This window comes from Bos indicus x Bos taurus, chromosome 17 (assembly GCF_003369695.1).
Source record: "Bos indicus x Bos taurus breed Angus x Brahman F1 hybrid chromosome 17, Bos_hybrid_MaternalHap_v2.0, whole genome shotgun sequence".
Lineage (NCBI taxonomy): Eukaryota > Metazoa > Chordata > Mammalia > Artiodactyla > Bovidae > Bos > Bos indicus x Bos taurus.
The window spans coordinates 70,042,819-70,186,997 of NC_040092.1; the positions used below are offsets into that span (position 1 = coordinate 70,042,819).

The 144,179-nt window shown below is 37.8% G+C and overlaps 1 protein-coding gene across 4 annotated transcripts; it reads left to right on the plus strand.

The window, feature by feature from the left end:
* The first annotated feature begins 1,411 nt into the window (after window positions 1-1,411).
* Window positions 1,412-60,484, plus strand: RBM46 (RNA binding motif protein 46). 4 transcript variants are annotated; one of them, XM_027513510.1, is made up of 6 exons: window positions 1,986-2,125; window positions 15,214-15,375; window positions 16,264-16,731; window positions 17,218-18,000; window positions 46,494-46,553; window positions 58,116-59,256. In XM_027513510.1, exons 2-5 carry the CDS (start codon window positions 15,225-15,227, stop codon window positions 46,547-46,549), a joined length of 1,458 nt encoding a protein of 485 aa, XP_027369311.1. In that variant the 5' UTR covers window positions 1,986-2,125; window positions 15,214-15,224; the 3' UTR covers window positions 46,550-46,553; window positions 58,116-59,256. The 4 variants fall into 4 exon arrangements, with proteins under 4 accessions (XP_027369309.1, XP_027369311.1, XP_027369310.1 ...); XM_027513509.1 differs by having other exon boundaries at window positions 59,164-59,249; XM_027513508.1 differs by lacking the exons at window positions 1,986-2,125; window positions 46,494-46,553 and adding an exon at window positions 1,412-1,585 and having other exon boundaries at window positions 59,164-60,484.
* Window positions 60,485-144,179: the final 83,695 nt, after the last annotated feature.

Here is a 144,179-nt window from a genome sequence, read left to right on the forward strand (position 1 = left end):
ACATGGGACTGCAGGGGGCTAGCATGTTTGCCAAAGTTACTTGGAGAAATAAATGAACTAATATGTGAAAATCCTTTAAAGTTGTTTCTGGCACACAGTAAGTACTCATTATTTGTTAACATAATCATTTAAACACCCTGTCCCATTTTAAACTGGGGCTCAGAGAAGTAATTCGTCCAAGGTATCATAATCATAAAATGGTAACACAGGGAGTTGAGCCCAAATCTGTATGATTCTAAAATTCTTATTCATTCTTTACTGTTGGAATATGTTAATATATATATTAAATGTACATATCTGTTTATATATATTATATATGTATGCACACGCTTGTTAACTAAGAAAATTTAAGACATTCGTTAGGCCTCCAACATATGGAATGATAAACTGAAATCACTAGTCTAGAAGAAAGCATCACGTGGTTGTGAATTAGGGGGCTGTGTTACTGTGTAACTAACTCAGTGGATTATTCTGGGCATCAAGTTTCTCCTTTGTTAATGGAGAAGCTACATGATCTAGGATCAATCTAGTTCTAATATTCTTTCAGTCTGTTTAGGAGCTGGTTCCTAAAGCCATCTTTTTCTTTTTTTGTCTGCCATATAAACCCAAGCTCTATCTTTAAAGGAGGCAAAATTCAGTATTATGCATGCAGAAAGCCACACAACTGTATCCTTGAAAAGCTGGTTTTACCCAAGCATACAATCTGGTGCATCAGCTTGGCCACAGCCAAATAACTTTCCAAACTGATCAGCGGTAGGTTACTAGGTCTCCGATTCAGCCCATTTTCTTGTGCACTTAAACCATTCAAACTTTGTGAGTCTACTGCAAATCCGCCTTATATTTCCCCAACCCCTCCACAAGTCTTTATTTAAAGAGGTCCATGGACAGAGGTGCCTCGTGGGTCACAAAGGGTCACAGAGTCCGACACGACTGAAGTGACTTAGTGCGTACGTGCACAAACGTACGTACGTACACAAACACACACACTCTCTCTCTCTCTCTGACCGTGCTGGGTCAGACTACCAGCTAAAGACTTGAAAACTCAGAAAACTTTTACAATGCATCCACATTCTTCCCAAGTAAAAGTTGTAATGAAGTTCAAGTCACAGCCCTTGCTTTATAAACACCTCAACAAAACAAGCACGATCTTTTTTTTTTTTTGAATCAGTCTATGGGCACCTGCCCGGATAGCTGGCTCTTCTCCCTCCAATTGGCTAAAGTGTCTGTCACTCCAAGCATTTACCACCACCACCCCGCCCCCCCCAACTTCCCCCGCCCTAGAACTACCTTCGGATTTAAACCTAGGGCCAGGACCCCCGCCCTCCTTCCTGGGGCTGGTCGCTGATTGGTCGAGACGTCCCTCCACGTGCGCTGCCTAGGCCACCGCGCAGCGCCCGCCGGGAGCCGGGCTGTGAGGCTCGAGGACCTCGCGAGCGTCTCCTCGTGGACTCCCCTCCCCCTTGCTGCGACAACCCCCCTACCGCCCTCTACCCCCGCTCCGACCCCACTGGTCCCCGAAACGGTGGCGGCGGTTTGTGGTCGTTGGTCCCACGGATTTAGGACCAATATTTGAAGATCCGAAGGGGTGAGGAGGGGATGGGGGCCGCGGGGTCACTGCCAAACCGCCTGTAACGGCCGGAGACCGTGCCTCCTGGCCGCAGAAAGCCAGGTCCAGCTCCCCGTCCCGGCAGCCGCGCCGCTGGGACCCGCGCTTGGCTGCAGGCGGCGTCTGCGGGCTGCGCCGTACCCCCGTCCCCGTCTCGTGGAGCGGCAGGAGGACAGGTGCCCTCGGCCGGGCTCCCCACTCCTGGGCGCCTTCTGAGGTGCCTGCACCCGCGGTTGCCGCCAGCGCCCACTGCCCGTCCGGCCGTCGGGCCCCGGCCCCGGGCTCCCGTCGGGGCCCCTCGGCGGCGCCCTCCGCGGCGCCCGGCCCTCTCCCCGCCTTATTTCCGCTCTGTGCCGCCGCCTTCCGGCCGTCCCCACCTGCTGCCCTCCATGTTCTCCTAACACTCTCTCCGTCGACCGCCGCGGGTCCAGGCCGTCTGCCGCGTCCGTGCGGCCGTTGTCGGGCCCGCGCGTTCCTTCTGGAGGCTCTGGGACAGCGCCCCGGGCGTCTGACTGCTGGGTGAGGTTTGGCAATCGCGTCGTCCTTCCCATCGTTGAAACGGGGATGAGCCTCGAACTCTCTCCCTCGCCCTTGATGCCCCTTCCTTCCCTGCCCGAGGGTTCGCGTTTGTCGGGTGTTGACAGCCGAGGGCTGCGGGTGGAGGGGACCGTAACTGACCCCTCTCCCGAGACTAGCAGTGCGCGGCCATGGACGGCGTGCGGGCGGGCGTACACGCAGGGTACCATCTTGTTTCCTAATGCCAGATAGTTTTCATAACTAAGTTTAAAAATACTTTCTTTGGGGTACTGAAAAGACCTCTGAGTCTGGAGTCGGGAGACTTTAGAGTTCATCTTGGCATTGATATTCTGAAATCCTTGTGAAACTGCTTTATCTGGACAGTCTTGCCTCATATGTGAATTTAGTTTATCTAATGTTGACGTTTCTTTAAGCTATCTCTTTACACTCTTGATTAATGCTCTATAGCTTTTATCGTGTATGGCGATTCTAATACGGGTCAATATCAGACGGGGCATCTGCAGGTGCTTTTCAAGGACGTGATTTCTTTTACGGATCTTCCGCTTTGTGTTTGAGGATTGCTATAGAACCAGGAAGCAGGATACGTTGCGTGTAAAAGTAGGCTAACATAAATAACATTGGCGTGTTGATAGAATTTTGCTTAAGGATGTATTTTTCTTTCAAGAATCTTCAGTAGTTGGACCAACTTCCATTTAGAGCCTTTCAGGATTAAACTTCATCATGGGCTCTAATGATAGACTTCTTTCCAGAGAACACATTTAAAACATTGTTTGAAAATTAGCTTGTTTGCAATTACGTACCCTTATAGACATAAAGAGACTTCCCTGGAGGCTGAACTGGTAGAGTCCGCCTGCCGTGCGGGAGACCTGGGTTCAATCCCTGGTTTGGGAAGATCCCCTGACGAAGGGAAAGGTTACCCACTCCAGTATTCTGGCTGGAGAATTCCATGGACTGTATAGTCCACGAGGTCACGGAGCGTCGGATACGACTGAACGACTTTCACTTGCATAGACATAAAGATTACTACTGGTGCTTCAATCAGTGCTGTAATTAGAACTGTTTTGATTGCTAATTTTGACTTAAGATTGAGTATTCAACTTGAACATTATAATACTTGAAATATGAATGTGAAATGTGAAGTATGAGTTTTATTGAAATGTACGACGTAGCCTTACTGAATATATGATGAGGTAAAAATTATCAGGCATACAAGAATATGCCTAATTTATGGACCGAAATTAAGGTTTATATTTTTAGTGGTGTCATGTTTGTTGTTAGGAATCTTAGACATGCTTATTTAAGGAGGATTTGGTGTAAAATCTGACCAGATATGCATATTAATGCTGTGTTTTTTGTTTTATTACCTCATGGTTGGTGAGGAAAGAAAATACGACCAAAATCTGTTCAAATTATAACAGGTTTCACATGACATTGATTATAGAAGACCTTATATAAGCAATAGTAAATGCATAATTTTGTAGCAGTACACAAGAATTTTGGTTCTATTGTAAATAGCTTTATCCTGAGTTCAAAAAGCATATAACACTTCCGTATTCAAAGCACTATTTTAGACACTTATTAGTTCCAGTTATTTTTAAAGTAGTTCAATTTTTAAGTGTTTTCTGAATTTAAATCTGCCGTCCACAGTATTACTGCTGCTTCTACTGCTGCTGCTAAGTCGCTTCAGTCGTGTCCGACTCTGTGCGACCCCATAAACGGCCTCCCACCAGGTTCCCCCGTCCCTGGGATTCTCCAGGCAAGAACACTGGAGTGGGTTGCCATTTCCTTCTCCAATGCATGAAAGTGAAAAGTGAAAGTGAAGTCGCTCAGTCGTGTCCGACTCTTAGCGACCCCACGGACTGCAGCCTACGAGGCTCCTCCGTCCATGGGACTTTCCAGGCAAGAGTACTGGAGTGGGGTGCCATTGCCTTCTCTGACAGTACTACTAGAAGTTGTGAAACACCGAGTTCTAAAACTTTTTATACATAGATATATTTAACTTAGGAGTAAAATGTAGGAATAAAAATACAGAAATAAAAATGTGCTCTCATCTGTAATAAAAGTAAAGTGGAAGGTAATGGAACCACTACACCCTTTTATTTTGAAATAAGCTTAGACTTACACATCCATACATTTTCGATTATCCTTCTCATTTTTCCAACCATATTGCTATAGTGCAGTCTGTCACTAAAATGAGTTGTTGCTAAAAAATCTCTGTTGATCTGCTAACCATGTACCACCGTCAATAACAACTGAACGAACAAGTCAGAAATTTAATGCCATGTAATTTAAGGGATACCTTAAAGATCTAATGTGCTTTTTATAAGTGTGTTTTGATATTTTTGAAATTAATATTTTTTCACTGTTAAATTAGTTTTTAAAAATCAAAATTTATAAAATGTTCATTTTCACAACTTCATAAATTTTTACGTAACAAGTTGAAGTTTGAATTTAAGTATAGCTTGAACACAACTGACATTCTTTTAGATGAATGATTTTCACTTATATTTTGTTAAAATTGTGTTTCTTATTTTTCATTAATATATTTTCTATTTTGAAACTCAGTAGGAGTTTGAAACTTGAAATTTTTGTTATTAAGATGCTTAACACTAATGAAGATACAGTTAACCATTTCAGGCTAAAGACTTGATTCAGATTGCTGCTTGAGTATCTGTCCTGTGATTGGCTAAATATTTTGGTCCTTCCACTTTGGTGGATTTTTTTTTTTCTTTTTTTCTTCTTTTACTTTAAAATAGAGATGAAGAGAAATCTTTGAAAGTCCAAAGTTTGGGGAAAAAAGACTTATCTATGAAAGCTAGAGTCCACATAGGGTACAACAACTTTTAATCTACCCTTCCCAGTTTTTATTTTTTATAAACATGGTATGCCATTCCCATGTTCAGAATCCTCCTTCGTTTACTCAGATTATTTGGGTCAACAGGGGAAGGAGAAAACCTTGTAAAACACATAGCACTGTGAATCCACAGCTGAAAGTGCCAGAGGACTAATTGAGTCTTGGAACCTTCAATTGATAATATCAGCTTTGTCATAATGTATAGGACTGCTATGCCTCTTTGGAATTTTGGTAATTCTCAGATTCTGAAACATTTTGAAATGAGTATAAAAATACTGTATGCCTGCTTTAGATTTGACTTATGATTCTCTGGTTGAGGTTCTTGAATTCTGGCTCTTTTGTAAACATTTTGGCTAAATAAAGTATGGTCTTCATGTTAGATATTTTTCAGCTTTCTTAAATGTGAATTAGATATATGTATATGTTACTTTTGTTTGGGAGACTTTAAGATAAGAACATACTCTTTTTAAAGAGAGTGGGATTGGTGACTCTCCAGTGTATCTTATACTTCTGCAATTTCAAGTTTTTGTATTTTGATTGAGATTTCTTGAAATGTACTAAATATAGCATACATTTTTACTATCTCTTTAGAGAAAAAGTCTTTAATGTGGGGTCTGGCCTATTATTTAAACATGGGACTCTAGATAATATCTTTAAAACACAACTTTGGTGACATGGGCTAACTGAAGATATATATCTATAAAGTAATTGGGAGGGTGGGGTGGGTTGCAGAAATCAGCCATTTGGAGCAGGCTGTGCATTATACTTAAAAAAAAAAAAAAAGTCCAGAACTGTTTTGGATAAAACAGAAGCAGAATCTGTATTTATCTGTTGTGCTTATAGGCAGTAAATTTCGTGTGTGAGGTAACATATTAAACTAGAGTCTCTCTTTGCTCATCCTTTTTCTTGCAGCATGTTTAAAAAATGGAAATCTCCCACTTTCCTTTTCTCTACATTGTGTCAACATGATGTCATTAGTGTAGTGGGCCAGTATGATGTCCTGTGGGATCCATTAAGGTCCCTCTAGAATAAATGATGGGCTTCCCTGGTGGCTCTGACAGTAAAGCATCCACCTGCAATGTGGGAGACCTGGGTTCAAATCCCTGGGTTGGGGAGATAGATCCCTTGGAAGAAGGCATGGAGAACCAACCAATTCTCCAGTATTCTTGCTTAGAGAATTCCCTGGATAGAGGAGCCTGGCAGGCTGTAGTCCGTGGGGTCGCAAAGAGTCAGACAGGACTGAGCAACACACAGAATAAATGATGGAAGAGAGCCAGAGTTTATAAATCTCTTAGAGTTTGAGGGTTTGGGTCCCAGGTCTTTTCAATGACTAGTTTTATGACCTTAAGCAAGTTTATTTACTCTTAATTTTCCAGTGTGTAAAATTTGAGGGATTTAAGGTCCACTTGCAATTCTAGTATTTTCTTACTGCAGAGTCTGCAGTAATGGTATAATGGCAAAACCTAGAATAAAACAGTCTTAAACTGAGAAATGTAGTTATATCATTTAAAATGCTCTTAATTTTAAAGGAATGATAGTAGAAAAAATTGTGTTTATTCAAAGACGAAAGGCTGGTTAGCTAATATTTAATGATTCTGATTGTCAAAGAGTATCATCTCGTTTATAAGAAACTATTAATAATAGTTTATTGGATTTATATCACATTAATAAAATATATTCCTAAAGTATAGTGTAAGATACACAGCTGGATATACAGACTTAAGACTTTTCCTTGGATAAGGCTTTTTTTCTACTTCTGTCAGTTAATAAATGTATGAGGCCAGTAAATGAGAAGAATCTGAAAAACGTATAAAGAGAAATGAGACATTACCAGCCATGGTGAAATGAACATGGAAGGAGAAATTGAAGAACAGCTTTCTACCTTTTCTGGAAATGGGCCTTTACATAGTAGCTGTATTATTTAAAACAAGAGTTCTTTAGGATACCAGTTATACCTGTTCTTTAAGTGTAAATACATTTTTAAAATGAATTGTTAGTACCCAAATAATATTAATGAGTAGATACTCTCTTTTATTATAAAGATGACAGAATGTTTTAATCTGAATCAAAGATGAATAAGAATGACTATTTAAACCAGTATTGAATTCTGTTACTATCACTAGTCAGACTTGGGAAGATTTAAGTTGCTTTTTGATTATCTTTGGAAAGATAGCTATTGATTAAACTTGAAAATATGTGAGAGTTGTGTCCTGGAAGAGGAGAATAAGTGAAGTCATTTCATGAATGGGGCACAAGTTGATAGAATATTAGAGAGGAGGGTTGGAGGAAGTGGTGAGTTGAACCTAAGAAGGTGAAATTCAGTATGAGTCTAAAGTCTGGTTACTTGTTATAGGCTAAGGCAGATGTAAGTTTTTTGTTTTTTGACAGTTTGCTTAATTTGAACTGTCAGTGTCATGCAGCTGTGTCAAACACTAATGTCTTACTTTGCACTGGTGGCCTTTTCAGTTTCAAAGGAAAGAGGTTAGTGAGGAAGCTTGAAACTATCATAGAAGCAGTTGATACACTCATTTTCCAAATGGCTCTCTAGAAAGCTAATTACCAAGGAAAGTTAGAATATCATATTGAAATGTTTGGGAAACACAGAGTTAAAGCGGAAAGATTTGTTTTTATTAAAATTTTTGTGGCCTTAAATATGCTGCTGTTCATTGTGATGCTCCTAAGAGGGAAGTATAGTGATTCCCAGGTATTAGGCATAAAACACATTTTTGAGGCCTGCTAATAGCTTCTAGAATAATCATTTTAGGAATATCATTTTAGAAAATGTTGGATTAAAGAAACTGAATCTGCCTGTCTTGTAGAAGACACGGGTTCGATCCCTGGGTCGGGAAGGAACCCTGGAGAAAGGCATGGCAGCCCACTTCAGCATTCTTATCTGGAGAAGCCTATGGACAGAGGAGCCTGGTGAGCTACAGTCCATGGGGTCGCAAAGAGTAGCTCATGACTGAAGCAGTTTAGCACACATGCACAATAATGTTTAGAAGGAGAGAATCGTTTTTCAAAAGCAGTTATATGAAAGGGGCATGTTCAGTTTGGCCAGAAGGATAAAGTCAGAACCTGTAGGTGAAAGTTAAAAGGAAAAAGATAATGATTCATTAAAAAGACCTTTATTAAAGAATTAGCCCAAGTTATGTTGTTATAAGTATTCAAAAATAAGATGGGTGACTGCTTTGCAGCAAAATTGGTTGAATTAAATGATTTTAAGATCTCTAATTAAAGTTTGAAGTTATTTTATTAGTTTTCCAGAAAGTTTCCATTGATGGATTCCCCCCCCCCAAGTTTATACAGTATTTTTAAAAAATCACGCTGTAGTTTTAATTGATTTGTTACTTTAAACATTTTTAAAAAACTGTTATTGTGAAAAAAAATCTGGATTCAGGTTATATGATCTCAAGTAAATTATGTTACTTTCTGGACATCTCAGATTTTTAAATAAGTAAAATGAGGGTAATATAAAGTAGGGGTTTAGGAATCCCATATTTAGGCAGATGGGCTTCTAATTTGCATGTCTACCCTACCAAGCACTATCAATTTATAGGCACTATGACTTTTACCTCTCTTATTCTCAGCTTATTTATTTTTAAAATGGAAAATAATATCTTAGAGAGTAAGTACTAGATGAGATAATGTGTGTAACATGCTTGTCATCATGCAGAGTATAAATGTGCTAAATAAATGAATGCAGAAATAAGTGTACAGTGGAATTTCAGAAATTAGTAAAGGTAGAAGTGTAAAGTGATTTGTCAAAGATCTGTTGACTGAGAACTAGAACCCATGCCTCTTATGTTTATTTAGACCACAGTGTATCTTCCTAAGCTAGTGAATGTGCCAGGGAATGTACATTGTGGTAGGGATTTGGGAATCAAAGACCAGACTCTGCTTAAGATCTGTCAGGGGTTGGGGAATGAGGGGGCGGCAGGGCCCAACAGTCCCTCACTCTGAGATGGTAGCAGTACAAAAGGATACAGCATCTAATTTAGCATGGAGAAGGGATGGTTTGTTTTTGCTTGTTGGTTTTTTTTTTTTTTTTGGAAAATATTAAGTTTGGGAGAGGCAAAGAAAGCAAGAGAGGACTGTGGAGCAGCCTGTGCAGAGGCTGGTGTATGAGAACATGGTGCGTTTGCAGAATTGCAACTAGATAAGCTTTGTTGTTGACATACAAGAAGCGAAGTTTGAGAGAGATAGGCTGGGCTGGTGAGGAAAGGACCTTTATGATGCTTTTAAAAGAGAGTTTAGATTTTGTCTTTAAAGAACAGTGGAAAATCCCTGAAATGACCTTTTGCTTTTAGTAAAAGTAGCATATGCTCTTGATAGTTACAGAAAAGCGACAAGTTAAGGTCCCTTAACTCTTAGTTCCTACTTATAGATGATAACTACTGTTAAAGTTCCCTGTAAATTTTTCCAAATCGTGTGTCTTTAATTTTTGTCTTCACGAACATCTGTGAGTATATACATATATATCTTTAAACAAAAAACACGGTTGATACATAGTCAATATATTGTTTTCCAACTCATTCTCATGTGATATTTCTTAAATATTTTTCCATATCAGCACACACAAATCTATGACATTCTTTAATAGCTGCATAACATGCCATTATGTAGGTATACCATAATTTTAAAATCAGTCCTCTATTGGTAGACCACTAGAAATTTTTTAGACTTTTTATTTTGAACACAGTGTTTCAGTGAACATGCTTGTGTTTATATCTTTATGTACTTGTACAACTATATCCGTAGGTTAATTTCTTAGTAATTACTGAGTATATATACATTTTAGAATTTAATAAGATTGCCAAATTTTCCTTTAAAAACCATTCTAATTTAATGCCTAGAGTGTATGAAATCATGTTAAGGTTTTTTTTTTTTTTTAATTTTCTGTTAGCATCTTCATCCAGCAAATAATTACTAAGTACCTACTGTGTACCGAGCACTGTGTTGGATAATAGGGAAAGTGTTCAAGGCACATAGGAATCTCTGCTTTTATGCATATCAGAGTTTAAGCCACAGAATGTCTGCAGCTATTTTGTTTGGTTTCTACAGTTTTTGTTATTTATAATTGAATTAATTTCCAGGGTTTTTTTTTTTTTTTTTTAACCCTGCAACATTTTGTTTTCAAGAAACCATGAACCTCTTGTAGAGATCACTTCAGTTCAGTTCAGTCGCTCAGTCGTGTCCAACTCTTTGTGAGCCCATGAATTGCAGCACACCAGGCCTCCCTGTCCATCACCAACTCCCGGAGTCTACTCAAACTCATGTCCTTAGAGTCGGTGATGCCATCCAGCCATCTCATCCTCTGTTGTCCTGCACCTCCTCCTGCCCCCAATCCCTCCCAGCATCAGAGTCTTTTCCAGTGAGTCAACACTTCGCATGAGGTGGCCAAAGTATTGGAGTTTCAACTTTAGCATCAGTCTTTCCAATGAATACCCAGGACTGATTTCCTTCAGAATGGACTGGTTGGATCTCCTTGCAGTCCAGGGGACTCTCAAGAGTCTTCTCCAACACCACAGTTCAAAAGCATCAATTCTTCAGTGCTCAGCTATCTTCACAGTCCAATTCTCACATCCATACATGACTACTGGAAAAACCATAGCCTTAACTAGATGGACCTTTGTTGGCAAAGTAATGTCTCTGCTTTGGAATATGCTATGTAGGTTGGTCATAACTTTGCTGCCAAGGAGTAAGCGTCTTTTAATTTCATGGCTGCAATCACCGTCTGCAATGATTTTGGAGCCCCCAAAAATAAAGTCTGACACTGTTTCCACTGTTTCCCCATCTATTTCCCATGAAGTGATGGGACCAGATGCCATGATCTTCATTTTCTGAATGTTGAGCTTTAAGCCAACTTTTTCACTCTCCTCTTTCACTTTGATCAAGAGGCTTTTTAGTTCCTCTTCACTTTGTGCCATAAAGGTGGTATCATCTGCATATCTGAGGCAAAAAAAAAAAAAAATGCAGGCTTAAAACATAGAAGGAAGCTGACTGCATGATGATGATATTACTCTTTCCTGGATTGTAGGTCCTTTTAAAAAGGCAGAGTCTATGCTTGAACTCCGGAGAAGGCAATGGCACTCCATTCCAGTACTCTTGCTTGGAAAATCCCATGGACGGAGGAGCCTGTTAGGCTGCAGTCCATGGGGTCGCTAAGAGTCGGACACGACTAAGCGACTTCACTTTCACTTTTCACTTTCATGCATTGGAGAAGGAAATGGCAACCCACTCCAGTGTTCTTGCCTGGAGAATCCCAGGGACGGGGGAGCCTGGTGGGCTGCCGTCTATGGGGTTGCATGGAGTCGGACACGACTGAAGTGACTTAGCATAGCATAGCATGCTTGAACTCTCTTTGTATTAAATTTTGGGAGGAATATTAAAAGCCACATGGTCCAGCAATGCCCCCTTTGCTTGAATCTCTCCAGCATGTCCAGCCTGTGTTTGAATACTTCAGTTAGGCAGGAAGACATCTTCTGGTCAGCCGTTTCCAACTTTGTGCAGTTCTGTCTGCTTGGCAGAAAGTCCCACTGAGTTAATCTGTCCTCTGCTGTCCACCTGAGTTGTAGTCCTGCCCCTCAGGGTCATCCACATGAATAAAAATCCAGAAAAATGCTTGTTCATAGAAAACATTCAGTAAATGTGTAGAAACTTGAACTGAATTGTGAGAGTTTGACTCATTAATTTTTTTGAGTTGGAATTTGGGTAACATATACCCTAGATTAAGTTTGAACATAATATTCTACCAGATTACATTTTAATCATGCCATTTTTATGCTGTGAGTATTTGCAAATGTAAATGGATGACATTTATGTAGTTTTATAGTTTTAATATGTTAATGCAGCTCCTTGACTCAAATTTTAAGAATTGAGAGATTATACATATGAATCTGCAGATTTCCGGCTTCTCCTGAAACCTTGGAAAATTTAGCGTAACTGGGCAAACTGGGGATTTCCTCACAGTAACAGTTTGCTAGAATTGAGTATCCACTGCCTTTTCCCAGTGTCTTTCTTGTTAAACACAATCCACAGCACTTGTCAGAATCCTGTGGTTTTGCCTTTTGTTTTCACTCATGTAACATTCGTTGCCATGGCCTTATAGGCATTTAAGTTGGTCATTTAGTGGGTATTCAAACTTAGCAGGCCCAGAACTGAACTCTGCTCTTACCCCTAAGTATAAGTTCTAAGTTCTATCTCAGCCTTCCTTACTTCCTTGATGCTTGTAGATCAGGCCAAAACTTTGGTGTTATCCTTGACATCTCTGTTTATCTCATATCCAGTCTGTCAGAAAGCTATTGGACGTACCTTCTAATTGTATCTCACGTCGGAGACTCCCCTCCACCTCTACCTTTCTGGTCCATGGCACTATCATCTCACCTGAATTTTAGTCTTGGTTTTTGTTGGTCTCCTTGCTCCCACCTTTGCTCTTCTACAGACTTCACAGTACAACAGGCAGATAATCCTTTGAAAATGAAGGATCATATTACTCTCGTGCTCAGAATCTCCAGTGGCTCCACATTTACTCAGAATCAATGCTGAGGACCTTCAGCACCTGACTTAGAAGATTTGTGAGATGTGGCAGCTTGTTACCTTGCTGACTTCATCCCCTGCTGTTCTCTTCTTGGCTTTACCATACTGGTCCCCTTGCTCACCTCATATGTGCCATGCACACTTCTATTCTCGGGCTTCTGTCCTCATTTTTCCTTTTGTGTTGTTCTTCCCAAATAACTCCAATGGCCAGGTTCCTCAGTTCTTTGCTCAAATGTTATCTTCTCAGGAACCTCTGAATATTAGTTATCTGATTAAAATTGTACACTCTCTTCTGCACACCTCTTCCCCAACCATGTACCCTGTTCATTTTCCTCCTCCTGTTATCTTTTAACATATTATCTACATATTACTTGTATTATCATTTGTTTCTCTTCTTGGAGTATAAGCTGTGCAAGGGAGCAGTTTTGATTTTTACCTTACTGATGTATCCCAGACTTAATGAATAGTGTCTGGCATACAGTTTGTCCTTAATAAACATTCATTGAATAAATGAATGAGTGAATTCATGTTTGCAGTCCCTGGTCAGCAGTTTGTTTTTTTTTTTTTTTATTAATTTATTACACAATAGGATTATTTTCCTAAAAGTTAACTTTAAGTATATATATTATTGTATTAATTAGATAATAAATTTATAATGCTTATATCCAAACTACTATTTTAAGCCCTTTATGCTTAATCCTGTCAGCAATCTTATGAAATAGAAACTGTTATTTTCTACTTTTAGAGACAAACTGAGGCCAAACTTGCCCAAAGCCATAGGTAATATGGGGAGGAACCAGAGATCACATCTAAGCAATCATTTAGGTACCTGAGTTTGCTCTTAATTATCATACCATGTTGCTCTTTCTATTTTAAGAAAATTAGGTTTTTATTATGTTGTGTTGCAGATCATTTCACCCCCGTTTGTAATTTTCTGCCTTCAAAATAGTTAATACTTACATAGTAAAAATGAAGTGAAAGTCTCTTAGTCGTGTCCAACTCTGCGACCCCATGGACTCTCCAGGCCAGAATATGGGAGTGGGTAGCCTTTCCCTTCTCCAGGAGATCTTCCCAACCCAGGGTTCAAACCCAGGTCCCCCACATTGCAAGCGAATTCTTTACCGTTGGAACCACCAGGGTAGTAAAAGTGATTTAGTACTATTTTTCTTTGAGGTTTTTTTGTTTATTTCTTAGAAGAGCCTTCTTGGTTCTAAGATAAAGTAAATTCACTCATTTCCCCTTTAGTTTTGATCTGTAGAAGCTTAAAGTAGTCAGGTACATATTTTTATATCATCTTGACAGCACTGAGATTTTGTCTGAAGGGGACAAAATCTCTGGAACAATGGTTAGGAACCTAGCATAGTCAGCTCTCTGTATCCATGGTTCCACAACTGCAAATTCAACCAACCTTTGATCAAAAATATTTGAAAAATAGTTCCAGAAAGTTCCTTAGACTTGAATTTGCCACACATAGTGGCATATATAGCATTTGCATTGTACTTACAACTCTTTACATTATGTTTATATTGTAAGTAATCTATAGAGATGGTTTAAGTATATGGGAAGATATGCATAGGTTAGCAGCAGCAGCAGCATAGGTTATAGGCAAACGACTATGCTATTTTATATGAAGTTTGAGCATATGTGGGTTTTGGTGTCCTTGGGAGTTCTAGAATCATACCCTGTGGATCCTGAGTGATGAAAAATGACTATGCTGATTCAGGTAAGATAAAATTGAGAACAGGCTGTGGGATATACAGGAAAAGATTGATTTCAAGAAATATTTAGAAGGGAAAATATGCAGGTTTTTGTGGCTGATCAGCTGAGTCAGAGGAAGGCCTCAGGATTAAGTTCCTGAGTTTCTGGTTGTGACAGTTTGGAGAAGGAGTAATAAATAAGCCTTGTGGTGTCATTATCAGTTGGCCAGATGAATTGATGGAGGTAAGGTAAAACAGGAAGGAACAGGTTTGGAGGATAAAATGACATTCAGTTTTAAAATATGTTGAATTCAAGATGCCAGTTAAAAATCTCATTCTTAGTGCTTGCTAGGCAAACTCAGTAGGCAATTTGATGATGACTGGTAGCTTAATACAGAGCCTTGGACTGCTGCATTTAGCTGTGAGGGTGTGTGAGCTACTTTCCTTCTATGTTGTCTTCAGAAGTGTATCATTAACACAACTGGATAGCTTGGGAGGAACCGTAAAAAGACTTTGTGGGTGTGGTGTATATGATAATGGATGTTTGTAGCTATATTTCTCATCACTCAGAAGAAAACTCATATATTTTAGAACTAAGAAGGACTTTCTCAGGTCACCTAATTTTAGCTATATCATTTTAGAATTTCTGAGTACTTTGTTACTATTTCTGCTGGCTGTTTCCTCCTCTAACTCCTTTCACTTACTCCTGTTTTCCCACTTTTGTTTTTGTTGTTCCTTTGTTTTTTTCACTTTTGCATCCCTTTCTTTGTAGCTTATGCCTTATAAAGGTACTGCTTAACTGACTAGAGACATTAAAAGAGGTTTCCAGCTTCCCCTGTAGGGAAGAACTCTGGGGCCAAGGCTTCAGTGATCTCTGAATATAGCAGCCACAACTATTCTTGGTTTTTTGCACCTAGAGAAAAGCTTCATAGGTTCCTCCTGGAGCTCTGTGTCATAAACACTTCTCTTAAACTTTGCTTTAGGAACTGCAACCATGAGTGAAGAAACTATAGATGGAACAAATGGATGCAGCAAAGTACGGACTGGTACTCAGAATGAAGCAGCATTGCTTGCTTTGATGGAAAAGACTGGATACAACATGGTTCAAGAAAATGGGCAAAGGAAGTTTGGTGGTCCACCTCCAGGTGTGGATTTTTTTATGTTCAAAAAATTGGATGTTTAATGCAGTCATTTACATTAGATATATATCTCCACAAGTATCCCAACAAATAGCTCTTTCCTTGAAACCACTTTAAGACCTCAGCAGTCATGTTTACTGTTGTGAAGGAAAAGAGGTAGATTATATTTGTTATGCGTGTCTTTCCCTGAACATTCTACTGTTGATTTAAGTAGCAGTTAAGAAATAAGTCAGGATTAGGTCAGTGGGGAAAGTGGGCTCTAGCTATGAAAGGGGAGGGCATCTGGGGAGGAATCAGAAAGAGTAACAAGTAGAGGAGTGGTGTTTATACTAGATGCAAGCAGATTATTAGATATATTGTTTTGCCTTTCTACCAATAGCCAGTACAGTTTCCTTGCTCAAAACCCTCCAGTTAACTTTCTGTGAGACAGAATCGTAGCCTCTAACGGCAGTGACGGCTGCTTTGCCTGTCATTTAACTCCTCCCTCAAGTATGCTTTTCCCATACAGACCTGCTTGCTGTGTGGTGTTCTAATATAACTAATATAAAAAGCACTTGCTTTTCCTTTTTTCTGATATATTCTCAAGGCTCATTCCTCCATTTTATTCAGATCTCTGCTTAAACCTCACATGCTTAGAAAAGAGGTACCTGATTACCAAAAATATCAACCCTTCTGTGGCTTTATTTTGCTTCATAGCACTCACTACTCATTGTCTTCTTTTTCTATTGAATATAAGCTTCATGAAGGAAGGAGGCTTCTAGTTTGTTCATTTTTGTATCCCCATTATGTATAATAGTGCATGGCATATAGAAGGCTCACAGTAAACCTGTGGAATGAATTATTGAATAGTAAACATAAATACCTTATTAGAATTTGTCTATTTTTGTCTTTCAGGTTGGGAAGGTCCACCTCCGCCTCGAGGCTGTGAAGTTTTTGTAGGAAAAATACCTCGTGATATGTATGAAGATGAGTTAGTTCCTGTATTTGAAAGAGCTGGGAAAATATATGAATTTCGACTTATGATGGAATTTAGTGGTGAAAATCGAGGTTATGCTTTTGTGATGTATACTACAAAAGAAGAAGCCCAGTTAGCCATTAGAATTCTTAATAATTATGAAATTAGACCAGGGAAATTTATTGGTGTGTGTGTAAGCTTGGATAATTGCAGATTATTTATTGGAGCTATTCCAAAAGAAAAGAAGAAAGAAGAAATCTTGGATGAAATGAAGAAAGTTACAGAAGGAGTTGTAGATGTCATTGTTTACCCAAGTGCAACTGATAAGACCAAAAATCGTGGTTTTGCATTTGTGGAATATGAATCTCACAGAGCTGCTGCTATGGCTAGGAGAAAACTAATTCCAGGTAAATGTATCCTTTTTCAAAGGTTATTTTTCTATGTTAACCTTACTATACATTTGAAAAAATAGCAGTACCTCGTAGATCAACTTATGAAGATATGTAGTGCCCTTGAAGAGGAATAGAAATTAAGAAAGTAAAACAAATGATTCTAAAAGAATATGATCCTATAAAATGAGTCATTTATAACAGTTTACTGATTTACTGAATTATACAGTTTTGTTTAGCTGTTGTTTGATAAAAATAAAAAGGACAGTACCTAATCCTTCTAATAAAGGTCTGTCTTTGAATTGTATTTGTTCTTCTGACTCTCAAAATTAATTTCACTGTAAGTCTGTCTCAGTTCACCTTAGTAAAAACTTGTGTGAATAGGAAACTAATACTTTACCAAATACATTATATGTATTTGAGTTTCTGTTTCTTTGGAGAAACAGTTTTACTTATTTTTGATTTTGATTTATTTTAATTGTCTTCAAATTTATTTTTTTACAGGAACCTTCCAACTGTGGGGCCATACCATTCAGGTGGATTGGGCTGACCCAGAGAAAGAGGTTGATGAGGAAACTATGCAGAGAGTTAAAGTTCTCTATGTACGAAATTTAATGATCTCAACTACTGAGGAAACAATTAAAGCAGAATTCAATAAATTCAAACCTGGTTCAGTTGAGCGAGTAAAGAAACTTAGAGATTATGCTTTTGTTCACTTTTTCAACCGAGAAGATGCAGTGGCTGCCATGTCAGTAATGAATGGAAAATGCATTGATGGAGCAAGTATTGAGGTAACACTGGCAAAACCTGTAAATAAAGAAAACACTTGGAGACAGCATCTTAATGGTCAGATTAGCCCCAATTCTGAAAACCTGATTGTGTTTGCTAACAAAGAAGAGAGTCACCCCAAAATTCTAGGAAAGCCGCCAGCTCTTCCAGCTCGTCTCAATGGCCAGCATAGCCCAAGCCCCCCTGAAATTGAAAGATGCACTTACCCGTTTTTTCCTGGAACAAAGCTTACTCCAATTAGTATGTATTCTTTAAAGTCCAATCATTTCAATTCTGCAGTAATGCATTTGGATTATTACTGCAACAAAAATAATTGGGCACCACCAGAATATTATTTATATTCAACAACAAGTCAAGATGGGAAAGTACTCTTGGTATATAAAATCATTATTCCTGCTATTGCAAATGGATCCCAGAGTTACTTCATGCCAGACAAACTCTGTACTACGTTAGAAGATGCAAAGGAACTGGCAGCCCAGTTTACATTACTTCATTTGGGTAAGTTTATAAGTACTTTAAACAATAGAGTAGAATATGAAATTAGAAAGTATTGTTATAGATTATTCATAAATGTATTTTGTTTGAACTCAACATTAGTGGTGAGTATTTAACATAAATTTGTGAACTCATGCTAAATTTTATTGAGACTTCTGCTTGATCTTCCTATATTTAGCTTTTTATTTATTATTTACTGGGGGGAACATTTGGTTTTGATTTACTGAGAGTTCACTATCTTAATTTATCAATTTACTGTTTTTGTAGTGACTAATCTTCATTTGAAATAATTTCTTTATAAGTTGCAGTATTTATTACTTAAACCAGTTTATAAGAATGTTTCTACATCCTTGGTGAAGTCTACATGATAATCTTTTTTTGAGAGCAGGCTTAGGCTTAAAATCAGAAGCATTTCAGATGGGTCATGTGTAGACACAGTTTATGCTCACCAATCTGGAAATCTGTCATTATTAACTCATGAAAAACAAGAAGCATCATTAAGAGATGTTTATGACCATTCTCTTTAATTTCATGCTTTTAAAAAAGTTTCTCTAAAGCATTTGAGGGATAATTAAGACACGTTTTGGGCCATATGCTAACTAAATATTTGGCCTTGTGAAGAAAGAGATGTAATGTCACTCTGGTATCTGCCTTCTGCTGTTTTTACTGTTCTGTCTTAGTCTCTCTGGACTGTCCTTCCCTTGCACTAGTTTGTTTCATTTTTTAATGCAGCTGTAGATTTCAGTTGGTTATTACTTTGTGTTTAAAATAATATTTATTAGAAGAATACTGGCTTATTGAAAGTTACAATAGAATGGAAAGGTCTCCTACTAAGGATTATAATTGCTCTTGATTATAATTGTCAATCATAGCTTAAAATTTATTTGTTATATAGTTGTAGAATCATATTACTGAATATTGCATCTGTTTAAAATTTACATTCTCAAATTTGTTAAGGAGAGGAAATTAAAAAGGAAAATCATTGTTAAAGGGAGAATAATTTTTGTACCTCATTACAGACTTGCTTATGTATCATGGCCACTCCCATGGTATTACAAATATTTTTAGGAGATTCTTATTTGGAGGTGGAGTCAGAAGTTTAGGGCTGAAGGGAGGTTCCCTACAAGAAACTTTCCAGCAGTGTTCTCAAGTATTAGTTTGGAATTTGGAAATTTTACAATCATCTAAGTTAAGTCTTAGATGTGATTTCAGTTAATGTACAAAACATTGGGTTGGCCAGAAAATTTGAGTTTTTCTGTATGATGATACATATATGTGTGCTAAAGTCACTGCAGTCATGTCTGACTCTTTGCAACCCCATGGACTGTAGCCTACCAGGCTCCTCTGTCCATGGGATTCTCCAGGCAAGAATGCTGGAGTGGTTGCCATGTCCTCCTCCAGGGGATCTTCCCAACCCAGGGGATGAACCTGCATCTCTTATGTTTCCTGCATTGGCAGGCGGATGCTTTTACCACTAGTGCCACCTGGGAAGCCTGTATGATGATAGAGAAAAACTGAAACGACCTTTTTGGTCAACTCAATAGAATCCTTCAGTTTTTCTTTTAATAAAGACAGTCTGAGTTAAAGATAAAATTAGGTGGATAGCAAATGATTAACAGTGTTCTTAGAGAAAATGGATCAAATTATTCTTTCAAAGTGGAATGTTTGGCATTCAATTGCTGAGCAAGATACTTGTGCTTGAAACGTATTTTATTTCTATATCTGTTCATTTTCTTTACAAATTTAAATTTGCAAGATTCTTAAAACTTTTTTTTTAGTTTGTCATATTTTCTATTTAGACATAGTTGACCCATCTACTTGTAAATTCCATTATTAAGATGTTTTTCACTTGAGTCCTAGGGCCATAGTTAACTCCTGTTCACCTGTAGTTCCCAAAGACAACCCCTGTTGAGTTATAGTATTTCCAACTTGAATATGTTCATTAGGGATACAGTTAGTGTCAAGGAATGAAGTTCTTAGAGGGCACAGACAATTTGCTTTAGTCTTCTTTACAGATTTTATCAACATATATCAAAACTGCTTATAATGAAAAATTGAACAGTTTCTGTTTTATTTTATTTTTCAGTTTCAGTTCATCATCAGAGACAAAAGCCAAGATCCAAATGCAAGCCAAATTTTGAATTTCATACACAAGGCTAGAGGCCTTGTCCATAGATAGTAGCACACAAACTGTGATTGACTAGAAATACTAATGAAGGCTGAGTTAAGAGGCAGCTAAGCAGGAAAAGAGAATTCAAGGAAGTGGAAGAATCAGAAATCAGAAGTCTAGAAATCTTTAATAAGAAAACAAACATCAGACCTTCAGAGGTCTTTAAAGTAGGCAGCTGGAAAGTGACACATTGCCACAAGGCAGGTTAGGAATAGGCTGAATACTGTTGGCAGTGCTTTGGCATGCTTGTTCCTTCTGTCACCATTGGGTCCTTTGGGCTTTAATGAGTTGTGCCTTTTTATGCGTGGTTTCCTTTAAATAAAGGTTGCAGAGTTTCACTGGGTGCCTCAGGGTTGAGATCAGTTGGTGATAGTGTTGTGTTTTTAGAGGGGAAGAGGTGCTGTGTTACTGATGTCCTGCATGTTTCAAGCATTAGATTGTTCCAAGATCTTGCGAGGTTGCTACTGGTTCCTGGAATTCCTCGAATGTGAGTGAAAGTGAAAGTCTCTCAGTCCTATCCGACTCTGTGACTCCATGGACTATACATATACGGTCCATGGAATTCTCTAGGCCAGACTACTGGAGTGGGTAGCCTTTCCCTTCTACAGGGTATCTTCCAAACCCAGGGATTGAACCCAGGTCTCCTGCATTGCAGGCAGATGCTTTACTATCTGAGCCACAAGGGAATCCCAAGAATATTGGAGTGGGTAGCCTATCCCTTCTCCAGTGGATCTTCCCAACCCAGGAACCGAACCGGGGTCTCCTGCATTGCAGGTGAATTCTTTACCAACTGAGCTATCAGGGAAGCCCCCTCAAATATAGTTCATTAAATATGAAATCATATTTTGGCTCTATTTTCTTGAAGAATTTGAATCTAATTTCCTAGGTAGTGAATTTAACTGCTATTAATATTTTAAGATGTTTTCTTTAGGTGTAGCATTTTATTTGCTTTGACACTCTTCTCTTTCAGTTTTGATGCTATTCTGATGCTATTAAATCTTACCTTAATGGTCTTTGGCTGTTCTATGCTATATAAACAGTCATTTGCCTTTTTGTCTCAGCTCTTTAAGAGTGTGCTTTCACTATCCACATTTGTTTTAGCTTCACTATGCCTGTTTTTCAAGTCTGAAAAATAAAAGAGAAAAAAAATAGATTTCATTTAGTTAAATGATTATTGGTGTTGAGGGACATAGAAGTTTTTTCAAGGAAGAGCAGGCATTATTTAAGTACCAAATCAGAGTACTTCTGGTGACCATTTAGTGCTCTTACTAGAATCCAAAATATTCTTGTTGCATAGTAACATAAAATGAATTTTTAAAATATTCTGGGTTTTTTTTTTGTTTCCATTTATAGTAAGCTTTATTTTAAGCAAGATAATTTACGAAAAGCTGGAAGCTGGGGTTCTTGCCAAAATTGAACCCTTATTATTATTATTTTTTACTTCAAAGATAGAGACTGTCTTCATCTTCAGGATGTCAGAGAGTAACTTCCCTGGGAACTCAGTACCCAACCAACAAGATAAGAAATTATCTGTCATTTGATTATTCAACATTAGGAAGCTGTAATAAATGGGATACTCAGTGGGTTTAAGGACTTCCCTGGTGGCTCAGCAGTAAGGAGTCTGCCTGCAATGCAGGAGATGCAGGTTCAGTCCCTAGGTTGGGAAGATCCCCTGGAGAAGAAAATGGCAACCCACTCCAGTATTTTTGCCTGGAAAATTCCAGGGACAGAAGAACCTGGCAGGCTACAGCCCATGAGGTTGCAAAGAATTGTACACGAATTAGCAACTAGACCACCACACCACCATCAGTGGGTTTAATGTGTAGAATACAGACTTGGGGGCTAGGAGATAGGTTCTATACTAAATATTTGATGTATGGAAACATCTCGGGTCATTCCATATCACATCTTTTTACATAGGCCTTTTCTGTCTCATAATTTTTATCTGTTTAATAATTGACCAGACTATCAGTGTGAATAATCCTGCTTTTCCTAAAACTTTGCCTCTGTCTTGAATCTTCCAATATTGCCATGGCTTTTCTCTGGAGTAGTCTTTGCTATTGAGGAGACAGAAATTGAGGAGATAAAGAAAAGTCCTAGTTTTGTAAGAAGAAAAGTCCTGGAGAATACTTACTGGAAGGAGGGAGGTAGCCTCAGTTAAATAATTTACTAACAAATAACTGTAGGCAAGACATTTCTCATTTCTGTGTGTGTTCATTCCTGATGCAAATGGTAGATTTTTACTTGAATGACACCTAAAACTCTTTAAAAAAAAGCAGGAGTGAAGAACCTGTCACAAACCAGCTTGTTTGTGACAGTGATTTAATTTTGTCTGAAATTTTGCACTATTGCTATGACTGATAAAATTTAATTAAAGAACAAGCTTTTTTGAATGCCTCTTTTGTGTGAATTGTACTTTACTAAGCAATCTGGACCTAAAGGTAAATAAAATACTATTCTGGCTCTTAAGGAGTCAGATCTGCTGAAGAAGGCAGAGGTGTGAACTCTACGCATAGTTACTTTGGGAACACAGAGATGTGCTTTGGTGATTTCAGTCAGATTTTTAGAATTAGAAATAGAAAATATGTGGACTTTAGTTAATATAAATTTCATTAGTTCTATTTTTTGAAACTTTGTGGATATTTTCTTTCTTTTTTAGTACAGCTATGTTGATTGTGCTTGCTTTTGCTTTTTCTCTGTGCAAGCAATGTTTTTCTTAGATGAATCCATTTTGATTTGTGTGGACTATTTTATGTGAGAATGTTCATCTTTTTTTATATATTCTGTACTTTTTTCAGCGTTCATTTTGTGGCTGACCTGAATGTTGCTTCTCATATTTGACTTTGTAATGGCATACATCATCAGAATCTAGTTTTTTCTGGTCATTGAATGCTAAAATATTAAATATATATTCTAAGCATGTGGCCGTTGTATTTGCTATCCCTTTAATATCATTAAAAGATTAGGGGATTCGGTTTTTATTTCTGTTGTCACTTGTAACTTGGTTGAAAGTTATGAAATACAAGACACAGTAAGATGAAGAAATACTATTCTGAGAAGTTTTCATCTGAAAAATAATTGGTGCTATTTTTTATGAGCTATCATTATTTCCAGATTGATGGGCAGAAATTCAAAAATAAAATTTTAACTTAAAAAATTTGCCAATAAATTGCTTTGAAACAAAGAGAAACTTCTCTAGTTTTTTAAATTTAAGAAATTTTAGGAGAAATGGACGGAGGAGCTTGGTGGGCTACAGTCCATGGGGTCGCTGGGAATTGGACACGACTAAGCAACTTCACTTTCACTTTTCACTTTCATGCATTGGAGAAGGAGGTGGCAACCCACTCCAGTGTTCTTGCCTGGAGAATCCCAGGGACTGGGGAGCCTGGTGGGCTGCCGTCTATGGGGTCGCACAGAGTCGGACACGACTGAAGCGACTTAGCAGCAGCAGCAGCAAACTAAAAATAATATGATGTTTATAGTGAAATTTTAAAATTAACTAGAAAAATTGATACTTTTAGAAAGTTAATATTTTCTTTCCAGTTTTAATTATGGATCTAACTTTTATACTATTTCAAACTTATATTTTAAAGAACAAAAGTAATTTTCTGAATTTGCTTTAAAATTCACCTAGTTAAGTGGGATGATCACCAACATTTTATACATTAATATGTTTTCATATGACCAAGTGGTGAGATGAAAATTCCATTAACTCAACTATGTGTCTTTGGACCTCTGAGAGGGCCCCGTGTTTGTGAAAATGTGTTTTTATTCCTCTTGAAACCTAGTTTGTTTTTTTCCCCCCAGAAGATCATCATTTGATATTACTCATAATTTTTTTCTTACACTTGTTTTAACGGACCATAATTTTTACGAAGTTGCTGCTGTGAGAGAAGCTTAATAATGAGTAATCAAGTAAAAGAAGCTATAGTCTCAGCTGCCAACAAAATGTGACCATGAAATGATCCACCTTTGTGTACCTCAGTGCCTTCATCTCTAAAATATCAGGGTTTTACTTGGTGACTTCTAAGGAGGTCACCTCCCCCAAATTTATGGTTTTGTTTAAAATATGATAAAAACTCTGTAAAGAACCAAAAAACAATATTTGAGTTTTTCTTTTGCATACTGAGACAGAATTCAAATAGTTTAAAATTAAGAGCTGCTTTTGTCAGAATTAACCCTTTTCTCAGTTTAATGCTCCTTTTTTCATATAATTCAAACTTATGTTTGTCTGCTTCACAGCAAAACAACTAGATTTAGAAAACGAGTTACCTATTTCATTTTCATGATGACAAGTAATTATTTTTTCTTTCCATGCATTTGTCAACTCATTATAATCAAAACCAAGATTTTATAAAACAACCTAATTACTTAGCAATTTGGAAATTGGTTTTTGTACCAGCGAATCTAGGAAATTAATGATGTATGTTAAAACATGTATGACCAGTATTTATTCCATAGTTATATTATTAGCTGACAAATTTGATCGTGTGATTTCATTTATTTTATACATTTATTTAGTCATGCTTGATCTTCTGTCCTACAGTTTCTTAGTATCTTTGGTTGATACATATCTAAAATTCTTTTTCTAATATACTAGTTTTAATAGTAGCTACTGCTTTTTAATTTATAAACTTAATGTATGATATTTAATATTTAAAAAACCTATGGTTTGTAAATTTTCTTCCAGTGTTAAAGGCCACAGTAAATTTTGCATATGTACATTCTTAGATGTCAGCAGCAACTCAAAATTTTACCACATTGTATCTCCTAAATATATTTTTCAATGTGGCTTTAAAAGAAATTTCAGTGTTGTGTTGATTTTTTTCTCTCCTCTAAGCTTTTAAACCCTCCGAAATAAGTAAGCTTTATACATGTTTTGGAGGGTTTAGAATAGTGAAACTGTGTAGAAGCTGCACTTTTGTGCCTTTATTTCTGCTTCCTACTTAATATTTAGTAGACAGTAATTACTGATGCTATAAAATGAATGGACTAGTGAATAGGGAAGCTGTTTTGGAAAAATGGTTTTATTGTGATGAATTTATTCAAGTGATCATTTGTGATTTTAACCACTTTAAAATTGCTCAATGTCAGTTGCTTCCAGGCCTTTTGGTGAGGATTAAAGGTAGTACCTGATCTTACTAGTTAATTTCAGATATATTATCTATTCTAGAGCAATTCATCCTCTGTCATAGAGTGATACATATTCTATCCAAGACCTGATAGTGTGTTACCTCTAAGAAGAGTGTACTTGCCTCTGGAGAGTCAAAAAAAATGAAAAAAACCCTAATTTCCCAGGTGGTTAGAATCTCTAAATCACCAAAATGTTAATAACAGCTTGGATTTTCTTTGCCCTTAAGTTTGAAATATTTGGTTAAAGGTCATTAGTTATATGTGGGCCTTTCCTTACAGCAAGTGACATGTGAGTTATAAAAATTATTTACAATAATTCATATTTTAAGAGAATCATTTATTTGGCTAACTGTATCTTTCTGCATTGCCTTTAGTAAATACAGTCTTACATACCACTGATAATGATTTCTACTATAAATGTATTTATAACTTCCAGTTAAAAAGCGTTATCAGAGTGTAATCATTAGAAAACATCAGTCCGCTCAATTATATTGCCTGATAATTTGATAAGTATACTCTAAGCTTCCTCATTTCTTACACGTTTAAACAGTGTAGCCTGATTTTTATACACAGAGTAATCAAGAGTAAATAAACTTGAATAAATAAAAATTTTAAACTTGAATATACAACTCGTTTCCTTTATACAATAGTTATCTATTGACCTTTACTTCATTTTTTCTTTCATGTTTTTGATTTTCCTTCGTTATATTTTCTAAGAATGTTATTTCTAGAGACGCTTTACTTTTTTTTTTTTTTTTTTGGTAATCCTCTTTTATAGGTGAATTGTTGTAAGACTGCAAGCCCATGAAATTAATTTTTCCTCTTATCTTCATTTCAGCATACATATTCCAGTCTGCTTGTTTACTGGGCAGATTAGGGAATAAGCAAATTTGCAGCCCATGTGCCATAGTGTGTATGGCTTATTCCTTCTGTGGCTGTGTTAATTTTTGATCTAAAGGTGACCAAATATGTAGTTACAGATTTAGTAAAGTTCAATTTCACCCACTATCCAAAGTAGAGCCTTTCTGGGAAACCTTTCGTAAGCCAAATAGAATAAAGCAAAGAGGCTTAGGACACAGTCTTGCTAACAGAGGCACAGAGTAAACCAAGGTAGAGCACAAATGCTCACCCACACAGTTCAGAGCTCTTGACAGCTTGACGCTGAGACACTGTCATTCTGGGGGAAGGAGCTTGCCTTTGCTGGTCTGGATGTTTAGGCTGCATGCTGTCTTTATAGTGGAATTGCTACAGAATGAATGCTAAGCACTGTTTTTGCTTTCTGCCTTTTCTCATAGAGGAAAAATCCTCTTTGTATTTCTTTTGGTTAGCAAAAACAGATACCAATGTGTAATGTAAAGTGAACTTTCAAAAAATGGGGGATACCTTTATTGGATAACTTTGGGTATAGAATTTAAAACATTCCAAGTGAGCCATTATGATTCTTTGGAAAACAGGTTTAAATTGTATTCTGCACTATAAAGTTATAATCTTTACCAAAAGCAAAATAATTCAGAGTAATGTTTATTAATTTAAATGTCTCATTTGTGTGTTCAGGTGTCTACATCTGTTTCTTTGAGAGATCACAAATCAAGTTTCCTTGAGTGATTCATAGGTGTGAAATTTAGATATACCAACTATAGAAATAATGAAGATATCAGAGCACTGGAAAGTTACTTTTTTTCTCTTAACTAGAGAGAAAGGGGAGATACTGAGCAAAAATAGGATTACTTATTCTGTGAAAGCACTCTTAGCTTCTGAAGGGTATTTACAAATATGATGAGGTATCTGTGATTTGTTTTCCTTCTTTATTTCTTCTAAGTGTTTTCTATGATTTACTGATTTTAAGATTTTTAAGTGCTTGTATTGAAATGTATCTAGGGTAACTGTGACTCTAGGATATCTGCTCTTTTTACAGTTAACTTTCTTATGCACAGTGTATTTTTAAACCTTACTTTTCCTGATTTTTAAAAATCTTTGTACCTTATTTATTTTGGCTTATTGTGGTTTATGCTACAAGCAGGGACTGGCATATTAGTGAACATGACTTGAGGAGGAGGATTAACGGCCTTTTTCATCAGTCCTCTTAGGCCTTGGCGAGTATATTGATGTCAGCCAGTCTGATTTAAATTGGTAAATAAGGCAAATTTTATTGTCTTGAGATTTTGTCTGAATTTTTAGGCAATAATGATTTTTACTTTCAATTATTTTAGTCTGATGTTGTATTTTGAAAATTTTTATATGAAAAGAAAAATTTCTATAGCCAACTAGTAAATATTTATGTTTAGATTTATCAGTAATTTGAAACCAAGTAAATTGAGGTGTTGTTGCATTGTTTAATTATATTTATCCTAGGGTTCTTTAAATACATAGTTCATTAATTCAGGGAATTTATATAAATTCTAGAGCCCTGTTATAAAAATCTGACTTAGGAAAAGGATGGAAAGATGTTTAACTTCCCCTCAGCTCAGTTTCTGTTTGGGAGAGAGCGTGTTGTCTCATACTGATGGAGCAGCCTGACCCAAGTAGAATATTAATCTTACCTTTATCTTTTCTGTTTATTTTCTACTGGTATTGGGCTATCCACCATAGTCCCTGTCTCTCCCTGAAATATATGAGGTGGTTTATTAAAAATAGGTAAAGTATGAAAGGATTCAAATCTTAAAAATTGGAGGAATTAAGTCAATGGGAAATTACAAGTAGGAAAATAAAGCCAAGCAAAACTAAACAATATATTGTTTAGGAATGAAGGAATATATGGCAGAACTATAAAGGAAAGCCAGAGAATGGTTAACACTTAAAAATTAAGATCATAATTACTTTAAGGATTAAGAGGAGAGATTGAAAGTGATGCAAGAGATTTCGAAGGTATTGATGATTTTCTATTTCTAAACCTGTGTGATGAGTGCATGTTTTTATTTTTAAAATTATGTTGGCTGAACAAGGACCTACTGTAAAGCACAGGGAACTTTGCTTAATGTTATATAGCAATAAAAATTGTTTTTATGTATAGAATTTTCTAGGCAAGATTACTGGAGTGGGTTTACCATTTCTTATTTCAGGGGATCTTCCCGACCAGCATCTCTCGCGTCTCCTGCCACTGCACCACCTTGTTAACGTGAATGTTCATGCAGCAAATATTTATTGAACACTGTGCTCTCTGTGAAGTCCTGAGGGTCACTGTAGTGAATCACACACAGCTGCTGCCTTCATAGAATTCACATTCTATTGAGGGAGACAATTATTCAGTTACAGTTCTGATAAACACTATGGGGTGTTACGAGAAAATATAATTGGATGACCTGAGATGAGAGGGTCAGGAAATAGTACATTGCATTTTAGAATTACAGCAAAAGGAAGTTCAGTTCTTTAAATTTAGGATAACATACAGGCAACATTGAATATAAGAACATGGCACTCAGCTGAATTTCCTCAATTCACATCCCAGCTTCATTACTTTCTTGGAAAAGTTACGTTTTTTTTTTTTTTTGAATATTCTTTTTTTTTTTTTTTAATTTTATTTTATTTTTAAACTTTACAGTATTGTATCAGTTTTGCCAAATATCGAAATGAATCCGCCACAGGTATACATGTGTTCCCCATCCTGAACCCTCCTCCCTCCTCCCTCCCCATACCATCCCTCTGGGTCGTCCCAGTGCACCAGCCCCAAGCATCCAGTATCATGCATCACTTGATCCTCTCTGTACTTGAGTTTCCTCATCTGAATGTTAAGAATATTTATCTCATAGAGTAATTATATGTATTAAATGAGTTAAAATTGTAAAGGGCCCACAGCAGTGCCTTTTATATTAAAATATACTGTATAAGTATTAAAAATCTTTATTCAGAAAACAGATCCAGGACAACAGATTTTCCAATCATGTATAATAATGAATTTTATTAGTAATAATAGTAGTTAAGATTCTTGGAGTGTTTACTGTATATTAGGTACTGTGCTAAATGCCTTTACATGATACTACATTATTTTGTAAACTCTTTGAGGTGCTATAGATATTATTTTTATGTCTTTTTATATAGATATAATTTTATTTTTATGTAGATAATATTATTTGTATAATAAATATTTATTATATTTTATGTCACCTTTTTTTAATAAGTGAAGAAACCAAGGCTTTAGTAGACTGAGTAATTTGTTCAGGATCCCCCAGTTGTCTAAGAAGTTGTGCTCTTAACTGCTCTTTTTTGTTGTTCCATCGCTCAGTTGTGTCCGACTCTTTGCAACCCCATGGACTGCAGCTTGCCAGGCTTCCCTGTCCTTCACTATCTCCTGGAGCTTGCTCAAACTCATGTCCACTGAGTCAGTGATGCCATCCAACCGTCTCATCCTCTGTTGCCCTTTTCTGCTCGTGCCCTCAGTCTTACCCAGCATCAGGGTCTTTTCCAGTCAGTTGGCTCTTAGCATCATGTGGCCAAAGTATTGAAGCTTCAGCTTCAGCGTCAATCCTTCTAATGAATATTCAGGGTTGATCTTTAGGATTGACTGGTTTGATCTCCTTGCTATCCAAGGGACTCTCAAGAGTCTTTTCCAGCACCACAGTTCAAAAGCATCAGCTCTCCAGCACTCAGCCTTCTTTATGGTCCAACTCTGACATTTCTATATGACTACTGCAAAAGCCATGGCTTTGACTATACAGACCTTCGTCAGCAAAGTGATGTCTCTGCTATTTAATATGCTGTCTGGGTTTGTCTTAACTACTGTTCTTATTTAACTACATGTTCCCAGTGAAAAACTGACCTTTGTGTAATGTTAAACATTTGATGACAGATCTGAATTTGGGGAAAATTATTGGCAAGTTAGTCTTCTAAAACTTAAAATATAGTGTAATGGGCTTTTGTATTTCATGCTTTGCCTGCTTTTCAGAGACAGGTTTATCTTCCTAGTCCAACAAGCCCATATTCCCATTCACTCCTTGTATTAATAGTGTGCACCTAAGATACCTGTTTGAATCCTAAATAAATCATTCAAGTTACCGAGGAGTTGTGAACATACATTGTTTACAAATGAGCTTGAGATTTTTAAGTTTCCTCTGGGGTAAGCATTGCCAGCTGGTCACATATGTGACATGCTGGCAGAAGAGACTTGCCTTTTTTTTTTTCCCCTTCATCAGATACTAGACAGAATTTCAAATAGGCAAAGTCTGTTTAGGTCTGTTCATGGTATGTTGTTGCTTGGTATCCTCATTTTGCTTTTGTATTGTGCTCAGATGTCACAGCCGTATGTAACTCACCCGTGTAACTTATCACTGCAGTTATGTCTGCTGTTGCTTTTATCATCATCTCCTTGCTCAGGAGCCTACAGTGGCTTGCTGTTACCATGTATAGCATATCACGTCCTCTGAACTCCATATTCTCTTGTTCGGAATTCTCAGTTGTTTGTCCCCATCTTACCTAACAATAGATAGTATCTTCTGCCACTTTGAATCATTTTTCTTTTATATATTATTCTATCTTGATAGTAACTATTATATTGTGTGGTTTTATTTTTTTAATTATAAGTGATTAACTTTTCATTTATCTGTACTAATTCTTTTTTTAACTTACTACATTACATACAAACTGAAAAGTATGCACAGTTCCCGACTGAAAGCTTTGTGAATTACCACAGAGGGAGCACATGAGTGTAACCACTAGTGTGTGCTCAGTGGTTTCAGTCGTGTCCGACTCTTTGCAGCGCCATGGGCTGTAGCCTCCCAGGCTTCTCTGTCCATGGAATTTTCCAGGCAAGAATACTCAAGTGTGTTGCCATTTTCTCCTCCAGGGGATCAACTTGTGTCTCTTTAAAGAGTCTCCTGCTGGCCGGCAGGTTTTTTACCACTAGTGCCACCAAGGAAGCTGTAACCACTAGGGGAAGACCAAGTACCAATACCCTAGGATGGTCCTCTGTGCTCCTACTCGGCTATCTCTGTTCCCAAAGGAAACTCATCTTCTGACTACTTCTGTTTTTGAAATTTGTACAGAATTTTGTATATTTTTGTCTGGCTTATTTTGACATGTTTATTCAATTGGCCTGTGTTGTTACATGTACTGTCTTCTGTGTAAGGATTCCATCAGAATCATACAGTTTGCTATTTCTGTTGTTAGAAATTTGAGTGCTTCATATTTGAGCTGTTTGAATAACGATGCTGTGAATATTCTTGTACATGGTGGGTTTTTCTGGTGTACATTTGAATGCATTTCTGTTGAATACACAGGCATAAATGTGGTAGGTAATATTTTTAAAATTTGAGTGCATATGTGCTAAGTCACTTGAGTCATATCCTGTTCTGTGTGATGCTATAGACTGTAGCCTGCCAGGCTCCTCTATCCATGGAATTGTCCAGGCAAGAATGCTGGAGAGGTTGCCATGCCCTCCTCCAGGGGATCTTCTGGACCCAGGGATTGAACCTGAGTCTCTTAGGTCTCCTGCCTTGGCAGGCAGGTTCCTTACCACTAGTGCCACCTGGGGAGCCTTTAAAACTTGAGCAGATAAGGCCAAACAGTTTTCCAAAGTGATTATATCAATTTATACTTTACTGGAAGTGCATGGGTTTCAGTTGTTCCATATCCCTACCACCACTTTGGACATTATTATTAGTCTTTTGATATTGGATACTCTGGCTAGATACATATTGCTGTCTCATTACGATTATAACTTCTGTATCACTGTTGAGTAATGGATAGTGAGCATCTTTTAATAAGATTATAGGGCATTAAGATATCCTTTTGATGAAATGTCTCGTTTTAAATCTTTTGTCCCTTTTTTATATTGGATTGTTTGTTTTTTCTTTTTTAAAGTACAAGCCCTTTGTTGGATATATACTTTATAAATACCTTCTTCCACTGGTGGCTTACCTTTCTACTCTCTACATGATATACTTTGAAAAAGACAGAAGTTCTTAATTTTAATGTGGTTTACTTGATCAGTCCTTAAAAGTTGGTACTGTTTGTGCCCTGCTTAAGAAATCTTTGCTTACCTCAAGGTGATAAAATATTCTCTTGTATTATCTTTTAGAAATTTCTATCTTTCAAGTTTAGTGAGGTTGTGAAGTATGCATTGTATGTATATGTAGGTATACGTTTACATATATATTGGTGTAAGTCTTACTCTAGATTCTATATTCCCTTCCATTGATTTATTTTATTATAGTATCTTAATTATGAAAATCTTGATATTTAGTATTTTTTTCTTTTTTCTTTTCTTCACAATTACCTTGACTCATGTTAGCTTTTATAGTTCCATATAAATTTTAGAATCAATTGTAAATTTTCACCAAAAATCCTACTAGGCATTTGATTGGAATTGAATGTGTAGCTCCAATTGTGATGAAATGACATTTTTATAATATTGGGCTTTCTGATCCATGAAACTTATAGATCTATCCATTTATTTAGACTTTTGTTTAATTTCTGTAAACACTCAATAGTTTATAAGTGTTTGTGTAAATATCTCCTACATCTTTTATCAGATTTATTCCTGAGTCTTAATGTTTTTCACTGACATTGTAAATGCTGCCTTTTATTTTGATTTCTAATTGTTCCTATTTATATAAATACAATTTACTTATTATGTATTGAATAATGCTATTTATTTGAGTATAATGGTTTGGCTCTATATCATTTAAAATTTTCCTACTTACACAGTCATATCAACCACAAAAAAAATGGGAATTTTGTCCTCCTTTTCTGTCCTTTCACTTTTCTTTTTTCCTCTTGCCTTATTGCACTGGCTAGAACCACTTATCCAGCCTTGACTACAAATAAGGATAGAAGGCATTCTTAAATCCTTTCAGTATTTCTCGTATAAGCTATGATGTTTACTGTGGTTCTTACAGAAGCCCTTTATCATGGCCTTTCTATTCCTAGTTTGCTCAGAGGTTTTATCACAAATGGGCAATAAAGTTTTTCTGCATCTATATGGATAATTATATCATTTTATCTATTCTTTTAATGTTAACTGCATTGATTGATATTTGAATGTGACACCAGTCTTGAATTTCTTAAATAAACCCAGTTGGATCATGGTATACATTATCCTTTTTATATATGCTAAATTTCATTTTTATATTTTCTTTAGGATTTTTAGATCTGTGTTCATTAATGAGATTGGCCTATACTTTTCCTCATAAAAACATTTACTAAATTTTTTCTCTTTTAATGTTCTATGGAAGAGTTTGGTTGGCATTGTATGTATATTTTTGGATATGTGGAATATGATTTAAGAAGTCATCTTAGAGTTTTCAGCCTTTCTTTTATTACACTGGGTACATTTCAAGGCTACAAACTGCCCTTTTAAGTGTGGTTATAGCTGTGTCACATATGTCTTGATGTCATTGATTGTTATCATTATTTATTTGAAAATACTTCATTTTGATTTCACATGAGTATAAATTTTAAACATATGAAGATTTCTATAGTTATGTTTTAGTTTTTTTATTTTACTATGATCAAAAAGTATATTATGGATCATTTCGTACTTTGTCTTTTGTTTTTTAATGATTAATTAAATAATTCATACCTGATTAAAAAAATGTATTTCCAGTTGCTAATTGCAGTGTATTTAGTTTGCTAGGGTTGCTGTGGCAAAGTACAACAGTCTGTTTGACTTGAGCAACAGAAGTTTATTTTTCCGTAGTTTTGGAGTCTAGAAATAAGTTGGTTCCCTCTAAAGTTGGTAGGGGAGAATTTACTTGCACCTTTTAGCTTCAAGTATTTGCCAGCAGTCCTTTAATTCTTTGGCTTCTAGATGCATTACTCCAACCTCTGCCTCTGTTGAGTAAGATTATCTTCTCCTGTATCTTTCTGTGTCTTCATGAGGCAGTTTCTTCTCTATGTTTCTCTGTTTCTATCAGGATATCCAGCATATTAGATTGAGTCCCTGCTATGGGCTTCCCCAATGCCTCAGCAGGTAAAGAATCTGCCTGCAATGCAGGAGACACAGGAAATGCATGTTTCGATCCCTGGGTCGGGAAGATCCCCTGGAGGAGGAAAATGGCGATGCACTCCAGTATTCTTGCCTGAACAGTTCCATGGACAGAGGAACCTGGTGGACTACCGTCCATGGGGGTCACAAAGAGTCGGGCCCTGTTGACCAGCTGAGCACATACTACTCCAGTATGACCTCATCTTGACTAATTACATTTGTGATTAACCTGTTTCCATTTGAGGTCCCATTATGAGGTGCTAGGGATTAGGACTTCAGCATACCATTTTGGGGCACACGATTTAACTCATAAATTAGCCCAGGTTTACTAACCATGTGTAAAATCTTTCATCTTTCATGTTTTTCTGGTGCTTATTCTATTACTGTGAGAGTGTTGTGAAGATTACCCATTGTGACTACAAATTTGGCTTTTCCTCTTTTTGATTCTGTCAGCTTTTGCTTTATATAATTTTAGGTTGTATATTTTTAGGTACATAGAAACCTAGAATTGCTATGTTTTTCTGGTGAAGTGTACATTTTATTATTATACTGTGTCATTCTATCTCTATTATGCATTGCTGTTGTTTTGTTCAGTGGCTATGTTGTGTCTGACTCTGCAACCCCACAGACTGCAGCACACCAGACTTCCCTGTCCTCTGTCTCTCAGAGTTTGCTCAAACTCCGGTCCATTGGGTTGGTGACACCATCCAACCATCTCATCCTCTTTTGCCCCCTTCTCCTCCTGCCCTTATCTTTCCCAGCATCAGGGTATTTTCCAATGAGTTGGCTCTTCTCATCAGGTATTGGAGCTTCACCTTCAGCATCAGTCCTTTCAATGAGTAGTCAGGGTTGATTTCCTTTAGGATTGACTGGTTTGATCTCCTTGCTGTCCAAAGGACTCTCAGGAGTCTTCTCTGGCACCACAATAAAGAAGCATCAATTTCAGCCTTCTTGATAGTCTCTCATATCTATACATGACTACTGGAAAAACCATAGCTTTAACTTTATGCACCAAAAGTGATGTCTCTGCTTTTTAATAGACTGTTTAGGTTTGTCATAGCGTTTCTTCCAAGGGGCAAATGTCTTTTAATTTTGTGGCTGCAGTCACCATCTGCAGTAATTCTGAAGCCCAAGAAAATAAAATCTACTGCTGTTTCTACTTTTTCACCATCTATTTGCCATGGAGTGATGGGACTGGATGCTATGATCTTAGTTTTTTGAAGTTGACTTTTAAGCCAGCTTTTTCACTCTCCTCTTTTCACCCTCATCAGGAGGCTCTTTAGTTCCTCTTCATTTTGTGATCAGAGTGGTATCTGCATATCTGAGGTTATTGATATTTCTCTTGGCAATCTTGACTCCTATCATTCTTTCCTGCCTTAAATAATACTTTGATATTAACATAGGTTTCCAGGCTTTCTTTTGATTAGGGTTTCACACATTTATTTTCTTCTATTTTTAAACTTTTACTTTCCCTGTATCTTAGTTTTAAGGTGACCCCAGTGTAGAGTTAGTGTTGTTTTTGTTGCTGACATTTGGTTTTGTTGAAAGTCTATGTTTTAAGTGTTTGATCAGCTTGCATTTAATGTACTTACACGAATGTTAAGAATTAAGTTTGTCTTGCCCTTTGCCTTCTATTCCTTGTTCTGAGTCCTTGTGTACTCTTCCCCTTTTCACCTTTCTTGCCTTCTTGTAATGGATTATTTGCTTTTTTTCTGTCTTCCTCTTTTAGCTATATTAGTCATAGAGTCTTTATTATTCTAGTTTTAACCTTGTAGCCTCCACAATGTATTCTTTTTGGGGGGTTGCACCGCCTGGCATGCAGGATCTTTGTTCCCTGACCAGGGATTGAACTCACAAGCCCTGTGGTGGAAGTCCAGAGTCTTAACCATTGAACCACCAGGGGAGCCCCCAACATGTATTCTTAAGTTACTGAAATCTAATATTAATTAGTGCTTTTATTCCATTTCAGACAATGCAAGGGCCTTAATACACTCTAACTTATTAAATGTTCTCTTCCAATTTTTTGTAGTATCTTGATATTTCCGTATGTCTTAAGACTATGTTTTAACCCCCACATACCTAATTATAATAGTTTTTAGTTAACATAGATTTGTACTGTTTATATATCATTTCCTTTGCTCTTTATTTTCTGATATTACCAAGCATTAACTATGATTAATTCTTTATTCTGCTCAAAGAATATTCATTTGTGTTTTCTTTGGTATGAATATGCCAGTGACAGGTTACCTCAGTTTGTTTGCCTGACTATGTCTTTAATTCATCTGCCATTTGAAAGGGTATTTTTACTATACCAACTGTTACTTTCCATTAATTCCTTGAGGTTATTAATGCCATTCAGTCTTCAGGCTTCTGTTGTTTCTGTTGAGAGGTCAGCTGAAATTTGCTTTTACTCCTTTATTTATTTTAATTGGAGGCTGATTACTTTACAATATTGTGGTGGTTTTTGCCATACATTGACATGAATCAGACGGCTATACATGTGTCCCCCATCCCGAACCCCTCCTCCCACCTCCCTCCCCATCTCATCCCATCCTTCTGGGTCATCCCAGTACACCGGCTTTGAGTGCCCTGTTTCATGCATTGAACCTGGACTGGCGATGTATTTCACATATGGTAATATACATGTTTCAGTGCTATTCTCTCAAATCATCCCACCCTTGCCTTCTCCCACAGAGTCCAGAAGTCTGTTCTTTATATGTGTGTCTCTTTTGTTGTCTCTCATATAGTGTCATCGTTACCATGCATTAGTATACTGTATTGGTGTTTTTCTTTCTGACTTACTTCACTCTGTATAATAGGCTCCAGTTTCATCCACCACATTAAAACTGATTCAAATGCATTCTTTTTAATAGCTGAGTAATGTTCCATTGTGTATATGTCCCACAGCTTTCTTATCCATTCGTCTGCTGATGGACATCTAGGTTGCTTCCATGTCCTGGCTATTATAAACAGTGCTGCAGTGAACACTGGGGTACACGTGTCTCTTTCAATTCTGGTTTCCTCAATGTGTATGCCCAGCAGTGGAATTTCTGGGTCATATGGCAGGTCTATTTCCAGTTTTTTAAGGAATCTCCATACTATTCTCCATAGTGGCTGTACTAGTTTGCATTCCCACCAACAGTGTAAGAGGATTCCCTTTTCTCACACCCTCTCCAGCATTTATTGTGTGTAGACTTTTTGATAGCAGCCATTCTGACTGTTGTGGGCTAGTCCCTCATTGTGGTTTTGATTTGCATTTCTCTGATAATGAGTGATGTTGATCATCTTTTCATGTGTTAGCCAGCCATCTGTATGTCTTCTTTGGAGAAATGTCTATTTAGTTCTTTGGCCCATTTTTTGATTAGGTCCTTTATTTTTCTGGCATTGAGCTGCAGGAGTTGCTTGTATATTTTTGAGATTAATTCTTTGTCGGTTGCTTCATTTGTTATTATTTTCTCCCACTCTGAAGGCTGTCTTTTCACCTTGCTTATAGTTTCCTTCTTTGTGCAAAAGCTTTTAAGTTCACTTAGGTCCCATTTGTTTATTTTTGCTTTTATTTCCATTACTCTAGGAGGTGGGTCATAGAGGATCTTGCTGTGATTTATGTTACAGAGTGTTATGCCTATGTTTTCCACTAAGAGTTTTATAGTTTCTGGTCTTACATTTAGGTCTTTAATCCATTTTGAGTTTGTTTTTGTGTATGGTGTTAGAAAGTGTTCCAGTTTCATTCTTTTACATGTAGTTGACAAATTTTCCCAGCACCACTTGTTAAAGAGATTGTCTTTTCTCCATTGTATATTTTCTCCTCCTTTGTCAAAGATAAGGTGTCCATAGGTGCGTGGATTTATCTCTGGGCTTTCTATTTTGTTCCAGTGATCTATATATCTGTCTTTGGGCCAGTTTCACACTGTCTTGATGACTGTAGCTTTGTAGTATAGTCTGAAGTCAGGAAGGTTGATTCCTCCAGTTCCATTCCTCTCTCTCAAGATTGCTTTGGTTATTCAAGGTTTTCTCTATTCCCATACAAATTGTGAAGTTATTTGTTCTAATTCTGTGAAAACTGCCATTGTAGCTTCATAGAGATTGGAGTGAATCTATAGATTGCTTTGGGTAGCATACTCATTTTCACTATATTGATTCTTCTGATCCATGAGCATGGTATATTTCTCCATCTATTAGTGTCCTCTTTGATTTCTTTCATCAGTGTTTTATAGTTTTCTATATATACATTTTTCTTTGTTTGATTCTTTAGGTAAATGTATTCTTAAGTATTTTCTTCTTTTTGTCACAATGGTGAATGGGATTGTTTCCTTAATTTCTCTTTATCTGTTTTCTCATTGTTAATGTATAGGAATGCAAGGGATTTCTGTGTATTAATTTTATATCCTGCAACTTTACCATATTCATTGATTAGCTCTAGTAATTTTTCGGTGGTGTCTCTAGGGTTGTCTATGTAGAGGATCATGTCATCTGCAAACAGTGAGGGTTTTACTTCTTCTTTTGCAATATGGATTCCTTTTATTTCTTTTTCTTCTCTGCTTGCTGTGGCTAAAACTTCCAAAACTATGTTGAATAGTAGTGGTGACTACTTGTCTTGTTCCTAACTTTAGGGGAAATGCTTTCAATTTTTCACCATTGAGGATAATGTTTGCTGTGTGGTAAACATACATGGCTTTTGTTATGTTGAGGTTATGTTCTTTCTATGCCTGCTTTCTGAAGAGTTTTTTTTTTTTTTTTTGATCATAAATGGATGTTGAATCTTGTCAAAGACTTTCTCTGAATCTATTGAAATGAGCATATGGTTTTTAACCTTCAGTTTGCTAATGTGTATCACATTGAGTGACTTGTGAATATTGAAGAATCCTTGCATCCCTGGGATAAAGCCCACTTGGTCATGATGTGTGATGTTTTTAATATGTTGTTGGACTATGTTTGCTAGCATTTTGGTGAGGATTTTTGCATCTGTGTTGATCAGTGATATTGGCCGGTAGTTTTCTTTTTTTGTGGTGTCTTTGTCTGGTTTTGGCATTAGTGTGATGGTGGCCTTATAGAATGAATTTGGGAGTTTACCTTCCTCTGCAATTTTCTGGAAGAGTTTGAGTACGATAGGTGTTAGCTCTTCTCTAAATTTTTGGTAGAATTCACCAGTGAAGCGATCTGGTCCTGGGCTTTTGTTTGTTGGAAGATTTTTGATTACAGTTTCTATTTCCATGCTTGTGATGGGTCTGTTGAGATTTTTAGCTTCTTCCTAGTTCAGTTTTTGGCTTATACTTTTCTAAGAATTTGTCCATTTCTTACAAGTTGTCTATTTTATCGACATATAGTTACTGATAGTAATCTCTTATGATCTTTTGTATGTCTTTGTTGTCTGTTGTGATTTCTCCATTTTCATTTGTAATTTGGTTGATATGAGTCTCCCTTTTTTTCTTGATAAGTCTGGCTAATGGTTTGTCAATTTTATTTATCTTCTCAAAGAACCAGCTTTTAGTTTTGTTGATTTTTGCTATAGCCTCCTTTGTTTCTTTTTCATTTATTTCTGCCCTAATTTTTGTGATTTCTTTCCTTCTGCTAACCCTAAGTTTCTTCATTTCGTTTTTTTGCTAGGTGCTTTAGTGTAGAGTTAGGTTATTTATTTGACTTTTCTCTTGTTTTTTGAGGTAAGCCTGTATTGCTGTGAACCTTCCCCTTAGCACTGCTTTTACTGAGTTCCATAGGTTTTGGGTTATTGTGTTTTCTTTTTCATTTGTTTCTATGCATATTTTCATTTTCTTTTTGATTTCTTCTATGATTTGTTGGTTATTCAGAAGCGTGTTAGAGAATGCAGTGGCAACCCACTCCAGTACTCTCACCTGGAAAATCCCATGGACGGAGCAGCCTGGTAGACTGCAGTCCATGGGGTCGCTAAGTCAGACATGACTGAGCAACTTCACTTTCACTTTTCCTTTCATGCATTGGAGAAGGAAATGGCAACCCATTCCAGTGTTCTTGCCTGGAGAATCCTGGGGATGGGGAAGCCTGGTGGGCTGCCGTCTCTGGGGTTGCACAGAGTCAGACATGACTGAAGCAACTTAGCAGCAGCAGAAGCATGTTATTTAGCCTCCATATGTTTGTGTTTTCAATAGTTTTTTTCCCTGTAATTGACATCTAATCTTAGATGCTTGAAATGTTTTCAGTGTTTTCGAATTTACTAAGGCTAGATTTATGGCCCAGGATGTGCCCTAAACCTCACCCTAGGGATCCTAGAGAATGTTCTGTGTGTACTTGAGGAAAAGGTGAAATTCATTGTTTTAGGGTGAAATGTCCAGTAGATATCAATTAGGTCTGACTGGTCCATTGTATCATCTAAAGTTTGTGTTTGCTTGCTAATTTTCTGTTTGGTTGATCTATCCATAGGTATGAGTGGGGTATTGAAGTCTCCCACTGTTATTGTGTTACTGTTAATTTTCCCATTCATACTTGTTAGCATTTGCCTTATGTATTGAGGTGCTCCTATGTTGGGTGCATATATATTTTTAATTGTTATATTATCTTCTTGGATTGATCCTTTGATCATTAGGTAGTATCCTTCTGTCTTTTTTCATGGCCTTTATTTAAAAATCTGTTTTATCTGATATGAGTATTGCTACTCCTGCTTTCCCCTTGGTTTGAGGTGGGTCTCTTGGAGATAGCATATATGGGGGTTTGTTTCTGTATCCATTCAGCCAGTCTTTGTCTTTGGTTGAGGCATTCAATCCATTTACATTTAAGGTAATTACTGACAAGTATGATCCCATTGCCATTTACTTTGTTGCTTTGGGTTTGAGTTTATATACCTTTTCTGTGTTTCCTGTCTAGAGACAATCCTTTAGCATTTGTTGAAGAGCTGGTTTGGTGGTGCTGAATTCTCTCAGCTTTTGCTTGTCTGTAAAGCTTTTGATTTCTCCTTCATATTTGAGTGAGATCCTTGCTGGGTACAGTAATCTGGGTTGTAGGTTTTTCTGTTTCATCACTTTAAGTATGCCCTGCCATTCCCTCCTGGCCTGAAGAGTTTCTATTGAAAGATCAGCTGTTATCCTTATGGGAATCCCCTTGTGTGTTATTTGTTGTTTTTCCCTTGCTGCTTTTAATATTTGTTCTTTGTGTTTGATCTTTGTTAGTTTGATTAATATGTGTTTTGGGGTGTTTTGCCTTGGGTTTATCCTATTTGGGATTCTCTGGGTTTCTTGGATTTGGGTGGCTATTTCCTTCCCCATTTTAGGGAAGTTTTCAACTATTATCTCCTCAAGTATTTTCTCATGCCCTTTGTTTTTGTCTTCTTCTTCTGGGACTCCTACGATTCAAATGTTGAGGGGTTTAACATTGTCTCAGAGGTCTCTGAGATTGTCCTCATTGCTTTTAATTCTTTTTTCTTTTTTCCTTTCTACTTCATTTATTTCCACCATTCTATCTTCCACCTCACTTATCCTATCTTCTGCCTCAGTTATTCTACTGTTGGTTTCCTCCAGAGTGCTTTTGATCTCAGTTATTGCATTATTGACGGACTCTTCTTTATTTCTTCTAGGTGCTTGTTAAACATTTCTTTTGTCTTCTCAAGCTTTGTCCCTAATCTATTTATCTGTAACTTCATTTTGTTTTCAAGATTTTGGATCTTTACTATCATTCTGAATTCTTTTTCAGTTAGACTCCCTATTTCCTCTTTTGTTTGGTTTGGTGGGCATTTATCATGTTCTTTTACCTGCTGAGTATTTCTCTGCCTTTTCATCTTGTTTAGATTGCTGTGTTTGGGTGGCCTTTCTGTATTCTGGCAGTTTGTGGTTCCTTTTTATTGTGGTGGTTGCTCACTATGGGTGGGGTTGAACTAGGTGCTTGTCAAGGTTTCCTGGTTAGGGGAGCTTGCGTCTGTGTTCTGGTGGGTAGAGCTGGATCACTTCTCTCTGGAGTGCAGTGAAGTGTCCAGTAGTGAGTTTTGGGGTGTCAGTGGGTTTGGTATGGCTTTGGGTAGCCTGTCTTTTAATGTTCATGGCTGTATTCCTGCTTTGCTGGAGAATTAGCTTGATATGTCTTGCTGTGGAACTTGTTGGCTCTTAGATGGAGTTTGGTTTCAGTAAGTATGGAGGCTTTTGGATGTGCTGTCTATTAGTGTCCCCTGGAATCAGGAGTTCTCTGATGTTCTCAAGGTTTGGAGTTAAGCCTCCTGCCTTTGGCTTTCAGTCTTATTCTTACAGTAGCCTCAAGACGTCTCCATCCATACAGCACTGATGATAAAACCTCTAGGTTAATGGTGAAAAGATTCTCCACAGTGAGGGAAACCCAGAGAGGTTCACAGAGTTACATGGAGAAGAGAAGAGGGAGGCGGGAGATAGAGGTGACCAGGAGGAGAAGAGGGGGAATCAAAAGAGGAGAGATCAATCTAGCCAGTAATCAATTCCCTATGTAGTCTCCACAGTCTGGATCCCTCAGAGATGTTCACAGAGTTACACAGAGAAGAGAAGAGGGAGGAAGGAGACAGAGGTGGCCAGGAGTGGAAGAGGGTGAATCAAAAGGGGAGAGAGCAACCTAGCCAGAAATCAGTTCCCTAAGTGTTCTCCACAGCCCAGAACAGCCAGAGAGATTCACAGAGTTGAGAAGAGAAGGGGGAGGGAGGAGATAGAGGTGACCTACGGGAGAAAAGGGAAAGTCAAAAGGGGAGAGTGCAGTCAAGCCAGTAATCACACCCCTGAGTGGAAATGGATACTGAAGATTAGATTCTTAAAGGTACAAAATTGGTAACAAATAACCCAAAAGCAAAGATTAAAAATCTAGAGGTTAGACTCTCAAAACTACAATATTAAAAATACAAAACAAAATCAATCACAAAATTATAAATATATATATATATGTGAAATTTGCTTTAAAAAATGGTCTTTTGCAAGGTAATAGTAGGTTATAAAAATGAAAATTAAAGGAGTAATAAAGAACTAAAATTTTTTTAAATTAAAAAGTGATAATAGTAAAAACAGGAATTTCTCTGAAGCTGTTGTGGGCAGTGTGGGGTCAGTTCAGTTTTAGATAGTTCCTTGTTCCAGCTTGTACTTGTTCTCAAGATCTGTAGGCCCCCTCCAATGCTTAGTCAATGTTAACTACAGGATTTTAATATGATGGACCTGTCATTTCCAGAGCGGTTCTCTCTTATTTGTTTATTTTGGCTTCCTCTGTTTGCAAGTCTCTTCTAATTTCTGCCCTGACACAAGGGGTCGAACACCGTCATTTACCTAGGCTGACTCGCTCAGTTCTGTTGTGGGGAGGGAGAAACACTGCAAACAAGTACCACTGGCATGTGCAGGGAGTGCTTGCAGGGTATGGACCACACTGGGTTTGCCCCCGCTCACAGAGGCATGTGCTTTCCAGGTCTACACTGCTTAGGCTCCAGGGTGCTCTGCAGGGCACTGTCCAAAGCAGGCCCTGCTTTCTGTGCACTTCCCAGGTCTAAGCTGCTCAGGTTCTCGGGAACTCCACAAGGGCACAGACTCGGTTGGGCATCCATTCTGTGCCCTTTTGAGGTCCAAGCAGCTCAGGCAACCAGGTGCTTGGTGAGGGCACTGTCCCAGGTGGGCTGTGCGTCTTACCACCTCCCCTGTCCCAGCCACTCAGTTTCCCCGGTATGCCATGGGAGTGCCGTCTCAGCTGTGTATCTCCTCTGGGGAGCTTACCTCAGGCTGCAACCTCCTGGCAGGAGTCAACCATCCAGGATCCCAGGTAGACGTGGTTAGCAGCTGGGGCCCTGCTCACAGTCTGGTGGAGGATGCCGTCTCTGGGGCTGAGACTGGAGCAGCCCCCGCCCCCGCCTTCCGGCTCTGACTCTTGCATGCCTGCCTCTGCCCTGGCAGGGGGTAGAGGGTGGGCTGTATGCAGCCGGATCGCTCTCCTTTGATATTCTCTTACTCCTTTGTTCTGTGAGCGGGCCAGGCTACGTGAAAGAGCCTTCCTTGGGAAAGTTCTCTCTCTCTTTATTTTTCCTCTCTAGCGATTCCCCAGTTTGGGTTGCTGTCTCACATTAGCTTCCTCAGATTGTCCTCAGGGCATTCAGGCCTGGTCCTTACCCCAAGGACTGATGATGCCACCCAGGCCTCCCTGTCCAGCCTCCACTCACTAGTGGTGGATGCAAGCATCTGGGCTGCTTCTCCGTTGGCAGTTGCGGTTAGGCACCTATTCTGTGCGTTTCCCCCCGCCCCCACTCTGGGTTATGTTGCCCTCTGAGATTGCAAAAATCCCCACAGACCTGCCTGTGAGAGGGTTTCCTACTGTTTGGAAACTTCTTCTCCTTCACAACTCCCTCTCCAGATTGGGTCTCCATCTCTAACTCTTTTGTCTCTCTTTTTATCTTTAATATCTTGTCCCACCTCCTTTCGAAGAGAATGGGCTGCCTTTCTGGGTGCCTGGTGTCCTCTGCCAGTATTGAGAAGTTGTTTTGTGGAATTTGCTCAGCGTTCAAATGATCTTTTGATGAATTTGTGGGAAAGAAAGTGGTCTCCCCGTCCTATTCCTTGGCCATCTTGGGACCATTACTCCTTTATTATAAACTCCTCTGGCTACTTTCAATATTTTCTGTTTCTTCTGTGATTTTCAGAAGTATTACTATGGTAGACTTAGGTATAATTTTCTTACTTTTTGTCTTAATTGAAACTTTAACCCCTTCTAATCTGGATCAGTGTTTTTCACTTGTTTTAGAAAGTTCTAAGTTATTCTGTTTTCTTATATTGCTTTTGTCCCATTTTCTCTGTTTTTCTCTATGGTACTCCAGTTATGAACTGTTGGACCATTTTACTATATCCCATTTATCTACTGTGTTCTTTCTATACTTTTCCATTCTTTTGTATAATTAGTCTACATATTTTTTCAGGCTTGTCTTTCTGCTTATGAATTCCTTTTTTATCTGTGTCTAACATGATAAAGTAATTATTTGAATTTCTCAGCTCTGAAATTTCATTTGATTTTTTTGTTGTGATTTATATTTTTCTTCCAAAATTTTCAGTCTTGTTTTTTATTTCCTTGAGGATGGCAGTCATAATTATTTTGATGTCTAGTTCTGAAAAGTTTGTCTACATTTCCTATAGCTCTGTTACTGTTGACTTCTGTTTCTTGTGACTTTATTTTATCTTTTTATATGATTGGTTCTTTTTAATTGAATGCCAGGTATCATATATGACAAACGTGATGATCTGAAAGTTAATATGCTTGCTTTAAAATGGTGACCAAAGGACTGGCAACCTCAGATTGTCTTAATCTTGGCAGATATTGAGATTTGAATTTAGTCATCTAAACTAAATTAAAATTGGTCTACTTCTAGTTCAGTTTTATTGAGGGTTCTAGACATGCTCCTCAACTCCAGTTTTTGTTCTCTTATCCTCAGAAATTTGTCTGTATGTTGCCATCTTCCTTTGTCTCTCAGATCCCTCTTCAGAACTTGCCAGTCTTTGTAGGCAAAACATACCTCCAGAAGATGTGCTTACCTCTTTGAGTTTCTTCTTGCCTAAGATCACAGTCCCACAGTTCTTCAATCTTGACCATTCTCGGTGCTTTTAGATAGTTAGCTTTTCTTTTAATAAATGTCTGGGTATTTAGTTCTCACTGGGAAGAGTTGACTAAATACCTAATTTATTACATAAAAACCAGAAAATATGGTGACTTTTTCTGCTGAGTTATCTGTAAGATCAGTATTTAAAAGTCTATAGTTTTATGTGGATCAAACATTTTTTACTTGTTTATACTTGAATACAGAGATCCACCAAAATGGATGGACATTCAAAGTTATACTGTATATAGCTAAGTTAGGCTTCAAGTAGATCAAGTTTAGCTGTTAATAAGTCAGATATTTTTTAAGGTTAGTATTATTTTGGCTATTTATTTCTTTTTAACACAGAGGGAAATGATACTGATTTTTTCAAATTCACTTAGGTTCTTTGGCTATCCACTTATAAAAAATTGGGCAATCTCATTTGTTTTTTAAATATTTTTCTTATTTTATTGGTAGAGTAGTCCTTCTTGGAAAAACCAATAAGGTCTTAATTTGTATAGAAAGATATGTTAATTCTGTTAATGTATTAAATCGTAATTTTCATTCCGAAAGCAAAATACTGCTCTTTGTTCATCTTTGCAGAACTTCAGAAATAACTATCACTTGTTTCTTTTCCTCTAAATTTATTTTCATATTTACTGATCAGATAATTTTAACTGAAGTTATCAAGGATTCCATCACTTCCAAGATAGGGATAACATCAGTCTAAAGACTCAATTCTTTTCTGTCTTCACTGCTTACAGACAGGGAACACAGTCTCTTCAGCCTGGACCTATGTAGAAGAATTTGGAGAAAATAAGCAGGTAAGAAAAAGCTTCTTAGGAATATTAAGTGATATGTTTTGTTTTCAGAAAGCTAGTTATAAATTATTCTTCTTACAGTTTTAAGAAGAAATATTTAAAATTGGCCAATGAAACCTTGTGATAACTTTTGATGATTATAGCTTTGATTATTATAGACACATTACACAAAGTTTTAAAAAGTTAACCTGGTTTCCATATTTTAGGACTTCTCAAAACTTTAAACAGGCTAGTGTATACGTTGTAAAGCACCCAAATGACAAACAGTATTTTAAAGTAGATGTAGTTGAAATAAACATATCATAAGTAGATTACCCCAGATTTCTCAAACTAACTTGACAAGGGAAGGCTGATTTTTTCAGATTTATTAAACCAAATTATTATTGATACAGTTTAGAATAAAAACTAAATTTATTAGGATTCACTTAGTTTTTTCAATATGGTACTTAGGAGGATAAATTTTAGTAGGAAATTAAAGGTAGTTTAGAGTTTGAGTAAAGATTATTAGTATCTAAATTCATTTTTACATATAGAGACCAAAAAAAAAAAAAAAAGTTGTAGTTCACTGGGAAGTAACCCGTATGTTCTTGAGTAAGTTTTTTATCTTTCTGTACCTCAGTTTCCTCCATGTTAAAGAGAAAATTAGTAGTACTTACCTTGTAAGGCTATTGTAAGGATTAAATACTGCTAATCTTGAGTAGTTATTTTTTTGTACTTAGTAAGTGCTCAATAAATATTAACTATAACTCATACTTCAGATACTGATCATGGGGTTCTTGCGGCAAGAATACTAGAGTGGTTTGCCATCTGTTCCCCCACTAGACCTCATTTTGCAGAACTCTTCACTATGACCCAGTCATCTTGGGTGACCCTACATGGCATGGCTCATAGCTTCATTAAGTTATACAAGCTCCTTTGCCATGACAAGGCGTGATCCATGAAAGACTCACACTTTTGCATTGGAATGCAAAAGTAGGAAGTGAAGCAATACCTGGAATAGTAAGGCAAATTTAGCCTTGGAGTACAAAATGAAGCAGGACAAAGGCTAACAGTTTTGACCAGATGGTTAATCAGTTCAGTTCAGTTCAGTTCAGTCACTCAGTCGTGTCCGACTCTTTGCGACCCTATGAATCACAGCACGCCAGGCCTCCCTGTCCATCACCAACTCCCGGAGTTCACCCAGACTCACATCCATCAAGTCAGTGATGCCATCCAGCCATCTCATCCTCTGTCGTCCCCTTCTCCTCCTGCCCCCAATCCCTCCCAGCATCAGAGTCTTCCAGTGAGTCAACTCTTCGCATGAGGTGGCCAAAGTACTGGAATTTCAGCTTTAGCATCATTCCTTCCAAAGAAATCCCAGGGCTGATCTCCTTCAGAATGGACTGGTTGGATCTCCTTGCAGTCCAAGGGACTCTCAAGAGTCTTCTCCAACACCACAGTTCAAAGGCATCAATTCTTCGGCGCTCAGCCTTCTTCACAGTCCAACTCTCATATCCATACATGACCACAGGAAAAACCATAGCCTTGACTAGACGAACCTTTGTTGGCAGAGTAATGTCTCTGCTTTTGAATATGCTATCTAGGTTGGTCGTAACTTTCCTTCCAAGGAGTAAGCGTCTTTTAATTTCATGGCTGCTGTCACCATCTGCAGTGATTTTGGAGCCCAAAAAAATGAGTCTGACACTGTTTCCACTGTTTCCCCATCTATTTGCCATGAAGTGATGAGACCAGATGCCATGATCTTCGTTTTCTGAATGTTGAGCTTTAAGCCAACTTTTTCACTCTCCACTTTCACTTTCATCAAGAGGCTTTTTAGTTCCTCTTCACTTTCTGCCATAAGAGTGGTGTCATCTGCATATCTGAGGTTATTGATGTTTCTCCTGGCAATCTTGATTGCAGCTTGTGTTTCTTCCAGTCCAGCATTTCTCATGATGTACTCTGCATATAAGTTAAAGATGGTCAATACCAAAGTCAAATTGATTATACTCTTTGCAGCTGAAAATGGAGATGCACTATACAGTCAGCAAAAACAAGACCTGGAGCTGACTGTGGCTCAGATTATGAGTTCCTTACTGCAAAATACAGACTTAAATTGAAGAAAGTAGGGAAAACCACTAAACCATTCATTATGACCTAAATCATATCTATTATGGTATGACCTAAATCATATCTATTATGATTAGTACAGTGGAAGTGACAAAAAGAGTCAAGGGATTAGATCTGGAAACAGAGTGCCTGAAGAACTATGGATGGAAGTTTAAAACATTGTACAGGAGGCAGTGACCAAAGTCATCTCAAAAAAAAAAAAATGCAAGAAGGCAAAGTGATTGTCTGAAGAGGCTTTACAAATAGCTGAAGAAAGAAGAGAAGCAAAAGGCAAGAGAGAAAGGGAAAGATATACCCAACTTTAATATAGAGTTTCAGAAAATGGGAAGGATAGATAAAAAGGCCTACTTAAATGAGCAATGCAAAGAGATAGAGGAAAACAGTAGAAAAATCTCTTTAAGAAAATTGGAGGTATTAAGGGAGCATTTTATGCAAGGATGGTCACGATAAAGGAAAGAAAAAGTAAGGACCTAACAGAAGCGGAAGAGATTCAGAATAGGTATCAAGAATATAGAGACAAACTATACAAGAAAGGTCTTAATGACCCAGATAATCATAATGCCATAGTCACCCACCCAGAGTCAGACATCCTGGAGTATGAATTCAAGTGGGCTTTATGAAGCATTACTATGAACAAAGCTAGTGGAGATGATGGAATTCCAATGAGCTATTTCAAATCCTAAAAGATGATGTTGTTAAAGTACTGTGCTGAATATGCCAGCAAATTTGGATAACTTAGCAGTGGCCATACAACTGGAAAAGGTCAGTTTTCATTTCAATCCCAAAGAAGGGTAATGCCAGAGAATGTTCAAACTACCATACGATTGTACTCATTTCACATACTAGCAAGATAATGCTCAAAATTCTTCAGGCTAGACTTCAGTAGTATGTGAATTGAGAACTTCCAGATGTACAAGCCAGATGTACAACTTCCAGATGCCTTTTAGAAAAGGCAGAGGAACCAGAGATTTAATTGCCAGCATTCATTGTATTGTAGAAAAAGCAAAGGAATTCCAGAAAAGCATCTGCTTCTGCTTCATTGACTATGTCTAAAGCTTTTCACTGTATGAATCACAACAAACTAGAAAGTTCTTCAGGAAATGGGACTATCAGACCACCTTAGTTTCCTGATAAACAAGAAACCTGTATGCAGGTCATGAAATAGCAGACCCAAACATGGTACAACTGACTGGTTCAAAATTGGAAAAGGAGTATGGGAGTGCTGTATATTGTCACCTTGCTTATTTAACTTATATGCAGAGTACACCATGTGAAATTCCTCCACCCTGAAATCAAGACTGCCAGGAGAAATATCAAGAACCTCAGATATTCGAATGATACCACTCTCATGACAGAAAGGGAAGAGAATCTAAAGAGCCTCTTGATAAGTGTGAAAGAGAGTGAAAAAGCTGGCTTCACTTATTCAAAAAACTAAGGTCACAACATCTGATCCCATCACTTCATGGGAAATGGTGAAAAAGTGGAAGCAGTTACAGATTTTCTTTTCTTGGGCTCCAAAATTATCTGTGGACAGTGACTGCAGCCTTGAAGTTAAAAGATGTTTGCTCCTTGGGAGGAAAGCTATGAGAAACCTAAGTGAAAGTGAAAGCTGCTCAGTCATGTCCGACTCCTTGTGACCCCATGGACTGTGCATGTCCATGGCATTCTCTAGTCCAGAGTACTGGAGTCAGTAGTCTTTCCCTTATCCAGAGGATCTTCCAGACCCGGGGATCGAACCCAGGTCTCCCTCAAGCAAGTGAATTCTTTACCAGCTGAACCACAAGGGATGCCCAAGAATACTGGGTTGGGTAGCCTATTCCTTCTCTAGCAGATCTTCCCAACCAAGGAATCTCTTGCATTGCAGACAGATTCTTTACCAACTGAGCTAACAGGGAAGCCCCTAGACGGTGTATTAAAAAGAAGACATCACTTTGCCAACAAGGTCTGTATGGTCAGAGCTATGGTTTTTTCATATAGTCACCTACGGATATGAGAGTTGGACTATAAAGAAGGTTGAATGCTAAGAATTGATGCTTTTGAATTATGATGTGGGAGAAGACTCTTGAGAGAGTCCCTTGGACACCCAGGAAGAAATCAACCTCGATCATTCATTGGAAGGACTGATGATGGTGCTAAAGCTCTAATTCTTTGGCCCCCTGATGTAAACATCTAACTCACTGGAAAAGACCTTGATTCTGGGAAAGATAGAAGGCAGAAGGAGAAAGGGGAAAAAGAAGGGTGCAGCAGAAGATGAGATATTTAGATAGGCTCACCAACTTAATGGACATGAATTTGAGCAAACTCTGGGAGACAGTGAAGGGCAGAGGAACCCAGTGTGCTACAGTCCATGGGGTAGGACATGATTTAGCAACTGAACAGAGAGCACCATACTTCAGATACAAGCAATATGTTTAAATTTGAAACTTAAAACTTTATTTGTATAGATCTTACTCTTAGTTAAAATTTTTAAATATGTGATGCTGTTTCAGAACTGCCTTCCCTACAATTTTTTTTTTTGTTCAAATTTTAAAGTATGAAGGCTAAATTTACTGACGGAAATGAAACTTGAAAAGAGTTGCTATCTTTCTTAGAGCTGTGTCTTCACCTTGGCTCAGACAGTTTTTGTAGTGAGCTACAATTTTTAAGCTATACTGAAGCCTAGTTTTGTATGTGTGGTGTCGCTTCGGTCATGTCTGACTCTTTGTGACCTTATGGACTGTAGCCTGCCAGGCTCCTCTGGACCTCGGATTCGGACAGGAATACTGGTGTGTTGCCATGCTGTCCTCCAGGGGGTCTTACTAACCCAGGGATCGAACTCGTGTCTGTCTCCTGCATTGGCAAGTGAGTTCTTTACCACTAGCACCACCTAGGAAGCCTAGTTTGTTATAACTCAAATCATAATTTTCCCTCTCATAGGCTGCTCTTTTATTCTTCTTTTTCCAAATGGTATATAAACTAGCATTAAAAGGAATTTGACACAATTAAATCTCTTAATACAAAGGTAGCATACTGGAAGTTCTAGAAAGAATTTGTTTGGTCTCTTCAATTTTTTGACAGGAAAGCAGCTAGGTTTCACTTCAGTACAAATAGCTGAACACCTATTATTTTACATTTGGTCCTTTTTCAGCTCTTTTGTTACATCTTGGCCTCTGAAGACATTTGAGTTTATAATTGCTGTATTTAACATATTTTAAGAATTTTTCTGATTTCTTTTTAATGTTTTCCCATTATATAGTAGTCTTATTAAAGGTTCTTCCTATACTGATTTGCACAGTTGTTCAGTGAAACAGCTGTTTCTGTGCTCACGTTTGGGAGGAACCATGAACTATATATACTCCCCTTGGAAGTTATAATGCATTGCAGTTAGCGTCCTGAATAACTATAGTACAATTTGTTTAGCTGTTAGATCCATCTTTCCTAAAATTTTCCTAAGATGTTTTTTGGCCCAAGGGATTCTTGTTTCAAGAATTGTGTGGGATGTAGTTTGGGAAACTTAAACTAACCCAGAGAAATGCTTGGGATTTCTTTCTAGCTTTTTTAAGGTATAATTAAAATACAATAAAATGCTCAAATTTAAAGTGTACACTTCTGGTCAGTTTTGCTTTATAAATTTGTGAAATCAAGAAAAAGAAGATTTCTGTCACCTTTACTATAATCCACTTATTCTTCTGGGTCCTCTTTCCCAGGCAGGCACTGAAACTGATTGCTTTCACTGTAGTGATATTAGTTTGCATTTTCAAGGGTTTCAGATCTTTGTTTTGGGGTTTCAATTATAATCTTTAGATAATTTAGAATGAAACAGCTGCTAATAATAATACAGATAATTGACAAAATGTTTATGATATATGGTATCAAAGTTTTTAGAGTAAAAATTTTAAACCCGTATCTTCAAAATTATATGGGAATTACACTGTAATGTGGAGAAGGCAATGGCAGCTCACTCCAGTACTCTTGCCTGGAAAATCCCGTGGGTGGAGGAGCCTGGTAGGCTGCAGTCCATAATTTAATTAATAATTTCCCCTCAAAATTGAATCTGAGAAATAGAATCATCTAGTAAAATCAGAGAACTAATTAACTATAAGCTTATAAGGAAACAGTTATAGACAGTAACTTTCTTACCCAGCTGCCTATTACTAAGATTATCATATTCAAACCCTCCTATAAATCATATTAAAACAGAAATAACTGACCTCAGCTACTCTGTGGGCCTACTCTTAAAGAAACACATCGGTCATTGCATGTGTACTCTTTGCCCTTTACTGTCAGTCACCTGATAGGAAAAATTAAGTAGGAAATAAAAATACTTAAAAAAAATTTACTTGAAGTAGGGAAAGTAAATGAGGTAAAAATACCAGTAAATTTGATACTCCTAATGTAGTCCAGTCAAAAATACCACATAAAAATTTAGTTAATGATTTTTAAATATCTCATAGGTTATAGTTGCTTAATAATTACCAATTCTGAAAATGCTTTCCTCTGCTATACAGTTAGCTCTTGGTCTTCTGTACTAGGATAGAAATACAGCATAATGAATGATAAATGTTAATTGTTTTCTAACATACATGATTTTAATGTCTATGTTTGAACCCAGCCTTTTAAAAATACTCTAGATATATATAATACTGTTAGAAAAAACTATTTTAAAGATGAAATTCAGTGGTTCAGTAAAAGAAAGTTATTGAGTTACTATAGTTATGGCTATTAGAATATTAGAAATTGAAATAAAAAATGGTAAAATGAAATTTTTTCAAAATTTTGATAGAGATTTCATAGAAATCTAAAGAAATGCTTAAAATACATGTTAAAGGTGGAAATGTTTTTCACAGGTCAAAACATCGGGTGCTTCACATTGCTGTTGGGAGTGTTAAAATGGTATATAGTTTCTTGGAAAATCATTGGCAATACCTCAGAAAGTTAAACAGAGTTTACCATATGACCCAGTAATTCCATTCCTAGTTATTCACTCTAGAGAATTGAAGACATATGTTCACACAAAATTTTGCGCACGTACTCTTTAGCAGTATTATTCCCAACAACCAAAAGGTGAATGTCCATTGATAAACAAATGGATAAACAATTTGATAAACAAAATGCATTATCTCTATACGATGGCTATAAAAAAGTTCTGATACATACTACATGGATGAACCTTTAAATCATGCTATGTTAGTTAAGAAAGACCACCTTAATTATGTAATTTCATTTATATGAAAAATCTGTAATAGGCAAATCTGTAGAAACAGAAAAGTGAGTGGTTGCTGGGGCTGGAGGAGATGGAATGGGGAGTGACTGCTAATAGGTACATACAGATTTCTGTTGAGGGTCTTGAAAATGCTCTGGATAGTGGTGTTTGTTTGCATAACTTTATGCCTGTACTAAAAATCACTGAATCGTACACTTTAAAAAGGTACATCAGAAAGAAGAGGTGGATATCAAGGTAGAATTCACAGAGCTAACAAGGAGAAAGGAAAAAACCAATTACGAGGAATTTACTTTGTAATGGAAAATGAATTCAAAGAGTGTCTGGTTAGAAACTAAAAGAAAAAGATTAATATGAGAGGATGCTTTCTCGGAACTCACTTTCAGGTCTCTATTAAGGCTTTCTCCTTTGTATGAGACAAAAGCAGCTGGCGATTGTGTGATGTTCCATCAGGATGTGTAAGAGAGAAACAGAAAAGCAAGACTCAAACAGAATAAATCAGTATACCTATTTCTTAGTTTCCACTGAGAAACATATTGGTGGCGTTTGTCTCATGCTGGACAGAGAAGGGTCGGAGGCCACAGTGTGTTCACTGCAGAGGTAGGACTGGCAAGCAGGTGGGACATGTTCTGCCAGGCTCTGCACTCCCTCCCTGGCACCACGTGGCACCATGGCTATGACTCACGATCCTGCTCACTCCAGACATAGCTTCAGAGTCTTCTGGAATTAAGGGCCCTCTTAAGGTTAAGCCTATAAATCAAATTTATTCTGTAAAAATGTTTTCATTCAGCATATAAATATGGAATTTTAGAGGATTTGATTAAAATGATATCTCTAATAAAGCATTGTGTTAGAGCAAGTTACTCATAACATTTTTTTTGTACAAAGGGGCCTTTTCCTTAAATGAAATGTTGCATAAAAGTTTAGCATTTAAAGCAAGGGAATGCAGAGTTGTGTGTTGAAGTGCAAAATGAGGGTGTGGGTAGGTGCAAGCAGAAGCCGGGTAGCTTAGTGTTAGTCACTCAATCATGTCTGATTCTTTGTGACCCCATGACTGTAGTCCACTAGATTCCTCTGGTCAGTGAAATTCTCCATGCAGGAATACTGGAGTCGGTTGCCATTCCCTATATGAGGGGGTCTTCTCAACCCAGGGATCACACCTGGGTCCTCCCACATTGCGGGCAGATTCTTTACCAACTGAGCCACCTGGGAAGCTTCAGCGCTCTCTTTCTCTCACCCTGCCCACAACACCCTTTTGAAACACTTTCTCTCAACCCAGTGAGAAAATTGTCACAGTAAAAGAGCTTGATCAGGTGAAAATAGTACTTTCCTAGGAGTTAGAAGGCCTAATTTTTGACTTGTTTTCTCTGTTTAACTGTGTGGAATATGGAAAAGTCACTCAAATCAACCATCTTTTGTTGGTAATATTCTTCAGTGAAAGAGGTGGTTTTAAGTAGAGACTTCTGAGGACTCAAGCTATTCCTATTTAATATTTTGATTTAGAGAATTTAATTAGTAAAAAACTTTATTGATATCAACAGTAAGAAGAAAAAAACCAGTAAGAATGATCAGTAAGTGACCATTTTAGTAAAATGTCTAGTTCAAGCCTTTGGGTTCATTTTTATTGCAAGTCACTGGGGTCAGAACCAAGACCTAACCAGGACCCTCATAAATCATAACAAAGAATCTTTTCAGATGCTACATGCAGTGAAATATGCCTGTAGCCAGCCTTTGCATCTCAGATCTTTGCAACTTGTCTTCTGCAATTTAAACAGCTTGGTTGTGTTCCACCAGTCTCTTGCATGCCACAACAAGTACGAATGTAGCCCCCATTTAGCAGGCTGTGAGGTTTTCTTCAACCCAGATTATCTGGAGACCTCTAAATTTTACGATGAAATTTTGTGCAAGTAAAAATGTTAGTCGTGTGTGACTCTTTGCGACCCTGTAGACTGTAACCCACCAGGGTCCTCTGTCCATGGGGATTCTCCAGGCAAGAAGCCTGGAGTGGGTTGCCATTTTCTTCTCCAGGGGATCCTCCCAACCCAGGGATCAAACCTGGGTCTTCTGCATTGCAGGCAGATTCTTTACTGTCTGAGCCACCAGGGAATCCTTAGACATAAGGGAAATACAAATTAAAACCAAAATGAGATATCATTTCATATCACTGCAATATGTGTGTACTGCTGTAAATGCACTGTTTAGCAGTATCTGTCTCTACACTATCACCTAGCAATTCTACTCTTAGTTATTTACCCCAAAGAAATGAAAATATGTATTCACTAAATAACTTGTATAAGAATGTATATAACAGCTTAATCATAATAGTCAAAGTTAGAAACAACTCAAATTTTTATCAACAGGTAAATGGATAAAGAAATTGTGGTGTATTCATACAGTGGAATACTACTTACTCAACAATAAGAATGAACAGCCTACTGATATAACATGAATGAATCTAGACATAAAAAGTACCTTAAGAATTCATTTTATATAAAGTCCGAGAACAGGCAAAACTAAACTAATAATGCTAGAAATCAGAAAGTGGTTGCCTCCAATAGAAGGGCTCTGAAATGGATAATGGGATCTTCTAGATTGACGGATATGTTTTATATCTTGCTTTAGGTGTTGTTTACATAGGTTTTTATAGTTAGCAATACTCATTGTAATGAACACATAAGATGTATGCATTTTATTGTATGTAAATTGTGAAAGTGAAAGTCAGTCGTGTCCGACTCTTTGCGACCGCATGGACTATACATTCCATGGAATTCTCCAGGCCAGAATACTGGAGTGGATAGCCTTTCCCTTCTCCAGGGGATCTTCCCAACCCAGGGATCAAACCCAGGTCTCCTGCATTGCAGGTGGATTCTTTACCAGCTGAGCTATTAGAGAAGCCCCATGTAAATTGTACCTCAATTTAAATGTAAAATGTAAATTTTACCTCAATTTAAAAAGTGTTAAGACAGTTAAATAATTATCAGTGTGAAACAAATCCTGAAATTGGCTCTGTATCATTCCCATAAGAAGAAGGGGGGAGGGGAGTCCATATCCCAGTCTGAGGCAGAAACAGAGGATGAACAAGAACTAAGGATGTTCATTGGGAAGAAAAAGCAGAGGTGGGCAAGTAAATATATGTTAGGAATTTTAATTCATTTGTTAATTTGTTGTTTCATAGAAATCAGTGATGTTTCTGAGTTCTGTTGTCTGTGATACATAAATTATATATTAGAGGAAATACAATTCATCTAGATTTATCTCACAGGTATTATCTCAAGTTTGGTATGTATTATATTTTCTAGACACCCAGATGTTTTTCTGAATATATTTAGAGTTTTTGATTGCAAAAGAATTTTTTTTGAAATGCTTGTAAACATCTGAAGCCTTTTATTTCCCAATCTTCGTAGTATTAGGGAGAATTTTTTTTCTTTATTTATCCTCTATGAATAAAGCCATCAAAGTGCCCTTTTAATTTTATATTTTAGTCTCCTTCAGAATGTGAGACTACAGTGGTCATTAGTGTGTTTTTAAATTGAAGGTTTACAGTAGGGGTATATCAAAAATGCAGTTCTTCAGACCTAATGAGCACTCTGTAAGTAGCCAGTTGTCTGTATCTTCTTTGTGAAATCTTCTGAAAATCTCTCTCTCAGCCACATTCCATGAACAGGCTGCATTAGATCTTGAATGGATATAAACCCAAAGTGAAAGTGATTTTTCTGAAAACTTCATTTCCCCATACACAAGTATAACTATTTAAAGATCTGTTCTTTTAAATCATTTTGTCTGTGATTACACTGTTAAAATTTGAAAGCATGAACTATATGAATAAGGAATTGATTGTGTGATAATCTTTAGAATGAGAGGAGAGAATCAGAACTTTAAAAAAAACAATTATTAGAATTATCAGAAACATTAAGATTTCTGTTTATACTCAATATTGTAATGCTTCAGGCAAAGAGGATCCTTTAAAAGAAGAAAAAAAAATTTCTATAATACCTGGATTTATGTTACTTTATTCTATAATACCTGGATATTAGGAAAGCAAATGGTATCAAATGGATAGTTCCTTATCCAGTTTCAAATATTGAAAATATTTTTAGCTGGATGTCTTGGTATTTGTCTTCTTGTAGCAAACTGCTTTCATTGATCTTATGGTACCATTAAAAGTTTATAAAAATTATTCTAATTAGAGTTTTACAGTGCTAGAAATTAAACTTACATTTAACTGATTTTTATTTTTTCCATTTTTTTTTCTTAACTAGGTTCTTTCTGATGTTTCTTGAGCTTATTCCCCTGCAGTTGATCTCATTCCTGTTGGCCTACTATTAAGTTCCATGACAATACTAAGTTAATGTTCATTTTTAAGCCTCATTTATAGTACCAGGAAAATGTAGAAAAAACTTGACCTATATATTAGATGACCTAATTTCTTCCATTCCTAGAAGTACCATACCTTTTATAAGTAATCATTTTATAGTCATTTTCACACTCTTTGACTTACTCTACACTAAAGAACATAGTTGAGTTTTTGGAAAGTACAGGATTTAACAGATTTGGTCTTTAATGGTCACACACATCTCTAAACATTATAATTAATGAAGCAGGAAATTGCATCTACATAAGATTAATGTTTATTTTGGAATAGTAATATTTCAAGTACTGGTTTTCAAAAAATAATTTGGATTAATTTTTGGATTTCTCAATATTGTAAGTTGATAATGGTTTCTTGACATTTATTTTATGAAGATTCATTTTACTGTTTTATGGTACTGGTAGGATTCTGATATTAAGTTGGTTTGTCGAGTTGTATAATTGTTTATATTAATATTTAAGTAATGAAATGTTAGACAATTTTTGCAATCCAGGGGTAAATGTTTCACCTAACACAATTTTTAAAAAGAAGCAAATAATGAATTCAGTGTTTTATATCTTTTCTTCATGGATGACCTACCCCTTAGTGTCAATATCAGATTTAACAGGAGCTTCATTGTGAATAGAGTAAGAGAAATCAGAGGTTCTCTTTTTTGGTGATCATAAAGACACAAAACAATTGATAGATATCCAAGAATGCATTCTAGTAAGATCTCTGAAGCATTGTGTCAGTGAAAGTTTACATAACTGATGAAACTGTCAGGATTTGCAATGCAGTGAATGCTGAAATAGTCTTTACCAGCAATATAAGATAATCAGGATTTTGAAAGTTTTAGAACATTATGTTAAACTGTGATTATAGTTATAATGCGTTGTCCCTTTGAGTTAAATTTGTAACCATAAAGATGTGCAGCATAATTGTTATGTATTTATTTACAGACTACAATTTCCGTCGCAGCTCAATAAATAGTCTTTCCCCTGTTAGTGCTACTCTCTCTTCTGGGACTCCCAGCGTGCTTCCTTATACTTCAAGGCCTTACTCTTATTCAAGCTATTCCTTGTCACCAACGATACCTCTTGCTAATGGCAGCCATGTTGGACAGCGATTATATATCTCCAATCAGGCCTCATTCTTCTGAAGAAAATACTGTAAACAGGAATATGAAGTTTCTTTGTAAAGCATGCACATTAAAATACTGTTTTATTTTAGAATCGGGTCTGTACATTTGGTTTTAAAATGAAAATTACATATTCAACATAGTAAACATCAGCCATAGTAAACATCAAAATAACCTACAATTGTAAAACTTGTAAAAATCCTACAGTTAAAAAGTTACTCAGTGATTTCTCTTGATAAAGGTATAACAAACTACTGTTCGTTTTAAATTTTTGGGATTTTAAATAACTTCTGATTCTTGAGTGGTCAATAGAACCCAGAAGTTTACATTACATTTTTTCATTGTAACTTTACTAAATAGAGTTTCACAAGTATTAAAGCACTAAATTTGATTACCAAGGATCACTTATCTGTATCAGAGATTAGAACAATCATATAACCAGAAGCATCTAACTATTATGTAAAAAGAAATGAAGGGCAAAAAGATTAAGATGCAAATTTTATGCAGTACTAAAGAAAAAGCAGTCTACCATTGTGGTCCTTGAAAATAACTATAAATATTTTAGTTAATAATTATTTGTTGTAAAAATAAATTATAATTTTGCTGTTAATATATTCAAGGTTTTTGTAGTTATACTTCTGTTTTTTTGATATTCGATGTATAGTTGAGTAAGAAGTGTTATGGTTTTTTAATGTTGAAATCATGTGTTGTTTAATTTTTGTACTTGAATTCAAATTCTTTGACATTAAATATACAGTGTTTCTAATATGCGTGTGTCTCACTTGTTTATTAGTATGCGCAAAAAGTTTAGTTCTCACAATTGCCTTGCCCTTCTAAAAACCAGTTTCCCTTACTTGGTTTCCGTAGGCTCAGTGTCTTCGTTGGGATCAAAGCAAAGGATAATGCAGGAAGAAAATTAATAGTTTTGTGAAACATACTAACAAAGTCGTTTTTAGGGACCAGTAGAAATATTTTGTTGATTAACCCAGTGATGTTTTCCCCTCTTTCTTATGAATAATTAATGAACTCAGGTCATTTGGGCTGTTTAATAGTTCAGCAGCATACATCTGTGATCAGTTTCTAATGATGGTTTCCAAAAGAGACAAAAATCTTTGCACTGGTTAGATACCAGATACTAGCTTTGATAATCATCTCATTGTATGGAATATAGGGTTTTGATAAGTAGAATATTAAATAGCTGCATGTATTTCTTCTGAAATTATTTTAGCAGAAGTTATTGGAGATAGTAAATTAGTCTTGATTGCATCCTCTAAAGAAGGTTCATTCCATTGGACCATACTTAATACTTTCTCTAGGTTGTTGCCTTAGATTTTCAAAATTGAATGAGCATAAACATTATCCTTAACTAGTGTTAATTTCTTTCTGACATCTGATTTTACAGTTTAACTTCTGTGATTCACAGCTTCATATCACTCCTTCAGCAAACATACAGTGAGTATTTTGTCAACTGCTATGGAAATACCCTTGAGATGCAGAGGTGACTCAGGTTCAAACCAGAAGATAAACAGACAAATTAATTCAGTTTTCCATAGAAATGTTTGGAATGGCCCAAATATAATTACAAGTTCCCACAAATATGGCAAAATCAAGACAATATTGTAAAGTAAAAAAAAAAAAATATATATATATATATTATACAGTTGACCCTTGAACAAAATGTGTGTGTTCACTTATATTTGAGTTTTTTTCAATAAATATATTCTGCTATAGTACATCATCTGTGGTTGGTTGAATCTGCCGGTATGGAAGCATGGATACTGGAATGTGGATACTCCTAACCCCCTGTGTTCTTGGAGGATCAACTGTACATCACAGTTCAGAGAGTTTACCAATCAATCACACAGTGCATTTGGAGATCCATAGTTATATGGTGGGAAACATACGAACTTTGGCCTTTGATTACCAGTTCTGCCATAGCTGCCATACCTGTATGGCAGGTATATACAGGCCTCAGGTTTGATTACCGGTTCTGCCACAGCCAAGTAATAACTCTGAGTTTGTACATGATTTTTAATCATTCGAAGCTATAATTTCAAATCTGTATAATCATGGTAACTTTACAATGTTAAAGGTAAAAACACTTCCAAGTAGAAAGCACTCAAGTGGTAGCCTGTATTGTTTAGGTGGAACTATATAATGTATAGTAGTCATTTAATGTACTGGTTTCTCATTCTTTCTGTTCCCTTTAAATAGAAATATATAAATCAGTGCATTCATATCAAGCGCTGTCTCTGTGATGTAATGTTTGAGCTTGTAATGGTTGATGTAATGGTTAATTTTGTTCATACTGCATATGAAATTTCACTTGTGAACATAGCTACTAATTACTTGCTGATTTAATTCTTATAGCACAGGCTCTATAATAAGCTATTAACCACAAGCCATTATTAATTGGTAACTTTCTTAGCTATGTCATGCTGTTCACTCGACAGGGAAACACTTCTAAAGACAGCCGTTGATCAAATTCTTTGTGCAACTTTGTGCAAGGAGCTATGACTGAAATACGAAGTACTAAGTAGCTATGATCCTTGGCTTGTTTAAAAACCATGGTAAGCAGAAAGATCAGAAAAGTTATGCAGAGAGTTTAACCTTACCTCTCTTCTCTGGTTTTCCTTTTACAATATTAGAGTGTGATGTTTTCCCTAACTATGACTCACAATCTAAAGGTCATCATAGAAGAAGGTGAAAGTCCAATTTAAAAAGGAAATCCTGTGTGGCAAGAAAATGCTAAAAGTTATGTCAAAAGAGAAATGATAAAACTTGAAAAATAATTGTGAATTGATTCACAAAGTGCTAATCTCTAATATTTATAAATATCAATGAAAAGAACGTCCACTCGAGGAAAATGGGCAAAATGTATGAAGACAGAAGACTTGGCCCTTAAACATATGAAAAAGTGCTTTATCTCATAAAAAAATGCAATCTGAAAAGTTAGATTTACAGGAATTCAAAAGGTTGATAAACCTTTGGAAGCATTGAATAAAATGAGCATTTTCATACATTTCAGGTGAGATTATAAATTAGTGTAATTCATGTAGAGAGCAATTATTCAGCTATCATCCAAAATTACAAATACTTAAATCTTTGATCCGGAAGTCCTACTTCTGGAATATACTTGCACATGTGTGAAATAGTATGTGTAAAACTATTTATTGAAACATTTTGTAACTGTAATACCCATCACTAGTGAAAGTTGCTTAGTCCTGTCTGACTCTTTGCGACACCATGGATTATACAGTCCATGGAATTAGCCTTTCCCTTCTCTACGGGATATTCCCAACCCACGGATTGAACCCAGGTCTCCCACATTGCAGGTGGATCTTTACCAGCTGAGCCACCAGGGAAGCCCAAGAATACTTGAGTGGGTAGCCTATCACTTCTTTAGCAGATCTTCCCGACCCAGGAACCGAACTGGGGTCTCCTGTGCTGCAGGCAGATTCTTTACTGACTGAGTTATCAAGGAAGCCCTCATTAGGGGACTGATTAAATAATACATTTATTGGTGAATAGGAAGAGTTGGACTGTAAAGGGGGCTGAGCACAGAATTGATGCTTTTGAAGTGTGGTGTTGGAGAAGACTTGCAAGTCCCTCGGACTGCAAGGAGATCCAACCAGTCCATCCTAAGGGAAATCAGTCCTGGTTGTTCATTGGGAGGACTGATGTTAAAGCTGAAACTCCAGTATTTTGGCCACCTGATGCGAAGAGCTGACTCATTTTAAGACACTGATGTTGGGAAAGATTGAAGGCAGGAGGAGAAGGGGACGACAGAGGATGAGATGGTGAGATGGCATCACCAACTCAATGGACATGAGTTTGGGTAAACTCCAGGAGTTGGTGATGGACAGGGAGGCCTGGCGTGCTGCGGTTCATGGGGTAGCAAAGTGTTGGACACGACTGAGTGACTGAACTGAACTGAACTGAAAAGGTTGTACAAAATAATACTCTTTATTCCTAATATAGAAAGCGATGGGAAAAAAGTAAAGTTTAGAAATTGATGTATTTTGGGTAAAGAGGGAGAAAACATTTGTATGTGTTTTTATTAGGCTGTGGAAGGATTACAAAATACATGATTATGAGGAAAGCATATGAGGTCACACTTCTAGTTCCCTTCACTCCAGATACAGTGCAATGATAAATTGGTCTATCTGTCTCTTCTGTATTTTATCTAAATTTCTTTTAAGTAAAAAGATATATTATAACTTCTCAGAAACAAATTGAAGATTTTTAAGGAACCATAATCCAAACACACACATTAGGGAAAAACTACACTGGTGTATTTACTGTGTGATCAGAAGTTAATGGGTTTTGAATAGGGGTCTCAGGCAAAATATGGTGAAAGCAGCAATGTAATCAGCTATGCAGTTCACCAATTTTGACTCAGTGGGTCCAATGTACTTGAAATGTGTCTAATTTCTGCTAGAAAAACAGTGAAAAAAGACCTCCAAGATTTGAAACAGTTGCATTTTCCTAGGCCAATAATTCTCTTCCTGAAAAACAGCTCTTCGTTTGTGATTAGGTTTAATAGAGATTCAGTTCAGTTTAGTTGCTCAGTCGTGTCTGATTCTTTGCAACCCCATGAACCACAGCACGCCAGGCCTCCCTGTCCATCACCAACTCCTGTAGTCCACCCAAACCCATGTCCACTGAGCCAGTGATGCCATCCAGCCATCCCATCCTCTGTTGTCCCCTTCTCCTGCCCTGAGTCTTTCCCAACATCAGTGTCTTTTCAAATGAGTCAGCTCTTCGCATGAGGTGGCCAAAGTACTGGAGTTTCAGCTTCAGCATCAGTCCTTCCAATGAACACCCAGGGCTGATCTCCTTCAGAATGGACTGGTTGGATCTCCTTGCAGTCCAAGGGACTCTCAAGAGTCTTCTAAAACACCACACTTCAAAAGCGTCAATTCTTCAGTGCTCAGCTTTCTTCACAGTCCAACTCTCACATCCATACATGACCACTGGAAAAACCATAGCCTTGACTAGACGGACCTTTGTTGGCAAAGTAATGTCTATGCTTTTCAATATGCTATCTAGATTGGTCATACCTTTCCTTCCAAGGAGTAAGTGTCTTTTAATTTCATGGCTGCAATCACCATGTGCAGTGATTTTGAAGCCCAGAAAAATAAAGTCAGCTACTGTTTCCACTGTTTCCCCGTCTATTTGCCATGAAGTGGTGGGACTGGATGCCATGATCTTAGTTTTCTGAACGTTGAGCTTTAAGCCAACTTTTCCACAGTGTATTGTGGTCACACAGTCAAAGGCTTTAATAGAGATTGACTCTTATGAATTAGGTGTTCCTATATCACCAGGTATGAGCCTAGGAGCCCCACTATCAGGTTGAAATGGCATATCATGGTTTAAAGGACTCTTTGCTATACTCTCATCCTTTTCTCAGTCTCCTGTATTATGGGGTTGACTAAAGTCAGTTGACTAAGGGGAAAAAATTTGGAATCTAGTTTCCTAAAGGTAGTGGAATGCACCAAAACCCAGATGTCTCTTACACATTTTCTGGAAACTGTATAGAATAATCTAAAGCAAAGCCATGGATGATCCACACCTTTAGCACAACTAGAGAACACTACAGTTTGCAAACTACCTGTAAGTAAAAATAAATATGGATGAAAAATTGCTGAAGAGTTTTTATTATTATTGAGCTGTATTTCACATATAACACTATATTATTTTCAGGTATATAACAATGATTCAGTATTCGTATCTATAAATCTTAACACTCATCACCACACATAAGTAGACATTTTTTTTTCTGATTGATAACTTTTAAGCTCTATTTTTTAGTGATTTTCAAATGTACAGTATTACTATAACCACCATGCTTTACATTATATCCCATTATTAATTTGTAGCTGGAAGTTTGTATTTTTTACCCCCTTTATCTATTTTGCCTACTCCCAGACCCTTGAATCTGAACTCTGTACTTGTGAATTCAGATTTTTTGTTTTTTGCTCTTAGGTCCACACATGAGATCATACAGTATTTGTCTCTCTCTCTGTCTAACTTACTCCACTTTGGCGTAATGTCTTCAAATTCCATCCATGGTGTCACAAATGGCAAAGTTTCCTTCTTTATGGTTGAATAATTTTCCATCATATACACACACATATTTTCTTATCGATTCATCCATCATTGGATACTTAGTGTATTTTCCTGTCCTGGCTTTTGAACTAGTGCTACAGTGAACACGGGGTGCGGACATCTTTCAGATAGTCATTTTTTTTCTTTCAGATAATTATCCAGAAGAATTGCTGCATCATGTGGTAGTTATTATATTTTTAACTTTTTGAGAAACATTCGTACTATTTTGCATAGTGGCTGCATCAGTCTACACTCCTCCAACAATGCACAAATGTGTCCTTCTCTCCACATCCTTACCAACACTTATTTCTTGTCTTTTTGATGATAACCACTTTCATAGGAATGAGGTGATACTTCATTGTGGTTTTGATTTGTACTTCCCTGATGATTTGTTATATTGAGCATCATTACATGTGCTTATTGATCTTATGTATGTGTTCTTTAGAAAAAATGAGTATTTTGCCCATTTATAATTGGATTTTTTTGCAGTTGAGTTATGTGAGATCTTTATATATTTTGGATACTAACCCCTTATCATATATTAATATATGATTTGGAAACATTTTCTCCCATTTGGTAGGTTGCTTTTTCATTTTGTTAATGATTTCCTTTGCTGTGCAGAAACTTTTTAGTTTGATGTAACCCTGCTGTTTGTTTGTGCTTTTTTTGCCTTTGGTTTTGGTGTCAAATATAAAAAATTCATCACGAAGATTGATATCAAGGAGCTTATGACCTAGAATTCCTTTTAGAGTTTTAGAGTGTTAGGCCTTATATTAATGTCTTTGATTCATTTTGATTTAATTTTTGTGTATGGTATAAGTTGAAGTTGGGTCCAGTTTCATTCTTTTGCATGCTGCTATCCAGTTTTCCCAACAACACTTATTGAAGACTGTGCTTTTCCCATTGTATATTCTAGGCTCCTTTGTTGTAAATTGATTGTCCATATATGTGTGCATTTATTTCCCAGTTCTTTCTTCTGTTCCAGTAGTCTGTATGTCTGTTTTATGCCATTGCCATGCTGTTTTGATCATTATAGTTTTGTAATATAGCTTGAAGCCTGAAGCCTCTATCTTTGTTCTTCCAGTAGTTATTTTTTGAGTTTTTGATGCAAACTTTTGTGGAGGACAAAGGATGTGTTAAAGGTCTGGAAAATGTTAAAAAGGGATCTGGAAGTACAAAGCTTAAGGGTGAGCCAACAGTCCACTTCAACTGTGAAAATACTGAAAAAAGTCCTGGTATATTCAAGCAGTCTCTTCTGGTAGAAGAAAGTCAAAGGAACTGGGGCATGTCCTTTGGATTCTGAATGGTTAACTGGAAAAAAAATTGAAGAGGTGAAATTCAGGATCCTATAAACAAATAACCATAAAAGAAAAGGGAGCACACAACTATCACCCACAAAACTGTCATCCGTTAAAGAAGTTGTTCTTTACTACACAGAGCAGAGAGCATCCTTAAACCTGGAAGCTTATAAGCCATTCAAAATTGCCAAGCCTGTCAGTGAAGTAAATAGATCAAAGCAGTTTACATGTTCATAAAGCCACCATAAAAAGAAGACAGAAATGAGTATACATCTCAGCTGATGAAAATTTCCTGAAAAAAATGCTAAGTAGCAGAAAATAATTACACAGTACCTTAAACTGAAAAATCCTCAAACAAACATTTGGGAATATGAGAAAAAAGCCACTTTAGGCACTCATGGAATATCGTCCTGAGGCTTCCAGAGGAATCTACTAGAGGATATGACTAGGGAAACTTTAGGAAAAGAAATGATTGTGAGCATTTCATTAATTGAACCAAGACTAAAAGGTGGGACTAAGGGTGGGAATATAATACATAAGTGTTATAACAAAGTAGAAATGATGTAACTGAAAATAAGGGAGAGAGGAAGGTGAAGTAAGCTCTTTTTTGTAAATGGTCACTGGGACTCAGAGAATTCCCTTAATGATGACAAATCAGACTGTAAAATGTCAAGAAAAGAGAGACTAAAGGCTTTATAAAAAATACATGTAAAAAGGCTACCACCAAGGGGTTGGCCAGGACAGAGGGGTGGAAAAACCCTGAGCTCAACTCCCTTCACAAGCACACCAAAATCACAACTATTTTTCTAATTAATTTATTTTAACTGGAGGCTAATTACAACATTGTGGTGGGTTTTGCCATATATTGACATGAATCAACCATGGGTGTACATGTGTCCCCCTGTTCCAAACCCCCTGACCACCTCCCTCCCCCTTCCATCCTTCTGGGTTGTCCCAGTGTGCTGGCTTTGAGTGCCCTGTTAACTGCAGCGAACCTGGACTGGCCATCTGTTTCACATATGGTAATATACATGTTTCAGTGCTATTCTCTCACATCATCCCACCCTCACCTTCTCCCACAGAGTCCAGAAGTCTGTTCTTTACATCTGTGTCTGTTTTGCTGTCTTGCATGTAGGGTTGCTGTTACCATCTTTCTAACTTCTATACAAATGTGTTAATATACTGTATTGGTGTTTTTCTTTCTGACTGACTTCACTCTGTATAATAGGCTCCAGTTTCATCCACCTCATTAGAACTGACTCAAATATGTTTGTTTTTAATAGCTGAGTAATATTCCATTGTGTATATGCAAAGTCACAACTCTTTGCAGGACAATCATAGATGAAAAAGACTGGAACCTAATAGAAAAGATCTACAACTAAAGACAAAAAGGATGAACCAAAATAAGACCAGTAGGCAGGGCAGACTCGATATAGTCAAGTCTCATAACCCTTGGGTGGGTGACCCACAAACTGGAAAACATATATTGCAGAGGTTCTCCTACAGAGTGAGAGTTTTAAATCCCACATTGGGCTTTCCAGTCTGGGGATCCTGCACTGAGATGAGTCCTCAGACATTTGGCTTTGAAGACCAGTGGGCTTAATTTCAGAAATCTCACAGGATTGGAGGAAAACACTTCATTTTTAAAAGACACACCCAAAGTCTCACATGCTCTAGGACCCAGATCAAGAGCAGAAATTTGATAGGAAATGGCCATACCTACTTGCTAGTCTTAGAGAATCTCTAAGAGAGGCAAGGGGTGACTGTGGCACCCAGAGGATATAGAAACTGGCAGCAGCCATTATTGGGAGTTACTTCTGCTGTGTGGACAGTGGTATGGGTGGGTGCCATTGCAGAATCTTCACTCTAGCTCATTAACTCCAAGACTTGGCCCTGCCCAATAAACTATAGGCAGTAGTGCTGGGATGCCTCAGTTCAGTTTAGTTCAGTTTCTCAGTCATGTCCAACTCATTACAACCCCATGGACTGCAGCATGTCAGGCTTCCCTCTCCATCACCAACTCCCAGAGCTTGCTCAGACTCATGTCCATTGAGTCAGTGATGCCATCCAACCTTCTCATCCTCTGTCATCCCCTTCTACTCCAGTCTTCAGTCTTTCCCAGCATCAGGGTCTTTTCCAGTGAGTCATTTCTTCACATCAGAGGGCCAAAGTATTGGAGCTTCAGCTTCAGCCCTTCCAATGAATATTCAGGACTGATTTCCTTTAGGATTGACTGGTTTAATCTCCTTGCAGTCCAAGGGACTTTCAAGAGTCTTCTCCAATACCACAGTTAAAAAGTATCAGTTCTTTGGCACTCAGCTTTCATTATGGTCAACTCTCACATCCATACATGACTACTGGAAAAAGTATAGCTTTGACTAGATGGACCTTGGTTGGCAAAGTAATGTCTCTGCTGTTTAATATGCTGTCTAGTTTTGCCATAGCTTTCCTTCTAAGGAGGAAGCATCTTTTAATTTCATGGCTACAGTCACCATCCTCAGTGATTTTGGAGCCCAAGAAAATAAAGTCTGTCACTGTTTCCATTGTTTCTCCATCTATTTGCCATGAAGTGATGGGACTGGATCCCATGATGTTTGTTTTTTTAATGTTGAGTTTTATGCCAGCTATTTCAGTCTCCTATTCCACTTTATTCAAGAGGCAAGAGCAAGTTCCTCTTTGCTTTCTGCCACAAGGGTGGTGTTATCTGCGTATCTGAATTTATTGATATTTCTCTCAGCAATCTTGATTCCAGCTTGTGCTTCATCCAATCCAGCATTTCTCAAGATGCAGTCTGCATATAAGTTAAATAAGCAAGGTGACAATATACAGCCTTGACAAACTCCTTTCCTAATTTGGAGTCAGTCTGTTGTTCCATGTCCAGTTCTAACTGTTGCTTCTTGGCCTGCATACAGATTTCTCAGGAGGTAGGTAAGGTGATTTGGTATTTCCATGTCTAAGACTTTTCCAAAGATGGTTGTGACCCACACATTTAAAGGCTTTAGCATAGTTGGTGAAAGAATAGTAGATGTTTTTCATTTGTTTTTTTCTATGATCCAGTAGATGTTGGCAATTTTATCTCTGGTTCCTCTGCCTTTTCTAAATCTAGCTTGAAGGTCTAGAAGTTATTGATTCACATACTGTTGAAGCCTGGCTTGGAGAATTTTGAGCATTACTTTCTTAGTGTGTAGATGAGTGCGGTTGTATGGTAGTTTGTTCATTCTTTGGCATTGCCTTTCTTTGGGATTGGAACGAAAACTAACATTTTCCAGCACTGTGGTCACTGCTGAGTTTTCCATATTTGCTGGCATATTGAGTGCAGCACTTTCACAGCATCATCTTTTAGGATTTGAAATAGCTCAACTGGAATTCCATCACCTCCACTAGCTTTGTTCATAGTGATGCTTCCTAAGGCCCATTTGATTTCACACTCCAGGATGTCTGGCTTTAGGTGAATGATCACATCTTCGTGGTTATCTGAGTCATTAGTATCTTTTTAATATTTTTCTTCTGTGTTTTCTTGCCACCTCTTCTTAATATCTTATGCTTGTGTTAGGTCCATACCATTTCTGTTCTTTATTGTGCCCATTTTTGCATGAAATATTCCCTTGGTATCTCCCATTCCATTGTTTTTCTCTATTTCATTGCAGTGATCACTTGGGAAGACTATCTCTCCTTGCTATTCTTCGGAACTCTGCATTCAGATGGATATATCTTTCTTTCTCTCCTTTGCCTTTTGCTTCTCTTCTTTTCCCAGCACTTTGTCAGATCTCTTCAGACAACCATTTTGCCTTTTTGTCTGTCTTCTTCTTGGGGATGGTTTTGATCACCCTCTCTGTACAGTGAACCAGAGAAATGCCTCAGGCCAAGAAACTAACTGGGTTAGTTAATACATCCCCACCCATTTACCACAGGCTGTCTTAAGACCACTGGAGCCCACAGCCACTACTGGACACGGTCCTACCAATTAGAGAGCCCAGGGCATAGCTACATCCATCAGGCGACAGACAACAGATGCAAGGAAACCAAAATCCCACAGTGTGTGTACCCAGTGTGCCACAGCAGGTTAGACCCTGTCCTGGGGTCAACTGGGGCCTGGCCATGCCCAATAGCAGGCCAACCCAAGCTTCAGGATACCCTGTACCCTGTACCCAACTGTGTCAGGAATGTCCCTGTAACCAACCAGTGATCCAAAACCAGCTCTAGGATTCCTATGGTCTGGAGCCAGGCTCCATGACCCCATTATGCCTGCCAGTAGTCCAGCATTAGTCACTGGGCCTACCGGGTTTTGCAGTCTGCCACCTAGTGACCGGGCCCTGCCAGCCAGCACCTGGCAGCTTCTGCACAAAACAGGACCTGGCAGTCAACCAGACCAGGGGCCGATAAAGTCTACAAGATTGTCCACACAATCAGACCAACACAACAGAAGGACCTGCGTAGCCCTCACAGGGGAAACTTCTAAAGCATATAGTTTGGGTGAAAAGAAGGAAGTGTGCTGCTTAGATGCATAGGCCATCTCATACAAAAGACCACTTCTCTAAGGTTCAGAAACATAACTAATCTACCAGATACATAAAAATATGAACAGAAACTTAGGCAAAATGAAGCAACAGAGGAACGTGTTCCAGATGAAGGAACAAGATAAAACATCAGAAGAAGAATTAAGTGAAGATAGGCAGTCTATCTGAGTAGAGTTCAGGGTAATGATCATAAAGATGGTCAAAAGGACTTGGGAAAGAATGGATGCACAGAGCAGGAAGTTAGTGGTTTATAACAAAGAATTAGAAACTATAAATAATAACCAAATAGAGAAGAATATAATTAATGAAAAATACACAATATGGCATCAACAATAGAGTATAAATCTTTATAGAGGAATGCAACAGCAAACTGGAAGACTGGGCAGTGGAAATTACTGATGCTGAATGGAAAAAGAATGAAAAGAAATGAAAACAGCTTAAGAGATCTCTGGGACATCAAGTTCACTAATATTTGTATTTTAGAGGGCCCAGGAGAAGAGAGAGGGAAAGGGCCTGAGAAAGCATTTGAAGACAAAATAGGTGAAAACTTTCCTTGCCTGGGAAGGAAATAGTCATCCAAGTCCAGGAAGTGTACAGTCCCATACTGAAATAACCCAAAGAATACACCAGGGCACATTGTAACCAAAATGGCTAAAGTTAAAGAGAGAATATTAAAAGCAGCAAGGGGAAAGCAACAAATAACAATCAAGGGACATCCCATAAGGCTATCAGCTAACTTTTCAGAATAAGTTCTGCAGGCCGAAAGGGAGTGTCATGATATGTTTAAAGTGATGAAAGAGAAAAACCTACCAAAAGTCTGAGTAGGAAATACTCTGCTCAACAAGGCTGTCATTCAGATTGCAGAAATCAAAATCTTTACAGACAACCAAAAACTAAAAGAAGTCAGCACCACCAAATCAGCTTTATAAGAAATATTAAAGGATCTTCTCTAAGAAAAAAAGAAAAGGCCACAACTGGAAACATGAAAATTATACAGGTAAGGCAAGAAATCATCTATACACAAAGCTGGTAGGAAGGTTAAAAGATGAAAAGTATGATATGATCTACAAGCACACTAAGAAGTTAAAAGATACACAAAACAATTCGGTGTAAAATATGACATCAACAATAATCGTGAGGGGGAGAGTAAAAATTCAGGGTTGTTATAATACATTTGAAATTAAGAGATTAACAATCACATGCATGCGATTGGTACATAAAATCTTCATGGTAACCACAAAAAAAATCTCTTATAGATAAGCACACACTAAAAAGAAAAAGAAATACAAATAAAATACCAAAGATAGTCGTTAAATCACAAGAGAAAAGAGTATAAGAACAGAGGAAAAATAGACCTAAGAAAACAATCTCCAATTAACAAAATGGCATTAAATACATTGTTGTTATTTTGTGGCTAAGTAATATCCAACTATTTTATGACCCCATGGACTGTAGCCTGCTAGGCTCCTCTGTCCATGGGATTTCCCAAGCAAGAATACTGGAGTGGGTTGTCATTTTCTTCCCCAGGGGAACTTTTCAACCCATGGATCAAACCCACATCTCCTGAATTGGCAGGCCTATTCTCAGTTCTGCATTGAGCCACCAGGGAAGGCCATTAAGTACATAAATATCAGTAATTACCTTAAAATTAGCGCATTAAATGCTCCAACCAAAAGACATAGAATGGCTGAATGGATAAAAACATGAGACCCATATATTTGCTGCATGAAGGAGACTTGCTTCAGATCTAAAGATATACACAGACTGAAATTGAGGTGATGGATTAAGGTATTTCATGTAAATAGAAACCAAAAGAAAGCTGGAATAACAATACTTACATCAGACAAAACAGGCTTCAAAATAAAGACTATTAACAAGAGACAAAGAAGAATACTACATAATGATCAAGAAGTCAATCCAAGAAGATAAAATGATTGTAAATATATATACACCCAATACAAGAGCACCAAAATACATAAAGCAAATGTTAATAGATATAAAAGGAGAAATAGAAATTAACACAATAATAGTAGGAAACTTTAATACCCCACTTAAATCAATGGACATTAAACACTGACCTACACTGACACATTAGATCACATGGACTTAATTGATATTTATAGAGCATTCCATTTGAAAGCAGCAGAACACACATTCTATTCAAGTGCACATGGAACATTCTCCAGGTGAAATCACACAGTGGGCCACAAAACAAGCCTCAGTCAATTTAGGAAATCTGAAATCATATCAAGCATCTTATCTGACCACAACATCACAGTGCTGGAAATCAACTACAAAAAAAAAAAAAAAAAAAGCAAAAAACAGAAACACCTGAAGGCTAAAAAATATGCTACTAAACAATGAATGGATAACTGTGGAAACAGAAAAAAAAAAAAAAAAAAACCCAAAAAACAAAAAACACCTAGAGACAAATGAAAACAAAAACACAATGATCTAAAACCTATGAGATGCAGCAAAAGCAGTTCTAATAGGGAAGTTTATAGCAATACAATCTTACCTCAGGAAACAAAAAGAACCACAAATAAACAACCTAACTTTACACATAAAACAATTGGAGGAAGAAGAACAAACAAAACACAAAGCTAGTAGGAAAAAAAGAAATCATAAAAAATTAGAGCAGAATTAAAAGAGAGACTACAAAAAAGAAACTATCAATTAAACGAAAGGATTTTTTTTTAAAGATAGATAAAATTAATAAACCTTTAGCCAGATTCATCAAAAAATGGAGGGAGAGAGGGCCCAATTCAAAAATGAAAAATTACAACCACCCCCACAAAATAGGAAAGATCATAAAGCAACTGTAAACAACTATAGGCCAATAAAATGGACTCCCTATTAAAAATGGACAGGTTATTAGAAATTCTTCCAAGACTCTATAGGGAAGAAATAGAAAATATGAAGAGACCAATTAACATTACTGAAACTGATTAATCTGTGATTTAAAAACCTCCATACTGTTCATACTATTCCTATTTTGGGGGCTCCAAAATCACTGCAGATAGTGATTGCAGCCATGAAATTAAAAGATGCTTACTCCTTGGAAGGAAAGTTATGACCAACCTAGACAGCATATTAAAAAGCAGAGACATTACTTTGCCAACAAAGGTCCATCTAGTCAAGGCTATAGTTTTTCCGGTAGTCAAGTATGGATGTGAGAGTTGGACTATAAAGAAAGCTGAGCGCTGAAGAATTGATGCTTTTGAAGTGTGGTGTTGGCGAAGACTCTTGAGAGTCCCGTGGACTGCAAGGAGATCCAAACAGTCCATCCTAAAGGAGATCAGTCCTGGGTGTTCATTGGAAGGACTGATGTTGAAGCTGAAACTCCAATACTTTGGCCACCTGATGTAAAGAGCTGACTCATTTGAAAAGACACTGATGCTGGGAAAGATTGAAGGCTGGAGGAAAAGGGGATGCCAGAGGTTGAGATGGTTGGATGTCATCACCGACTCAATGGACATGAGTCTGGGTGAACTCCAGGAGTTGGTGATGGACAGGGAGGCCTAGCGTGCTGTGATTCATGGAGTTGCAAAGAGTCGGACATGACTGAGTGACTGAACTGACTGAAAAACCTCCAAAAAAACAAAGTTCAGGGCTTGATATCTTCACAGATGAAATCCCTCAAATACTTATAGAAGAATTAACACATATACTTCTGAAACTATTCTGAAGAAACTGCAGGTAAAGGAATCCTTCCAAACCCATTCTGTGAAGCCACCGTCACTGTGCTATCAAAACCAGCAAAGATATCACAAAAAAGAAAATTACATACAAATTGTTAAATTATTTGTTCTACTTCTGTGAAAAATACAGTTGGTAGTTTGATAGGGATTGCATTGAACTATAGATTACTTTGGGTAGGATACTCATTTTCATGATAGTGATTCTTTGAATCCTAGAACATGTATGTTTCTCCATCTAGTTGTGTCATCTTTGATGTCTTTCATCGGTGTCTTATAGTTTTCTGTATATAGGTCTTTTGTTTCTTTAGTTGGATTCATTCCTAAGTATTTTTTTATTCTTTTGCAATGGTGAATGGGATTGTTTCTTTAGTTTCTCTCTTTTTTTAAAAATTATTTAACTGGAAGATAATTGCTTTACAATATTGTGATTTTTTTTTTCCCATACATCAACATGAATCGACTACAGGTATACATGTTCTGCCTCTTCTTGAACCCCCCTCCCACCCTATCCCTCCGGGTTGTCCCAGAGCACTGGCTTTGGGTGACCTGCTTCATGCATCAAACCTGCTCTGGTCATCTCTTTTAAATATGGTAATGTAAATGTTTCAATGCTATTCTCTTAAATCATCCCTTACCTTCTCCCACTGAGTCCAAAATTCTGTTCTTTATGCCTGTGTCTCCTTTGCTGCCTAGAATGTTGGGTTTTCAGTATTGTTTTTCTAAATTCCATATATATGTGTTAATATACAGTATTTGTCTTTCTCTTTCTTTCTTACTTCATTCTGTATAATAGGTTCCAGGTTCATCCATCTCATTAGAACTGAATCAAATGCACTCCTTTTCATAGCTGAATAATATTCCACTCTGTATATGTACCACAACTTCCTTACTCATTCATCTGTTGATGGACATCTAGGTTGCTTCCATGTCCTAGCTGTTGTAAATAGTGCTGCAATGAACATTAGGGTACATGTGTCTTTCAATTCTGGTTTCCTCTGGGTATATGGCCAGCAATGGGATTGCTGGGCCATATGGTAGTTCTATGCCCACTTTTTGAAGGAATCTCCACCCTGTTCTCCATAGTGCCTGTATCAGTTTGCATTCCCACCAACAGTGTAAGAGAATTCCCTTTTCTCCATGCCCGCTCCAGCATTTATTGTTTTTAGACTTTTTGATGATGGCCATTCTAACCAGCATGAGAAGATACCTGATTGTGGTTTGGATTTACATTTCTCTAATAATGAGTGATGCTGAGCATCTTTTCATGTGTTTACTAGCTGTCTGTGTGTCTTCTTTGGAGAAATGTCTGTTTAGGTCTTTTGCCTACTTTTTGATTGGGTTGTTCATTTTTTTCTGGTATTGAGCTGCATGAGTTGTTTGTATATTTTGGAGATTAATTCTTTGTCAGTTTTTTCATTTTCTATTATTTTCTTCCATTACGTCTTTTCACTTTGCTTATAGTTTTCTTCATTGTGCAAAAGCTTGTAAGTTTAATTAGATCCCATTTGTTTATTTTTACCTCCCATTACACTGGGAGGTGAGTCATAGAGGATCTTGCTGTGATTTATTTTGGATAGTGTTCTATCTTTTCTTCTAGGAGTTTTATATTTTCTGGTCTTATATTTAGGTTTTTAATCCATTTTGAGTTTATTTTTGTGTATGGTGTTAGAAAGTGTTCTAGTTTCATTATTTTTTGTGAAGCTGACCAGTTTTCCCAGAACCAATTGTTGAAGAGACTGTCTTTTCCCATTGTATATTTTTTTGCCTCCTTTGTTAAACATAAGCTGTCCATAGGTGCATGGATTTATCTCTGGACTTTCTACTTTGCTTCATTAATCTATATGTCTGTCTTTGTGCAAGTGCTATATGGTCTTGATGACTGTAGCTTTGTAGTATAGTCTGAAGTCATGAAGGTTGATTCCTCCAGTTCCATTCTTCTTTCTCAAGATCGCTTTGGCTATTTAGGGTATTTTGTATTTCCATACAAATTGTGAAATTATTTGTTCTAATTTTGTGAAAAATACCATTGGTAGTTGACTCTCTAGATTGTTTTAGGTAGTATACTCATTTTCACTATATTGATTCTTCTAACCCAAGAATGGTATATTTCTCCATCTATTTGTGTCATCTTTGATGTCTTTCATCAGTGTTTTATGGTTTTCTGTATACAGGTCTTTTGTTTCTTTAGATGAATTTATTCCTATGTATTTCATTTTTTTAGTTGCAATGGTGAATGCAATTGTTTCCTTAATTTCTCTTTTTGATCTTTCACTGTTAGCATATAGGAATGCAAGGAATTTCTGTGTATTAAGTTTGTATCCTGCAACTTTACTGTATTCATTGATTAGCTCTAGTAATCTTCTGGTGGCATCTTTAGGGTTTTCTATGTAGGAGATCATGTCATCTTCAAGCAGTGAGAGTTTTATTCTTCTTTTCCAGTCTGGATTGCTTGCTTTTATTTCTTTTTCTTCTCTGATTGCTGTTGCTAGGACTTCCAAAACTACGTTGAGTAGTATTGGTGGGAATGGGCACTCTAGTCTTGTTCCTGATTTTAGGGTAAATACTTTCAATTTTTTTTTTTTACCATTGAGGATGATGTTTGCTGTGGGTTTGTCATATATGGCTTTTAATATGTTGAATTATGTTTGACATAATGTGGCATACAAAATGTATGCCTATTTTCTGGAGACTTTTTATCTTAATGGGTGTTGGATTTTGTCAAAGGCTTTCTCTGCATCTATTGAAATAATTATATGGTTTTTATCTTTCCATTTGTTAATATGATATATCACATTGATTTATCTGTGAATATTGAAGGATCCCAGCATCCCTGGAATAAAGCCTACTTGATCACAATGTATGATCTTTTTATTATGTTGTTATATTCTATTTGCTAGTATTTTGTTGAGGATTTGATGAACATAGGTGCAAAAATCCTCAACAAAATTCCAGAAATCTGAATCCAACAACACATTAAAATCATCATATACCATGATCAAGTAGGATTTATCTCAGGGATGCAAGCATTTTCCAATATCTGAAAATAAATGTGATATGCTACAGTAACAAATCAAAAACAAAAAATGAGAAATATATGATCATCTCAATAGATGCTGAAAAATCTTTTGATAAAATTCAACATCTATTTATGATTTTAAAAAATATTCCCCAGAAAAAGGGCATAGAGGAAACATGCCTCAGCATAATAAAGGCCAATATATTAGAAACCCACAGCTAACATCACACTCATTGGCATAAAGCTGAAAGGTTTTTCTCTAAGATAAGGAGCAAGCAAAGAATGCCCAGTCTTTCTACTTTTATTCAACAAAGTATTTGTAGTCCTAGTGATAACAGTCAGACAAAAGAAGAAAGGAAAGAAGAAAGGAAGATAGAAGAAGGAATGAAAGAAAAAGAATCCAAATTGGGAAGGAAGAAGTAAAACTGTCACTCTTTTGGGGTGATATGATACTATATACAGAGAATCCTAAAGACACTACCAGAAAACTACTAGAACTTTTCAATCAATTTAGTAAAGTAGTAGGATGCAAAACTAATATGTAGAAATCATTTGCATTTTTATATACCAACAACAAATTTTCAGAAATAGAGAATACAATACCTAGAAATAAACCTACCTAAGGAGGTAAAAGATCTGGACTCAGAAAAATATGAGACACTGGTAAAGGTAACTGAAGAATATGCAAACATGGAAAAATATATCATATTCTTGGACTGGAAGAATTAATAATGTTAAAATGATCATATAACCCAAGGCAATCTACAGATTCAGTGCAATCTTTATGAGTCAAAATACCAATGTCATTTTTCATAGAACTAGAACCATTAATTTTAAATTTTTTAATATAAATATATACTATATATATATATATATATATATATTTTTTTTTTTTTTTTTTTTTAATTTTAGTGCTTCCTTGATGGCTTAGACTGTAAAGAGTCCGTGTGCAATGCAGAAGACCCAGATTCAATCCCTGTGTCAGGAAGATCCCCTGGGGAAGGAAATGGCAATCAACTCCAGTGTTTTTGCCTGGAAAATTCCATGGATGGAGGAGCCTGTCAGGCTACAGTCCATGGGGTTGCAAAGAGTTGGAAATGACTAAGCAGCTAACTCACACACATAAACATAAATGACTGAATAGTCAAATAATCTTGAGAAAGAAGAACAGAGCTGGAGAAATCACACTCCCTGATTTCAGACTATGTTACTAAGCTCCAGTAATCACAGCAGTATGGTACTGCACAAAAGCAGACACCTACCTTAATGGAATGAAAAAGGCCAAAAATAAATGGTCAACTATGACAAAAAAGAGGGGAGAATATACAATTGAGAAAAGACAGTCTTTTCAGTGAGTGGTGCTTTAAAAATTGTACAACTATGTGTCAAAAATGCAGTTAGAATATTCTGTAACATCATATACAAAAATAAAGAATGCATTCAAGACCAATGTATGATACAGGATTTTATAAAACTCTTAGAAGAAACTACAAGCAAAACACTTTTTGACATAAATCATAGCAATATTTTTTGACCTATCCCCTAGAGCAAAGGAAATAAAAATAAACAAATGGAACCTAGCTAAACTTAAAAGCTTTTGCACAGCAAAGGAAACCATCAACAAATCAAAAAGACAACCTACTGAATGCAGAAAATATTTGCAAATGATATAACTGATAAGGGGTTAATATCCAACATATAGAAATAGCTTGTACAACTCAACATCAAATAAACCAATTAAAAAAGAAAAAAGATTTGAATAGAGGTTTTTCCAAAGAGGATATGCAGTTGACACACAGGCACATGAAAAGATGCTCAACATTGGTAATCATTAGGGTAACAAAAATAGAACCACAATGAGATATCATCTCACGTCTGTCAGAATGACTATCATCAAAAAGAACATAACAAATGTCAGCAATAATGTGGTGAAAAGGGAACACTTGAACACTGTTGGTTGAATGAAAATTGGTGCCACCAGTTTACCATTGTTGAAAACAATATGCAGTTTTCTCAAAAAACTAAAATAGAACTGCAATTTAACCTAGCAATTTCACTCCTGGGTATATATATATCCAAAAATCTCCACTAGTTAGAAAAGATATTTATGCACTCAAATGTTCATAGCAATATTATTTACAATTGCCAAAATAGAGTAGCATATAGATGAATGGATAAAAAGATGTGGTACATATATACCCAATGGAATATTACTTAGCCATAAAATATGAAATTTTGCCATTTGCAGCAACATGGATAGAATTGGAGGATATTATGCGAAGTGAAATAAGTCAGATAGAAAGACTAATACTGTATGATATCATGTGGAACTTAAAAGATACAACAAACTAGTGAATATAACAAAAATCCAGCAGATTCACAGATACAGAGATCAAATGAAAGGGTACCAGGGATGAGAAGGAAAAGGGGAGTGGCCAAACAGAGGGAGGAGATTAAGAGGTACAAACTAGTATGTATAAAGTAAATTACAAGGATATATGTACAACACAGGGAATATAGCCAGTATGTTCTAATATCTATAAATGGAATATAAACTTTAAAAATTGTGAATCACTATATTACACACCTCTAACTTACATAATATTGTACATCAACTACACATCAATAAAAAATGTAACTGTCAGAGCACAAATGCAAGCCTTCTAAAATATTAAAAGGGTAGAAAAAGAAAGTCAGTTTGTAGAGAAAAAACAAATATAATGTAATACACATAGTAATTATGCCCTAAAATAATAAAATAGTTGTGAATTGCGTGTGTGCACATGTGTGTGCTGTCACTTCCATCGTGTTTGACTCTGCAACCCTATGAACTGTAGCCCATCAGTCTCCTCTGTCCATGGGATTCTTCTCTACTGGAGAGGGTGGCTTTGCCCTCATCCAGGGGATCTTCCTGACTCAGGGATTGAACCTGCATCTCCTGCATTGCAGGCAGATGCTTTACTGCTGAGCCACCAGGGAAGCCCAGTTGGATCACAAAGCAGTTTTCAACTCTGTGATGTATATGAGACAGAGGTAAAACAAAGCAAATTATGAATGCAAAATGTAAGGGACGACAAATGTATACCAGGCAAATGGAAATAAAAGTACATATGAACATTTCTATTCATTGCAGCACAATTTGTGCAAAATGTGGCAAACAACTTAAATATTCATAATGAGAACTTGGTTGGATACATTGGCACTTCCACACCATGGAGTACTATGAAACTATACAGAAAAAAATCTATAAACTGATGCAAGTCATTTGTTATTACTAATAAAGTAGTAAAGTAAATATTTCATTTCTTTAAAGAAAAAGACAACATTCAGAGAACTTTGGAGAGAAGAACACAAACCAAATTATCATCCACTGACAGCTCTTTGAATTTTGAACTGTCTTGAGTTGCCCAATACCACTTCAGTTGCTGCTCTCTGACCTTTTAAATTCCCCAGTCACTGAAATAGTACCTAATGATTAATGACCTTGGGTGCCACACAAGTAATTCTGGATAATATGCTGTGTGAACTAGGGAAAACTGTTCTCTAAGCAGACAAGACGGCACAGTTTTACAGGGTGAAAAATAGTATATGCAAAGGTGTATTGTGAGACAGCTTTACGTGAGTTGAGAATTTCCTGTGTTAAATTTTTACTTGAAATATCTAGAATGGTTTCTGTGGCCTGCACTGGCAGGATGGGAAGTATATCCCTTGCTGACTCTGGTATGGAGTGCCCATCTTTACTAAGTTGCTGGCTACCTTAATCACTTAGTATCTGAAATTTTAACTTTTGTAGAGAAGTAAACTGTAAGATTGAAACTTGCATAGGTTTTTGTAAATGGAATGTCAAATATATCTAGGAAAATGCTTAAACTTTTGGAAAATAAGTGTCATTAGATTCTTACCTCACATGATCCGTTAAAATGAAAAACTCAGTGGGTGAACAAATAAAATGTTAAAAGTTTAATACATAGATAGGTGCACCCTGATAAGGGAGAATAACCTCAGGCATAAAATGTACCTCAGATCCTCATGGCATCATATGAATCAGTCATAAGCTACCTCACATTTTCCGCCATCACCTTAGATAGCCCTGCTCTGTGACAGAGAATCCACGGCTATTCTAAGGGCACATGGGAAGGAGATGCTATATTCTGTGTTGTTTGAGGTGTATGGGAAGGAGAAAACGAATGAGCATGTCCTCTTCTCCCTAGTTTGTCAAAATGTATGCAAAAGAACGTACTTCAATGGCTATTTCCTCCAAACTGCCTTTTCTCAGAAGCTCTTTGTGTTTTCTCCCCAATCCGAAGAGTGACTATTCCAGATGTATCTCCCTCCTGTAACAGTTTGTGAACTTACCTGAGTTTTCCTGCAGGGGGAAACATCCACCAGTTTATAAGGAAAAGAAAAAAAAAAAATTAAAACCTGTAACAACAGCAAACTGGCTTTAGCAAAGATTGTAAGTGCTTTTTAAAAATAAAAGTTGCAAATATGTTTGCTTGATTCCTGTTCTATTTTCCCTGGGTGAAGGAATGTGTGCTATCTTAAATAAATATTAGCTAACCATTTTATAGTATTTATTGCATATACAATTCTTGGATATCCACATAATCTAAAAATGTACCTGGTTACCTATTCTATTTAGTTTATCTGCAAAGCTAGAAAAGGCTACTAGGTCACAGGTGAAAGCTAAAGGAACAAGAGAGAGATTCAGGAATGAATAAAATGGGGGCTGCCATTCCCTCAATTTACTGAATGCCTCTCATGAGTGAGACACTGTGCTATGTGCTAGGGATACAAAAGTGAAAACATTTATGTTTCTGAGTTTGAGTTCAAAGAAAAAAGGCATAACTTTGGAAATAAAGTATTTGAAGACTTTTTTCAGTCTGATTTTGAAGATGTTTGTTTTTCAGGGAGATGAACTGAGACATGTTGTTGTCATCTTGCTTTATCTTTTGGCCTACAGAGAAGTTACTTTTACTTACTCCGGTTTTTAACCTTGTCCTCAGCCATCTAATGCTTCCCTGATGGCTCAGCAGGTAAAGAACCTGCTGGCAATACAGGAGACATAGGAGACTCCGGTTCTATCCCTGGGTCAGGAAGATCCCCTAGAGAAGGAAATGGCAACCCACTCCAGTATTCTTTTTTTTTTTTTTTTTCTTGACATTATCATTAAATTTATTTTGAAAGCATCAAGGTCTCTCAGTTAATCTAGGTTCTTCCCTCAAGAGTAACGTCTAGAAACAAGGGTGCAGAAAAATCTTTTGTTCCTCCAGTTTCCTGGAGCCCTGACAGTACTCAGTATAGGCTACCACAATGTAAAGTCATTGAAGTGAACTCTTTATAACATTAACAGAGTTGGGGTGGCCTACTTCAGGACTCCTGACTACAAAAACAGTAGTTTCTGGTCCCGGCTAAAGGGCAGGGGAAACTGGGGGTGAGGGGAGGAATAGGCCGGTAGCTCGGAGGTCAGCCCATATCTGAAACAACACTGGCTATCGTATTCAGAATCGTTCATTCAGTTCAAGATCTGTGTCTCGTAGGAAGCTCTTCCTGAAGTCCTCAAGCCTCAGATAAGTTGCATCTCTCAGTGATTTAATAGAAGCTTGAGCCTGACTCTCTGGTAACAACTTCCTTGTATAAGTTACTTCCCTAAAGGTTGGTCTCTCAACTATGAGGATGACAATCACCAGGTTGGGGGAGCCAGAAGGCTTAAATGAACTAAGGTGTGTGAGGTGCTCTGAACAGTGCCCTGTGAGCCTGTAGTTAAGTCTAAAAGATGGAGCTACTGCGATCACTCTGCCGTGACTCCTCACAGTCGGGGTCACTGATTTTAGCATTTCATCATATGCGTCTCATACTGCTGTGCCACAGTCTCCAGTGTGTACCTGTTTCCCTAGAGCCTTTAACAGAGACAAAGGCAAGGCGTATGTCTAACATGTCCACATCAGCTTCTGTGGAGCTTATTTGGCACAGGCTGGGCAAGGCAAAGGACAAGTGAGCATAGAGTACTTAGCCATCAGGGGGCTCAGAGACTGAGTGAAGGGACATTGGATGAAGCGGGTAGAGGTGCCACTCGGCTAGGACCTAGACTAATAGGTCTCTTTCACAGGGAATAGAAGCTTCATTGTTTCCTTGTTCCGTCTTACATAACACCCATATATCTATACACAGTGCTCTGTGGGACTGAATAAAAGAAAGAAATTCAGACAAACGCCACTTGAGAGGCAATCATCTCCAGTCTCTTAATGCAGTCTCTTAAGTGCTATAAAGGAAAAAAAGATAAGAGAAAGTGACTGATGGGCTTTTGTTTTTGCCAAGAGGCTTGGGATCTTAGGTCCCCCACTGGGCCCTGGGCAGTTAAAGGACAGAGTCTCAACCACTGGACCACTAAGGAGTTCCCCAGATGGGCCTTTTTATGTGGGAAGCAGAGTGACGTTTGATAAGACAGTGGACACTGTGGGCCCGGGCTACCCTGACTTGCCCCTCTGCTCCCCATGCTCGGCCCCAGGCTCCAAGTTCTAAGTTCTGCCGCTTGTACCTTACCAGGAATCCCTCCACTCTTCCAGTTTTTCTTTTGGTCTGTGCAAACTCTGGGTCACCATGCCTATCATTTTGGTTTATTATTTTTTTTTAATTTTAAAATTTTTACTTATATTTTAATTGAAGGATAATTACTTTACAGAATTTTGTTGTTTTCTGTCAAACCTCAACATGAATCAGCCATAGGAATACATATATCCCCTCCCTTTTGAACCTCCCTCTCATCTCCCTCCCCATCCCACCCCTCTAGGTTGATACAGAGCCCCTATTTGAGTTTCCTGTGCCATACAGCAAATTTCCTTTGGCTATTTTACATATGGCAATGTAAGTTTCCATGTTACTCTTTCCTTACATCTCACCCTCTCCTCCCCTCTCCTCGTGTCCATAAGTTTATTCTCTATGTCTGTTTCTCCATTGCTGCCCTGTGAATAAATTCTTCAGTATTATTTTTCTAGATTTTGTATATGTGTGTAAAAGTATAATATTTATCTTTCTCTTTCTAAATTATTTCACTCTGTATAATAGGTTCTAGGTTCATCCACATCATTAGAACTGACTCATAGGTGTTCCTTTTCATGGCTGAGTAATATTCCCTTGTGTATATGTATCACAACTTCTTTATCCATCCATCTATGGACATCTAGTTTGCTTCCATGTTCTAGCTATTGTAAATAGTGCTGCAATGAACATTGAGGTACATGTGTCTTTTTAAATTTTGGTTTCCCCAGAGTATATGCCTAGGAGTGGAACTGCTGGGTCTTATGGTGGTTTTATTCCTAGTTTTTTAAGGAATCTTCGTACCATCTTCCATAGTGGCTGTATCAACTTACATTCCCATCAACAGTGCAAGAGGGTTTCCTTTTCTCCACACCCTTTCCAGCATTTATTGTTTGTAGACTTTTGATGATGGCCATTCTGACCAGTGTAAAGTGATTATCTCATTGTAGTTTTGATTTCCAGTTCTCTTATAATGAGTGTTGAGCATCTTTTCATGTGTTTATTAGCTATCTGTATGTCTTCTTTGGATAAAGGTCTGTTTAGGTCTTTTTCCCACTTTTTGATTGGGTTGTTGTTGTTTTTTCCCCCCCCTGGTATTGAGTTGTGTGAACTGCTTGTATATTTTGGAAATTAATCCTTTGTCAGTTGTTTCCATTGCTATTATTTTCTCCCATTCTGAGGGTTGTCTTTTCACCTTGCTTATAGTTTTCTTTGCCAAGTTTTTAAGTTTGATCAAGTCCCACTTGTTTACTCTTGTTTATATTTCCATTAATCTAGGAGGAGGGTCATAGAGGATGTTGCTTTGATTTATGTCATCAAGTGTTCTGCCTATGTTTTCCTCTAAGAGTTTTATATTTTCTGGTCTTACATTTAGGTCTTTAAACCATTTTGAGTTTATCTTTGTGTATGGTGTTAGGAAGTGTTCTAATTTCATTTTTTATATGTAGCTGTCCAGTTTTCCCAGCACTATTCATTGAAGAGTCTTTGCCCTATTGTGTATTCTTGTCTCCTTTGTCAAAAATAAGATACTAATAGGTGCATGGGTTTATTTCTGGGCTTTATATCTTGTTCCATTGGTGTGTATTTCTGATTTTGTGCCAGTACCATACTGGCTTGATAACTGTAGTTGTGTAGTATAATCTGAAGTCAGGAAGGTTGATTCCTCCAGCTCCATTCTTCTTTCTCAAGAAAGCTTTGGCTATTCAGGGTCTTTTGTGTTTCCATATGAATTGTGAAACTTTTTGTTATAGTTGTGTGAAAAACGCCATTGGTAATTTGATAGGGATTGCATTGAATCTGTAGATTGCATTTGATAGTATAGTCATTTTCAAAAGATTGGTTGTTCCTACACAGGTCAGGAAGCAACAGTTAGAACTGGACATGGAACAACAGACTGGTTCCAAATAGGAAAAGGAGTACGTCAAGGCTGTATATTGTCACCCTGCTTATTTAACTTCTATGCAGAGTACATCATGAGAAACGCTGGGCTGGAAGAAGCACAAGCTGAAATCAAGATTGCTGGAAGAAATATCAATAACCTCAGATATGAAAATGACACCACCCTTATGGCAGAAAGTGAAGAGGAACTAAAAAGTCTCTTGGTGAAAGAGGAGAGTGAAAAAGTTGGCTTAAAGCTCAACATTCAGAAAACTAAGATCATGGCATCTGATCCCATCACTTCATGGGAAATAGATAGGGAAACAGTGTCATACTTTATGTTTTTGGGCTCCAAAATCACTGCAGATGGTGACTGCAGCCATGAAATTAAAAGACGCTTACTCCTTGGAAGGAAAGTTATGACCAACCTAGATAGCATATTGAAAAGCAGAGACATTACTTTGCCAACAAAGGTTCGTCTAGTCAAGGCTATGGTTTTCCCAGTAGTCATATATGGATGTGAGAGTTGGACTGTGAAGAAGGCTGAGTGCTGAAGAATTGATGCTTTTGAAGTGTGGTGTTGGAGAAGACTCTCGAGAGTCCCTTGGACTGCAAGGAGATCCAAACAGTCCATTCTAAAGGAGATGAGTTCTGGGTGTTCTTTGGAAGGACTGATGCTAAAGCTGAAACTCCAGTACTTTGGCCACCTCATGTGAAGTGTTGACTCATTGTAAAAGACCCTGATGCTGGGAGGGATTGGGGGCAGGAGGAGAAGGGAACTACAGAGGATGAGATGGCTGGATGGCATCACTGACTCGATGGACATGAGTTTGGGTGAATTCTGGGAGTTGGTGATGGACAGGGAGGCCTGGCGTGCTGCAATTCATGGGGTTGCAAAGAGTCGACATGACTGAGCGACTGAACTGAACTGAACCCAGGAACATGGAATATCTCTCCATCTGTTTATGTCATCTTTGATTTCTTTCATTAGTGCCTTATAATTTTCGATGTATAGTTCCTTTGTCTCCTTAGGTAAGTTTTTGCTTCCTGGATATTTAATTCTTTTTGTTGCAATGGTGAATGGGATTGATTCCTTAATTTCTCTTTCTGATTTTCATTGTTAGTATATAGAAATGCAAGTGATTTCTGTGTATTGATTTTGTATCCTGCAACCTTGCTAAATGCACTGATTAGCTCTCATAATTTTCTGATACTATCTTTAGGGTTTTCTTTGTACAGTATCATGTCATCTGCAAACAGTGAGAGCTTTGCTTCTTCTTTTCTAATCTGGATTCCTTTTATTTCTTTTTCTCTCTTATTCCTGTAGCTAGGATTTTCAAAACTATCTTGAATAATAGAGGTGAGAGTGGACATCCTTGTCATGTTCCTGTTCTTAGAGGAAATGCTTGCAGTTTTTCACCATTGAGAATAATGTTTGCTGTGGGCTTATCATATACGGCCTTTATTATGTTGAGGTAGGATCCTTCTATGCCCATTTTTTGAAGAGTTTTAATCATAAATTGACGCTAAATTTTGTCAAAGGCTTTTTCTGCATCTATTGAGATGATTATATGGTTTTTATCTTTCAATTTGTCAATATGGTGTATCACATTGATTAATTTGCATATATTGAAGAATCCTTGCATCCCTGGAATAAACCCAACTTGATCATGGTGTATGAGCTTTTTAATGTGTTGTTGAATTCTGTTTGCTAGAATTTTGTTGAGGATTTTTGCATCTATGTTCATCAGTGATACTGGCCTGTAGTTTTCTTTTTTTGTGTTGTTTGTCTGGTTTTGGCATCAGGGTGCTGGTGGCCTCATGGAATGAGTTTGGAAATATTCTTTCCTATGCAATTTTTTGAAATAGTTTTAGAAGGATAGGTATTAGCTCATCTCTAGGTGTTTGATAGAATTCACCTGTGAAGCCATCTGGTACTGGACTTTTGTTTTTTGGGAGGTTTTTGATCACAGTTTCGATTTCAGTGCTTGTAACTGGGTTGTTCATAATTTCTGTTTATTCCTGGTTCAGTCTTGGAAGATTGAACTTTTCTAGGAATCAATCTATTTCTTCCAGGTTATCCATTTTATTGCCATACAGCTGTTCATAATAGTCTCATAACCCTTTTTATTTCTGCATTATCTGTTGCAACCTCTCCTTTTTCACTTCTTTTTTTTTAAAAAAAATGTTTATTACAATAGATACAGTTCACATCTGACTAGTTTTGTTTTCTGTTCCCTCCCACAGCCATGCTTATTGGGCAATTTCCTCGTATTTGAGAAATCAATGTACTTTCAGCACACATGCCCAGCAGTACTTTAAGTCCGTTTTACAGGGTCCAAATGGATTTCAATAATTTATACAAACAAGTGGGTTTTACTCAATTACTGCAATTTTAAGCTACTGTATACAGGAATGAAAAGATTATAGAAAAGTGCCATAGCAACAGTACCTTAACAAAGGAGGAAAAGGGGAGCCTTAAAAAATGGATAACATCAGATCATGGATTTCAGAGGGGAATGGAACACACGGAAAATGAAAAACATTTCTCTGCAAAACAAATGGAGAAACACTGCTCTTGATCAGGTGCAAGTGTGGAAACAATTGTTTCATGATATTTTGTATACTGCCCATATGGTTCAAAATCACATCCTTAGAGACAGATCACCAGGCACTTGCACTGAATTTTTGAAAAGGCAAAAATTCTGAGTGATAAATTAACCTCCCCCCCAATTTTTTTTTTTTAAATGCTAATTTTGCAGACAGGTTTACACGTAAAAGGCCAAGTATTTAGCCACCTCAGCATTGATTAGTTTTGGATGGCTAAGCTCTGTTACACATAGCTTCCCATGGCATCATCCTACAAAACATATTTACAATGTGAAGAATACATCTACAAGAAATCTACATTTCAAAGCTTTTACAAATCAATCTTGTATCTTCCCCCTGAATTCAATCTCACAGACCCTGACCCCTTGTCATGTCCTTTGCCCAGCTTAATGGTCCAAAGTCTACTTAGTTCAGTTCAGCTCAGTCGCTCAGTCATGTCTGACTATTTGCGACCCCAGGAATCGCAGCACGCCAGGCCTCCCTGTCCATCACCAACTCCCGGAGTTCACCCAGACTCACGTCCATCGAGTCAGTGATGCCATCTAGCCATCTCATCCTCTGTCATCTCCTTCTCCTCCTGCCCCCAGTCCCTCCCAGCATCAGAGTCTATTCCAATGAGTCAACTCTTCGCATGAGGTGGCCAAAGTACTGGAGTTTCAGCTTTAGCATCATTCCTTCCAAAGAAATCCCAGGGCTGATCTCCTTCAGAATGGACTGGTTGGATCTCCTTGCAGTCCAAGGGACTCTCGAGAGTCTTCTCCAACACCACACTTCAAAAGCATCAATTCTTCAGCGCTCAGCCTTCTTCACAGTCCAACTCTCACCTCCATACATGACCACTGGAAAAACCATAGCTTTGACTAGATGGACCTTTATTGGCAAAGTAATGTCTCGACTTTTCAATATGCTATCTAGGTTGGTTATAACTTTTCTTCCAAGGAGTAAGCGTCTTTTAATTTCATGGCTGCAGTCACTATCTGCAGTGATTTTGGAGCCCCCAAAAATAAAGTCTGACACTGTCTCCACTGTTTCCCCATCTATTTCCCATGAAGTGATGGGACCAGATGCCATGATCTTCATTTTCTGAATGTTGAGTTTTAAGCCAACTTTTTCACTCTCCTCTTTCACCTTCATCAAGAGGCTCTTTAGTTCTTCACTTTCTGCCATAAGGGTGGTGTCATTTGCATATCTGAGGTTATTGATATTAATTCCAGCAATCTTGATTCCAGCTTGTGCTTCCTCCAGCCCAGCATTTCTCATGTTGTATTCTGCATATGAGTTAAATAAGCAGGGTGACAATATACAGCCTTGACGGGCTCCTTTTCCTATTTGGAACCAGTCCGTTGTTCCATATCCAATTCTAACTGTTGCTTCCTGACCTGCATACAAATTTCTTAAGAGGCAGGTCAGGTGGTCTGGTATTTCCATCTTTTGAAGAATTTTCCACAGTTTATTGTGATCCACATAGTCAAAAGCTTTGGCATAGTCAATAAAGCAGAAATAGATGTTTTTCTGGAACTCTTTTGCTTTTTCGATGATCCAGCAGATGTTGGCAATTTGGTCTCTGGTTCCTCTGCCTTTTCTAAAGCCAGCTTGAACAATTGGAAGTTCACGGTTCACGTATTGCTGAAGCCTGGCTTGGAGAATTTTGAGCAGTACTTTACTCGCGTGTGAGATGAGTGCAATTGTGTGGTAGTTTGAGCATTCTTTGGCATTGCCTTTCTTTGGGATTGGAATGAAAACTGACCTTTTTCAGTCCTGTGGCCACTGCTGAGTTTTCTGAATTTGCTATCAAATTGAGTGCAGCATTTTCACAGCATCATCTTTCAGGATTTGGAATAGCTCAACTAGAATTTCATCATCTCCACTAGCTTTGTTCATAGTGATGCTTTCTAAGGCCCACTTGACTTCACATTCCAGGATGTCTGGCTCTAGGTCAGTGATCACACCATCGTGATTATCTGGGTCATGAAGATCTTTTTTGTACAGTTCTTCTGTGTATTCTTGCCACCTCTTCTTAATATCTTCTGCTTCTGTTAGGTCCATACCATTTCTGTCCTTTATCGAGCCCATCTTTGCATGAAATGTTCCCTTGGTATCTCTAATTTTCTTGAAGAGATCTCTAGTCTTTCCCATTCTGTTGTTTTCCTCTATTTTTTTGCATTGATTGCTGAGGAAGGCTTTCTTATCTCTTCTTGCTATTCTTTGGAACTCTGCATTCACATGATTATATCTTTCCTTTTCTCCTTTGCTTTTCGCTTCTCTTTTTTTCACAGCTATTTGTAAGACCTCCCCAGACAGCCATTTTGCTTTTTTGCATTTCTTTTCCATAGGGATGGTCTTGATCCCTGTCTCCTGTACAATGTACGAACCTCCATCCATAGTTCATCAGGCACTCTATCTATCAGATATAGTCCTTTAAATCTGTTTCTCACTTCCACTGTATAATCATAAGGGATTTGATTTAGGTCATACCTGAATGGTCTAGTGGTTTTCCCTACTTTCTTGAATTTAGGTCTGAATTTAGCAATAAGGAGTTCATGATCTGAGCCACAGTCAGCTCCTGGTCTTGTTTTTGTTGATTGTATAGAGCTTCTCCATCTTTGGCTGCAAAGAATATAATCAATCTGATTTCAGTGTTGACCATCTGGTGATGTCCATGTGTAGAGTCTTCTCTTGTGTTGTTGGAAGAGGGTGTTTGTTATGACCAGTGCGTTCTCTTGGCAAAACTCTATTAGTTTTTGCCCTGCTTCATTCCGTATTCCAAGGCCAAATTTGCCTGTTACTCCAGGTGTTTCTTGACTGTCTACTTTTGCAGTCCAGTCCCCTATAATGAAAAGGACATCTTTATTGGGTGTTAGTTCTAAAAGGTCTTGTAGGTCTTCATAGAACCATTCAACTTCAGCTTCTTCAGCATTACTGGTTGGGGCATAGACTTGGATTACTGTGATATTGAATGGTTTGCCTTGGAAATGAACAGAGATCATTCTGTCGTTTTTGGGATTGCATCCAAATACTGCTTATAAAGTGTGGTGTTGGGAAGCCTCTTGAAAGTCCCTTGGACTGCAAGGAGAACCAACCAGTCCATTCTAAAGGAGATCAGTCCTGGGTGTTCTTTGGAAGGACTGATGTTAAAGCTGAAATTCTAATACTTTGGCCACCTCATGCGAAGAGTTGACTCATTGGAAAAGACTGTGATGCTGGGAGGGGTTGGGGGCAGGAGGAGAAGGGGATGACAGAGGATGAGATGGCTGGATGGCATCACCAACTCGATGGACATGAGTTTGGGTGAATTCTGGGAGTTGTTGATGGACAGGGAGGCCTGGCGTGCTGCAATTCATGGGGTCGCAAAGAGTCAACTAAGTGCCTTTACCATTTATTATAAAGCTGGTTTTAGTTAAGGAAAGAATTTACTAAACTCAACATTCCAGTGAGTTCAATAATATTAGAAAAATAAATAAAAAGTATAATTATTAAAAGGAAGAAACACAGCTGCCATTATTCACAGAAAGTTTTTAAACTGTTTGCAAATACAATATACATAAATTGAATTGTACAGATATCATTCGCAAACTGTCAAAAATATAAAGCACTTTGAAATAAATTTAACAAAATATATAGCAGGCTTCTAAGATTATTTAAATAATTGTAAAATATTTTTATTGAAAAGATACTACAACAATGGATAGATATGCACAATATTCACAAATTGGAAGACTAAACAACATCCAGGCCAATTCATTTAGAGAGTCAATGCCATTGAAATCAAGATCCCCTTAATGCTTTGCATGTTACTTGGCAAGCTGAGTCTATAATGTATACAGCCTACAATAGGCAAAGCTCACCCTGAGAAGGAGCAAATTGGGAAGATTTGCTTACTAGATATCAAACTTTTTTTTTGTAATATAGTAACTAAGGCAGCTCAATGTTGGTGGGAAGAGACAAGCCAGTGGAACAGACTAGAGAGCCCAGAATCATATCCACAACATACAAGTACTTGATATTTGAAAGAGGCAGTACTACTGGTCAGGGGAGATGAAATTTATTCCTGTTTATAACTGAAAATAAATGAAAGTGAGTGTCGCTTGGTTGTGTGTGACTCTTTGTGATCCCATGGATTATACAGTCCATGGAATTCTCCAGGCCAGAATACTGGAGTGGGTAGCTGGTCCTTTCTCCAAGGGATCTTCCCAACCCAGGGATCGAACCCAGCTCTCCCACATTGTAGGTAGATTCTTTACCAGCTGAGCCACCAGGGAAGCCTGCAGTTGTATTCATGTGGAAAAATATGAAACTTGATCCTACTTCACCTCATGCACAAAGAACAATTTCAAACGAATTAACTCTTTCCATATGATTCTAACAGGCACATTTTAACATTCAAATATCTCTGAAATCAGAATGTCTTGATAATGACATATCATAGTTTATCTTTTTTGTGTGTGTTGAAATGTAGTCTTTATTTTCTGTGTTGAAAAAATTGATGGTGGGTCTTATATTTGATGATGACTTCAGTTTAGTTCAGTTCAGTCGCTCAGTCACGTCTGACTCTTTGCGACCCCATGAATCGCAGCACGCCAGGCCTCCCTGTCCATCACCAACTCCCGGAGTTCACTCAGACTCACATCCATCGAGTCAGTGATGCCATCCAGCCATCTCATCTTCTGTCGTCCCCTTCTCCTTCTGCCCCTAGTCCCTCCCAGCATCAGAGTCTTTTCCAATGAGTCAACTCTTCGCATGAGGTGGCCAAGTACTGGAGTTTCAGCTTTAGCATCATTCCTCCCAAAGAAATCCCAGGGCTGATCTCCTTCAGAATGGACTGGTTGGATCTCCTTGCAGTCCAGGGGACTCTCAAGAGTCTTCTCCAACACTACAGTTCAAAAGCATCAATTCTTCGGCGTTCAGGCTTCTTCACAGTCCAACTCTCACATCCATACATGACCACAGGACAAACGATAGCCTTGACTAGATGGACCTTTGTTGGCAAAGTAATGTCTCTGCTTTTCAATATGCTATCTATGTTGGGCATAACTTTCCTTCCAAGGAGTAAGCGTCTTTTAATTTACCATCTGCAGTGATTTTGGACCCCCCCAAAATAAATTCTGACACTGTTTCCACTGTTTCTCCATCTATTTCCCATGAAGTGATGAGACCAGATGCCATGATCTTCGTTTTCTGAATGTTGAGCTTTAAGCCAACTTTTTCACTCTCCTCTTTCACTTTCATCAAGAGGCTTTTGAGTTCCTCTTCACTTTCTGCCATTAGGATGGTGTCATCTGCATATCTGAGGTTATTGATATTTTTCCCGGCAATCTTGATTCCAGCTTGTGCTTCTTCCAGCCCAGCGTTTCTCATGATGTACTCTGCATATAAGTTAAATAAGCAGGGTGACAATATACAGCCTTGACATACTCCTTTTCCTATTTGGAATCAGTCTGTTGTTCTATGTCCAGTTCTAACTGTTGCTTCCTGCATACAAATTTCTCAAGAGGCAGGTCAGGTGGTCTGGTATTCCCATCTCTTTCAGAATTTCCCACAGTTTATTGTGATCCACACAGTCAAAGGCTTTGGCATAGTCAGTAATGCAGAAATAGATATTTCTGGAACTCTCTTGCTTTTTCCATGATCCAGCTTGCCCAAGATGCTGGACCTGATTTGTATGATCGTTTATGTTTTCCTGACTTCTTAGATCTCTGCATATAAATCAAATGCTTTTCTATCATAGGCCTGACTCTATGCTAGTTTTAGAAATCAATTCAATTGTTGGGTTTGTGGCCAATTATCTGTGTCTAGTTCTGGGTTACCTTGTTAAATTTCTCTACTACAAGACTCTAACTGGTTGGCCCTGAGAAAATTTACTTAAAAAAAATTATAGTCATGTTCAGGTTATTGTGATATTACTTGATGGGATCCTCTCACTGGGCCAATTAATTATGCCTGCTCTGACTCTGGCCATAAATTTGAGCTTTTTTCTATTACTCAAGCTCAATCATAGCAACAAGAAAAGTTTCAGCAAAGGAGGAAAAAATCTCCCACAATTATGGGGTGGATTTATATAGGTAACACCAGGCTATGGTAATTTAGGTTTAAAGTCTCCTCTGTGTTGGAAACAATTAGATCATACTAAGGGCAGACACACTGAAACCATACTCACAGAAAACTAGTCAATCTAATCACACTAGGACCACAGCCTTGTCTAACTCAATGATGACGACTTAGGTTTGATGAAATATGGTGGAACACTTTGGGTTTGATTAGTAAAATAAAACTCAAACTTCCAAGAATAAAACATTTTAATGCAGGCAATTAGAAGTTTCCACAACTAACAGAATGACTAAGGGAGTGAAGAGACAAGAAGGTGCCATTCCTGATCTTACCAATCAATGCTTGAGAGTTCACATGTAGGCAGCTGTAAATCTCAGGACCTCCAAGAAGCTACTGACCACTCCCTCAGCTCAGGAAGCCACTTGTAGTGATCTCAGAGACCTAGAGCACCCCAGCTTCTTAATTTGAAGATATGCTTTCCTATGAGCTTCTGACACTGTTCAGTTCAGTTCAGTTCAGTTGCTCAGTCGTGTGCGACTCTTTGTGACCCCACAGAAATGCAGCATCCCAGGCCCCCTGTCCATCACCAACTCCCGGAGTTCACCCAAACTCATGTCCATCGAATCGTTGATGCCATCCAACCATCTCGTCCTCTGTCGTCCCCTTCTTCTCCCGCCTTCAATCTTTTCCAGAATCAGGGTCTTTACAAATGAGTCAGTTCTTCACATCAGGTGGCCAAAGTATTGGAGTTTCAGCTACAGCATCAGTCTTTCCAATGAATATTCAGGATTGCTTTCCTTCAGGATGGACTGGTTTGATCTTACTGCAGTCCAAGGGACTCTCAAGAGTCTTCTCCAACACCACAGTTCAAAAGCATCAATTCTTCAGGGCTCAGCTTTCTTTATAGTCCAACTCTTACATCCATACTTCACTACTGGAAAAACAATAGCTTTGACTAGGTAGACCTTTGTTGGCAAAGTAATGTCTCTGCCTTTTAATATACTGTCTAGATTGGTCATAGCTTTTCTTCCAAGGAACAAGTGTCTTTTAATTTCATGGCTGCAATCACCATCTGCAGTGATTTTGGAGCCCCCAAAAATAAAGTCAGCCACTGTTTCCACTGTTTCCCCATCTATTTACCATGAAGTGATGAGACCAGATGCCATGATCTTAGTTTTCTGAATGTTGAGTTTCAGGCCAACTTTTTCACTCTCCTCTTTCACTTTCATCAAGAGGCTCTTTAGTTCTTCATTTTCGGCCATAAGGCTGGTGTCATCTTCATATCTGAGGTTATTGATATTTCTCCTGGCAATTTTGATTCCAGCTTGTGCTTCCTCCAGCCCAGCATTTCTCATGATGTATTCTGCATAAAAATTAAATGAACAGCCTTATTTATATATTGTTTTCCTCTATTTCTTTGTATTGATTGCCGAGGAAGGCTTTCTTATCTCTCCTTGCTATTCACTGGAATTCTACATTCAAATGGGTATTTATTTTCTTTCTCCTTTGCCTTTCACTTCTCTTCTATTTGCAGCTATTTGTAAGGCCTCCTCAGACAACCATTTTTCCCTTTTGCTTTCCTTTTCCTTGGGGATGTTCTTGATCCCTGCCTCCTATACAGTGTCACAAACCTCCATCAATAGTTTTTCAGGAACTCTGTCTATCAGATCTAATCCCTTGAGTCTACTTGTCACTTCCACTGTATAGTCATAAGGGATTTGATTTATGTCATACCTGAATGGCCTAATGGTTTTCCCCACTTTCTTCAATTTAAGTCTGAATTTGGCAATAAGGAGTTCATGGTCTGTGCTATAGTCAGGTCCCAGTCTTGTTTTTGTGGACTGTATAGAATTTGTCCATCTTTGACTGCAGAGAATATAATCAGTCTGATTTTGGTATTGACCATCTGGTTATGTCCATGTGTAGATTCTTCTCTTGTGTTGTTGGAAGAGGTTGTTTGCTATGACCAGTGCGTTCTCTTGGCAAAACTCTATTAGCCTTTGCCCTGCTTCATTCTGTACTCCAAGGCCAAATTTGCCTGTTACTCCAGGTGTTTATTGACTTCCTACTTTTCCATTCCAGTCTCCTATAATGAAAATGACATCTTTTTCAGGTTTTAGTTCTAGAAGGTCTTGTAGATCTTCAAAGAACGATTCAAGTTCAGTTTCTTCAGCATTACTGGTTGGGGCATAGATTTGGGTTACCATGATATTGAATGGTTTGCCTTGGAAATGAACAGTCTGTCGTTTTTGAGATTGCATCCAAGTACTGCATTTCGGACTCTCTTGTTGACTATGATGGCTACTCCATTTCTTCTAAGGGATTTTTGCCCACAGTAGTAGGTATAATGGTCATCTGAGTTAAATTCACCCTTTCCAGTCCATTTTAGTTAGCTGATTCCTAAAATGTAGATGTTCACTCTTGCCATCTGCAGTTTGACCACTTCCAATTTGCCTTGATTCATGGACCTGACATTCCAGGTTTCTATGCAATATTGCTCTTTACAGCATTGGACTTCCCTTCCATCACCAATCACATGCACAACTGGTTGTTGTTTTTGCCTTGGATCCATCTCTTCATTCTTTCTGGAGTTATTTCTCCACTGATCTCTAGTAGCATATTGGGCACCTACTGACTTGGGGAGTTCATCTTTCAGTGTCCTATATTTTTGCCTTTTCATACTGTTCATGGGTTTCTCAAGGCAAGAATACTGAAGTGGTTTGCCATTCCCTTCTCCAGTGGACCATGTTTTGTCTCCACCTGTTTGCATAGTGTTATAAGGAAGTGATGTGATCAGGCCAGAATTTGGTCCTCATTGTGTATTGTATGTCCCCTGAGAATGATGTAGATACATATCTAACTTCTTTCTAGATTATACATTTTCTGGGCTTGAGGAATCACTCTGGACTAGATGGAGAAGCTGCTCATCATCACTCAGGGTTCCAGAATTTTGAGCTGGCTGCAGTAACTGGATGGAACTTTGAATATTTTTCCTTGGAAGAAGGGTGTTGAATGTTCAAGGAGAATGGTGTGAAGGTTACTTGGGTGGACAGAGGGACAGACTATTGCTAACTGCAAATTGCTTCTTTCACTGAAGAACTTATTGCTGTTTCCATTTGCTAGGTCAGTGGTAATTTGCTCTTTAAATCCCTCATCAGAGACAGTTTGGTATGAAACTGTGTGTTCAGTTCAGTTCAGTTCAGTCGCTCAGTCATGTCCAGCTCATTGCGACCCCATGAATCGCAGCACGCTAGGCCTCCCTGTCCATCACCAACTCGTGGAGTTCACTCAGACTCACGTCCATCGAGTCAGTGATGCCATCCAGCCATCTCATCCTCTGTCGTCCCCTTCTCCTCCTGCCCCCAATCCCTCCCAACATCAGAGTCTTTTCCAATGAGTCAACTCTTCGCATGAGGTGGCCAAAGTACTGGAGTTTCAGCTTTAGCATCATTCCTTCCAAAGAAATCCCAGGGCTGATCTCCTTCAGAATGGACTGGTTGGATTTCCTTGCACTCCAAGGGACTCTCAAGAGTCTTCTCCAACACCACAGTTCAAAGGCATCAATTCTTCAGCACTCAGCTTTCTTCACAGCCCAACTCTCACATCCATACATGACCACTGGAAAAACCATAGCTTTGACTAGATGGACCTTTGTTGGCAAAGTAATGTCTCTGCTTTTCAATATGCTATCTATGTTGATCATAAGTTTCCTTCCAAGGAGTAAGCGTCTTTTAATTTCATGGCTGCAGTCACCATCTGCAGTGATTTTGGACCCCCCAGAAATAAAGTCTGACACTGTTTCCCCATCTATTTCCCATGAAGTGATGGGACCAGATGCCATGATCTTCATTTTCTGAATGTTGAGCTTTAAGCCAACTTTTTCACTCTCCACTTTCACTTTCATCAAGAGGCTTTTTAGTTCCTCTTTACTTTCTGCCATAAGGGTGGTGTCATCTGCATATCTGAGGTTATTGATATTTTTCCCGGCAATCTTGATTCCAGCTTGTGCCTCTCCCAGCCCAGCATTTCTCATGATGTACTCTGCATATAAGTTAAATAAGCAGGGTGATAATATACAGCCTTGACGTACTCCTTTTCCTATTTGGACCAGTCTGTTGTTCCATGTCCAGTTCTAACTATTGCTTCCTGACCTGCATATAGGTTTCTCAAGAGGCAGGTCAGGTGGTCTGGTATTCCCATCTCTTTCAGAATTTCCCACAGTTTATTGTGATCCACACAGTCAAAGGCTTTGGCATAGTCAATAAAGCAGAAATAGATGTTTTTCTGGAACTCTCTTGCTTTTTCCATGATCCAGCAGGTGTTGGCAATTTGATCTCTGGTTCCTCTGCCTTTTCTAAAACCAGCTTGAACATCTGGAATTTCACGGTTCACCTATTGCTGAGGCCAGACATCCTGGAATGTGAAGACAAGTGGGCCTTAGAAAGCATCGCTACGAACAAAGCTATTGGAGGTGATGGAATTCCAGTTGAGCTATTTCAAATCCTGGAAGATGATGCTGTGAAAGTGCTGCACTCAATATGCCAGCAAATTTGGAAAACTCAGCAGTGGCCACAGGACTGGAAAAGATCAGTTTCCATTCCAATCCCAAAGAAAGGCAATGCCAAAGAATGCTCAAACTACCACACAATTTCACTCATCTCACATGCTAGTAAAATAATTCTCAAAACTCTCCAAGCCAGGCTTCAACAATACGTGAATGGTGAACTTCCAGATGTGCTGTCTAGGTTGGTCATAACTTTCCTTCCAAGGAGTAAGCGTCTTTTAATTTCATGGCTGCAGTCACCATCTGCAGTGATTTTGGAGCCCAGAAAAATAAAGTCTGCCACTGTTTGCACTGTTTCTCCATCTATCTGCCATGAAGTGATGGGACTGAATGCCATGATCTTAGTTTTCTGAATGTTGAGCTTTAAGCCAACTTGTTCACTCTCCTCTTTCACTTTCATCAAAAGGCTCTTTAGTTCTTGTTCACTTACTGCCATAAAGGTGGTGTCATCTGCATATCTGAGCTTACTGATAAATCATTTTTCCTGGCAATCTTGATTCCAGCTTGTGTGTCTTTCAGTCCAGCGTTTCTCATGATGTACTCTGCATATAAGTTAAATAAGCAGGGTGACAATATACAGCCTTGATGTACTCCTTTTCCTATTTGGAACCAGTCTGTTGTTCCATGTCCAGTTCAAATTGTTGCTTCCTGACCTGCATACATGTTTCTCAAGAGGCAGGTCAGGTGGTCTGGTATTCCCATCTCTTGAAGAATTTTCCAACGTTTTTGTGATCCACACAGTCAAAGTCTTGAGCATAGTCAGTAAAGCAGATAGATGTTTATCTGGAACTCTCTTGTTTTATCGATGATCCAGCAGATGTTGGCAATCTGAAATCTGGTTCCTCTGCCTTTTCTAAAACCAGCTTGAACATCTGTAAGTTCATGGTTCACATATTGCTGAAGCCTGGGTTGGAGAATTTTAAGCATTACTTTACTAGTGTGTGAGATGAGTGTTATTGTGCAGTAGTTTCAGCATTTTTTGACATTGCCTTTCTTTGGGATTGGAATGAAATGAAAACTGACCTTTTCCAGTCCTGTGGCCACTGCTGAGTTTACCAAATTTGCTAACATATTGAGTACAGCACTTTCACAGCATCATAGAAATCATTTTAGGATTTGAAATAGCTTAACTGGAATTCCATCACCTCCACTAGAAATCCCTACCATTTCTGTCCTTTATTGAGCCCATCTTTGCATGAAATGTTCCCTTGGTATCTCTAATTTTCTTGAAGAGATGTCTTTTCTTTCCCATTCTATTGTTTTCCTCTATTTCTTTGCACTGATCACTGAGGAAGGCTTTCTTATCTCTCCTTGCTATTCTTTGGAACTCTGCATTCAAATGGGTATATCTTTCCTTTTCTCCTTTGCTCTTTGCTTCTCTTCTTTTCTCAGCTATTTGTAAGGTCTCCTCAGACAGCCATTTTGCCTTTTTCCATTTCTTTTTCTTGGAGATGGTCTTGATCCCTATCTCCTGTACAATGTCACAAACCTCCATCCATAGTTCATCAGTCACTCTATCAAATCTAGTCCCTTAAATCTATTTCTCACATCCACTGTATAATCATAAGGGATTTGATATAGGTCATACCTGAATGGTCTAGTGGTTTTCCCTACTCTCTTCAATTTTAGTCTGAATTTGGCAATAAGGAGTTCATGATCTGAGCCACAGTCAGCTCCTGGTCTTGTTTTTGCTGACTGTATAGAACTTCTCCATCTTTGGCTGCAAAGAATATAATCAATCTTATTTCGGCGTTGGCCATCTGGCAGTGTCCATGTGTAGAGTCCAATGTCTTGTGTTGTTGGAAGAGGGTGTTTGCTATGACCAGTGTGTTCTCTTGGCGAGACTCTATTAGCCTTTGCCATGCTGCATTCTATACTCTGAGGCCAAATTTGCCCCTTACTCTAGGTGTTCTTGACTTCCTACTTTTGAATTCCTGTCCCCTATAATGAAAAGGACATAGTTTTGGGGTATTAGTTCTAAAAGGTCTTGTAGGTCTTCATAGAACCATTCAACTTCAGCTTCTTCAGCATTACTAGTAGGGGCATAGACTTGGATTACCATGATATTGAATGGTTTGCTTTGGAAACAAACAGAAATTATTCTGTCGTTTTTGAGCTTGCATCCAAGTACTGCATTTAGGACTCTTTTTTTGACTATGATGGCTACTCCATTTCTTTTAAGGGATTCCTGCCCACAGTAGTTGATATAATGATCATCTGAGTTAAATTCATCCATTCCAGTCCATTTTAGTTCGCTGATTCCTAGAATGTTGATTTTCATATTTTTTAGGTGGCTTTGCATACCTACATTAATTTTTATGTCTTGAAAAAAGGGGTGAAAATGAGATGGTCTTTGTGAGTATTCAGTATGAAGATTATATAAGAAAAACATAATATCATACATGAAACGTCTTAATACAGAGAGTGACAGATGAAGGGGAGTAGTAGACCTTAATTTCTCTTCCATTTATTTTATAATCATTGTTTTTTTTTCACAGTTCATTACTTTAAAAAATATGTTCCAGTGTTCTGCAGGTTACTGGGTTTCCCTGATAGCTCACATGGTAAAGAACTTGCCTGCAATACAGGAGACCCAAGTTAACTATTGCTGTTAATTAATAATATCAAATGAAAAATTATTATTATTTAAATATATATGCTAATTGCTCTGACTTCTAAAGATAGACTTAAAATTAACTTCATTGTAAGAAGAGTCCTAATAAATCACTGAATCAGCAGCTTCAGGGTTTATGGTAGGGGTAAAAGGATTATTATTTTTTTTAACTGAAATAGCTTAACTCTTATAGCAATATATTATGGTAATCAAATTCAACAGATTTAGTCTCAGAGTGGTAAAATTAAGTCCCACAGATCATAGACTATCTGCTTTTCAGGAAGAAAAGGTTTTTTTTTTTTTTTTGATGGTTTGATTCTTCATACATGAAGAATTAGATACAGCCATTCAAAATAGTTTTAGATCTTTGCAGTTAAAAATATATCTAACTCCGTCTTCATGTATATCTTTCTCTCTAGCTCCACTTTACCTCCTTGACTGTCTCTATGTCTAGATTTTCCTATTATGTACATCTCTTATATATGTATGCATGCATGCTAAGTTGCTTCAGTCATGTCCAACTCCTTGTTATCCCACAGACTATAGCTCACCAGGTTCTTCTGTCCTTGGGGATTCTCCAGACAAGGATACTAGAGTGGGTTTCCATGCCCTCCTCCAAGGGATCTTCCTGACCCAGAAATGGAATTTATGTCTCTTATGTCTCCTGCATTGGCAGGTGGGTTCTTGACAACTAGCACCATATGGGAAGCCCTCTCTCATATATCTGTGTCATTAATAATATACTGCCATGTAATACAAAAAAATATGACACAGTACATTTCAGTAAATGGAAATGTTAGCAGGTAATTATATTAAGAACCAGTCTGAGCTAACATTAACCTTTTCAGAATGATATGTACTTCTTTGGTGAAAAATGAAAAAAATGACCACATTACTAAAATTTAATTTAATAAAAAAAACATATGGGAAAAAACTAAGGTCATAGTCAATTTAATGGTTCTTTTCCATTAGAATATGTTCACTTGAACAAAGTTTAAATGGACTGCGTTAGTTTAATCTGAAAGAAATACATGGCACCAAATCTATGTTCTGACATTTTCATGTAAAATTATTCCATTAAGTTGTACTCTAATCAGTATTCAAAAGAATTAGGATTTGTTTAGCATTCGGAAATTCACTGAAAATATTTTCTTAATATCTTTCAGCATTTCTACTTCAGTCTTGAAAACAATAGCTATGTGCTTTTTCCCTGAATACTTACCTTAATGACTCTCTAGACACCCACCCTAATGAATGTACGAAGTCTCTCGAGCATTCTTGTTTCTTTATTTTGATTTCATTCTGATGGTTAATGATATAACACACGGCTTGATTGTATGCCCAAACAGTTCCTAGTATCAGGGGGTGATAATTGACTGGCTTTTAAAGGGCCATGAAATCAAGCATTTACAATAAAGGCACCTCTGGAAACACTGCATGTTTTTGTCTCTGTGAACATTTTAAGCCCCCCATTTCCATCTCAGGTTGTAGTTGTAGGTTTATGGAAAATCAGTCAACCCAGTGTCTTAATGGAACTAGCCTTCCTGGGGAGCAGTTTAAGACTGCTGGTGCTGCTGCTGCTAAGTCGCTTCAGTCGTGTCCGACTCTGTGTGACCCCATAGATGGCAGCCCATCAGACTCCATGTCCCTGGGATTCTCCAGGCAAGGACACTGGAGTGGGTTGCCATTTCCTTATCCTATGCATGAAAGTGAAAAGTGAAAGTGAAGTCGCTCAGTCGTGTAGGACTCTCAGCGACCCCATGGACTGCAGCCTACCAGGCTCCGCCGTCCATGGGATTTTCCAGGCAAGAGTACTGGAGTGGGGTGCCATTGCCTTCTCCAGCAGTTTAAGACAGATGCTAACAAATCCTTTTGAGTCCTGTAGTTGAGAACTATTCAATGTTCCTCTGCATTTGGTTCTGAATCCTTACACTGCAGACAGAGCAACAGAGAAAGGACAAATTGGGTGAAGTTATTTGCAAAATCTAAAACCAATGATGAAATAATATTTAGAATAAATAAGAAACTTCTTCAAATCATTGAGAACAAGAGAACAGAAGACTACTAATATGAAATTAACAGAAGGTGAGCCCCAAAAGAGAGATTCTCACAAAAAGTCCATAAAAGAACATGTAAACATAGCAGCTTTTATGAGGGCAGAGAGCTTGAGGCAATCCAGTAGCTACCGGGAGAAAAAGTAGATGGGTAATTAAAACAGTGGGGGTACCCTTTCAGAACTACTATGTAGCAGTTTGAAGCTAGATATTATAAGGAATATGAACTATAAAAATCATGCAAGAATCATTATGTAAAGTGTATTTCACCTCATTTATGAAAACTTAAAAACAAGTCATCAGAGAACAACAAAACGTATTTTGCAAGAAGTAGGAAAAGAAGGCAAATGGGAGCCTAATCAAATAGAGTAACCCTGAAGACTTAATAAAACAAGGTACATACTGGTGAGCTCATTCTATTCCTCTTTTGGATGGACAAGTAGAATTTAGGGCAATGGGAACACAATTTGTTCACCAACTAAACTAGAAAATAAAATAATTGTTCAGTTCAGTTCAGTTGCTCACCCATGCCCAACTCTTTGCCACCCAATGGACTGTAGCACACCAGGCTTCCCTGTCTGTCACTTGGGAGCTTGCTCAAACTCATGTCCATCGAGAAGGTGATGCCATTCAACCACCTAACCTCTGTATCCCCTTCTCCTTCTGCCTTCAATCTTTCCCAGCATCATGGTCTTTTCCAATGAGTCAGTTCTTTGCATCAGGTGGCCAAAGTATTGGAGCTTCAACTTTAGCATCAGTTCTTCCAATGAATATTCAGGTATGATTTCCTTTAGGGTTGACTGGTTTGATCTCCTTGCAATCCAAGAGACTCTCAATAGTCTTCTCCAATATCACAGTTCAAGAGCATCAATTATTCGATACTCAGCTTTCTTTATAGTCCAACTCTCATATCCATACATGACTACTGGAAAAATATTAGCTTTGACTAGACAGACCTTTGTCAGTAAAGAATAATGTCTCTGCTTTTTAATAAGCTTTCTGGATTTGTCATAGCTTTTCTTCCAAGGAGCAAGAATCTTTTAATTTTATGTCTGCAGTCACCATCTGCAGTGATTTTGGAGACCAAGGAAATAAAGTCTCTCAGACATTGTTTCCATTGTTTTCCCAACTATTTGCCATGAAATTATTGGACTGGATGCCATGATCTTAGTTTTTAGAATATTGAGTTTCAAGCCAGCCTTTTCACTCTCCTGTTTCACTTTCATCAAAAGGCTCTTTAGTTCCTCTTTGTTTTCTGCCATAAGGGTGGTGTCATCTGCATATCTGAGGTTATTGATATTTCTCCTGGCAATCTTGATTCCAGCTTGTGCTTCTTCCAGCCCAGTATTTCTCATGATGTACTCTCCATATAAGTTAAATAAGCAGGGTGACAATATACAGCCTTGACGTACTCCTTTACCAATTTGGAACCAGTCCATTGTTCCATGTCTGGTTCTAACTGTTGCTTCTTGACCTGCATACAGGTTTCTCAGGAGGTGATTTGGTATTTCGATCTTTTTAAAAATTTTACACACTTTATTGTTATCCACACAGTCAAAGGCTTTGGAATGGTGAATAAAGCAGAAGTAGATGCTTTTCTGGAACTCTCTTGCTTTTTCTGTGATTCAACGGATGTTGGCAATTTGATCTCTGGTTCCTCTGCCTTTTCTAAATCCAGCTTGAACATCTGGAAATTCGAGTTCACATACTGTTGAAGCCTTACTTGAAGAATTTTGAGCAGTACTTTGCTAGTGTGAGATGAGTGCAATTTTGCAATAGTTTGAACATTCTTTGGCATTGCCTTTCTTTGAGATTGGAATGAAAACTGATCTTTTCCAATCCTGTGGCCATTGCTGAGTTTTCCAAATTTGCTAGCATATTGAGTGCAGCACTTTCACAGCATCATCTTTTAGGACTGGAAATAGCTCAGCTAGAATTCCATCACATCACTAACTTTGTTCGTAGTGATGCTTCCTAATCTTCACTTGACTTTGGACTCCAGGATGCCTGACTCTAGGTGAGTAATCACACCATCATGGTTATCTCAGTCATCAAGATCTTTTTTGTATAGTTCTGTGTATTTTTGCCACCTCTTCTAAATATCTTCTGTTTCTGTCAGGTCCATACCATTTCTGTCATTTATTGTGCCATCTTTGCATGAAGTGTTCCCTTGGTATCTGTAATTTTCTTGAAGAGATCTCTAGACTTTCCCATTCTATTGTTTTCTTCTATTTCTTTGCATTGATCACTGAGGAAGGCTTTCTTCTCTCTCCTTGCTATTCTTTGGAACTCTGCATTCAGATGTGTATATCTTTCCTTTTCTCCTTTGCCTTTAGCTTCTCTTCTTTTCCCACCTATTTGTAAGGCCTCATTAGACAACCATTTTGCCTTTGCATTTCTTTTCCTTCAGTTCATTTCAGTCGCTCAGTCGTGTCCAACTCTGCGACCCCATGACCCCGCAGCACACCAGGTCTCCCTGTCCATCAGCAACTCCTGGAGTCCACCCAAACCCATATCCATTGAGTTGGTGATGCTATTCAACCATCTCACCCTCTGTCATCCCCTTCTCCTCCTGCCCTCAATCTTTCCCAGCATCAGGGTCTTTTCAAATGAGTCAGCTCTTCGCATGAGGTGGCCAAAGTATTGGAGTTTCAGCTTCAACATCAGTCCTTCCAATGAACACACAGGACTGATATCCTTTAGGATTGACTGGGTGGATCTCCTTGCACTCCAAGGGACTCTCAGGAGTCTTCTCCAACACCATAGTTCAAAAGCATCAATTCTTCAGGGCTCAGCCTTCTTCACAGTCCAACTCTCACATCCATATATGACTACTGGAAAAACCATAGCCTTGACTAGATGAACCTTTGTTGGCCAAGTAATGTCTCTGCTTTTGAATATGCTATCTAGGTTGGTCATAACTTTCCTTCCAAGGAGTAAGCGTCTTTTAATTTCATGGCTGCAATCACCATTTGCAGTGATTTTGGAGTCCCGAAAAATAAAGTCAGCCACTATTTCCACTGTTTCCCCATCTATTTCCCATGAAGTGATGGGACCGGATGCTATGATCTTAGTTTTCTGAATGTCTCCGCCTCCTGTACAATGTCATGAGCTTCCATCCATAGTTCCTCAGGCACTCTGTCTATCAGATCTAATCCCTTGAATCTATTTGTCACTGAATAAAATAATTGTACTTTCTTCCAGTAATCTGAAACTGAACTGTGATATACAGATAATTCTGTAAATGGAAGAATAGAAGCTTGAAGGCATTGCTGGTAAAAAAATATAGATAGTGGCATTGGTGATCACAGGAGCACTGCAATTTGAGGACCTTGATTCCATAATCACTCTCATCAGTTGTGCAGAGTGCTAGGTGACTTCTACATAATTTTGTCTGTAAACTCTGGACAATTCAAAAGGTACAAAAAACGTTGTTTTTTTTTTTTAATCCCTCCATGTTGTAATTTTATATTATATTCTCTAAACCTCTCTAAGAATTCCCCCTGGAAATTCAGACTTTGGGTCCATTATACACCAAATCATATTTCAGTGGGCCCAGCTCTTGAGTGAACCAAATCTGTCAGTAGACTAGTTACACATGAGATCATCCTCTCATTCACCTTTGGACAAACTTGTCAACATTCTGCCTCTTGTTACTGCTTTGGCCAGGAGTTGGAGATCTCACAGCCTCTATCTTCCATCATAATTCTGTCATCAATAGTAGCAACACTACCCTGTCCATCTGATCCTCCTGGACAAGTTCATCATCTTTAATGAGGAAGGGCAGTGAGAAGGCTTTCCCACTCATATGTGTAGTCCTGTGATTGGCTTGTGTCCAGTTTGCAGCTAGTGTCCAATAGGTTATCCTCTTCCATACAGGATTCTTTATAATGTACAAAAACGGATATTTTTCTAACATTGCTAGTGTTACAAAGCATACATTATATGAGCCTGCTCTTAGATGCTGCTGATAGATATTCTATCTTACCAGCTACTTGGAAGCATGGTCATTAAAGTAGACCTCTGAAGAGCCCATAAACTGGTGCTCTAGATGCTCCTCAATTTTAATATGCTCTGGTGTTTGGGGGCATGAGAAAATTAGCCAATATGAAGACACTGCAATAGTAACTATTCAAAAGGAGACACTCAGAGGAAAAAAAAATTGAAAAAGAAAAACAAGCATAAATGAGATGCTGGAAAATTCTATTGGTCTATCATATATGCAGCTGAAGTCACAAAAGGAAAGGAGAGGAATGCATAAAATATATTTTTAAAAAGTGACTGAGTGCAGATTGGTTCAAGATTGCAGAGTAGAAGGATATGAAATCATCTTCTGCAAGAGGCCCCAAATCACAACTAACTGTTGAACAACCATTCACAGGAGGATACTGGAACACATGAAAAAAGATAGCCCATATCCAAAGACAAAGGAGAAACTTCAATAAGAAGGTAGGAGAGATGCAATCATGATAAAATCAAATCCCATACCTGAAGGATGAGTGACCCACAAACTGGAGAACAATAATACAAAGAAGTTCTCTCACTATTGTGGAGGTTCTGAGCTCCATGTCAAGCTCCCCAGATTGGAGATCTGGCAAAGAGACTAGAAATACCAAGGTAATCTGACTTTGAAGGCCAGCTGGATTTGATCGCAAGACTTCCACAGGAGTGCGGGACACAGAAACTCTACTCTTGGAGGGCACAAACAAAACACTGCATGCAATAGGACCAAGGGCAGAGGAGCAGTGACCCCACAGGAGACTGAACCAGATCTACTTGCCAGTGTTGAAGGGTCTTCTGTGGAGGTGTGGGTTGGCAGCAGCTCACAACAGGGAGAGAGGCACTGACAGCAGCAGTCCTGGGAGGTGCCTCTTGGTGCAAGCCTTCTTGGAGGTCACCATTAGCCCTATCATGGAGCCTGTAGACTTCAAGGCTTGTCACCTGAAGCTAAACGACTCTCAGGGAGGGAGTACAGGCCCACCCATCAATAGACAACCAGATTAAAGTTTTACTGAGCACATACCTGCCCAACAGAGCAAACCCAAGTTTCCCCACCACCAGTCCCTCCCATCAGGATGCTTTCACAAGTCTCTCCTCTTAGCCTCATCCTTTGGAGGGCATACAGAAGAAGTAAGAAGCACTACAATCCCACAGCCTCTAGAATGAAAACCACAATTAGAAAGTTAACCAAAATGAAGAGGCAGAGGAAGAATGAAGGAACAAGATAAAACCCCAGAAAAACAATGAAATGAAGTGGAGATAGGCAAACTTTCAGAAAAAGAATTCAGAAGAAATGATAGTGAAGATAATCCAGGATATTAGAAACAGAATGGAGAAGTTGCAAGAAAAATTTACAGAAGACCTAGAAGAACTAAAGAAACAAATGAACAGAGATGAACAGTACACTGAAAGGAATCAATGTCAGAATAACTGATGCAGAAGAATGAATAAGTGACCTGTCAGCAGAATGGTGGAAATCACTTCTGTCAAATGGACTATAGAGAAAAGAATGAAAAGAAATGAAGACAGTCTGAGATCTCTAGGACTACATTAAACACACCAACATTCACATTATAGTGGTCTCAGAAGGAGATGGGGCTTCACCATGTGGCTCAGGTGGCAGAGATTTCACCTGCAAAGCAAGAGACCTGGGCTCAACCCCTGGGTCAGGAGGATCCCCTGGAGAAAGGAATGGCTACACATTCCAGTATTCCTACCTGGAAAATCCAGTGGACAAAGGAGCCTGGAGGGCTAGTTGGACATGACTGAGTGACTAAGCAATCAATGACAGATCAGATCATCAGACAGAAGATTATTAAGGAAACATAGATCTAAAATGACACTTTAGATTAATTGGACTTAACTGACATTTATAGAGCATTCCATCCAAAAGTAGCAGGCGATGCATATTTCTCAAATGCACAAAGAACATTCTCCAGGATTGACCACATGCTTGGCCACAAGGCAAGACGTGGTTAATTTAAGAAAATTGAATATCAAGCATCTTCTCTGATCACAACACTATGTGATTAGGAATAAACTACAAGAAAATAACTCAAAAAAAAAAAAAAAATGACAAACACATGATGGCTAAAAATATGCTACTAACAGCCAGTGGATTACTGAAGAAATCAAAGACTAAATTTAAAAAAGTACCTAGATACAAATGAAAATGAAATCACAGTTGTCCAAAATCTATGGGGATGCAGCAAAAACAGTTCTAAGAGGGAACTTTATAGGACTACAATCTTACCTCAAGAAACAAGAAAAATTTCAGATAAACAACCTAACTTATACTTGAAACAACTAAAGAAAAAAGAACAAACAAAACCTAAATTAGTACGAGGAAAGAACTAATAAATAGCAGAGAAGAAATTAATGAACTAGAGAAAAGGAAAACAATCCTAAACATCAGTGAAGACAAAACCTGAAAAGATAAAAACTTTGAGCCAGACTCATCAAGAAAAAAAGGGAGAGCACTCAAATCGATAGAATGAAAAAGAAAAATTACAACTGACTCCACAGAAACAAAAAGGATCATAAGGGACTACTATGAGCAACTATGTGTGTGCCAAGTCACTTAAGTCATGTCCAACTCTGTGTGACCCTATGGACTGTAGCCTGCAGGTTCCTCTGTCCATGGGATTCTCCAGGCAAGAATATTGGAGTGGGTTGCCATTTCCTTCTCCAGGGGATCGTCCCAACCCAGAAATCAAACCCATGTATCTTACATCTCTTGCATTGGCAGGTGGGTTCTTTACCACTAGCGCCACCTGCGAAGCCCATAAGCCAATAAAATGGACAACTTGGAAGAAATGAACAGATTTTTAGAGGGTTCAGGATGGGGAACACATGTATACCTGTGGTGGATTCATTTTGATATTTGGCAAAACTAATACAATTATGTAAAGTTTAAATATAAAATAAAATTAAAAAAAAATAAAATGAATGAAAACAACTCTCAAAAAAAAAAAAAAAGAAAGAAAGAAAGAAAGAAAGAAAGAAAGAAAGGTACAGCATCCTAAGACAGAACCAGGAAGAAATAGGAAATATGAACAGAACAATCACAAGTACTAAAATTGAAACTGTGATTAAAATCTCCCAACAAGCAAAATTCTAGGACCTGACGGCTTCACAGGAGAAGTATTTAGAGAAGTACTTAGAGAAGATTTAACACCTATATTTCTGAAACTGTTCCAAAGAACTTCAGGGGAAGGAAAACTTCCAAACATATTCTATGAGGCCACCATCACCCTGATACCAAAACCAGACAAAGATACCATAAATAAAGAAAATTATAAGCCAGTATTATCAGGTGGCTCAGTGGTAAAGAATCAGCCTGCCATTGCAGGAGATGCAGGTTCAATCTCTAAGTCAAGAAGATCCCCTGCAGGAAGGAAATGGCAACTCACTCCAGTATTCTTGCCCGGAAAATCTCACAGACAGAAGTGCTTAGGGGATTACAGTTCACGGGGTTGCAGAGTTGGGCATGATTAAGGGACTGGGTATGCATATCACTCACACATTGCTGATGAAAATAGATGCAAAAATCAACAAAATACTAGCAATTTGAATCAAACAATAAAATATCATATACCATGATTAAGTAGGATTCACCCTAGGAATTTTTCAGTATCTGTAACCAATCAACCTGATACACCACATCAACAAAATCGAAGAATAAAAACCACATGATCATCTCAATTGATGCAGAAAAAAGTTTTTGACAAAATTCATCACCCATTTAGGATAAAAACTCTCCAGAAAGTGAGCATAGAAGGAACACACTTCAACACAATAAAGGCCATATGCAACAAACCTATAGCTAGCATCATACTCAATGGTGAAAATCTGAAATAATTACCTCTAAGATTAAGAACAAAACAAGGATATCAACTGTAGCCAATTTTATTCAGCATAGTTTTGGAAGTCCTAGCTATAGCAATCAGAGATAAAAAAAGAAGTAAAGGAAATCCAAATTGGAAAACAAGAAGTTAAATTTTCACTGTTTGCAGATGACATGAATACATCAGTTCATTTCAGTTCAGTTCAGTTGCTCAGTTGTGTCCAACTTTGTGACCCCATGAATTGCAGCACTCCAAGCCTGCCTGTCCATCACCAACTCCCGGAGTTCACTCAGACTCATGTCCATTGAGTCGATGATGCCATCCAGCCATCTAATCCTCTGTCGTCCCCTTCTCCTCCTGTCCTCAATCCCTCCCAGCATCAGTCTTTTCCAATGAGTCAACTCTTCGCATCAGGTGGCCAAAGTATTGGAGTTTCAGCTTTAGCATCAGTCCTTCCAGTGAACACCCAGGACTGATCTCCTTTGATCTCCTTTAGAATGGACTGGTTGGATCTCCTTGCAGCCCAAGGGATTCTCAGGAATCTTTTCCAACACCACAATTCAAAAGCATCAATTCTTCAGCGCTCAGCTTTCTTCTCAATCCAACTGTCACATCCATACATGACTACTGGAAAAACCAGAGCCTTGACTAGACGGACCTTTGTTGGCAAAATAATGTCTCTGCTTTTCAATATGCTATCTAGGTTGGTCATAACTTTCCTTCTAAGGAGTAAGCATCTTTTAATTTCATGGCTGCTATCACTATCTTCAGTGATTTTGGAGCCCCCCAAAATAAAGTCTAACAGTTTCCACTGTTTCCCCATCTATTTCCCATGAAGTAATGGAACCAGAAGATCATAAATATGCTAACGGAAAACTACTAGGACTCATCAATGAATCTGGTCAAGTTGCAGATTATAAAATTAATGTATAGAAATCTTTTGCATTTCTATACACTAACAATGAAAGATCAGAAAGAGATACTCAAGAAACAATTCCATTTACTATCACATACCTAGGAATAAACCTCCCTGAGTAGACAAAAGACCTGCACTCCAAAAACTATAAGATATTTATGAAAGAAACTGAAAAAGACACAAACAGATGGAAAGATATACAATGTTAGTAGATTGGAAGACTCAATAATATGAAAATGACTGTTCTACCTAAGGCAATCTACAGATTTAAATTACAATAACATTAAAATTATCAAATTTATCTATCAAACTACCAATGGTATTTTCTAACAGAACTAGAACAAAAAATTTCAAAATTTGTACAGAGAAATGAAAGACCACAAATAGCCAAAGCAATCTTGAGGAAGAAAAAGAGAGCTGGAGAAATCAGACTGCCTGACTTACTGCAAAGCTATAGTCATTGAGTCTCAGTGAACTCCGGGAGTTGGTGATGGTCAGGGAGGCCTGGCGTGCTGCGATTCATGGGGTCACAAAGAGTCGGACACGACTGAGCGACTGATCTGATCTGATCTGGTAGTCATCAAAACAGTATGACAGTGGCACGAAAATTGAAATATACATCAGTGGAACAGATAGAAAACCCAGAAATAAACCCATGCACCTATGGTCAATTAATCTATGACAAAGGAGGCAAGACTGCACAGTGTTGCGAAGACAGTCTCTTCAATACGTGTAAAAAATGAAATTAGATTATTCTTTAACACCAAATACAAAAATAAGCTCAAAATGGATTAAAGACCTAAATGTGAGAGCAGACACTTTAAAACTGCCAGAGGAAAATGTAAGCAAAGCACTCTGTGATATAAACTGCTGCAATATTTTTTTTATCTGTCTCCCAGAATAAAGGAAATAAAACCAAAAATAAATAAATGAGACCTACTTAAATTCAAAAGCTTTTGTATAGTAAACAATAATGAAAATGAAAAGCCAACCCAAAGATTGGGAGAAAATATTTGCAAATGATGTGACCGACAAGGAATTAACCTTCAAACTTTACTAATAGCACATGACTCTTAATAGCATTGCAAAAAGCAAACCCAATCAAAAAATGGGCAGAAGAGCTGAATAGAGATTTCTTCAAAGAAAACATACAGCTGGCCATGAAAAGATATTCAACATCACTAATTATTAGAGAAATGCAAATCAAAATTATAATAAGGCATTACCTCACACTAGCAAGACAGTTATCATCAAAAGATCCACAAATGATTAATGCTGCAGAAGGTGTGGAGAGAAGGGAACCCTCCAATACTATTGTTGGGAATGTAAATTGGTTCAGCCCTTATGAATATCAGTATGGGGGTTTCTTAAAAGCTAAAAATATAGTTACCTTATGATCCTGCAGTCCCACTCCTGGGCAAATACCTAGAGAAAAACATGGTCTAAAAGGATACATGCACCCCAATGTTCACTGTGGCACTGTTTACAATAGCCAAGACATGGAAGCAACCTAAATGTCCATTGACAGAGAAATGGATAAATAAGATGCAGTACACAAATGCAATGGAATAGTATTCAGCCATCCATTAAGAAGAATGAGATAATGCCACTTGCAGCAACATGGATGGACGTAGAGAGTGTCATACTGAATGAAGAAATTTAAACAGAGAAGAAGAAATAACGTATGTCATCCCTTATATGTGGAATCTAAAAAGAAATATACAAATGACTTACTTGTGAAACAGAATGAGACAAACATAAGAGAATGATCCTATGTTGCCAGGGGAAGATTGTAGCCAAAGGATAATTAGGAAGTTTGGGATGGACATGTACTCCCTGCTATATTTAAAATGGATAACAAGTAAGGACTTCCTGTATAGAACATGGAACTCTGCTCCATGTTACATGGCAGCCTGAATGGGAGGGAAATTTTGGGCAGAATGAATACATGTGTATGTATGGCTGAAGCCCTTCATTGTCCATCTGAATCTATTACAATATTGCTAATCACTTATACACCAATATAAAACAAAAAGCTTTTTAAAAAGTGACTGAAAAATTTCAAAATTTGGTGGAAACTCTTAACCCACATACTCAAGAAGCTCAACAAAGACTAAGTACAGACACATGAAGAAAACTATAATGAGGGTTTGGATTCCATATGTTAGGAGCTTGGAAGTCACACTCCATCCTCACAACAAGTAAAACCTAAACAGACTAAAAAAATCAACTAATTTTGGATCCATGAAGAAGGCAAGGTAAAGCAAATGAGTGCCTATGATATTGGACAGACAGACAGGTTAATATAGGGAGTCACAACTTACCAGGGCAAAGATGATGCTGGTAGAACCAGCATCAGGACAGGAAAACATCAACTGTAATAGATAAACAGATGGAGCTCAGTGGGGACAATTCTGAGAATTGAAAACTCCAAAGAAATCCAGTCTTAGGAAGTGGGGGACACCATATTTTGAGATTATCTCCAGCAGCTTGATCAGTTTCCCCACAGTGAGTAATAGAGAAAAATTCCTTTCTGCTTCTGGCAGGAGTAGGGGAAAAGGAACCATTTAAGAATACTCCAGAACATTCTACTCTTCTTCATAATCCCTGGCCTCAGGAGAAGCTAATTAACCAGAATCAAACTCAGTGGGTTTTATTAGAGACTAAGTGACCTGGGGCAAAGGAAATAACCCAACTCTAGTTAGGTCTAGTCTTCCATGTGGGAAAAGGGATATACCTAACTCTGACTCTAGTCACCCTGTGCCACCTAATAGGGAAGAAAAACAACTGAGAAACACATGTGAAGTCCACAGTTCAGAGACATAGACTGCAAAAAACGAAGATTTAGTCATAGGACCAGAAAAAATTTCCCTTCCTCCACAACTCACCTCCACATTACTAAACCCTAATTACTGCAGTTCTTGTTACCCAGAACACCATGTTCAGTTATCACGAAAAAGTTGCAAGGCATACAAAACGACAAAAACACAATCTGAAGAGACAGAGCAAGCATCGGGATCAGATACAGAAGGCATGTTGGAATTATCAGGCTGGGATTTTAACATAGGTATAGTTGATATTCAAAGGGCTCTAATGTATAAAGCAGACAGCAGACAAAAATACATGAACACTGTAAGCAGGAAGATGGAAATCCTAAGAAAGAACAAATAAGAACTGCCAAAGATAAAAACACTGTGCATGCGTGTTGCATGCTCAGTTGCTTCAGTCGTGTCTGACTCTTTACAACCCCATGGATGATAGACCATCAGCTCCTCTGTCCATGGGATTCTCCAGGCAAGACTACTTGAGTGGGTTGCCATGCCCATCTCCAAGGGATCTTCCCAACCCAGGGGTCAAACCTGCATCTTCTGTCTCCTGCATTGTCAGGTGGGTTGTTTACCACTAACACCACCTGGGAAGCATTCCCCTCCTGCCCCCACACCCCTCCCCCCCCCAAAAAAAAACATTGTAATCGAAGTGAATAATGTTTTAATGGACTCACTGGTAGAGTTAGACATGACTGAAGAAGGGATGTCCGAGCTTGGGCATATATCAATATAAACTGCAAAAACTGAAAAGCAAAGAGAACAAAGACTGAAACAGAATGAAATACAAAAAAATACTGTGGGACAACTACAAAAGGTGTAATATATGCATAATGGAAAAACAAGAAAGAGGAAAAATAAAGGAACATAAATAATTGAAGCAATATTAACTGAATATAACATCAGACAAAAACCACAAGCCTAGGAAACTTAGAGAACACCAAGCAGAATAGATACCAGAAAGTAAACAAGCAAAAAAACAACAACAACAACAAAAAACTAGAGCTAGGCTAATCATTTTCAAACTACAAGTAATCAAACATGAAGAGAAAATTCAAAAAGAGCCAGAGCTATGTGTATGGGGCGGGCAGTGAAACTACTCTACCTAACAGTTCAGTTCAGTAGCTCAGTCGTGTCCAACTCTGTGCGACCCCATGAATCGCAGCAGGCCTCCCTGTCCATCACCAACTCCCGGAGTTCACTCGAACTCGTGTCCATCGAGTCGGTGATGCCATCCAGCTATCTCATCCTCTGTCGTCCCCTTCTCCTCCTGCCCCCAATCTCTCCCAGCATCAGCGTCTTTTCCAATGAGTCAACTCTTCGTATATGAGGTGGCCAAAGTATCAGAGTTTCAGCTTTAGCATCAGTCCTTCCAATGAACACCCAGGACTGATCTCCTTTAGAATGGACTGGTTGGATCTTGCAGTCCAAGGGACTCTCAAGAGTCTTCTCCAACACCACAGTTCAAAAGCATCAGTTCTTTGGCACTCAGCTTTCTTCACAGTCCAACTCTCACATCCATACATGACCACAGGAAAAACCATAGCCTTGACTAGACGGACCTTTGTTGGCAAAGTAATGTCTCTGCTTTTCAATATGCTATCTAGGTTGGTCATAACTTTTCTTCCAAGGAGTAAGCGTCTTTTAATTTCATGGCTGCAGTCACCATCTGCAGTGATTTTGGAGCCCAGAAAAATAAAGTCTGCCACTGTTTCCACTGTTTCCCCATCTATTTCCCATGAAGTGATGGGACCAGATGCCATGATCTTTGTTTTCTGAATCTTGAGCTTTAAGCCAACTTTTTCACTCTCCTCTTTCACTTTCATCAAGAGGCTCTTTAGTTCCTCTTCACTTTCTGTCATAAGGGTGGTGTTATCTGCATATCTGACATTATTGATATTTCTCCTGGCAATCTTGATTCCAGCTTGTGCTTCTTCCAGTCCAGCGTTTCTTATGATGTAATCTGCATATAAGTTAAATAAGCAGGGTGACAATATACAGCCTTGATGTACTCCTTTTCCTATTTGGAACCAGTCTGTTGTTCCATGTCCAGTTCTAATTGTTGCTTCCTGACCTGCATATAGGTTTCCCAAGAGGCAGGTCAGGTGGTCTGGTATTCCTAACTCTTTCAGAATTTTCCAGTTTATTGTGATCCACACAGTCAAAGGCTTTGGCATAGTCAATAAAGCAGAAATAGGTGTTTCTCTGTTGCTTTTTCAATGATCCAGTGGATGTTGGCAATTTGATCTTTGGTTCCTCTGCCTTTTCTAAAACCAGCTTGAACATCTGGAAGTTCACAGTTCATGTATTGTTGAAGCCTGGCTTGGAGAATTTTGAGCATTTCTTTACTAGTGTGTGAGATGAGTGCAATTGTGCGGTAGTTTGAGCATTCTTTGGCATTGCCTTTCTTTGGGATTGGAATGAAAACTGACCTTTTCCAGTCCTGTGGCCACTGCTGAGTTTTCCAAATTTGCTGGCATATTGAGTGCAGCACTTTCACAGCATCATCTTTCAGGATTTGAAAGAGCTCAACTGGAATTCCATCACCTCCAGTTGATGCTACCCGATTTCAAGATTTATCATCAAGCTACAGTAATGAAGATGTCGTGATATTGGATAAAGAATAGAATAGATCATGGACAGAATAGAGAACCCAGAAATAGGCTCACATAAATATGCTCAACTGATACTTGATGAAAGTGCAAGTGAACGTTGCTCAGTCTTGTCCAACTCTTTGAAATCCCATGAACTATACAGTCCATAGAATTCTCTAGGCCAGAATACTGGAGTGGGTAGCCTTTCCCTTTCCCAGGGGATCTTCCCAACCCAGGATCAAACCCAGATCTCCTGCATCACAGGCGGATTATGTACCAGCTGAGCCAAAAGGGAAGCCCAGGAATACTGGAGTGGGTAGCCTATCCTTTCTCCAGTGGATCTTCCTGACCCAGGAATCGAACTGGGATCTCCTGCATTGCAGGTGGATTCTTTACCAACTGAACTATCAGGGAAGCCCAAAGACAATGCAAAAGAGCAACAAATGGTGCTGAAAAAAACTGGACCTTCACATATAAAAAAAGTCTATCTAGATACAGAACTTACATCCTTCACAAAAATTAACTGAAAATGAATTATAGGCCTATATGCAGAACACAAAACAACACAAGATAACATAGGAGAAAACCTAGGTGGACTTGGATATGGTGATGACTTTTCAAATATAACATCAAAGGTACAATGTATGAAAGAAAGAATTGATAAACTGAATTTTATTAAAATTAAAAATTTCTGCTCTGCTAAAGGCAATGTCAAGAGAATGAGAAACAAGACACATACTGGGAGCAAACATTTTCAAAAGATACATCTGATAAAGGAGTGACAGCCAAAATATACTAGGAACATTAAAGATTCAACAATAAGAAAAAAAACCTGAAAAAAAAAATGGGTCAAAGACCTTAACTGAAACCTCAACTGAAGATCTATGGATGGACAATGAGCATATGAAAAGATGCTAAACATCACATGTCATTAGGTAAATGCAAAGTAAAGTGAGATACTACTACACACCTATTAGAAAGGCCAATATCTGGAATACTGATAACACCAAATGTTGGCAAGAATGTGAAGCAAGAGGAACTCTCACTCATTCCTGGTGGGAATGCAAAATGATACAGCCATTTTGGAAGACAATGCAGTATTTTCTCATACACACAATAAAAAACCCAAAACATACTCTAAGATTCAGGAACCATGCTCCTTAAAATTTATCCAAAGGATTTGAAAACATATGTCTACACAAAATCCTGTACATGGATTTTATAGCAATGTTATCCATAATTGTTAAAACTTCAAAGTAACCAATATACCCTTCAGTAGATAAATAGAAAAATGAATAAACTCTGGAACATCAGACAATGGAATATTATTCAACACTAAAATTAACTATCAAGCCATGGAAAGACATAGAGGAACCTTAAATGCATATTACTAAGTGAAAGAAGCCAATCTGAAAAGGCCACATGCTATATAATTCCAACTATATGACATTCTGGGAAAGATAGAACTGCGGAGACAAAAACAAGATCAATAGTTGCAGAGTTTGGTAGGATGAAGAGTATGTGGGGCACAGAAACATTTTAGGGCAATGAAAATACTCTTTATTTACCATACAGGGGGGTTCCCTGGTGGCTCAGAGGGTAAAGCATCTGCCTGTGATGCAGAAGACCCAGGTTTGATCCCTAGGTCGGGAAGATCCCCTGGAGAAGGAAATGGCAACCCACTCCAGTATTCTTGCCTGGAGAATCCCATGGACAGAGGAGCCTGGTGGGCTACAGTCCATGGGGTCGCAAAGAGTCAGACATGACTGAGTGACTACACACTTACCATACAGGGGATATATATTGTCATACATTCATCTAAACCTAAAGAATGTTCAATACCAAGAGTGAAACCTAATAAAACTATAGACTTTGGGTGATTATGATGCACAAGTGTAGATTCATCAACTGTCAGGTGACATCAACTGTACAGCTCTGGCAGGTGGTGGTGATAATGGGAGAGGCCGTCCATGTGTGTGAGTGGGGGATATATGGGAAATTTCTTTACCTTTTTTCTAATTTTGCAGTCAACCGAAAACTACTCTAAAAATGAAGTCTTGAAAAATAACTTAAGATGTATATCAATAAAATAAAATATAAAGTAAAAAATATAAAGTGAAAATAGTAAGAAAGAAAAAAGAAACTCTACTAACACATGGCCTTGTCAAATTGCCCAAAAACACTGATAAAGAGAAAATTTTATGAGGAGATAGAAAAAAAGACACATCATGTATAGAAGAGAAAAGAAAAACAGATTTCCCATCAGGAAATAATGCAATCAAAGAATCAGTGCAGCAACATCTTAGTAATACTGAAAGAAAACAGCTGTCAGCCTAGAATTCTATACCCAGAAAAAAATATCTTTCACAAATACAACCAAACGAAGTTTGAAAATTCCTTCTCTGTCCTCTCTGAGTCTTCTCTTTCCTATACTCTCCTGTTTCTCAGACTCTGTCAACTTGCATGTGAAAATAGCTATCTGGATATTTCACCTTTTGCATTTACTCAGCAAAGTACAACCTAGAGGTAATTTCAGAGCAATCATCCCTCAGAACATTGGGTGGATACTTCGTTTTTATTTGCATAAGTGAAATAGCCTATTACTGTCATTCTTCTCCAAACTAAGGGAGAGTATGCTCTAAAGGCAAATCCAGCTTCTATTTAAGAAGCTGCCAAGTGTTTCTTAATTTTTAACTGGAAGTCTTCTTAGATTCAAAAGCAAGTTTTCTTTTTTTCTCTTAAGCAGACCCCTTGGCTGGCTTGCCCACTCTGCTATACTTTATCTTCCTTTCCATTGTGTTTTGCCACCATTGCAGTGTGTCTCTCTGTCCATTTTTATGTCCAATTTCTATGATCAGACATCATGTTCTAGCATTTGGTTTACTACTACCGTGTTTTTGCCTATTTTTAGATTATTAATTCACATGGACTTGTTGTCTTTAATAGATCTTAAATTCTCAAAGTTTTTTAAGTTATAAAGGAGAGAGTATGCTTCATAAGCTGAAAAGTAAAAGCATCCCCAGGCATTTCTTGCTATCCCTGTGGAATCAGGCAAGCTAGATTCCAATAGACACCTGTTTTCCTTAATACTTCAATTACTTGTAATGAATACATTTATTTTGTAATGCCAAAGATTACATATAATTCTGCAAAAACTCAAGGTAGCATTTCGTGTGTGTGCTCAATCCTGTCTGACTCTGTGGGGCTGCATGGACTTTAGCTCACAAGGCTCCTCCATCCATGGGATTTCCCAGGCAAGGATACTGGAATGGGTTGCCATTTTCGTCTCCAGGGGATCTTCCTGGCCCAGGGATTGAACTCATGTCTCCCTTGTCTCCTGTATTGGCAGGCAGATTCTTTACTACTAAACCACCTGAGAAGCCTAAGGTAGCATTAAAATTTCCTAGTATAAATGCATGAAATTTGTCCTTTTTTCTGTTTCCATCTCTTATTTATTTATAGTGTTTTCTTTTTCTTTTCAATAATGTCATGTTTTTGAGACAGGAAATTTCTAAGCTCATTGCAATTTGGCTTTACATTTATTTTTCTCTGCTTTGATGAGGACTGCTAACTTCTGGAAATGAATTCTGTGCTTTTATTTCACAGATTCACTTCTAATGCCAAGTCTCATTTTTGTCTTCCCTCTTTGCTTCTCAAGCTTCAGATTGGCAGCATGATGGTGTGTGCAATGCTCTTTTTATGTTGAAAGCAAATGACTAGAGGCAACTTGTAGCACTTTATTTAAATTAACCAACATATTGTGAAGGCAGGAATGCTCAAGGCACAGATTTTCACTATGAATTTCGTATTAGACAACTGTGGATTAATCATTAGCTGCTAGTTGGTAAGTAACATCTGTTTATGAACATTAGATTATAATTAACCAGAAGTTAATTGAATACAATTTTATAGTTTATTTAGAAGATAGAGAAAAAATAATCCATGCCTTACTTTTCATTATGTTACATTTATGTTTCTGTCTGTCTTATTTATCTGTGAACTTTCTGATATGCTCAGTGCCCTGCACAGTGCCTGGCAAATTGTTGTTGTTTTTTTGTTGCTGTCTTGACGGACTCTCTTGTGATCCCATGAACTGCAGCCTGCCAGGTTCCTCTGCGCATAGGATTTTCCAGGCAGTAATACTGGAGTGGTTTGCTGTTTCCTTCTCCAGGTGATCCTCCCAGCCCAAGGGTTGAACTCACATCACCTGGATTGCACAACGACTCTTTACCTGCTGAGTCACCAGGGAAGCCCAGCAAATAGTAGAAAAAAGTGAAAGTGAATATTTGTTAGATGAAAAATAACAGGCAAGACCATAAGAACTTGGGGCAAGGAAAGTTTTTCTTAAGAATTTGAGATTTTCTTATCACAGAACAATTTTATGATCAGCATGCTGGGATCCCAGCCCTTGGCAGAGCAAATTCCTGTCCAGAATGACATAATAGAGAGAACTTTTAAGACTTATTCTCTTGGTAAATTTTGAACATTAAAAATATATTATTGACTATAGTCACCATGCTGAACATTACATTATTATTTTTTTTTTAAATAAGCATATGCATTGAGCTCCCTGAGCAATTGGAATGTAGAATAATTCCATCTCACAAAAGGAATTCGTCCTTTCATTTCATTTTATTTTATTTTATTTTATTTTTAAACTTTACATAATTGTATTAGTTTTGCCAAATATCAAAATGAATCCGCCACAGGTATACACGTGTTCCCCATCCTGAACCCTCCTCCCTCCTCCCTCCCCATACCATCCCTCTGGGTTGTCCCAGTGCACTAGCCCCAAGCATCCAGTATCGTGCATCGAACCTGGACTGGCAACTCGTTTCTTACATGATATTTTACATGTTTCAATGCCATTCTCCCAAATCTTCCCACCCTCTCCCTCTCCCACAGAGTCCATAAGACTGTTCTATACATCAGTGTCTCTTTTGCTGTCTCATACACCGGGTTATTGTTACCATCTTTCTAAATTCCATATATATGTGTTAGTATACTGTATTTATGTTTTTCCTTCTGGCTTACTTCACTCTGTATAATAGGCTCCAGTTTCATCCACCTTATTAGAACTGATTCATATGTATTCTTTTTAATGGCTGAGTAATACTCCATTGTGTATATGTACCACAGCTTTCTTATCCATTCATCTGCTGATGGACATCTAGGTTGCTTCCATGTCCTGGCTATTATAAACAGTGCTGCGATGAACATTGGGGTACACGTGTCTCTTTCCCTTCTGGTTTCCTCAGTGTGTATGCCCAGCAGTGGGATTGCTGGATCATAAGGCAGTTCTATTTCCAGTTTTTTAAGGAATCTCCACACTGTTCTCCACAGTGGCTGTACTAGTTTGCATTCCCACCAACAGTGTGAGAGGGTTCCCTTTTCTCCACACCCTCTCCAGCATTTATTATTTGTAGACTTTTGGATCGCAGCCATTCTGACTGGTGTGAAATGGTACCTCATAGTGGTTTTGATTTGCATTTCTCTGATAATGAGTGATGTTGAGCATCTTTTCATGTGTTTGTTAGCCATCTGTATGTCTTCTTTGGAGAAATGTCTATTTAGTTCTTTGGCCCATTTTTTGATTGGGTCGTTTATTTTTCTGGAGTTGAGCTGTAGGAGTTGCTTGTATATTTTTGAGATTAGTTGTTTGTCAGTTGCTTCATTTGCTATTATTTTCTCCCATTCTGAAGGCTGTCTTTTCACCTTGCTAATAGTTTCCTTTGATGTGCAGAAGCTTTTAAGGTTAATTAGGTCCCATTTGTTTATTTTTGCTTTAGGTCCCATTTGTTTATTTTTGCTTTTATTTCCAATATTCTGGGAGGTGGGTCATAGAGAATCCTGCTGTGATGTATGTCGGAGGGTGTTTTGCCTATGTTCTCCTCTAGGAGTTTTATAGTTTCTGGTCTTACGTTTAGATCTTTAATCCATTTTGAGTTTATTTTTGTGTATGGTGTTAGAAAGTGGTCTAGTTTCATTCTTTTACAAGTGGTTGACCAGATTTCCCAGCACCACTTGTTAAAGAGATTGTCTTTAATCCATTGTATATTCTTGCCTCCTTTGTCAAAGATAAGGTGTCCATATGTGCGTGGATTTATCTCTGGGCTTTCTATTTTATTCCATTGATCAATATTTCTGTCTTTGTGCCAGTACCATACTGTCTTGATGACTGTGGCTTTGTAGTAGAGCCTGAAGTCAGGTAGGTTGATTCCTCCAGTTCCATTCTTCTTTCTCAAGATCGCTTTGGCTATTCGAGGTTTTTTGTATTTCCATACAAATTGTGAAATTATTTGTTCTAGCTCTGTGAAGAATACTGTTGGTAGCTTGATAGGGATTGCGTTGAATCTATAAATTGCTTTGGGTAGTATACTCATTTTCACTATATTGATTCTTCCAATCCATGAACATGGTATATTTCTCCATCTATTAGTGTCCTCTTTGATTTCTTTCACCAGTGTTTTATAGTTTTCTATATATAGGTCTTTAGTTTCTTTAGGTAGATATATTCCTAAGTATTTTATTCTTTCCGTTGCAATGGTGAATTGAATTGTTTCCTTAATTTCTCTCTCTGTTTTCTCATTATTAGTGTATAGGAATGCAAGGGATTTCTGTGTGTTGATTTTATATCCTGCAACTTTACTATAGTCATTGATTATTTCTAGTAATTTTCTGGTGGAATCTTTAGGGTTTTCTATGTAGAGGATCATGTCATCTGCAAATAGTGAGAGTTTTACTTCTTCTTTTCCAATTTGGATTCCTTTTATTTCTTTTTCTGCTCTGATTGCTGTGGCCAAAACTTCCAAAACTATGTTGAATAGTTATGGTGAAAGTGGGATGTTGAATTTTGTCAAAGGCTTTCTCTGCATCTATTGAGATAATCATATGGTTTTTATTTTTCAATTTGTTAATGTGGTGTATTACATTGATTGATTTGCAGATATTGAAGAATCCTTGCATCCCTGGGATAAAGCCCACTTGATCATGGTGTATGATCTTTTTAATGTGTTGTTGGATTCTGATTGCTAGAATTTTGTTAAGGATTTTTGCATCTATGTTCATCAGTGATATTGGCCTGTAGTTTTCTTTTTTTGTGGCATCTTTGTCAGGTTTTGGTATTAGGGTGATGGTGGCCTCATAGAATGAGTTTGGAAGTTTACCTTCCTCTGCAATTTTCTGGAAGAGTTTGAGCAGGATAGGTGTTAGCTCTTCTCTAAATTTTTGGTAGAATTCAGCTGTGAAGCCGTCTGGACCGGGGCTTTTGTTTGCTGGAAGATTTTTGATTACAGTTTCAATTTCCGTGCTTGTGATGGGTCTGTTAAGATTTTCTATTTCTTCCTGGTCCAGTTTTGGAAAGTTGTACTTTTCTAAGAATTTGTCCATTTCTTCCACGTTGTCCATTTTATTGGCATATAATTGTTGATAGTAGTCTCTTATGATCCTTTGTATTTCTGTGTTGTCTGTTGTGATCCATTTATGATAAAAACTCTCCAGAAAGCAGGAATAGAAGGAACATACCTCAACATAATAAAAGCTATATATGACAAACCCACAGCAAACATTATCCTCAGTGGTGAAAAATTGAAAGCATTTCCTCTAAAGTCAGGAACAAGACAAGGGTGCCCGCTTTCAACATTATTTTATAACTGGAAAATTTGTACCTTTTGACTCCAGCACCTATTTTGCCCACCTCCAACACCCATACTTGTGGTCACCATTATTCTTTTCTGAGTTTTGTTTTCTTTTATTTGTTGTTTATTTATTTATTATTTTAGAGTTCACATATAAGTGAAATCATATAGTATTTGTCTTTCTCTGTCTGACTTATTTTACTTATCACGATACCATGAAAGTCTGTTATGTCATCACAAAAGGCAAGATTTCAATCTTTTTTTCTTGTGGCTGAGTAGTATTCCTTTGTGTATATATACCACATATTCTTTGGGCTTCCCTTGTAGCTCAGCTAGTAAAGAATTCACCTGCAATGCAGGAGACCCTGGTTTGATTCCTGGGTCATAAGATCTCCTGGAGAAGGGATAGGTTACTCACTCCAATATTTTTGAGCTTCTCTGGTGGCTCAGATGGTAAAGAATCTATCTGCAATGTGGGATACCTGTGTTAGATCCCTGGGTTGGGAAGATCCCTTCGAGGAGGGTATAGCAACACACTCCAGTATTCTTTCCTGCAGAATACCCATGGACAGAGGAGTCTGGCTAGGTGCAGTCCATTTGGTCACAAAGAGCTGGACAAAACTGCGATACTAAGCACAGCACACACCACATATTCTTTATTCATTCATCCATTGATATACACTTAGGTTGTTTTCATATCTTCTGTATTATGAGAAATGCTGCTATGAACATAGGGGTGCATATATCATTTAAAGTTTTTGTGTTTTCATTTTCTGGATAAATTCCCAGAAGTGGAATTGCTGGATAATTTGGTAGTTCTATTTTTTCCCCTTTGGATGAACTTCTATACTGTTTTCCATTGTGTCTGCACTAATTTACATTTTAATCAGAATGCATGAGGATTCCCTTTTCTCCACACTTTTGCCAATACATATTTCCAGTTTTTTTGATAGTAGCCATTCCAACAGGTGTGAGGTGATATTACGGTTTTTATTAGCCTTTCCTTGATGATTAATTATGATAGCATCTTTTCTTGTTCCTTTTGGCCATATGTATGTCTTTGGGAAAATGTCTATTCAGATTTTCTGTACATTTTTAATAGGACTGTCTGTTTGCTTACTAGCGACTGGATATTAATCCGTTATCAAATATTTTATTTGTAAATGTTTTCTTTCATTCAGTTAATTGCTGTTTCATTTGGTTTTTCTGCTGCATAGCTTGATGTGGTCCCACATGTTTTCTTTTGCTTTATGAGTAAGATTTAAAAAAATATTGCCAAGACTGACATCAAGGAATTTATTCCTTATGTTTTCTTCTAGGAATTTTATGCCTTCAGTTCTTACACTCAAGTCTTTAATTGACTCTTCAATAACATTTTGGGTTATGTTTGTGTATGGTATAAGGTAATAGTCTAATTTCACTTTTTCACATGTGGCTATTTTCCCAACACCATTTTTTGAAGAGAATGTTGTTTTCCCACTGTATGTTCTTGGTTTCTTTGTTGTTAATTAATTGACTGTTTCTTTGTGGGCTTATTTCTGGGTTGTCAATTCTGCTCTATTAATCTATTTGTCTATCAGTATCGTGCTTTGTTTATTATAGCTTTGTGATATAGTTTGAAATCAGGAAGCATGGTGCCTCCAGCTTTGTTCTTCTTTCTCAATATTGATTTAGGTATTCAGGGTTTTCTGTGGCTAAATATAAAATCTAGGGTAATTGGTTCTATTTCTGTGAAAAAAAAAAAGACAATTGGAATTTTGGCAGGGATTGCATTATATTTGTAGATTGCTTTGGATAATATGGACATTATAATGATAATAAATATTATAATCCATGTGCATAGTATATATTTCGATTTATTTGTGTCTTCTTTAATTTCTTTCAACAATGTCTTATAGTTTTCAGTATACCGGTCTTTTCCTTCTTGGTTAAATTTATCCCTAGGTATTTTATTCTTTATAATGCAACTGTTTCCTTAATTTCTTTTTCTGGTAGTTTGTGGTTAGTGCATAAAAAACCAGCAAAAATTTGAGTATTAATTTTATACCCTGCAGATTTCCTGAATTCCTTTATTAGTCCTAACAGTTTCCTACCCCCCCCCCCCCCCCCATAGAGTATTTGCTGCTAAGTCGCTTCAATCGTGTCCAACTCTGTGCAACCCCATAGACGGCAGCCCACCAGGGCTAATAGATAGTAATCCATCTATTCATATTTTCTTCATCATACAGTACTGGCAGATTGTATTTTTCTGGGAATTTATCTGTTTCTTCCAGGTTATCCAATTTATTGGCACAAATTGTTCATGGTAATATCTTGTGATTCTCTGTGGTATTAGTTCTACCTTCTCTTTCATTTCTGGTTTTATTTATTTGAATAGTCTCTCTGTTTTTCTTGATAAATCTAGCTAAAAGTTTGTTGATTTTGTTTATCTGCTCAAAGGACCAGCTCTTAGTTGTTTCATTCTTTTCTATTGTCTTCTTTCTCTTTGATTTCTGCCCTGACAGCTTTAATTTTTTTCCATTCTTTTCTATTGTCTTCTTTCTCTTTGATTTCTGCCCTCATCTTTTATTTCATTTTTTTCCTATTAGCTTGGGGCTTTATTTGTTCTCTTTTTCTAGTTCCTTTGGGTGTAAAATTACATTGTTATTTGGGATTTTTCTTAATTTTTGAGTTTGGCCTGTATTGTTATGAACTTCCCTCATAAAACTACTTTGGCTGCATCCCATAGATCTTAGTATGTTGTATTGACAGTTTCATTTTTCTCTACATATTTTTAAAATTTCTCTTGATTTTTTTGTTGACTTCTTAGTTTATTATTAGCATGTTGGTTAATCTTTACATATTTGTGATATTTCCAGTTTTCTTCTTGTAATTGATCTCTGTTTTTCTACCTCTGTAGTTGGAAAAGGTACTTGATATGATTTCCTTCTTCTTAAATTGCCTGAGAATTGTTTTGTGGCCTAAGATATAGTCTATTTTGAAGACTTTTTCATAGGCACTTGAGAAGTACATGCATTGCACTGCCTGTATGGAATGTTTTCTGTATGTTATTTATCTGGTGCAATGTTTCATTTAAGATCAATGTTTGCTTATTGATTTTACCTGTGGATGATTAATAAGCATGATGTGGATGATCATTGATGTAACAGGATATTTACTGCTGCTGCTAAGTCGCTTCAGTTGTGTCCGACTCTGTGCGACCCCATAGACGGCAGCCCACCAGGCTCCCCCGTCCCTGGGATTCTCCAGGCAAGAACACTGGAGTGGGTTGCCATTTCCTTCTCCAATGCATGAAAGTGAAAAGTGAAAGGGAAGTCGTTCAGTCATGTCCGACTCGTAGCGACCCCATGGACTGCAGCCCACCAGGCTCCTCTGTCCATGGGATTTTCCAGGCAAGAGTACTGGAGTGGGTGCCATTGCCTTCTCTGAACGGGATATTTATGTCCTATACAATTATTGTATTGCTGTCAGTTTTCCCTTTTTAGGTCTATTAATTTTGCCTTATATATCTAGGTGCCATTATGTTGGGTGCAAAATGTTTACAAATGTCATATTTTCTTGTTGGATTTACCCTTTTGTTCATGGAACATATTTTTTTCTGTCCCTTAACTTTCAGTCTGTGTATTTCTTTATATCTGAATTGAGTCTCTTATAGGTAGCATATAGATGGGTCTTTTTAAAAGTGTGACACTGTTTCCACTGATTCCCCATCTATTTCCCATGAAGTGGTGGGACCGGATGCCATGATCTTCGTTTTCTGAATGTTGAGCTTTAAGCCAACTTTTTCACTCTCCTCTTTCACCTTCATCAGAGGCTTTTTAGTTTCTCTTCACTTTCTGCCATAAGGGTGGTGTCATCTGCATATCTGAGGTTATTGATATTTCTCCCGGCAATCTTGAATCCAGCTTGTGCTTCCTCCAGCCCAGCGTTTCTCATGATGTACTCTGCATATAAGTTAAATAAGCAGGGTGACAATATACAGCCTTGACGTACTCCTTTTCCTATTTGGAACCAGTCTGTTGTTCCATGCCCAGTTCTAACTGTTGCTTCCTGACCAGCATACAAATTTCTCAAGAGGCAGGTCAGGTGTTCTGGTATTCCCATCTCTTTCAGAATTTTCCACAGTCTATTGTGATCCACACAGCCAAAGGCTTTGGCATAGTCAATAAAGCAGAAATAGATGTTTTTTCTGGAACTCTCTTGCTTTTTCAATGATCCAGCAGATGTTGGCAATTTGGTCTCTGGTTCCTTTGTCTTTTCTAAAACCAGCTTGAACATCTGGAAGTTCACAGTTCATGTATTGCTGAAGCCTGGCTTGGAGAATTTTGAGCATTAGTTTACTAGCATGTGAGATGAGTGCAATTGTGTGGTAGTTTGAGCATTCTTTGGCATTGCCTTTCTTTGGGATTGGAATGAAAACTGACCTTTTTCAGTCCTGTGGCCACTGCTGAGTTTTCCACATTTGCTGGAATATTGAGTGTAGCACTTTCACAGCATCATCTTTCAGGATTTGAAATAGCTCAACTGGAATTCCATCACCTTCACTAGCTTTGTTCATAGTGATGCTTTCTAAGGCCCACTTGACTTCACATTCCAGGATATTTGGCCCTAGGTCAGTGATTACACCATCGTGATTATCTGAGTCATGAAGATCTTTTTAGTACAGTTCTTCTGTGTATTCTTGCCACCTCTTCTTAATATCTTCTGCTTCTGTTAGGTCCATACCATTTCTGTCATTTATCGAGCCCATCTTTGCATGAAATGTTCCCGTGGTATCTCTAATTTTCTTGAAGAGATCTCTAGTCTTTCCCATTCTGCTGTTTTCCTCTATTTCTTTGCATTGATCGCTGAGGAAGGCTTTCTTATATCTTCTTGCTATTCTTTGGAACTCTGCATTCAGATGCTTATATCTTTCCTTTTCTCCTTTGCTTTTGGCTTCTCTTCTTTTCACAGCTATTTGTAAGGCCTCCCCAGACAGCCATTTTGCTTTTTTGCATTTCTTTTCCATGGGAATGGTCTTGATCCCTGTCTCCTGTACAATGTCACGAATCTCACGTATAAGGCTTTATATATAAAATAGTCCATTCTAAGTTGAGAACAACTTAAGTTTGAATACATTCTAATAATCTACATTTTTACTCCTTTGATGTTTTATATTTTTGATGTCCCATTTTATATATTTATATGTTATACCTTAAACAAATTACTGTAGTTATAGGATTTTTCACAACTTTTGCCTTTTAACTTTTAAGCTAGTTTTATAAGTGATTAATCCATTACTTGTATGATATATACCTAAACATAGTAAGATCTATACTTTCATATGTGTTCTTATTACTAATTAGCACCTTTCCTTTTAAGCTTAAAGAAATTCCTTCAACATTTCTTATAAAGCTGGCTTTAGAGGTGCTGAATTCCTTGGCTTTGGCTTTGCAGGGCATGCAGGAAAATAAATGCCCTGATAACAAACCTTAATCAATGACCTAATAGGAGTTGATTGGTAAGCATTTCAGCTTCCCCATCCCTCTGGTGGGGCAACTCTGAGGTAGGTTTTATTCATTTTCCAGAGGTCTCCCACAGCAGTACCTGCTCCTGAATGCACCCTGCACTGGCTTCTCCTTTTATCAGCCTTGCCTCCTAGTGCTTCCTGCACAACTCACACATAAACTGCTTCTTCCAGATGTGCCTGTGGGGGAGTCCAAACCAAGACTGTATTTAAGTATTTCCCTATAGCTATTTTTCTTAAAAGCCACCACACTTTGCCATTCATTTGGTTTCCTTGACATCAGGACTTTAAGTCTGAAAATTCAAATTCAATAAGTCATACTGATTTTTACTTGAGTGTCTGTAGAGAAGTCAAAATCAACAGACAAAGCAAAACTCCCCATGGTCAAGATAACCATTACACTTCATTTGGATTCTTGTTCAGAATTTTCCAGTTTAAAGAATTTTCTCTCATACATTGATGGTCTAGATTGAATGTGGCCATGTTCTGTGCCATGGTGTGTAACTCTGCCAGAAAGTCACCTCTCTCGGCTCTGTCTGTATAACTGGACATCAGCTCACCATTTCTGAATGAGTCTTTCACCAGCTTCCTATTAGATCAGACTACTGCCTCTTTGAGCAGACCACAGAAGTAGTAATTATATTTGTTTGTAATGAAAATGAGGTTTTTATATAAGCTAATGAGGTTTGTTTAAATACCTATCTTTAAACAAACATTAACTTCCCATTCAGTGAGGAGTATTGCTCATTCTGCGAGAGGCCAAGAAGCCCTGGGGCTGATTGAGGGCAGGTGACATGTCCAGTCTGGTGTATATATCCTCATTGAGCATATTAGCAAGCTAATGGCCCACACTATTTCAGGAGGTTTTTTTTCTTTCTCATTTGGCTAAATTATACTGTTAAATGTTGAACTTTAGAACATTAAATATGCCCATGCTATAATTCCATTATAATTGAGTTCTCTGAGCTTCATTTTCCTTTCTCTATAATGGAAACAACAGTCTCAATTTATCTCATGCAGTGTTGGGGAGATCAGATAATATGTGAAAGTCCTTTGTGAAGTACACAAGGTAAGAATTTATTTTTATTGAGGCTGAGTATATCATCATAGACTTAATATTCATTTGGTTGATCATTTAAGATTGCTGCCTATCTATGGATGGTTAAAGAATTCTCAAACAATCCTCAAATTATTCTGCAGCCTATGGAGGCTATATTGATCAAACATAGGTTCCTATTGTATTTTCCCACCATTGTGTTACAGGTCCTGCATTGGAAGAAGCTTCACTTGGGAACTCTGGCCTTGGAGTTAGGAGAACTGTATTGGTAATAACTGACTTTGGCAAGCACTGAAATGTTTTGTCCTTCAGTTTAACCGTTTGTAAAACAAGCCAAATAACTTTACAGGATGATCTCTAACATCCCTAAAACTTCATTAGAAATATCCATAGAGTTTGTTAAAAATGCAGATGAGATTTCTAGGTCTCATCCTAGATTTAATGAAGCAGAGTCTCCCAGGTTGGGGTTCCCAGTATTCATATTTTTATTAAGAATGGAAAAAGAATATTTCAAGCCTTATTTTGTTACTTCAACTTTAACTATAGAATTTAGTTGGAGCCAGCCTTGGTGAGCCACTTAATTAGAAAACTTGTAAGGTACGTGAATATTCTTAACACTAGTTCCTTGGAAAGTGAAACCATCTAGCTATTTCCTTGTTAGATGTATATGGAAAAGATCAGTGAATTCTTACATTACCATAAAAGTATACTTCTTCTATTAATATATCATGTCATCATAAAATGGATTATGAAAAAGGCCTAATAGTCTTTCTTTAATAATGAAAGTTGGCACAGTGGTAGAGAGTCTGCCTGCAAGGCAGGAGAGCTGGGTTTGATCCCTGAGTTGGGAAGATTCCCTGGAGAAGGGAACAGCAACCCATTCTGGTATTTTTGCCTGGAGAATTCCATAGACAGAGGAGCCTGGCAGACTACAGTCAATGGGATTGCAAAGAGCCAGACATGACTGAGCAACTAACACACACATGAACAATAGGTTCATGAGCTGTTGGCTTATCAGCTTGGGAGTAAAATTTCAAAAAATTAAAAAAACATACAAACTAAAAATTTATCCCTAAAAACAAAATCACTTCATTTGTCAAAAAAATAACTGACCTTGTCCTTACTGTCCCCTGCCTCTATCAAAGTGAATCATTATCCTTTCTTATCATTTTTTTTTTTTCCAGAGGCAATTTCTGTTTTCTGCTCATCAGTTCAGTTCAGTTCAGTCACTCAGTCGTGTCCAACTCTTTGCGACCCCATGAATCGCAGCACTCCAGGCCTCCCTGTCCATCACCAACTCCCGGAGTTCACTCAGACTCATGTCCATCGAGTCAGTGATGCCATCCAGCCATCTCATCCTCTGTCGTCCCCTTCTCCTCCTGCCCCCAAGATCAACCTATACTTGCACTCATCTCTCAAATATACTTCTGGTCATTGTGGTAATGATCCTGGAGATAGCAAGATGGCCTTTTAGCTTGCTCTGTCAATTGGAACAACTGTAAATGAGTCCTGTTGGTCACTAGTTCTCTCTCTAGCCCTGCTTTGTTTTTCTTAATTGGAGGATTAAGACATTTACAATGTTGTGTTGGTTTCTGCCATACAACAACATGAATCATCCATAGGTAGCCATATGTCCCCTCCTTTTTGAATGTTCCTTCCACCCTACCCCCACCTCATCCCACCCTTCCAGGTCATCACAGAACACGGGGTTGAGCTCCCTCCATCATATAGCAAATTGCCCCTGGCTATCTATTTTACATATGGTAACATGTATGTTTCAATGTTATTCTCTCAATTTATCCTACCCTTTCCTTCCACGACTGTGCCCACAGGTCTGTTCTCTATGTCTGTGTCTCTGTTCCTGCCCTGCAAATAGGTTCATGAGTACCATTTTTCTAGATTCCATGTATATGCAATAGTATACAATATTTGTTTTTCTCTTTCTGACTTACTTCACTCTGTATAATAGGCTCTAGGTTCAATCACCTCACTAGAACTGATTCAAATTTGTTCATTATTGTGGCCGAGTAATATTCCATTGTATATACATACCACAACATTTTTATCCATTCATGTGTCAATGGACAACTAGGTTACTTTCATGTCTTAGCTACTGTAAATAGTGCTGCAATGAATATTGGGGCACATGTATCTTTTTGAATTATGGTTTTCTCAGGGTATATGCCTAGTAGTGGGGCTGATGGGTCATACGGTAGTTTTATTCCTAGTTTTTAAAGGAATCTCCATACTGTTCTCAACAGTGGTTACATGAATTTACATTCCCACCAACTATACAAGAGTGTTTCCTTTTCTTCACATCCTCTCTAATATTTATTGTTTGTAGATTTTTTGATGATGGCCATTCTGACTGGCATGAGGTCAAAACTACTCATTATAGTTTTGATTTTCTAACAGTGAGTGATGTTGAGCATTTTTAAAATGTGTTTAATGGCCATCTGTATGTCTTCTTTGGAGAAATGTCTCCTTGGGTCTTCTGCCCATTTTTCAACTTAGTTGTTTGTTTTTCTGATATTGAGCTGCTTGTGTGTTTTGGAGATTAATCTTTTGTCAGTTACTTCATTTGCAATTACTTTCTCCCATTCTGAGGATTGTCTTTTTATATTGCAGACCATGATTTTAGACTTGGTCTAAAATGATGATCTCGTAGACCTTTGCTGTGCTGAAGCTTTTAATTAGGTTCCATTTGTTTATTTTTGTTTTTGTTTCCACTACTGTCAGAGATGGATCATAGAAGGTCTTGCTTGGATTTATATCAAAGAGTGTTCGGCCTGTTTTCCTCTAAGAGTTTCATAATTTCTTACATTTAGGTCTTTAATCCATTTTGAGTTTATTTTTGTGTATAGTATTAGGGACTGTTCTAATTTCATTCTTTCACATGTAGCTATCTGATTTTCCCAGCACCACTTACTGAAGAGACTGTCTTCCCCGCATTGTTTATTCTTGCCTCCTTTGTCAAAGATAAGGTGTCCATAGGTGTGTGGGTTTATCTCTGGGTTTTCTATCTTGTTCCATTGGTCTATATTTCTTTCTTTCTTTCTTTTTTTATAGCACAGCTTTTTAATGTGAAGTGTTGAATGAGTGAATTCTGATCACATTTGTCTAGAACAAGAAGCAAGTGCATCAAAAAGGCACCGTGGGCCTAGATTTGATGCTCCAGTCAATCCTAATCATCTCCAAGTCTCTGTTTCCATCACTGATCATTTAGTTAGGTTTGTAGTCTCTGTTTTCAACTACGTATTGAAGACCATTTTTTGGTGGAGGAAAACAGTGTTTGTTCCCTTTAGCTATTGACTATGTGTCTATAGGAACTGTGGTTTTACTCAATGGCCTTGGCTTAACTAACTCACCATCTCTGGCCTTACTGACTTAGTTAGGCAGCCTCTTTTGGATATATGTGGCTTGACTTCACATGTTAGTTAAAATGAGTTAAGATCCTTGAAAGTGAAAGTGAAAGTCACTCAGTCATGTCTGACTCTTTGTGACGCCATGGATTAAACTATACAGTCCATGGATTTCTCCAGGCCAGAATACTGGAGTGGGTAGCCTTTCCCTTCTCCAGGAGATCTTCCCAACCCAGGGATTAAACCCAGGTATCCCGCATTGCAGGTGGATTCTTAACCAGCTGAGTCACAAGGGAAGCCCAAGAATACTGGAGTGGGTAGCCTATCCATTTTCCAGTGGATCTTCCTGACCCAGGAGTCGAACCAGGGTCTCTTGCATTGCAGGCAGGTTCTTTACCAACTAAGCTATCAAGGAAAGGCTTAAGATCCTTGAAAAATTGTTAAACTTGATGGTAATGAAAATTAATTTCAAAATACATGCAAATATAAATATATCGTTGATTCAATCAACATTTGTCCAATTTTCAATACATTTAAGTCCTATAATAAGTGCTGGTGATGCAAGACTAAGTCTATTTTGACGTTTATTATATAAATTATATTCAGACCTTCTTTAATACTTTTCTGAAGAAAGAGAGAAGTACTATAAAAGTCGTGAAGGAGTACATTAAGGTAAATTAATAGAGTCTGGGTATTCACTGATACTAATGATGAGTGAAACTTCATTTCAGGAACCTAAAAAAATTAACATTTTTCTTCTCAATTTTAGCCTGGGGCATTTATGTGAGGAAGTAAGTGTGAGGAAGAAATTAGTTGTGTATTTATCTCTAAAGAAGTTCCATTAGAGGCTTTGGGGAAGATATGAAAACAATGAAAAATATTTGCCAAATATCTGTAAGAAAATAGTAAAAATTTTTGGATGAGCTGCAAATCGTATAATTTCTGGGTGCCAGGATCATTTATCACATACTTATTCTATATCTTCACTTGGTTATTTAATAGCTCACTAAAACTTAGAATATTAGGAGTGAAATTCTTGATTTTTCCTCATCCTCATATTTGCTTCTTCTTAGTAAATGACACCACCATTCACTGTTGTTAGGTCAAAACCCCCTACATGTATCCCACACACAGAGAAACATAAATATTCCAAATCTGATCATTCCTCATCATGCCCATGAGTTCTATCCAAATCCAAGCCAGCATTTGAGTACAGCTTTCTAATTGCTTCTATTCTTACTTTTCCCTCAATCTATTCTTTCTCCTTATGGCAGAAAGTGAAGAACTAAAGAAATTTTTGATGAAAATGAAAGAGGAGAGTGAAAAAGTTGGTTTAAAACTCAGCATTCACAAAACTAAGATCATGGCATCTGGTCCTATTACTTCATGGCAAATAGATGGGGAAACATTGGAAACAGTGACACACTATTTTGGGGCGGGGGCTCCCAAATCACTGCAGATGGTGACTGCAACTATGAAATTAAAAGACACTTGCTCCTTGGAAGAAAAGTTATGACAAACCTAGACAGCATATTAAAAAGCAGAGACGTTACTTTGCCAACAAAGCTCTGTCCAATCAAAGCTACGTTTTTCCATTAGTCGTGTATGGATATGAGAGTTGGACTATAAAGAAAGCTGAGTGCTGAAGAATTGGTGCTTTTAAACTGTGGTGTTGGAGAAGACTCTTGAGAGACCCTTGGACTGCAAGGAGAGCCAACCAGTCCATCCTAAAGGAGATCAGTCCTGGGTGTTCATTGAAAGGACTGATATATGTTGGCCACCTGATGTGGAGAGCTAACTCATTTGAAAAGACCCTGATGCTGGGAAAGATTGAGGGCAGGAGGAGAAGGGGACTACAGAGCATGAGATGATTGGATGCATCACTGACTCAATGGACATGGGTTTGAGTGGACTCCAGGAGTTGGTGATGGACAGGGAGGCCTGGCGTGCTGCAGTTCATGGGGTCGCAATGAGTCAGACATGACTGAGTGACTGAACTGAACTGATTCTCTATCCTTACAACATTCAACATGCTCTTTTAAAAGAGTATGTAGACTACATATAATCTGTTTAAAATGTCTAGTGGTCCCTGGTATTAGAATAAGGCAGAATTTATTAACTTGACCAACATAGGACCATGTATAACCTTGTCTCTTCATGCTCCTCAAACTCTATCTCCTTAATTCCCACTCACCCTTTCTGTACCAGCTGCACTGACCTCCTTCCATGTCCTTGAAACCTCCAGGTTTAAACTGATCAAAGACTTTTCCTTGTGATATTCCCTAGTCAATCACTCTCCCTTCCATCTCCCTTCTTAATGTTCTCTGTGGTGTTGGTTACCATGAAACTATTCTCTTTATTCATTTACTTGCTTATTTTGTTTCCCTTGAGTAGAATGAGATTAATAGGACCTGTGATTTTCTGTGTACTCTTCTCTACCATACCCTGGCATCTAGAATAGAATAGGGCATATGGTGGGATTCTCAGTAAACATTTGTTGGATAATCTCAGCATATTAAAAATAGGAAAAAATGTATTTGTTCTGGGGTAATTCATGTAATGATGAAACATTTCATAACATTTCATAAACATTTCATAATGATGAAATAGAGCATTTCATCATTATTGCACTGTGTTCATTAATCAAATTATGCACTTTAATTTTGTTTTTAGATAACCTTATAATATATGAGAAACATTTTAAAATATATGACAGAAGAAAATATAGGAAGAAGAAAGGATATTTTAAATGGCTTATTTTCCTTTTCTGTATGTTTTATAATTAAATATTAAGAAATCACTCTGGATTATTCATCTACAAAATTAGGTGATTAGGGTGGAAAATAGCTTAAAGATTTTTTTCTGGCAGAGTTGTATTTTGCTGATCTGCTGTTAGTCAGCCTTCTGTATCTGCTGGTTCTGCATCCACTGATTCAACTAATTTTAGATAGAAAATACTCAGGGAAAAAAATCCAGAAATTTCCCCAAAGCAAAACTTGAATTTGCTACATGCCAGAAATTAGTTACATTGCATTTATTTTGTCTTTATAATGGTTTACACAGCATTTACATTGTGTTAGGTATTATAAGTAATCTAGAGATGATTTTAAACTATACCACAGGATGTGCTTAAGTTACCTGCAAACCAATGCCATTTTATACAAGGGATTTGAGCATCTGTGGATTCTAATATCTGTAGGCGTTCTGGAACTAATCTCCCATGGATACCAAGGGAAACAAAGGGCTGTATGTCATCAAATGGAATCTACACAAATCTAATGGTGTCGAAATGGAGAAGGAAAGGCAACCCACTCCGGTATTCTTGCCTTGGAAATCCCAAGGACAGAGGAGCCTGGTAGGCTATAGTCCATGGGGTTGCAAAGAGTCGGACAGAACCTAGTGACTAAACAAACAGCAATGATGTTGGAAACATTGGTTTAAATGCTTTTAAGAATATTCTACTTAATTTAAGGGAACAGAAGTAGGTAACATAACATCTAATAACTTTGACATTCAATTGTGCTGCAGATTCTGTAGACCAGAGTTACATTTATGAAACAGGTCCCCTTAACCTCAATCAAAGAAAATAAAATTCAGTGGTGAGACATTTATTATCAATTTTAAAAATTGACAAGTCCTTCCCAGTTTTAGCAAGCAATGTTTTGGTTTTCATTTTATTTTATAAATGTACAGTATTATTAATTGTCCTCGTATTTAGAATTCAGTTGGTATACTAAAGAAACTTAATCAATGCTCTGATCAGTTGTATGCTCATGATGTTGAGTTCCTTTCTGGTAGTGATTTTCCCACAGGGAAGTTGTAGGTCAGAGAACAGGGGGAAACAGCAAAAGTCAGCCTTTATCTGGATTTGAGGATAAAATACAACAACAATAACAGCAATTCAAGGGAACAAATGGTACCCATCACAAAATGTGTATGGAAAAGTTCCATGAGATTTCAGAGAAAGGGATCTCATTTTTAGTGTGGGAAGGAGAAAGAATCAGAGATTTAACAGGAAAGACAATTTGTAATTTGTTCCCACAGAGATAGAGGATGGGGGAAATTCCAGGTGAGAAGAGCTACAGCCTCAGGTATTTGTGATGAAGGTGGGCTGTTTCAAGAGTGGACTGAGGCCAGGTAGTGGAGGGACTTGATGGCTGTAGAAAGGAGTGTGAATGTTGGTAACTTAAAAGGGATGGTGGAAAGTGAGTAGCATGGTTGAGCTTTTGTTTTGGGAAGATGACCATGGCAGCAGGATGAAAGAAGAGAAGAACTTTGGGGGTAGAACTATTAGCGTGATAGTCCAGGTGATGTGATGGGCAATGCAGTGGAAATGATAGAGCACTGAAGGGCTGGAAAGGGGAAGTATGTGCAAAGCTTCAAGTCGAGGATAGAAAAGCTAATTTGGTGTGGAGAAGGAAAATAAGCTGAATTTTAGAAATGCTGAATTTGAGCCTCTAAGTGATCCCTAAGTAAAGTCGTTGAACAGACAGTTTTACCTATAGAGTTCAGACTTGCATGAAAACTTAGAGGTGGAAAGAGAGTCTTTGTTGGTGATTCAAGAGATTTGGGTTCTTGGGACTTCAGATTCACATACAAGTCTCCATGTTGCTCCATTAAAATTTTAGCCGCCTCTATAGAGTCAACCCCATCCCAAGCCAAATGGCAGGATCAACCCCTCATTTCCCTTTTTCAAAAGCCAACTCTGAGGCCTTCATTTTGGAGAACGCATAAGGCTCTAAGCTGCTAAGTAATCAAAAAAAAAAAAAAAAAAAGAGAGAGAGAGAGAGAAAGATCTTCAAATGAAGAGACTTATAAACCTGAGTTTTGGATTGGCTAATTATTATAACTGTCTCATAGCAGCTATTCACTCTGAAAGGGACACAGCAAAACAAAGACACCAGGGCTGAGAAACAGCACAAAAACATATCTCTCCTGCAGAACACAGGCCACATGGCTTGAACCAGTGCAGGCATCCACTGAGACAAAATACAGAATTAAAGTCATAGGATTGTGAATGTCAAAAGGACCTAGAGAGCATCTAGTTAATGCCCCCTAATTTATGGTAAAAGAAGTTGAAACTTTTTTTTTTTTTTTTTAGGAAATATTTTTGACTTGTGGGCCTGGTGACAACAAATCAGCTCCACTGTAGTGGTGGAAAAGCAGCTATAGGCACTGCGTAGCTAAGTGAGGGCCACTGTATACCAATAAAACTTTATTTACAAAAATTGGCTTGGCCAGCAGGATGTTTCCTAACCTCTGGCTTATACTATGGTGCTAATGAGGCCATTATCAAGACTCACTTTGGATCTTCATTGGTCAGTTTAATTGTAGTACTAAAATTTCTTTTATTTTTTTAATTAATTTTATTTTATTTTTAAACCTTACATAATTGTATTAGTTTTGCCAAATATCAAAATGAATCCACCACAGGTATACATGTGTTCCCCATCCTGAACCCTCCTCCCTCCTCCCTCCAGGAAGTTGAAACTTGCAGAGGGTAAGTGAGACTCTCAAGGTCACAGAGATAGTTATTGGCACAAAAGGGGCTATTGCACTCATCGGGTTTCTCTCAGAGGGGTGTGCTTTTATTGTTTTGCAATAAAAATGAATGGATAAATGCCCATAAAGCAAGAAATCACATGTAACATGTGTGTCTTTATTTTTGCAGCATTAATTGAGTTATTAAAGCAAAGATCCAGGTACGAATATGGTAGAAGTATGCAGTAGCATAAATCTTTCACACACTCCTCTCTATTAGAGAGGGCAATAAAGGACATGTGTCTTCAGTGAAAACTTATGGATTTTTGTTTTCAGAATAAAGTGGGATATTTCAAAGCACTAACAGGTAAAAGAAACTTAAAAGTATGTATATTCCTTTTGCTTCTACTAATGGCCTGGTACCACCTGTTCCTGATCAGATAAAAATGCTGTGTTTTCAGTCTCCATCACTGTTCTGGCCACAACTGAGGATAATGTGCGAGTCTCCACGGATTAGGTATTTTAGTTCAGATGGAGAGGTGTTACACACGCAGTTCAATAGCTCTACCTGAGGAGTTAGACTGAAATTCTGGAAAGGACACTTTCTGATGATGTGCTCAGTGCTGCTTATTCTCCTTGGAGCATGGTCACTGCCCTTGGGGTGGTGGTAGACAAGTTTTCCACCCATTACTGCCTCCTGGGAGAAGTGACTCAAGAGGCATGGAGTTCTCAGCACTATATGCAACATTTTCCATGCAAACCAGCTTTTTTCTTTAGTTTTAAAAATGACTTCATGTCAGTGTGACCCCCGTATATTTGAGTATTGTTAGACTTTGAGTCTCCTTTAAGAGTGAGCATATTAAACAAAACAAATTTTACCCCCCTATACTACTCTCTATGCATTTATTAACATTCCTAGAAGTATTTTCTTGGGATTTAGGTGGGAGATTTATGTTCTGGATCTTTTTTTCCTCCCACAATCATTTCTATATTTAAAAGTTTTCAAATACATTCCCCCTCTACAGAAGGGAAACATGATAGATACAATAATATTCCAACAGTAATATTCCATTGTGTGAATATATTACATTTGGTTTATCCATTAATCAGTTGATGAACAATTGAATTTTCTTACCTTTTGGATGTTTTAAATAATGCTGATGTGAACACTCATTTACAAGCCTTTGGATGTATGCCTTCAATTCTTCACCTGGTCAACATTTGGGCTTCCCAGGGGGCTCTAGTGGTAAAGAATCCACCAGCCAATACAGGAGACATAAGAGATATGAGTTCATCCCTGGATCAGGAAGATCCCGTGGAAGAGGGCATGGCAACCCATTTCAGTATTCTTGCCTGGAGAATCACACGGACTGAGGAGCCTGGCAGGTTACAGTCCATAGAGTAGCGAAGAGTCAGACACGACTGAAGTGACTTTGCGCACATGCACACCATCATTCTTTGGCATGGTTAACTTGAAGAATAACCAAAAGTTGTTTGCAGATATTTTATTTCTAAAAGGGACATACACTCCTGTATTTTCTTACAGATGAAATTCATTTCAATAGCATTTATTTCTTCTGTACTGAAAACGGTAAGAATTTTATAGTGGACACGAGTGTAAATCTTAGTAGGTGAAAGTGACTCAAGTTTGCTAGTTTTTATAAGCTAAAGGAGCTGAGAAAAAAGTTCATCAGGTCAATAAGCCAGGGATGACTAAAATACTGATTACCAGCCATAATTTCTTTATCACAAATTTTCCTGGTTGAATACCATAATGGTTAATTTTATGTGTCAACCTGACTGGGCTACAGGTTGCCTGGATATCTGGTCAAACATTATTCTGGATGTGAGTGTTTCAGATTGGAATTGACATTGACTTTGGTAGACTAAGTGAAGCAAATTGCCCTCCCTAATGTGGGTAGAGCTCATTGAATCAGCTGAAGTCCTGAACAGAGCAAAAAATGCTGATCTGCACCCAAGGGAGAATTCCTTGCTCCTGTTTTTGAACTGGGACACCAGCTTTTTCACATTTGGGTTAAAACTGAAGCAATGGTTCTTCCTGGGTATTGAGCCTGCCAGCCTTCAGAATGGAGCTATGCCATTAGCTCTCCTGGGTCTCCAACTGCCCACTCACCCTGCAGACCCAGCACTTGTCATCCACTGCAATCAAGTGAGCCAATTTCTTATAATAAATCGCTCCATACATACACATTTATCTATAGAAATATCAATATCATTAGCAATATCAATCTAATTTATATATATGCTGCTGCTGCTAAGTCACTTTGGTCGTGTCCGACTCTGTGCGGCCCCATAGACGGCAGCCCACCAGGCTCCCCTGTCCCTGGGATTCTCCAGGCAAGAACACTGGAGTGGGTTACCATTTCCTTCTCCAGTGCATGAAAGTGAAAAATGAAAGTGAAGTTGCTCAGTTGTATCTGACTCTTAGCGACCCCATGGACTGCAGCCTACCAGGCTCCTCCATTCATAGGATTCTCCAGACAAGAGAACTGGAGTGGGGTGCCATTGCCTTCTCCATTTTATGTGTGTATATATATATATATATATACATACACACAAATATGGACTTCCCAAGTGGCACAGTGGTAAAGAATTCACCCACCAATGCAGGAGATCCAGGTTGATCACTGGCTTGGAGTAGGAAAT

Excerpts from the sequence above, each read along its gene's own strand:
- RBM46 (XM_027513508.1), top strand. The coding sequence starts at position 15,225 with ATGAGTGAAGAAACTATAGATGGAACAAATGGATGCAGCAAAGTACGG. Across the intron at positions 15,376-16,263 it reads GTTTGGTGGTCCACCTCCAG|GTTGGGAAGGTCCACCTCCG; the intron begins GTGTGGATTTTT and ends TTTGTCTTTCAG. Across the intron at positions 18,001-59,163 it reads GTTTACATTACTTCATTTGG|ACTACAATTTCCGTCGCAGC; the intron begins GTAAGTTTATAA and ends ATTTATTTACAG.